The 144179-nt window shown below is 44.9% G+C and overlaps 2 protein-coding genes across 3 annotated transcripts; one reads left to right on the top strand and one right to left on the bottom strand.

Annotated features, from left to right (window-relative positions):
* Positions 1-50872: 50872 nt before the first annotated feature.
* LOC141100173 (uncharacterized) lies at positions 50873-99874 on the bottom strand. The gene is made up of 10 exons (XM_073588462.1): positions 99768-99874; positions 98768-98978; positions 90396-90590; positions 76978-77048; positions 76821-76902; positions 76118-76215; positions 64768-64885; positions 64584-64681; positions 61342-61441; positions 50873-55814 (listed from the first exon to the last, which is right to left on the bottom strand). Exons 3-10 carry the CDS (start codon positions 90403-90405, stop codon positions 54340-54342), a joined length of 2052 nt encoding a protein of 683 aa, XP_073444563.1. The 5' UTR covers positions 90406-90590; positions 98768-98978; positions 99768-99874; the 3' UTR covers positions 50873-54339.
* A 2-nt stretch (positions 99875-99876) lies between these two features.
* On the top strand, positions 99877-131467 carry LOC141100198 (uncharacterized). Of its 2 annotated transcripts, none has more exons than XM_073588522.1 (6): positions 99877-100070; positions 128722-128788; positions 128898-128965; positions 129062-129179; positions 129692-129804; positions 129892-131467. In XM_073588522.1, the coding sequence occupies exons 2-6, from the start codon at positions 128758-128760 to the stop codon at positions 130867-130869; spliced, it is 1308 nt and encodes a 435-aa protein (XP_073444623.1). In that variant the 5' UTR covers positions 99877-100070; positions 128722-128757; the 3' UTR covers positions 130870-131467. The 2 variants fall into 2 exon arrangements, with proteins under 2 accessions (XP_073444623.1, XP_073444624.1); XM_073588523.1 differs by lacking the exon at positions 99877-100070 and adding an exon at positions 100160-100237.
* The last annotated feature ends 12712 nt before the right edge of the window (positions 131468-144179 follow it).

The following is a 144179-nucleotide window of genomic DNA, read 5'->3' as shown; positions in this document are numbered from 1 at the left end:
CACCTCCTTCCTGATCCAACAGCCATCTAGGTTCTTTCACCGTGGCTGCTTTTAGGCCCACGGCCACAGCGCTTCCCCTGGTCGAGTCCGTCCGGTACCCCAGGCGTCCTCTGTTATGCAGCTGTCCTGTCAGGGCTACCCCCCCCCCCCGACTGTCTGTCTCTCCCTGGGACTCTCCCTCCTTTTTATTCCTTCTCTCTGGAATTCCCCTTCTCAGTCCCATAACTCCGCCCACCATGACTCTGCGTTTCCTAGCTTCAGCTGCTGTTACATCCTTTTCTCGCTGTCCTGTGTCTCCCTCTAGTGGCCAAAACTCAGTACTACACTGTCTCTCACTAATTCTAGCTGTTTCCTTACACATATATACAATTTTCCATCAAGCATTGTACACTACACATTTTACATTCACTTTTTCCATCAGACAGGTCCACGTGTCAGTCCTTTCCCCCTACATTACCCCCTTTGACCATTGTCATCCTCGACAATCCCGTAACTTTCGTTTTTTAGTACTTCCCCACTTTGTTTTGTCTGTGTGGCCGGTTGTCGAGCAGAGCCTGGTGCCCTCTAGCTCTACACGGGATGCTGGGCAAAGGCGGGAGCAACTAAGCTCCGAGTAGCTAACGGCTACCCGCAGGCGCCTGCGTCTGCATGACAATTTCCATTCATTGAGGTAGGAACACCCGGGCTCTCCCCCACATATCTTACACTTCTGGATCCATCTGCATTTGGGCAGGACCACCCGGACTCCTCAACGGATGCTCTCCCCCCTTTTCTTTGCTTTCCAGAACCATTTTTGGTTCTAGGGGCGGAATGACCGAGGCTACCCTGGAGCCTACCAGGTCACCGTTTTCCCCTTCCTTTTTTAGGGTATTTCCCACCGAGGACCTGATCTGTGGACCACTGTCTGTTCCAAACCACAAACCGTCATATACCTCCTTTTCATTTTTATCATGGCAGGCATTTTCCTACATATTCGCGTCTTAGACCTGTTTGAACATTTTTTCTGTGTAACACTTTTAACTTCTGCAATATTTACATATACATGGATTCAGCATTTTACCATCTTTAATAATTACACTTAAACTATTTTTGACAGTTCTAGCTTTTATGTCCCCAACTATTTATTAAACATTTTCAAACATTAATAAAACATTTGCAAACACCAGAGCGCCCCCTTCCTTTGCGGGACGTACCCCCATTACATCCCTGCTGTGTCAGGAGACAGAGTTTCTTACCCCGAGGGAATGCGGAACAGTCCCCATGCTGTGCAACAGCATGCAGCAGTTCCGGTAGTCCGTGTATGTCAGCGGTGCTCCAGGCCGTCTCCTAATGGCCGATTTTCTCCACCTGCAGAAGGGAATTCCACAGCCATGGTGCCCCCGGGATGTCTGGCAGTCCCTGGGCCACGAGTGTCCTTGGTGCCCGAGACCCAGGAGTCCGCCTCCCCTTTACGGGGTTCCGTACTCTTCAGGGTATGCGATCACGGCCACCGCATAGTAGCCGTGGGGAAAGTACTCTTTATAAAAGGATACCCAGTCCCTCATCCGCAGCGTCCTCCCATGCTTTAATGGAGGCTGCGTTGAGGTAGACTTTGTGGCCAGTCTCTGTCTCTTTAAAGAACCCGTAGACTCGCTCAGCATTGGTATAAACGAGCCGCCCGTGGCTTCGGGGGACAGACATGGCGGTTTCCCCTTCTCATGGAGGACTGCCCAGATCTCCCGCTCCTTGGACTTCTTCTGGGCAATGATGTCAGAGATCCAGACAGACGGCCCTGTATAGGCCACGGACCCGCTCCGCGCCGATGACGCGGGACGGGGAGAAGCCGGGCGGGAGGCTGGGGGTCGATGGCGCAGACATCAGCCGGCCCAGCATAGGCCGCGGATCCGTCGGGAGCCGGTGACGCTGGGTGTAATGATAATGTAAAATATTCCAAGACAAGAAGAAAAGATCAACCCATATAGCAGGGAGCACCTCAGTTGCAAGACGACAATATAGATAAATTAATTGTTTTATAACAAGTATCAAACACAGTGCATAACAAGACGAGGCACATACAGATTAAAAACACTTTAAATTGCATCAGATATATGCAAAAGGACCTACACAAATGTCAAGCCTTCATATAAAGGCTATGGCAAACCACACAATGTTCCCCCAAAAAGGCACAGTTTATAATACTAGCTCTATATGGAAGATTTTAGACCAAAGCAAAATGAACCATGGCGTTAGTAAATCCCACACATATACATTGCATTGGTAATAAGTATACAGTACCATATGAGTCCAGCAGCACTACTAGTGCTGCTGGACTCATATGGTACTGTATTCTTATACATTGCATTGGTAATATGTGTGGGATTTACTACAGAAAAATGAAAACAGACAGAAAAATGAAACTGACATAACTGGGATGTGCGTTGACTAAGCTACATGGCCCGGGTTTTTCACAGTTCCAGCGCCAACAGGACTGGAGAAATGGATTTCTCCTGAACCGTGTGAAATAATTTGAGTTTGGTTTTGAATGATCGCCAGCGATAAGCTGGAAAAGATAATACTATGTGCATTTCTATACGAGGTACCCTGTGTGAGATGTGGTTATAAATTTCAGAACCAGATCTGTAACTTTGAGCAGGGAGGACTGTCACAAGCCAGCCGCTTTGGTCAGGTCACAAGCCCAAAGGTATAAGGTATTGTCCCCTGCCCCCCATTCATTCTAGCTTGGGATTCCGTGGCAATAGGATCTCAAATGCATAGTGACGTCTGGCTCTGCCTCCCCAAGCATGGTTCTGTCTGAAATGATCTAAGCAATATGTAAGTTGATCCCTGTTTTTAAATCCCTTTTATTTGTAGTTGCATTGTACATACTGTTATTGTCTCATATTGTAAAACCTTTTTATCTTCTGTAAACACTGCCCATCTTTTGGGAATAAACTAAAATTTAATAGGTCTGTCTCCTTGATCTGTAACAAATTCATGTGCTTATAAGCTAATTACGCTACTGATTTGGGTTGGCTTCGAACCCCTCTATTAATTTTAAATATTTATGATAAGAGAAATCGGAAGCTGGTGGCTGCGACGTGTGCTCTGGGCAGGCGGGCTAGCTGGCAGTGACGGAAAGGGGTTTTATAAGCTGATTTGTCTGGCTGTGGCCAGGACTAGTTATAATTCCCTCACTGCAGCAGCCTAATAGCCAGTGCACAAGTAGCTGCCCGACGACTAGAGTTGAGCGAAACGGGTCGAACAATTTCAAAAGTCGCCGACTTTTGGCAAAGTCGGGTTTCATGAAACGAAACCCGACCCTAGGATGAGGTCGGCCACGAGGTCGGCGACTTACGCGCCAAAGTCGCGTTTCAAAAGTTTGTTTAGCGCTCTTTTTCAGCCAATCAGGATCCACGGACACTGTGGGCAACCTGATGACATAGGCAGGGGTCACCACCATCTTTCAGAAGGGCATGCAAGTGATTGGCTTGCTTTGGTGGGCGTCACAGGGGTTATAAAAGGGCGTGCACGCCGACCGCCATCTTCTGCCGATCTTAGCATAGGGAGAGGTTGCTGATTCTGTAGGGAGAGCGTTAGGCAGGGAAGAAGACAAAAAAACTGCTTCTGCTGCTAGCGATTTTGCCTGTGCAACACACCAGTCACTGTGTGTGCAGTGCAAGGGGAGGCTATATTGTGGTGGATCAGCGGTGTTGGTTGTTAGGCTGCCTTCTAAGGCTTCCTGACAGCTGCATTGCTGTTTCCCCACTGCTCTGCAAACTGCTTTTTTTAAAAGCAATCCCAATTTTTTTTTTTTGTCCTGCTAAGGTACTGAGCGTGCATTTATTCACACCATACAGCGGTGTACGCTCCTCACACAGTACCGTGTAACGGCTGTTATCACAGCCACAGTGAAGCTATCTGTGTGTCACTGTGGAAGGATAAGTGGAGGACTTGTTCCGTTCTTACAGACCTACACTCTAGGGAGATTCCTATTCTGCCCAATTCTACAATTCACTTGTTTCACACCTGAGCCATCGAGCCTGTGACATAGCGCTCTGATATTCAGTGGGCCTCACACAATCCAAAAGTGTCCAGTGTCCACAAGTGTCTGCAGAAATTCAAAATCTCCCTTTATCCTGTAGTCACTTTTTTCACACCTGCTGCATCGAGCCTGTGACATAGCGCTCTGATATTCAGTGGGCCTCACACAATCCAAGTGTCCACAAGTGTCTGCAGAAATTCAAAATCTCCCTTATCCTGTAGTCACTTTTTTTCACACCTGTGCCATCGAGCCTGTGACATAGCGCTGTGATATTCAGTGGGCCTCACACAATCCAAGTGTCCAGTGTCCACAAGTGTCTGCAGAAAATCTAAATCTCCCCTGTCCTATAGACACCTTGTACCTTGTTTTACATTACTATATAGTTTGTAGGATTTTGTCTACATTTCTACCAAAAATGAGGAAGGCTGGTGGAAGAGGCCGTGGAATTGGGCGGGGGTTGGCAGCTGGTAATGATGGTGTTGGTGGTGGATCTGATGGTAGTGGCAAAAGCAAAATAGGACCGAATGCAGGAGGTGTTGAGCCTGCGTCATCGTCTGGCTCCATAAGGCTTCGAAGGCTTAGTTTTCTAGGAGTTGGCAAACCGCTTTTAACGCCAGAGCATCAGGAAAAAGTTTTGTCTTACATTGCTGACTCGGCCTCCACCTCTATCGCCTCCTCTTCTGAAGTTGTAAAAAGTAAAAGCACTGAGTCGTCATTGGAGGCTCATGTTCATGAACCACACCTTTCCTTGTGTCCTTCACCACAACCAAGATTGAAGGATGACGCAGGCCATACTACTGATTACTCCATGGAGCTGTTTTCACATACCATGCCTGGATTATCAAGTGAAATGGTGAATTACCCAGGCCAAGATGAATCTGACATGGAGTGCACTGATGCACAGCCGCTGATAGATGATTCTGCTGGTACATTCACTCAGAGCACTACATTGTCCTTGCAGTGTACAGAGCCAGATTCTGACCCTGATGAGACTCAGGTGCCCCTTCCCGCACACTATACCACCATACACGGTGACACAGAGGAAGGTGCACATGACATTGAAGAGGAGGTGATGGATGACCCAGTTGTTGACCCAGATTGGCATCCATTGGGGGAAGAGGGTGCTGCTTCCAATAGCTCAGATGAGGAGCATCCACAGCAGACATCGACATCACAACAGCTGTTATCTGGCAGGCCCGGAGCACTCCAAAGACAGGTTCCAAAAATCAAAAGAGTTGCTGGACAGCTTGTCCAGAGGGTCAAAACATCACAGCGTGCTAGGCCGCAAAATGTCTGCCAAAGTAGGAAGAGTGCAGTGTGGCACTTTTTTGAACAAAATCCTCATGATCAGGCCAAGGTTATCTGTAAGAGGTGCGCAAAGACCTTTAGCCGAGGGAAAAATCTGAAAAATTTGAATACCAGTTGCATGCTTAGACATTTAACCAGCATGCACTTGCAAGCGTGGACACAACACCAAACCTCAAGTGCCACATGTGCAACTGATCACAAAGAAGGTAGTCAGCAACGCTACATTGTTTCCCCCACTGTAAGCCCACCGGTTAGCACAGCAGCAAATGTTGAGGTGTCGGTGCAAGGCCACAGCAGTCAGGGAATCCCACTGTTATATCAACGTAATACTGAATCTAGGCCATCAGAAAGAACACCAACTCCATCACCATCATCAACCCTCTCTCAGTCCGCCCTGTCCACCGCTACTTCCACCATATGCAGCTCTCAAGTCCAGCTCACCCTCCCAGACACTATGAGTAGGTCAAGAAAGTACTCAGTCTCTCATCTGCGTACACTGGGTTTGAACGCCCACATTGCCAAACTAATCTCGTTTGAGATGATGCCCTATCGGTTGGTGGAAAGCGCAGCTTTCCGCGAACTCATGGCCTATGCAGTACCACGCTATGACCTACCCAGTCGCCACTTCTTCTCTCGCAAAGCCATCCCAGCCCTCCACCATCATGTGAAAGACCGCATTGTCCATGCACTCAAGCAGTCAGTGAGTGGAAAGGTGCACCTCACAACTGATGCATGGTCCAGTCGGCATGGCCAGGGCCGTTACGTGTCCATCACTGCGCACTGGGTTAATGTGGTGAATGCAGGGTCCACAGGGGACAGCGGTGGTGGGTCAGTGCTGCCTAGCCCATGGTATAGGAAACAGTTGGCTTTTGGTCGTTCCACCCTCCTCCTCCAGAAGCGAAAGCTCCTCCACAGAGCGCAGTCGTACGAGCACTCCATCTGCAGCTGCCACTGTTGCACATGAGGTGTCCCCCTATCGAGCAGCTAGTGGAAAGCGTCAGCAGGCTGTGTTGCAGATGATGTGTTTGGGCGACAGACACACCGCCGAGGTGCTGGCCGAGTACTTGAAGCGACAAACTGAGTCATGGCTGGGCAGTGTACATCTTGAGGCAGGCAAGGTAGTTAGTGATAACGGCCGTAATTTTGTGGCAGCCATAGCCCTTTCAAAACTCAGCCACATACCTTGCTTGGCTCACACCTTGAACCTGGTGGTGCAGTGCTTCCTCAAAAATTATCCGGAGTTAACAGCCCTGCTCCATAAGGTGCGAAGACTGTGCGCGCACATCCGCCGGTCGCCTGTACACTCCGTTCGTATGCAGAAGCTGCAGCGATTGCTCCACCTTTCCAACCACCGCCTCATTATCGACATTGCAACAAGGTGGAACTCCACCCTGCACATGGTGGAGCGGCTGTGCGAGCAGAGGCAGGCCATAATGCATTTGTGGGAGGATACACGGCCAGGCACTTTGAGAGCAGATATGGAGTTGACAGGTGTGCAGTGGTCGAAGCTGAAAGACCTCTGTAAAGTCCTTCAGTGTTTTGAGGAATGCACACGGCTGGTAAGCGCAGACGACGCCATCCTAAGCATGAGCATCCCACTTATGCGTCTGCTCATGCAAACTTTGACGCACCTTAAGGAGCAGGCGTCTGCAGCCAATGTTGACGAGGAGGAAGAGGTGGAGGAGGGAATCCTTGATGACATTCAGCCATTGTCTGCTCAGGGACCTCTCCTGGACGAGTTGGAGGAAGAAGAGGAGGAGGAGGATGATGATGGGGATGATTACTTAGGGGAGGAGGATGCATCTCGTGGGGCAAGTGAAAATGTTGGCGTGGCAAGGTCTGGTACAGGGTTTGTGCGTGACTGGAGGGATGTGGATTTGCCAGAAAGTGCTCCTCCAACCAGCACTCGCAGTGCATCATTGACACCGGGAACATTGGCCCACATGTCAGATTATGCCTTGCGGATGCTAAAAAGGGACCCCCGCATTGCCAAAATGATGAACGATGACGACTACTCGTTGGCCAGCATCCTGGATCCACGCTATAAAGGCAAATTACAAAACATCATGCCACAGGAGAACCTTGACCTAATATTGGCTAATAAACAAGCAACTCTGGTAAATCGGTTGCTTGAGGCATTCCCAGCACACAGCAGCGGTGATGGTTCTCACACGAGCCGTACGGGCCGGGGGCAGCTTGGCAGAGGTGTTCATGGTGCACACAGCAGAAGTGGCGTTGGAGACAGGGGTTTCATGACAATGTTGTGGACTGATTTTTCAAGTACCGCTCACACAACTGGTAATACTGCATCGATGGAAAGTGACAGGAGACAGCAGTTGTCAACTATGGTTACAAACTACTTTTCCTCCCATATCGATGTTCTCCCACACAGGTCATTCCCCTTTGACTATTGGGCTGCTAAACTGGCCACCTGGCCTGAATTGGCACAATATGCCTTACAGGAGCTCGCTTGCCCAGCTGCAAGTGTGCTATCGGAAAGAGTCTTTAGTGCAGCTGGATCAATCCTGACAGAAAAAAGGGCCCGTCTGTCAACCCAAAATGTGGATGATCTAACCTTCATTAAAATGAACCATGCATGGGTTTCCAAGGATTTTGTCCCACCTTCCCCTGATGACACAAAGGGTGACAGAAAAAAGGCTTGCTTTGGTCCACCTCTTCCTGGGACTTGACCTATTTCGCCTTTTGCATCAGCTGAATGTCCAACATCAACATATGCCACTTTCTAAAACTCCCTAACTGTGCTGCCTCCCCCCCCCATGGCCGGGGTCACCACCTAGCGCACGACACCGTGCGAGTGCCGTTGCCCTGGACAGGTGGGTAGGCCGACTCTTGGGCGCGGGCACTGGCACAGGGTCCCTCATAGTGCAATCAAGTGTCTCTGACGGTGGTGGTGCACACCCGCCGTCAGACACACCGCCGTACTATGAGGGGCCCAGTGCCAGTACCGACGCCCACGAGTGGGACCCCCTTGCTTGGGCAGGGCCCCAGCATTTGCAATCTTTACCTCTCCCTGCTCCTCCGCTGTGTAGTCTGGACCGTCAAATCCATACTGTGCCTGACACCGTCTGAGCCTGCCTCCTGATGTATAGACATATCTTTTGAATGTGTACGCTATCCATACATGTTATCTGGGGATACGGTACCCTTTCTCACCTTTGTGCAATCACTTGCAAGCCATACTGGGCCTAACACCGTCTGAGCCTGCCTCCTGATGTATAGACATATCTTTTGAATGTGTACGCTATCCATACATGTTATCTGGGGATACGGTACCCTTTCTCACATTTGTGCAATCACGTGCAAGCCATACTGGGCCTAACACCGTCTGAGCCTGCCTCCTGATGTATAGACATATCTTTTGAATGTGTACGCTATCCATACATGTTATCGGGGGATACGGTACCCTTTCTCACCTTTGTGCAATCACTTGCAAGCCATACTGGGCCTAACACCATCTGAGCCTGCCTCCTGATGTATAGACATATATTTTGAATGTGTACGCTATCCATACATGTTTTCCGGGGATACGGTACCCTTTCTCACCTTTGTGCAATCACTTGCAAGCCATACTGGGCCTTACACCGTCTGAGCCTGCCTCCTGATGTATAGACATAGCTTTTGAATGTGTATGCTATCCATACATGTTATCCGGGGATACGGTACCCTTTCTCACCTTTGTGCAATCACGTGCAAGCCATACTGGGCCTAACACCGTCTGAGCCTGCCTCCTGATGTATAGACATATCTTTTGAATGTGTACGCTATCCATACATGTTATCCGGGGATACGGTACCCTTTCTCACCTTTGTGCAATCACTTGCAAGCCATACTGGGCCTAACACCGTCTGAGCCTGCCTCCTGATGTATAGACATATATTTTGAATGTGTACGCTATCCATACATGTTATCCGGGGATACGGTACCCTTTCTCACCTTTGTGCAATCACGTGTAATCCATACTGGGCGTGAGAACGGCTGGCGAGCTGTTAAGCAAGCTACAGCACCTGTGGTTTGCACACGTAAGTTTTTCATTTTTTTCAGGAATGACCGTTAGGCCTAATTCCGGAACTGCGGTTGACCTGCACTTACTGGGAAATCATCGTTCGCGAGTAATAATTGTAATCAGTGATCCCCATCACTAACGTTGTTCAGCGGATTATCTGCACCTGTAAGCGACAAACGCTGGCCTTTTCAGTGTAGCGCACATGCAGCCACGGACATGTAAGGGCATGACACACCAGTTATTGGCCAATGTCATGTGCCAGAGCCTCACGTGTCCCTCTAGTAAGCCGGACTCGGACCGCGGGGCATGACGGAGTCTCGTTCGTTAACGGAATTAAGCTTGCAATGTGTGCATCTGTTCTGTAGCTGGCATGGTTGAGGTTGCCCGTGTTGAGTCAAATTACGCCGTAGGCTCCACTCCTGGTGGTGCCCTTCTGGACATTCCTTTAAGGTTCAGCTTTGCAACCATACTGCCCACGTAAAACAAACACTTTGCCTTCATGAACCCTGTTTGGAGGGTCATGACTCGTGGGAATAACGCCGCCCAATCAGTTAACCTGCTAGAGAGATCCTTCGTTGCTCCCAAGCATGACATCACACTCCCTAGGAGGAAGGTAATGCCACTGTGGCGACCGTACTCCTGGGGGCGACACAAGTGCACTGATGCCCAGCCACTGCTCGATGAATCTGCTGGTACATTGACCCAGACCACTACATTCCCCTCGCACGCTACCCGGCCTGAATCTGACCCTGATGAAACTCAGGTTACCATTCCCATATACAGTTCCATCGTATACGGTGACAAAGAGGAAGCTGCAGATGAAAGTGCAGGTTCGGCCCACCCCCCATCAGACACACCACCGTACTATCAGGGGCCCTGTGCCAGTGCCGTCGCCAACGAGTGGGCCCCCCCTGCTTGCTCAGGATCACAGCACTTGCAAGGTTGAAATACTGTGTAGTGAGATGGAAGATGGGGACGACGAGGAGTCCAGACTAGTACAGGGATTCCCTAGCGAGGAGACTTATTTGATTGTTTTCAATGTTGGGACAGCAATTTTTGGGGAGCACTATACTCTGGAGCATGATAGATGGGGCCCACCATACACTGGAACATTCCAAAGGTGGACATCAGACACTGGAGCAGCATTTACAGGGCCCATTATACACTAGAGCATTAGAAATGGGGCCCATTATGTTTGGAGCATTATTTGGGCCCATAAGACAGTGGAGCTTCATCCATGGGGACCAACATATACTGTAGCATTATGTGGAGCGCATCATATACTGTTTCAAACATTATATGGGACCAATGATTCTGTATGGAGAAATAGATGGGCCTCGTCAAGAGATGTAAAAAGTGAAGTATTTTTCATTGTACTATACCGCTATTTCTCTGCCGTATCGGAGCATGATGAGTTGTGGTATGTGTTAAAGGGGCGCTCTTTCGCCCAGGGCACATGAAAACCTGGAGCCAGCCCTACCCCCCCACAACTTTAGCCAAATAACCCCCATTTTTCAGTGCGTAACTTGTATTATGAAGTTAATTAAGGTTGACCAGCTTAAGTAAGAAGAATTGATGCTTTTGGCATTCAAATGAGCACTGTAGGTGTGTTTCCTGTCCTCCTCTCACTGCCGACTTTTATTCCCCATTGACTTACATTGGGTTTCGTGTTTTGGGACGACCCCGACTTTTCCCTATAATTGGCCGATCTTGCTCGACCCGACTTTTGGAAAAGTCGGGTTTCACGAAACGAAACTCGACCATAAAAAAACAAAAGTCGCTCAACTCTACCGACGACTAATTATCCTAGGTGTAGTTCCCTGATTGACCTGAGGGTAAGGGGGGCACCGGAGAGCTGCGAGTTCCAAAGTGGAACTGAAAAGTGGGATATACATAAAATCCCGGCAGCTTGCAACCTATTGTGGCAGCGGTGGGATAACCAAAATAAGCCCCCCTGCGGTAAATTGTTAGGGCAAGACTAGCTTACTGTTTTTATCACATGGTGCCAGCGGTGTGATAACTAAGATAAGCCCCCCTGGGCCTGTGATAGCCGTATGTGGCCAAAGGTCACGCCCCCTGATCGTGACATATTGGTGGCAGCGGTGGGATCATAGAGCATTAGTGATCTGGTTTGAGCAATCATTCCTCTCACTAAAGACTTGCACGGTTCTTCCGAGGTCCCTGCAACAAAAATTTTGGAGACCGAAACTCAGTGTTTATTAGTCCTGAGACAATTGTGTGTACTTGCAATTACTCCCATCCTTCCCTCTGTTTTTCTATACTATCTTTTATTTGGCAACCATAGCTACGCGGGAAGAATCTCATTATAAGCAGCTTAACAAGGGTGCCCTTAGGGCTCTGTGCACGGCAAACCAGATTGATGCTGCCAACAAGACCAAAGCCCAGATGTTTGCGGCTCTGGTGCAATGGGAGGAGAGCTAGGGCGCAGAAGGCAGCACCAGTGCTGATGGTGCCCGGGTTTTTCTTGATTGGGGTGCTGGGAGCGGGGTGAGTGAAGTGGGGGTGTCCGAAAACCTGCCCAGTGATGTTTTTTTGGAGAGGATGGTTGTATACTACGTCCCTGACACCCCTCCCCAACCTGATAATAAGGGTAACATAATAAGGAGGCACTTGAAGAAAAATGGGCTGCATGGTCGAGTCACCAGACGAAAGCCAAATGACCCTGATCAAACATTCACATACCCCATTTCTTAATACCGTGTATTGCCCCCTCTAACATCATTGACAGCTTGAAGTCCTTTGTGGTAGTTGTGGAGATGAGGTTCTTTATTTTCTCAGATGGTAAAGTTGCCCACTCTTCTTGGCAAAAAGCCTCCAGTTCCTGTAAATTCCTGGGCTGTCTGGCATGAACTGCGCGCTTGAGATCTCCCCAGAGTTGCTCAATGATATTGAGGTCAGGAGATTGAGATGGCCACTCCAGAACCTTCACATTGGCTTCAGCCGAACAATGACAGGTCGACTTGGTCTTGTGTTTTGGATCATTGTCATGTTGGAACATCCAAGTACGTCCCATGCGCAGCTTCCGGTCTGATGATTGCAACGTTGCCTCCAGTATATGCTGATAAAGTGCTGCATTCATCTTTCCTTCAACTTTGACCAAGTTTCCTGTGCCTTTTGTAGCTACCACATCCCCAAAACATCAGCAATCCACCTCCGTGCTTTACAATAGGAATGGTGTTCCTTTCATCATAGGCCTTGCTGATCTCTCTCCAAATGTAATGTTTATAGTTGTGGCCAAAAAGTTCAATTTTGGTCTCATCACTCCCGTAGATCCGTTGACAATTATTTTCCTTTCCCCATGACTCACAATCCAGAAATGTCAGTGGCAAGAGTCTGGATCCCAAAAACTCACTCAGCATTTATGCACGCACACTAATTACAAGCAAACAGGTCACAGGTGAGGATGTTACCTTTAGTAGCCAGCCAAACCCATTTGTGTCAACTTCTGTGCATGTTATCAGGTCAAAATCACCAGGGTATTGTAAACTTTTGATCAAGGTAATTTGGATGTTTGGGGTTGTCATTATGATTTAAAAAGAGAAAACACAGTAGTTTGACAATAAATGGCTCCACCCAACCACTAACCATAAGAGGAGAAAAAGTGTTATCATTCATGTTCTCTAAAAAAAAAAAGCCAAGAAAGCAATAATTCTGCCACGGTGTGTAAACTTTTGAGCATAACTGTATACCGGGAAGGGGCCCGGGATAAGGTACATAAATACCTGGAAGGGGCCCAGGAAGTTAGACATTAGTACAGGATTGCTACATAATGAGGGAGAGGGGGTGGCAACACGCATGTCATTTTAGGATTTAGAACTCTATAAAGGCCCATACATCTGTCCAATATGCTGGGGGTGGGGATGACCAGGTCCAAAGTTTGCAGAAGGGCTCATTTGACTCTAGTTACGCCACTCACTGTACATTGATATCAGTAAAACCATCATCTTGCCATGCAAAAAAACAAGCCCTCACACAGCTCAATGAACCAAAAAATAAAAGCTTTATGGGTGTGTCTCAGAAAAAGGTGATACAAACAAAATTCCTTTTTACTTACAAACTTGTGAATTATTGTTCACCAGTTAACTAAAAAAAAAATCTATACAAGTTTAGTATCACCATAATTATACTGAACTGGAGAATCCGCTGGAAAAAACCCATGGATCCCAGTGAACACACAGAACTAGACAGTGGTGCAAATGGTAAGCTACATGGTCAAATGTATCAGAAAAGAGAAATCCCTACGGCTCTTGCCATTCTGAAGTCAATAGGGTTGATCCATCAAGCAGTTTTCAGACAGTTGTAAAACTGCTTGATATCTGGCAAGAAGTTGCGTAGATTTTTGACATTTCATGTTTTTTATGCAAGTGTCGGACAACTTTTTGAAGGGCCCCCAATAAATTCCTTATAATTTAAGCGTCAAAAGTGCTGCTGTAACTTACAAGACAAATGTATACCAGTCTGTGGCCGGCGTACATTTTTGGATGTGGTGAACAGTGGTTGAAAGATGCACCAAAATCACTAAAGCAGAGCACGGCTCCTAATAAATTAGCTCCCTTTGTTAATAATGGTGTTCAAAGTGCCGGTCTTGTTGAATTTGGGCCAATATTCCTTTATTTTCTTCAATAAAATTGTAGACAAGAGTAGACTCAGTTCTGCAAGACGTGGCCATGAAGACATAAAGGCAGTATACAAATCATATATTTTTTAAATTATACATTCAAATTTTGCACAATTTTTTTTTTTTTGGGGTGGGGGGGGTACAATGCACTAAAGGCATTGTCTGGTTAAAGCACCACTACACCACTTTTTTTTATTTTACCGCTGGAGTTGTGCGTCTAATGTTCCCCGACCCTAGTCTTACTACCTTCATCTGTTCTCTTCGCCGCTCCAGTCGGTCTCTTGCAATTTGTGACCTGGAGGATGACTCCAGTGTTTCATGGAGTGAGCAGAAAGTCCCTTTTCAACGTAAGCATGAGAGCCTCGTTGTGGCTCTCATAGACTTGTATTGAGAACTCGTGATGTTACTTCTGACTTCTGGCTAGTAAGAAGTTGCAATCACAAGGTGGCGACGCGGGGGCGTGGCCTAGCTCTTGCCATGTGAGGAAGCAGAAGTCTGGAGCTCCCACAGGATTTCCCTGAAAAGCAACTCAGAAGCGGACTTTGAGGTTCCAATTCAACATAGGATTATTTCCTATCTCCCCTGGAACATTTTGAGACCTAAGTCGGACCCCTGGACCATTTCATCCAAAGATATTCATCACAGAAGATGATAAGATCACACTGCTGCAAGATCCCAATATGGCTGCCAGGCTGCTTTCACAGCTATAGACAAGAAGATCCCTCCTCCCCTACTGTGGGTGAGTAAACATCCCTGCTCCTATTACTGAACTGAGCTCTGCCTGCACGCAGCTTTTACAGAGGAGCAGAAACACAGAGGATTGACCAACATCCACTAGGTGGGTGACGGGTGAAGCAGAGGGGCGACAATCTGCCCGAGTACAGTGGGAAGAAACAGGGGCCGCTGGGACCCACTAAGGCTGTGTGCACACGCTGCGGATTTTGCTGCGGTTCCGCAGCGGTTTTGGCCGCTGCGGACCCGCAGCAGTTTCTGCTGCGGTGTACAGTACAATGATTCCCTATGGGAATCAAAAACCGCAGTGCAGATGGTGCGGAATTTTCCGCGCGGATTATCTGCGGTTTTCAATCCGCAGAAAGAATTGACATGTCAATTCTTTCTGCGGATTCTCCTGCGGTTTGCCATCTCCTCCATTGAGGAGATGAAAAACCGCAGGGCAAAACCGCAGAGCAATCCGCAGGTAAAACCGCAGGTCTTTTGACCTGCGGTTTCACCTGCGGATTGTACAAAATCCGCGCGGATGAATCCGCACCTTTTCCGCAGCGTGTGCACACAGCCTTATAGACCCACCATTAGGCCCTGATGCCAAATTGACTTGTATTTTCACGGCGCTATATAAAGCCCACTCACCCCAGCAATAGTTGCTCTCCCCCTCCCCTGGAGGAAGATATATGCAGCAGCGATCATAGCTGGAAGCTCCAAATAAGAGCATTCATTTTCAACATTTATTAGAGGCAACGCTATGCACGACACCTATCTCTGCTTTGTTGAGCATTATTTCTCTGAACAACCGCTCAGTCTTTCCGTTCCTGTCATGATTTAAAGAACTGACATTATGCCCACCGGGGAGGTACATATATGAAAGTTCCATGGAGATAGGGAGACCTGGGACTCCCTTGAGTCATAGGGAAGCTACTTTCTCTCTCATAAAATAATGCTCACTGCTGAATGAACCACCAAGCTGCTGGCAATTATTTTATTATTTTTTGTTTCCTTTCTTATCCATGCTATAAATACGCTAGTGGCTAGGCCACTGAAAGGCTTGTGAGGAAAAGGGGAGTGATCCCCATCTAGTGGTGCATTTGGAAAGTGCCAGTTGAGAAATCTCTCTGATCTCTCGTCCCACTTCTGCCGAGAGATATTATATTTAACAGTCTGGATACCTGCCCACGGTTTTTAGTGGTGAAACTTACTACATCACCAGTTTTTTTCAGCAAAAAATGGACCATGGTTAAGATTGGTAGATCAGCTGACACGCTAATAGTGGGTCACAAACAACCAAAAAGATGGAAAAATTTATCACAAAACAAAGTGGACCTAAACAAGGGCCATCGCAGTATAAAGACCCAGGTGATGACCCAGATTTGGAGGAATCGCAGGAGGATCCTTCTGACTTTGCGGACTCAGATAAACCTATTTCTAGAAGCTTCATTAAAAGTATTTTGTCCTCAGCCTTGGCCCCCCTTGCGAAAGATTTATCTACAATTAAAAAGGACATTCATCAGATTGGCAGCAGAGTGGAGGAGGCGCAGTCGAAGCTGTCCGCCTTCGCTGGGGATCTAAAAACGGGCCTTCAGCAACAGGAACATCATATCAATTCCCTCTATACTGCAATGGAAGATATTGAAAACAGGAACAGAAGAAACAATCTCAGAGTCCGGGGAGTGCCGCAGGCGACCAACCGAGAGGATGTACCAGCCATTCTTTATGAACTCTTTCTGCCTATGCTGGACACAAGAAGGAAAGATGGTAATTCTTGAGAGAGCACATAGGGCACTAAAACCCAAGCCCAAACTATCAGAATTCTCTAGAGATATAATTTGCAGAATTCTGGACTTCCGCATGAAAGAGAAAATTCTCAAAAAGACAAGGACACTAAGCTCATTGGAATATAAAGGCTCTACAATTCGTGTTTTCCAGGACCTGCACCATCAACCTTGTCTAAGAGATTCTTATTGAAACCCTTTACGGACGCCCTCAAGCAGAGACAGTTTCCTTTCAGATGGCTTTTCCCATTCGGTCTATTCATCACAGCAGACGGCAAGAGATTTACAGTTGTCACCTTCCGACATTGCCAAAGTATGTGCAGAGCTGGGTATTCAACTCGACTCGCTGCCTCATCTTCGTCTCACCCGCACTAATTTCAGTCTTCCGGATCTGCCATTGCAAGAACCCTGGAGAAGAGTGAGCAACTCTAAAGAACAAAGAAGCAGAAAAAGACAAGCAGGGAAGCAGCATTCCTCCAGCGATTGAATTAGGGACCCTTGTCTCCTAACCATCTCTGTATGGATCCTTTAAGCTGATCCACAGTGCCTACTTAACATATGGAACAAATTGAAAAATTGTCATGTTTTCTCCTTTACACTCCTCCCTGATGGGTATTACAGTGGTATTTGTAATTTTGCTTCGTTGTTAATTTAGGGCAACAAGCCCTTTTTGTTGAATATATTTATTTATGACAACCGTGATTATAAAGCGTAAGACTAGGTCTAATATATACGGTAAAGGGGTCGGATGGAGCCAAAATTACAAACCCAGACAGGATAGCTTCAGCTTTCAGGGAGTACTATTCCACCTTGTATGATTTGCGACCGGGAGAGAATTTAGAACAGTTAGAAAAAAGACGAGTGAATATAAAGGAATTCCTGCAATCTATAAACCTCCTTACCTTATCTGAAACACAACAACAGGAACTGACAGCCCCTTTCATGATAGGGGAACTCCAGTCTACCCTGTCAGAATGTCCTATGGGCAAGAGCCCTGGTCCAGATGGCCTCCCGGCATCCTATTATAAGACTTTTCAGGACACGTTGAGTCCATTTTATTGAAGCTGTGCAATGGTGTACTGGGGGGTGTGACCTTTGCAGGACAGACACTGGAAGCACACATATCCTTAATACACATAGAAGGTAGAGACCCCGAACTATGCAGTAAATACAGGCCGATCTCACTATTAAATAATGACCTAAAAATATTTGCAAAGATGTTAGCCACAAGGATAGGCCTGATCCTCAACACACTCATCTCACCTGAGCAAATAGGTTTTGTCAGGGGTAAGCAGGGAAGAGACAACTCTCTTAGAGTACTGTACCTGATGCAGCATGCGCACAGCCACCACAAACCCCTAGTTTTAATGGGCACCGACGCAGAGAAAGCGTTTGACAGGGTGGACTGGACATTCATGCTTGAGACTCTTGCGAGGTTTGGTTTTCCTCCCACAGTTATAGACGCCATCTTTCAAATGTATAAGTCACTGTCTGCGAAAGTAAGGGTAAACAGGGATTTTTCTCCACCCTTTGAGATCAAAAACGGCACACGTCAGGGTTGCCCCCTTTCACCAGCTTTATTTGTCCTAACCATTGAGACGTTAATTCAGAGTATTAGACAGCATCCAGCAATAGGGGGTATCGAGATCTCGGACTCCTCACATGTAGTAGCAGCGTTCGCAGACGACCTTCTCTTGCTCCTATCGGACCCTGAAAAAGAAATTCTGGCGGTGTTGGAGAGGTTTGAGGCATTTGGAGAGTTATCGAACTTTAAAATTAATCTAGAGAAGTCTGAGGCGATGGGGATAAATATTCGACATACAACAATCCAAAATTTGAAAGCTAAATTCCCAATAAAATGGAACTCTAAATATATTAAGTATTTAGGTATTAAACTGAGTCCTCATTGGAACTCCCCATTTCTCACTCAACTTTGTATCCCTTCTCAATGATACTCTTGAAGCCATTAAGTCGTGGAGAGCACCCTATATTTCCTGGATAGGAAGAAAAAATCTCATCAAAGGATTTATTTTACCCAAGTATAGTTATATATCCAGAATGCTACCAATTAAAGTCCCTGACACGTTTATTCAGAAGGTCCGATCTCTTTTTGGGAAGTATGATATATGGGGGGCTTAAGACCTAGAATAAGCTATAATACTCTTTCCCTACCTAAACATAAAGGGGGTATAGGATTACCGGACCCACAAAAATACCACGCAGCGGCAACTTTGTCGCTATTAATCGATTGGATGAGAGAATCACAAACTTTGGACAGGGATTGCTAGCGAGTCACTGTCAGTACCATTCTCTACTATCCTTCACTCGCCAACGGGTTTTATAAAGAAGGTTCTCTCCCCAAATGCAATAACAAAAAATGTAATCAGGACCTGGACCAGATTCTCATCCTCACTAATGCCACTTCCATCACCCCTGATAAAAGTAGGGGACCTACCTGGCCTCTATTTAGATTGCCCTTTTCTTAAGGACACAGACTCTCTACATAAAATAAACGAAAGTCTAGATGCTTTCATGGAGGATGGTGTGATCCTCCCTCTGCAAGATTTACAAATTAGTTTTCCACACTATCATATTAACTTTCTTCATTACAACAGGCTCCAAAACTCGATCAGATCGTATTTACAATCTGGACTTCTGCACAGAGAGTTGACCGCTTTTGAAAAGTTGCTGACTCAGAGAAATAGACCAAGGGGCGTGTTGGGTAAGCTTTACCAGATGCTCCTGGCCCACTCAACCTCGGTTAAACGAGCGTTTATAATGAAATGGGAAAAGGACCTTGAGGTTGTATTGCAAGATTGGGAGATTGAAAAGATATATAAAAACTCGCATGGTCTTTCTGGCTGTGTGAGGGTCCAAGAAAATTCTTACAAAGTCCTTACTAGGTGGTACACAACCCCTGACCCTAGAAAGAAGTGGCAGCCTGATGCACCCTCTAATTGTTGGAGATGTTTCGGGGAGAGGGGATCTTATTTACACATATGGTGGCAGTGTGAAAATATTCAACCATTCTGGAGGAAAGTGCTTAAAATTGCAACAAGACTTTGTCAGCTTCCAAACCCCCATCCTTGAAATTGATTTTTCTAAACTGGTCAAGCGATCTTGCACAATACAAACATAAAAAATTTCTTATGTATTTGTTAGCAGCAGCCAAAATGCTTATCCCCTTACATTGGTTATCACAGGACTGTCCTACCCTGGCAGAATGGTTGCACAAGGTGAACCAGATATATTACATAGAAGAAATAATAGCCAGCACGACCTTTAAGATAAGTGAATTCAGATTGACCTGGGCGCCGTGGACACTCTTTAGAGAAACCGATGAATTCTTAAAACCCTTAGTAAAATTTCTCAAATAGCCGTAAGACCAACTAATCTCGGAGCAACATTGGTTGACCATTCAGACAATAGGGTAAAAACCCCTGCCGAATGGACATCACCCCCCTGACTGGAATTCCTACTCCATCCCACCCTTAATTGCTCCCCCTTCTATCCACTCTACTTCTCCACCTAACTTTTATTCTTTCTACTCAGTTAAAAGATTGTATTTTGTTACGACTGATGTGTACATCTTTTCCAGGGATCTACGTCAAAGATTTTGTCTGGGACTCATGAGCTTAAGCAATAAAACTTAGATGATACTACCTGGTTTACTACATAGCAACAAGTATCAAGCAGTAATATATGCGATGTGAATATACGATTAGTAAGATCAAACTTGAAATGTGAGAAACTAATAATGCTTGATCATATCAGTCACATGTAATGTTATTTCTCTTTGTTAAACCAATAAAAAGATGTTTAAAACAAAACACAAGGTGGCGGCGCGGGATTAGAGCTGCGCTGATAGACGGCGAAGGGTGAGTATTAGACTATGGACAGGGACCTTAGATTATTAGAATCATTCTAGTGCTGAAAAATAAACAGCCTGGGGCCCTGGGCTCAATGTCCAAGTCTACCTCTTCCCGGACATCGCCCTACTCCAGTAACCATACAGTCTTGTGCTTTCCCAAGTGCTGGCTTCAGCTGAGCGGATCACATAGGCTATCAACGGGACAGAAAGGCGGCCATTTTCTCGTGGTCCTGAAAACGTCTTTTGCCGCTGACCTAACGTTCCCTCGCTCGTTTTGGCAGGGTAGGGAGTAAACGCAGGACGTACCGGCAGCACATGACCGGAGATACCAGACAAAACAGGTGCGTCGACATTTTGTTGTGGTCCTTTGTTGACAGACTGCAGACACACGACTCGCCGGACATTCTGGACTATGCTCCTGGCTGCTTTCAGTTCCGCTTCCAGAGTGAGCCGGGTGTCTGCTCCAAGAGGTGATACCGTATAAGGGTGCTGCTCGGAGGCCCATCCTCATACCCTGCACAGTGTATGAGGCGGGTCACAGGGAATAGTCCTGACTCCGACCCTGCTGCTGCCTGCCGTGCGCCGCCTGCTCTAGCACTCAGTGCGGGGACATTCTGTTTGTTTTGTGCTCCCCCAAATAGTTAGATTAGGACAAGCCCCTATATCAAAAAGGGTCATTTGCATTATTGCTACCAGTCATGGAGGCATACGTATATACGTATGGGCCCTAGACATCGACCGGCGAGCGTGTAGGCATCAGACCCTACTGGTCCATGAAGTGGCGTGTACCTTACTGAGGCCAGTGTCTGTAACCCCACAGTTTGCCATACATTAGAGGGGCTATGGTGTCGTCCCCCGCACCAGCTATGCCCGTTGTGGTGGAGCTGAGAGAAACTGGCATGGAAGTCCCAAAATTGGCAACATTTTTGCACCACCATGAGTTTCACAAACATTTTGCCACTTTCCAAAGTAACATATGCAAGAATTCTGTCAAAAATCGCTTTCCTGAATCGGAGCCATGATATTTTGAATTTACACTTGGTTTTCCCCACAGGGAATGTAAATCATAAGGGGTTACTAATATATATATATATATATATATATATATATATATATATATATATATATATATATATATAGACAGGAACAGTTAATAATTGGAGGTAGTGCTGATGTAGCTGGGGAGGTATGGCGCAAATAACTCAAAATTCCCTAATTGAACCCTTGGCGTTACTAAGCGTTTTCTATATTCACGCAGGAATCCGCTTGCCATTCCGGCCCCCCTGGTCTGTGCCAGTCATGAATGTTTAGATGGCGCTGAAGACGCCCTGGTCAGGACTGGTAAGTGGAGGACTAGCCTGATGGCAGGTGGCTGTGCCGTCCTAGGACCAACCACCATGCATTCTCCAAGAGTAAGGTTGCCACCTGCTGCTTCCCTGACTGAGTACCACCTATGCATATTGACTTTTGTGTAGGCTCTTCATGCATTATCTCATTTTAGAAGGGCTGCCCTTGTACCTGACATGACATTTTATGTCCATGGTTCCCTAAAAAGCCATAGAGCTTCTTATGATTGGGGAGAAGAGTCACCTGTACCACAGCCAGACAGCATTAACTGAGGGCATCTTAGACAAGTTTGAGACTGACAAGCTTAGGAAACAATGGCAATTTCATTACCTGTGTGGGATCACTAGTGGAGCATTTAGAAGAGAGCCAATGATATAAGAGAAACTGTTGGGAACTTTGGAGGACAATAGATGAGACTCATACAGATGCACCAGAAATGTAGGGTGTCTTTACATTTTATGAAAGCAACCTTTCACATGGTATATAGCAGAGGTGAGGAGGTTATGACCCCTCTCATACCCTCTCCATACAAAATGTCATGCAGCACAGTACATAAGCTGCATGATGGCTTATGTTTTTGCAGGGCAAGATAACGTTTTTGTTTAGGTCATTGAGGGACAGATGTGACAGTTTGATCTTTTGTTGCAGCATTTTTTGTGGAATTGCAGCAACTAAAAAGCTGTAATTTTGGCGTTCTTGAATATTGATAGATCGGACTTTTCCGAAAGGGGCAATACCACATGTCAGGGATCCAAACATTTGTCAGGACTTTCTTAATCCCTGATATCACAGGCCGGGAAGGTCTCGACTACCACCTGCTGTGATCTTTGGAGTGAACAGTTCTCTGCTGCCCCCTATCGTCCGGACAATAAGGGTGTATGCACACGCTGCGGATTCTGCTGCGGATCCGCAGTGGATTTGGCCCTGCGGAACCGCAGCAGAATCGGCTGCATTGTACAGTACCATTAAAATGAATGGAAATTGGAAACCGCAGTGCAGATGGTGCGGAGTTTTCTGCGGTTTCAAAACCGCAGAAAGAATTGACATGTCAATTCTTTCTGCAGATTCCCCTGCGGTTTGCCATCTGCTCCATTGTAGAGATAATAAACCGCAGGGCAAAACCGCAGGCTAATCCACAGATAAACCGCAGGTCTTCTGACTTGCGGATTTACCTGTGGATTCTAATAAATCCGCGCTGACAAATCCGCAGAGCATTCCGCAGTGTGTGCATGTACCCTTACACGATTGGCCGACGATCAAAGGAGAAGGCTGCAGGATGTTCTCACCACTATGTCGGCTATCAGAAAATTAATCGTGAACATATGGCATATACACTATACACTTCCAGATTCCAACACATGGAATATGTGTACACACCCCGGTACGATCACAGCTAACTATCTGATAATCCCAGACTACTCGCCGCCACCACTAATCTGTTCCGGTCGATTAAACACCGTTCAACAGTAGCTATCACTTCGAGGCATAGTTTACAGAACAGAAGGAACAGAACTTTTAAATTTTATATTTATTCCAAAGGGAGGCAGTGTTTTTGAAAAATATACAAAAGATTTTACAAGGGGGGAAAAAACAATACAGGATTAACAGGAGAACTTACTACACCGATCGCAGAGACGATTCAGTTTAGCCGAAGGAGAGCGCTTCGATTTGGCTGTCAAGTCGGGGTCCCTACATACAGGATATGTAACTCTCTTGTATGAACATTGATGATAATTGTGATCAATAGTTTATAAGATCCTGAGTTCCACCCACACACCCTTCTGTGATGACATCTCAAGGTCCTGGTTGTGGGTCGGATTCAGCCCTTCATAATTTTAAGAAATGCCAATCTATGTAATAACTCCTCATAGATCGATCACAGAAGGTTGAGACAGACATCTTTTCTGTTGGGATTTTAGCTACTCTTAGAGACCAAACATGGCTTATCTGCTGGTGGTTATATGGCCCTATGGCGTTGGGGCCTTTTGGTGAGGGTTATAGTTATGAGAAAATATGTGTATGATTGCCTAGTTATCCCAGTGCCGTCTCATTAATATTGGATGTATAGAAAATCCAATATTCCATGTTTTCTCTCGGAGCCACAATGTCTGCTGTCTTATTGTACTGCAGAGACCACATCTATGTGTAAAGGTGTTATATCTTCTTTGATCCACTTCTGACCCTAACCATACTTTTTCCTGTCTCTCTTTGGGGACACTAGTAGTGTTGAGCATTCCGATACCGCAAGTATCGGGTATCGGCCGATACTTGCTGTATCGGAATTCCGATACCGACTTCCGATATTTTTTCAATATCGGAAGTCGGCATCGGAATCGGAAGTTCAAAGTTGATTGACAGCCTGACGTCATCATGATGCGCGGTGTGTGCGCATCATGATGCGCCGTCATTTCGGGCCTTCCGGGGGTCTCTGCCGGCCTGCCGGGGGGCTGTGCCGGCCTGCCGGGGGGCTGTGTGGACTGCCCGGGGTCTGTACCGGCCTGCCGGGGGGCTGTGCCGGCCTGCCGGTGGTCTGTGCACCCTGTGGGGGTCTGTACCGGCCTGCCGGGGGGCTGTGCCGGCCTGCCGGTGGTCTGTGCACCCTGTGGGGGTCTGTACCGGCCTGCCGGGGGGCTGTGCCGGCCTGCCGGGGGGCTGTGCTGATGTCCGGGGGTCTGTGCAAGCATCGTCCGATGGGACTACAAGTCCCATCTGGCGATGCCTGCTACCATGACAGTGATTGACACATTAGCCAATGATGGGACAGTAGTAGTCCCATCATCCGGCTAATGTGTTAAATGTTAAAAAAAAAATACTACATACATACTACATGCTACATACATACTACATATATACTACATACATACTACATATATACTACATACATACTACATACTTACTACATGCATGCTACATACATACTACATGCTACAAACATACTACATACACTCACTGGCCACTTTATTAGGTACACCTGTCCAACTGTGTGTTAAGACTTAATTTCTAATCAGCCAATCACATGGCGGCAACTCAGTGCATTTAGGCATGTAGACATGGTCAAGACAATCTCCTGCAGTTCAAACCGAGCATCAGTATGGGGAAGAAAGGTGATTTGAGTGCCTTTGAACGTGGCATGATTGTTGGTGCCAGAAGGGCTGGTCTGAGTATTTCAGAAACTGCTGATCTACTGGGATTTTCACGCACAACCATCTCTAGGGTTTACAGAGAATGGTCCGAAAAAGAAAAAAAATCCAGTGAGCGGCAGTTCTGTGGCCGGAAATGCCTTGTTGATGCCAGAGGTCAGAGGAGAATGGGCATACTGGTTCGAGCTGATAGAAAGGCAACAGTGACTCAAATTGCCACCCGTTACAACCAAGGTAGGCAGAAGAGCATCTCTGAACGCACAGTGCGTCGAACTTTGAGGCAGATGGGCTACAGCAGCAGAAGACCACACTGGGTACCACTCCTCTCAGCTAAGAACAGGCATCTGATGGCTACTTTCAGCAGGATAATGCGCCATGTCATAAAGCTCGAATCATCTCAGATTGGTTTCTTGAACATGACAATGAGTTCACTGTACTCAAATGGCCTCCTCAGTCACCAGATCTCAATCCAATAGAGCATCTTTGGGATGTGGTGGAACGGGAGATTCGCATCAGGGATGTGCAGCCGACAAATCTGCGCCAACTGTGTGATGCCATCATGTCAATATGGTTCAAAATCTCTGAGGAATGCTTCCAGCACCTTGTTGAATCTCTGCCACGAAGAATTGAGGCAGTTCTGAAGGCAAAAGGGGGTCCAACCCGTTACTAGCATGGTGTACCTAATAAAGTGGCCAGTGAGTGTATATGCTACATACATACTGCATGCTACATGCATGCTACATACATACTACATACATACTACATGCATGCTACATACATACTGCATGCTACATACATACTACATGCTACATACATACTACATGCTACATACATACTACATACATACTACATACATACCACATATATACTACATACATAACACATACTACATACATACTACATACATACTACATATATACTACATGCATGCTACATACATACTGCATGCTACATACATACTACATGCTACATACATACTACATGCTACATACATACTACATACTACATACATACATACATACCACATATATACTACATACATACTACATACATAACACATATATACTACATACATACTACATATATACTACATGCATGCTACATACATACTACATGCTACATACATACTACATATATACTACATACATACTACATACATACTACATGCATGCTACATACATACTACATGCTACATACATACTACATATATACTACATGCATGCTACATACATACTGCATGCTACATGCATGCTACATACATACTACATACATACTACATACATACTACATATATACTACATGCATGCTACATACATACTGCATGCTACATACATACTACATGCTACATACATACTACATGCTACATACATACTACATGCTACATACATACTACATACATACTACATACATACCACATATATACTACATACATACTACATACATACCACATATATACTACATACATACTACATACATACTACATACATACTACATATATACTACATGCATGCTACATACATACTGCATGCTACATACATACTACATGCTACATACATACTACATGCTACATACATACCACATATATACTACATACATACTACATACAATACATTCATACAATACATACATAGACATACAGTACATATAACATAGAGTAACATACTTACCAATACTTGTCACATTGTTCCCTGAAGCCATTGTCTTTTACGGAATAAATATTAACATAACAAACCACAAAAATACTCACCCACGATCCGAAGCAGTCCACGAGTGTGTCCCACGACGATCTTGGGTAGAGAACTGCAGCATCAGCTGTTGCTGCCGTTCTCTATGGGCTGCAGGAATCCAATGACGGAAGGTAGGTATCCTTCCGCACTGTATTCCTCCGCCACTTAAAAAAAAAAAAAGTCCCTAGTTTCACTTTATGCCATTGCTGCGTGGGAAGTATGTATGTAGTATGTATGTAGCATGTAGTATGTATGTAGTATGTAGTATGTAGTATGTATGTAGCATGCATGTAGTATATATGTAGTATGTATGTAGCATGTAGTATGTATGTAGTATGTATGTGGTATGTATGTAGTATATATGTAGTATGTATGTAGCATGTAGTATGTATGTAGCATGCATGTAGTATATATGTAGTATGTATGTAGCATGTAGTATGTATGTAGCATATATGTAGTATGTATGTAGTATGTATGTAGCATGTATGTAGTATATATGTAGTATGTATGTAGCATATATGTAGTATGTATGTAGCAGGTAGTATATATGTAGTATACATGTTGCATGCATGTAGTATATATGTAGTATGTATGTTGCATGTAGTATGTATGTAGTATGTATGTTGCATGTAGTATATATGTAGTATGAATGTAGCATGTATGTAGTATGTAGTATGAATGTAGCATGTATGTAGTATGCATGTTGTATGTATGTAGCATGTAATTTTTTTTTTATTTTTTTTTACATTCAACACATTAGCCGGATGATGGGACTACTACTGTCCCATCATTGGCTAATGTGTCAATCACTGTCATGGTAGCAGGCATCGCCCGATGGGACTTGTAGTCCCATCGGACGATGCCTGCACAGACCCCCGAAGCCTGCACAGCCCCCCGGCAGGCCGGCACAGCCCCCCGGAGCCTGCACAGCCCCCCGGCAGGCCGGCACATCCCCCCGGCAGGCCGGCACAGCCCACCGGAGCCTGCACAGACCCCCTGGCAGGCCGGCACAGCCCCCCGAAAGGCCCGTACAGACCCCAGAGAGGCTGTACAAGGGAAAAACAGGATTTTTCTTATTCCGATACCGGAAGTCCCATAGACTTGAATGGGACTTCCGGTATCGGAATCGGCGATACCGATACTTTTTTTAAGATCGGCCGATCCATTCCGATCCGATACTTTGAAGTATCGGACAGTATCGCTCAACTCTAGACACTAGACATTGTCTTCAGTCACTTAGACATCAAAGGGAATCCTCGCATTCTACTTAATCTGCTTCACATGGCTGTGTCACTGCTATTTTACATAAAGACAGGGTTGATTGGTAGCTCACAGTTCCTCATGACAAATGGTTGATGGAACAAAAAAGGGAGGGGTGATATGAGGGACCGCAAGGATTTGTAATATTTTCTATGACATCACATGTGTATTCTTTGATTATCTTTATTTTTAGTGGGGGGAAAACAGGGTTTATTTGAATTTTTTTTTTCCATAGTGTAATATTTTCCTTTTTTTTTTTTTTGCTTTTCACTGCTCTTAATAGTCCCATTAAGGGATTTGAAGCTGTAATCGTCTGATCACTTGTGCTATATACAGCTGTGCCACAAAATCACTGTATATAGCAGAACTCACGATCTCCTTTGAAGCCCGGGTACAGGCTGAGTTTCAAAGGAGCTCCGTAATGACCAGCACAGAGGTCTTTAACAGCCCCCCTGTTGTCTTAGCAACTCATCGGCGACTGATGAACATAATCGTCAATCTATGCATCGCCTCTATGTAGCAGAGTCGATCAAGTTGTGGCAGCTTCTAGCCTCCCATGGAGACTATTGAAGCATGCCAAAACTTAAAGAAAAATAGTTTTAAAAATATAGAAAAATATAAAAGTTTAAATTGCCCCCCTTTCACCCCATTCAAAATAAAACCATAAAAAAATCAAACATACACATTATTATTATTTATTGTTCTAGCGCCATTTATTCCATGGCGCTTTACATGTGAGGAGCGGTATACATAAAAACAAGTACAATAATCTTAAACAATACAAGTCATAACTGGTACAGGAGGAGAGAGGACCCTGCCCGCGAGGGCTCACAATCTTCAAGGGATGGGTGATAATACAGTAGGCGAGGGTAGAGCTGGTCGTGCAGCGGTTTGGTCGATCGGTGGTTACTGCAGGTTATAGGCTTGTCGGAAGAGGTGGGTCTTCAGGCTCTTTTTGAAGGTTTCGATGGTAGGTGAGAGTCTGATATGTTGTGGTAGAGAGTTCCAGAGTAGGGGTGATGCGCGAGAGAAATCTTGTATGCGATTGTGGGAAGAGGAGATAAGAGGGGAGTAGAGAAGGAGATCTTGTGAGGATCGGAGGTTGCGTGCAGGAAAGTACCGGGAGACGAGGTCACAGATGTATGGAGGAGACAAGTTGTGGATGGCTTTGTATGTCATGGTTAGGGTTTTGTAATGGAGTCTCTGGGCAATTGGGAGCCAGTGAAGGGATTGACAGAGGGGAGAAGCTGGGGAATAGCGGGGGGACAGGTGGATTAGTCGGGCAGCAGAGTTTAGAATAGATTGGAGGGGTTCGAGAGTGTTTGAGGGGAGGCCACAGAGCATGAGGTTGCAGTAGTCAAGGCGAGAGATGATGAGGGCATGGACTAGGGTTTTTGCAGATTCTTGGGTGAGGAATGAACGGATGCGTGAAATATTTTTGAGTTGAAGTCGGCAGGAAGTGGAAAGGGTTTGGATATGTGGTTTGAAGGAGAGATCAGCGTCAAGGATTACTCCGAGGCAGCGAGCTTGTGGGACTGGGGAGAGTGGGCAGTCATTTACTGTAATTGATAGGTTCGTAGGGGGGGTCACGTGAGATGGGGGAAAGATGATGAATTCTGTTTTGTCCATGTTGAGTTTCAGATATCTAGTGGAGAAGAAGGATGAAATAGTGGACAGACATTGAGGGATTCTGGTTAGTAGGGAGGTGATATCTGGTCCAGAGATGTAGATCTGTGTGTCATCAGCATAAAGATGATACTGAAAGCCATGAGATTCTATGAGCTGTCCCAGGCCAAAGGTGTAAATAGAGAACAGCAGGGGCCCAAGGACTGAACCTTGTGGGACTCCGACAGATAGGGGGCGAGGTGAGGAGGTGGTGTGTGAGTGGGAGACGCAGAATGTCCGGTCTGTTAGGTATGATGAGATCCAGGAGAGGGCCAAGTCTGTGATGCCGAGGGATGAGAGGGTCTGTAATAATAGGGAATGGTCCACTGTGTCAAAGGCAGCCGACAGGTCCAGGAGGAGGAGGACAGAGTAGTGTCGCTTGCTCTTGGCAGTTAAGAGGTCATTGGTGACCTTAGTAAGGGCAGTTTCAGTGGAGTGGTGTGACCGGAAGCCAGATTGTAAGCGGTCGAAGAGGGAGCAAGAAGAGAGATGGGAGGACAGTTCAAGGTAGACGTGTTGTTCCAGTAGCTTGGAGGCGTATGGGAGAAGTGATATAGGGCGATAGCTAGATACAGAGGATGGGTCAAGAGAGGGCTTTTTGAGGATAGGTGTGATGGAGGCATGTTTAAAGCTTGAGGGGAAAACACCAGTTGTTAGTGATAGGTTGAAGAGATGGGTTAGGGTTGGGATACACATATTTGGTATGGCCATGTTCAGAATCGCCTGGTCTATCAATAAAAAAAAGGTTTAGCCTGATCACTAAACGGCATAGCGAGAAAAAAATCGAAATGCCAGAATTGCGCTTTTTTGGTCGCCGTGACACTGCATTAAAATGCAATAACGGGTGATCATAAGAACATATCTACACAAAAGTGGTACAATTCAAAACGTCATCCTGGCTCACAAAAAATAAGCCCTCACCCAACCCCAGATCATGAAAAATGGAGACGCTACGGGTCTTGGGAAATGGCGCAATTTTTTTTTTTTTTTTTTTTTAAGCAAATTTTGGATTTTTTTTTCACCACTTAGATAAAAAAGAACCTAGACATGTTTAGTGTCTATGAACTCGTAATGACCTGGAGAATCATAGTGGCAGGTCAGTTTTAGCATTTAGTGAACCTAGCAAAAAAAGCCAAACAAAAAACCAGTGTGGGATTGCACTTTTTTTGCAATTTTACTGCACTTGGATTTTTTTTCCCGTTTTCAAGTACACGGCATGCTAAAACCAATGATGTTGTTCAAAAGTAAAACTCGTCCCGCAAAAAATAAGCCCTTACGTGGCCATATTGACGGAAAAATAAAAAAGTTATGGCTCTGGGAATAAAGGGAGCAAAAAACGAAAGCGCAAAACCGAAAAAAGCTCTGGTCATTAATGGGTTAAAGGAATCTAACAATGCCGGAGAGGGCTTTCTTCCCCCTAACTTCTGTGAAATCACAAACTTCATTCTTCCCTGCGGTTCTGTCAAATCACACTGAACTCCCTTCGCTTGCTGGGCTCTAAGATGGGACATGAACTCAGGGGGCACAAAAGACATGAAATAACGGGAAGCATCCTCCTTAGATTTAATTTGAAATTTATCTAGCCATGATTCAAAACCAAGAACATTACGAAACACTCCCTTACTTTCCTCCCAATTAGGCAAATTTTTAATAAATTTAAGATGGACCAGAGACATCTGACCGGGACTTTTTCTCGGGGTAGAAGCAGTGTCACCATTAAATTTAAAGTCTACCTGGGATGAATCCTCTTTTTCCTCCTCTTCTGCTAATTCTTTAGTCAACTGTGTCTGCATATATTGAAGATGTCGGGACAATCTATCCTGTATGTTTGTGTGTTCCCTCACCCAGTCTCCTATCATTGATTTCCATTCTGAGATTGTTTCCGGACCATCTGTGCTATAAGTGCTCTTAAAGGGTCCAAATCAACCCCCTCCCTCTGTGTTTCCTCTGCTTGTCTCAATGTCTCATTCAACTGTTGTAATCTCTCCCCATACACTGTCCCTCCCTGGGTGACCCCATACACATACTGCGGGGTAGACTGCTGATCAAAAGCCTGATCAAAAGTTATGACTGTCTTACACAATGCCGCTACTCAGCTATTAGTCTTCCCTAGCAAATTCTATCTAGTTCCCTGTTCTCTTTGGTGAACCAACGCATATAATTTAACCACGTGGTTTCCACATTAACCCCCTCCAGCTGGGGTATGCCAGCATATTTCTCTGCCTGTTTCCGTAACCACTCCATATTTACAGTGGTCTACAAGGACAAATTTTACTCTGTTCTAGTATCAACAAATGCTATTTAAGCAAAGTTAGATACTCACACCTCCCTCGGATGGAAGACCTCGCTGCAGACTGGGTCGACCAAAAATATCAAAAGAGGTGCAGCCGTGATTCCAGCCTCACTCGTTACACTTGCCAAGCATCTCCCCATGCCCTTTTAAAGCTTCTTGCTACCCGGCACAAAAAAGTTCTCACGTCCTTGTAGATTTCTTCTTAGTTGGACATATATTTTTATAGTCTTTTTTTTCTTCTGCAGTTTTCTTACAAAAAAATCGGGCAGGCGGTCTCGGAGCGATCAAGAGAGGTTCTCCTTCAGGCTGGTTTCCTTTGATCGGTTTCACATGTGGCCACACGCGTTTTTATGTTTTTTCTTCACTCTTCCAACCTCCAAGCTCTCATCTGCAATTTCTTCCAAAGGTTCTTCTGGAGGCCGCTCTCCGGAGCCGCTCCTCCTGGCTGGCAATCGCCACTTGTAAGAGAAAGTTCTTACTTAGAGAGCTGGAAGAGCCGGACAAAATTGCAGACAATCTTCTTGATAAAGCTGAGGTCGAAGTTTAGTCAGGAGATACACGGCAAAACAGAACGGACAATCAGAGAAGTTGAAAAATGCAGGCAAAAACAGGAATTCAGATGGGCAGAGATTCGCTAGGAAGCGAATCCTGCTTTGAGCAGGGGGTTGGACCAGATGGCCCAGGAGGTCCCTTCCAACTCTACGATTCTATGATTCTATGATTCTATGATTCTAAGTCTGGCGGTGATAAGGCCCCGTGTGAGACTATGGGTGCCTAAATTACACCTGATACAAACAAAGGAAACTGCATTTTGCCGCAGAGGGCGGTTTCATTATAATTCTAAGGCGTTTTCATGGTAATCTACAGAAACAGGTATTTTAGAGTATAATGATATATAATATGACAATATTAATTAACTTTTCGTCACACAACATTAAAACCCATAAAAGTCATTATTATGCATAGCTACTGCCTTCCATCTCATCATTGCCTCCAGACTATATCCATAAATTCTGACATCTTGACATTTTAATGACTTTTCTCTTTCTACCAACAATATCACAAAAACATACATTGACCATATATTTGGTGACCCTATTCCCCTATTGATCCAATCTTCCTCTATGCACATCTACTGAGGTTGGTAGGAGACATGATCTCATTTTCCATCCTCCATTTAGTACATTTTATTAGCTCTTTTGTAAAAGTGGAATCTTTTCCTAACTTAGACAAGATGGCTGCCTAGCTCATCATGGCCGCTTCAGTATATTATGGCTGACAATTCTCTTACAGGTGGTCCCAGGGAACTATAGGCCAGTGAATCTGACTTCTATACCAGGAAAGATCTTTGAACAAATTATTAAACAACATGTATGTAAGTACCTGAATAAGAAGTGATTAACCAGAGTCAGCATGGGTGTCAGGAACACCGCACTGCACTTGCTCACTGAGCCAGGGCGCGTGTCCTGAGTACAAAGACTGTGCACAAAGATACCTGCGGAGCGAGCAGCAGTGGTGACAATGCATGCTCCAGGACCTGAATCACGTGACTGCAAGGGGCATGGCCTAAGCTCCACAGAACTAGGAGCTGCAGGGAAACTCCTAGAAGGGTAACTACAGGACAATGTTACCAAGGAGCATAGACAGAGACAGACACCAGATCAAGCCGGGTCAAAGCACGAGATAGCAGGACAGTACCAAAGGGCTTAGACAGAAAGAATAGTCAGGACGTAGCAATAGATCAGAAAACCAGAACAGGTATTAGACGGTACAATAGGGGTAAACTGTAACAGAGTAACGATAGCCAAGCCAGGAGGTCAGAACCAGAAAAGACAATGGTACCAAAAACGAGAGACGGAGTACAGATTGAAGGAACAAGCCGGGTCATACACGGGAAGCAAACAAACAATGCAGAGTACACACACACCAGGGGTCAGACACACCAGAATAGCAGTATAACTGACAGAGAATGCCAGTATGGAGTGAGCATAAATACCCCTCCCAGATCCAAAGAGAGGCCGGCAATGTTAACCCTGTCAGAACAGGACATTAACCATGTCCTAACCATGACAGTACCCCCCTCTTAATGGGGGGCCACCGGACCCCCAGGTTTCTCAGGGTACCTGGCATGAAAAGCCCGCACCAGTCGATCAGCGTGCACCGAACTGGCCGGAACCCACGATCGATCCTCAACGGAATATCCCTTCCAATGGATAAGGTACTGAAGTCTCCGGCGCACCCACCGCGAATCAATGATGCGCCCTACCTCGTACTCCAGTTGACCCTCTACCAACACTGGTGGAGCCACGGATGAGGGATCTTCTCTAACTGTCCCCACAGGTTTTAATAGGGACCTGTGGAAGACGTTAGAGATTTTGAAGGAGGTGGGCAACTGTAATCTGTATGCCACCGGGTTGATCACCTCTACAATCTTGTATGGGCCAATAAATTTGGGGCCCAACTTCATAGAGGGTATTTTAAGTTTGATGTTACGAGTGGACAACCAGACTTTTTCCCCCACTGTCAATGCAGGAACCACCCCCCTCCTCCTGTCTGCAAAATGTTTGAACTTCTTCTGGGCTTTGGAGATGTTCCCCTGTACCTCCTTCCAGAGGGTTTTTCATTGTTGTACCATCCCCTCGGCACCAGGGCAATCCGAATCCATACGGGAAAATTCCCCAAACTGCGGAACAAACCCATAATTGACCAGAAAGGGAGGCTTTCCGGTAGACTGATTAACCCGACAGTTGAATGCAAATTCTGCCATGGGCAATACCTCACACCAGTCTTCCTGTCTGGTGGAGGCCAGGCATCTCAGAATCTGCTCCAATGACTGGTTGGTGCGTTCCGTTTGTCCGTTAGTTTCCGGGTGATAGGCAGAGGAGAATGACAACGTGACCCCCAACTTCATACAAAACGCTCTCCAAAACCTGGCCACAAATTGCACACCCCTATCCGACACCACGTTCACAGGCACTCCATGCAGTCGAACAATGTGCTGTATAAACAAACGAGCCAAGGTTTCAGCAGATGGTAACGCAGGTAATGGCACAAAGTGGGCTTGCTTAGAAAATCTATCAACCACTACCCATACCACTGAGTTGCCGTTGGAAGGTGGAAGGTTAGTGATAAAGTCCATGGACAGGTGTGTCCATGGTTTATCCGGAATTGGAAAAGGCACCAATTCCCCGGCCGGCCGGACCTGAGAGCTTTTAGAGCGCGCGCACACCCCACAAGTATTCACAAACCTTTTTATATCAGTACCCATAGAGGGCCACCAAAAACCCCTAGCTACTGCCCCCCGGGTAGCTGCAATACCAGGGTGTGCACTTAACATAGAGTCATGAAATTCTTGAAGGAGTGTGGGACGGAATTGTTCGGGTACAAACAATTTACCTGGGGGTTTATTCCTGGGAGCTTGTGCTTCCAGAATCTCTCTCTGTAACTCAGAGGAGATTTCGGCTACAACCACTACCGGTTGAAGAATGGAGGAAGGAGGTTCTGGAGGGGACACAGAATCAAAACTTCGGGATAAGGCATCTGCCTTTACATTTTTAGACCCTGGTCGGAACGTGATGGTAAATTGAAATCGAGAAAAAAAAAGTGCCCACCGAGCCTGTCTGGGGGTCAATCTCTTAGCAGACTCGATATAGGCCAGGTTTTTATGATCAGTGACGACCGTAATGGGATGAGCGGCCCCCTCCAAAAAATGCCTCCATTCTTCAAAGGCCAATTTAACTGCTAACAGTTCCCTGTTACCGACATCATAGTTTCTCTCGGCCGACGAGAACTTCTTAGAGAAAAAGGCACAGGGTTTGAGGTTAGTCAGGGTAGAGCGGCCCTGTGACAATACTGCCCCCACCCCCACCTCCGAAGCGTCGACCTCGACGATAAAAGGTCTTGACGAATCAGGTTGTACCAACAAAGGGGCTGTAGTAAAACACTTCTTTAATGCCAGGAAGGAATTTTTTGCGGCCACAGACCAACTTTTTACATCTGCCCCTTTAAGAGTGAGGTCCGTCAAGGGTTTTACCACCTGCGAGAACCCTTTAATGAACTTCCTATAATAATTAGCGAAGCCCAGAAATCGCTGCAACCCCTTCAGGTCATGAGGCTGCACCCAATCTGTAATGGCCTGAACCTTCCCTGGATCCATGCGGAATCCCTCCCCGGATACAATTACACCCAGAAAAGACAGTTCTTGCATAAAAAATGAGCACTTCTCCAGCTTAGCATACAAATGGTTCTCCCGGAGTCTCATAAGCACCGTACGCAGATGATGCAAGTGTGACTGACTGTCCTCAGAGTAAATCAAGATGTCATCCAGGTAAATGACTACATAACGTCCAATCAAGTCAGAAAAAACAACATTAATAAAGTTCTGAAAAACCGCAGGAGCATTAGTGAGGCCGAAGGGCATAACCAGGTTTTCAAACAGCCCCTCAGTTGTCAGGAATGCTGTTTTCCATTCGTCCCCCTCCCGGATCCTTATAAGGTTATAAGCCCCTAGTAGATCGAGCTTAGAAAACCATTTGGCCCCCGTGAGTTGATAGATCAGGAATCAACGGGAGAGGGTACGTGTTCTTAACAGTAATTTTGTTCAGTTCTCGAAAGTCGAGGCACGGTCGCAACCCACCATCTTTTTTCTTTACAAAGAAAAACCCCGCTGCCACGGGTGAGACCGAGGGCCGAATATGCCCCTTGCGAAGGCTTTCTTTAATGTACTCTTTCATAGCTTGGCGCTCAGGCCCGGACAAATTAAACAAACGAGCCTTGGGTAATTTGGCTCCAGGTACTAAATCGATAGCACAATCATATGGTCTATGTGGTGGGAGCGCCTCGGCCTCGCTTTCGGAAAACACATCTTTAAGGTCTCTCAGGTACTCCGGAATACCCTCCAGACCGACAGATGACACAGATACAGATTTTATCGGATTGACAAAAGGAACCGGGTTACAACACAGACCATTATCATTACATCCCCAACGGGTGATCTCCCCCTTCACCCAATCAATAACAGGATTGTGGCGTTGCAACCAGGGCATTCCCAATACCAGTCCTGCAGGCAGATTATTAATAACGAAACAACTTAAATTTTCCACATGAGTGGAACCCACTTTCATAGAAAAAACTTCAGACATAAAACAAATTCCATCCCGGGTAAGAGGGGATGAATCCACAGCCACAATTTTAACAGGGTCTTTTAACCTGACTGTCCCTATCTTATTAAGAGTCACAACTTGGGCATCAATCAGATTAATGGAGGAACCACAGTCAACAAAGGCGGTGGTCATAACAGTACCGCCAGCAATTTCCAATTCAACATGGAGGACCATTTTTATACGTGAGAAAAAATGTACCTGGGAGTGTGGACAACCTCCTCGATTGTTGCCCAGACTCAGTCGTTTCTCTGAAGGTTTCTCTGAAGAAGGGCAGGAGGGACAATTCCTTTTCCAATGTCCAGAGGCTCCACAGTAAAAACATAGTAGGTTGTCTCTGCGGTGCCTTCTCTCTTTCTCCTTAACCGAGACTGACCCAATGTTCATGGGCTCAGATACGGGTGAAGTGTCACACAATTTGGGGTACAAGGGAGACTCTTGTTGCATCATTCCTCTAGCACGGAGTCTCCGGTCCATACGGACCGCCTGCATCATGGCGTCCTCCAGGGTATCAGGAGGTGGATGTAATGCCAGAGCGTCCTGCAGATGGTCAGAAAGGCCCCTGCGAAACAACCCCCTCAGGGCGGCGTCATTCCAGGATACTTCGGCGGTCCAACGTCTAAACTCTGAGCAGAACCATTCAGCAGAGTGCCTTCCCTGTGTCACACTCATCACCATATCCTCTGCCAGACGCACTCTATCAGGCTCGTCATAAATGTGCCCCAGAGCCTCAAAGAACAAGTTCAGTGACATACGTTCAGGAGCAGAGGAAGACAGAGAGAAAGCCCATGCTTGCGGAGCCCCCTGAAGTAGGGAAATAATGACCCCCACCCTCTGGAACTCATCCCCGGAGGAGCGGGGCCTTAGAGAAAAAAAAAGCTTGCATCCTTCTCTGAAAGACCTGAACTCCTTTTTATCCCCTGAGAAGGGATCGGGCAATTTGACTGGAGATTCGGGGGACGCTAATGACACATCCCTACCCCCAGAACTAGAAGCCCCTGCATCAACAGCCCCCTGCACAGTAACCACCAACTGTTGCTGGGTATGGGCCATCGTGCGCTGTTCCACATTGAGTTTATGGAACATTTGGGTCAGGTGCTTGACCTGATCAGCCAAGGCTTGTATGGGATCCATGAGGATAACACACACTTTTTTTTTTTTTTCCTTCAGAGGAAAAAAAAACTGAATCGGTCAGTTATAATGTCAGGAACACCGCACTGCACTTGCTCACTGAGCCAGGGCGCGTGTCCTGAGTACAAAGACTGTGCACAAAGATACCTGCGGAGCGAGCAGCAGTGGTGACAATGCATGCTCCAGGACCTGAATCACGTGACTGCTGGGGGCGTGGCCTAAGCTCCACAGAGCTAGGAGCTGCAGGGAAACTCCTAGAAGGGTAACTACAGGACAATGTTACCAAGGAGCATAGACAGAGACAGACACCAGATCAAGCCGGGTCAAAGCACGAGATAGCAGGACAGTACCAAAGGGCTTAGACAGAAAGAATAGTCAGGACGTAGCAATAGATCAGAAAACCAGAACAGGTATTAGACGGTACAATAGGGGTAAACTGTAAAGGAGTAACGATAGCCAAGCCAGGAGGTCAGAACCAGAAAAGACAATGGTACCAAAAACGAGAGACGGAGTACAGAGTGAAGGAACAAGCCGGGTCATACACGGGAAGCAAACAAACAATGCAGAGTACACACACACCAGGGGTCAGACACACCAGAATAGCAGTATAACTGACAGAGAATGCCAGTATGGAGTGAGCATAAATACCCCTCCCAGATCCAAAGAGAGGCCGGCAATGTTAACCCTGTCAGAACAGGACATTAACCATGTCCTAACCATGACAAAGGGTTTGTATCTAATAAGTCATGTCAGACTAATTTACTTTTCTTCCATGACAGAATCACTGATTGGGTGGATCAGGAAAATGCAGTAGATATAGTATATCTTGACAAAGCACTTGAAAAAGCATCTCACACCATCCTTAGTCATTTTTTCAATAAGTATGGAATGGACAAGGCAACTGTTAGGTGGATTCATAACTAGCTTAGTGATCGGACACAAACAGTGGTCATAAATGGCTGCACATCCAGTTGGAAGAATGTCTCAAGTGGGGTACCACAGGGTTCTGTCCTGTGCCCTGTATTGTTCAACATCTTTATCAACGATTTAGATGAAGGAATTTAGGGTAAACTGATTAAATTTGCTGATGACACAAAGCTAGGAGGGTTAGCTAATACTAGAGAAGAGAGAGAGAGAGGATTAAAAAATAAATTAATAAACTGGAGCAGTGAGCAGCAACTGTCAAAATGGTTTTAACAGGAAAAAATGCAACGTACTACATCTGCAATTAATCACATTAGTTCCGAACAAATAGTAGATGGGCATTTCTACTAATTTACAACACAGACGAACCGTAACACTCAGTGAAAAAAGAGCTACAGTTCTACGAAAAGATCCCAATTTAAAATTACTTTATTGATATATAACAAACAATTAGAAAACTTACCTAGAATAAATACACTAACAACATTTCATGTAGGGGATGCTGTTAAAAAGACACATGAACATCCATTATACAAGGATTAATGAAGGATAGGACAATAAATCATATTAAACTTATCGCCTATATCAAAAACTCCTGCCCATGATCCTAATGCACTAATTCAGACAAAATTATCTATTTATATATTATCAGACAAAAAAATATTCTATTGATTATATACAAAAAGGAGAACTGATCAAATCATACGTAGAAAAAATTACTCCCCTGTCCTATTACATCCAAAACTCTATTACCAGAGTCACACATACTAAATAAATAATGTTACATTGCACTGTTGTTGTAAAGATATGTCATAGTTTTCTAGGTAGGGTACATAGCAAAAATATTACCATGTGCAATCAAAGTTAAAGGGAACCTGTTATCCCCTCAGGGCGTTTTTAACTAAAAGAGCCACCTTCAGCAGCAGTAAGGCTGCATTCTGTGAAGGTGGCTCTTCTGTTTCTGATCCCCAGTAACGCCAAAATATTGACTTTTATAAATAGGTCCCCATACCTGTATTGAGTCCCATAGGTATGGTGTCCCCCGGTATCAGCCGCTTCCCAGCCGTTCATCATGCCCCTGTTGCGTCTATGCACAGCCTCCCAGCCATCATCATGCCCATGTTGCGTCTGTGCACCACCTCCCAGCCATCTATGTTGCCCCTGTGTTGCGTCCCTGAGCCGCTTCCTCATGTGTTGCTGATGGCGTTACATGCAGGCGGGAGTCTGCGCTGTGCCAACAGTCCTCGGGCATGCGCATTGCGCGCTGCCCAGGAACTGACATCAGGCTATCGTGCCTGCGTGTTTCGCAGGCGCCAGATTCCCAGCCCCGCAGTGTTAATACATAACATTGTGATGTCACAGGTGACTGGATACTCCGCCTCCAGCAGGACGAATTTCTATGACCCCGTGACCCTGGATGCACCGCCTCCAGCAGGCGAATTTCAATAGTTACACGTGTATCTGGATACACCGCCTCCAGCAGGGAAATAAGGGAAACACCAGGGAAACCGATACAATGGAGGGCCCTGTAATAGGGAACGGGGACGTGGAGACCACCTGCACTCCCCTGAGTCAGTGTCTCTACACTCCTGACGGTCCCTAGGCAGGTTCCGCACCTGGCGTCGAGCAGGATACCTAAAAACCCTAGCTCTCCCTGCACCTATCCCTTGCTAATGAATTGGACGGTGCAGAAACTAATCTCAGCACTGCTCTAAAACACACATAAGGAAAGTTACAAACAGGGAAAAACCACTTAGCTTTGCTCTGTAGCTATTGCTCCCAGCAACAGAGTCCAGTACCTGAGTGCAGCTTTCCTCCTGAATAGCTGCTACTTCACCAAAGCTTTGTCAGAGCTGCAAGGGACTCCTCACTGTTGCTCCTTCCACACCAGGAATCTGACTGAGCTGCAAGGAACTCTTCTCTTGCTCCTTCATTCACCAAGGATGGTTGGAAATGACCAATATCACCAACAGTGAGTGAGACCACCTGACTCTCCTTTATAGGCAAGAGCCAGAGCCATCACACCTGCTAGTGATTCTCGTGTAATAATACTAGCCACCACCGGGGCAAAACTAGAACTAAAGACATCACTGTGTGATGGCCACCGGGGGCAAAACTAACTTTAAGCAAACAGCTTAAAGGAAAACAAAAAAGGTTACATGTGCTTTTTTCTGTCACAATCCAGCATGGATCGTGACAGTACCCTCCCTCAATGAGGGGCCTCTGGACCCTCAAGACCGCTCCTCATCAAGGAACCACCTACAGAGGGGACGCCCAGATCCAGAGATCACCCCAGCCACTACCTGAACTTCAGGTTCATGACAAAGGAGCACCGCTGGTATTGGCAATGTATGTTCTGGAGGCACCACACATCTCCAAAGCGCCGACCTGGGGAACGGGTTGTGTATGTGCATGTTTGGGGGTAACTCGAGCTGGCACGACTCCGCAACACACTTCCACTGGATGTTTTTTGGTGGCCACCCATACATGCTCGTTCACACACAGGTCCGGACTTGAACGTTTATTGCCACACATTAGTTTGTCACAATACGGTGAACTCTTACTGGAACTGACAACAGAGGCGTCCCCCTGTGTCACCACACTCACACCCCCGCAATTCTCCAAGGGGCTCACCACCCTCCAACCACTTCCACCACGAGGTCTGCGTCTCCCAGGGTTGGTTAATGGCGAGGGTTGAGACTTGCCCCTACTCTCCTGCAGCACATCTGCTGTTCCCACAGGAGAAGAAGGGGCCAGTTGTAGAGACGGCAGATACAGTAGCCCCTAGGCAGCAGCCCTCACACGACTGCCCCCAGCTGACTACTTCCCTAGCCCGCCAATCTATTACCGGGTTGTGTTTTTTCAGCCAAGGGAGGCCTAAAACAATAGGCATCGGCATTCCCTCCAAGATGTAGCATGCCAAGGACTCCTCATGATGCCCTATCCGCAGATGGATATTTTCTACGACTTGAGTCAAGCTCCCCTGGCTCAGTGGAACAGAGTTAATGGCCTGGACGCTTATAGGTTGGGCTAGCGTCCTACACCTCAGGCCATGAGTCTGGACAAAGTGAGCATCCTCGAGACTGACTCCTGCTCCGCTGTCCATAAGCACCGGTATCATCTCCGGTACCCCGCCAGCCAACATCTCAGCTGACATAGTACCTTGGTAGGGCAAAATGGAAGAAATATACACTCCCTGGTCGCCTCCCTCCAAGCGACCAGGGGAATGCGGCTTCTGAGATGGCATAGATAATTTGGCGCGCGTAGGGCAAGCCTTAAGGACATGACCAGTCTGCCCGCAGTAGAAACATGCCGACACCACTCCCTGAACCGTAGGCAGCCCTGTACACAAACTAGCTCCTACTTGCATGGGTTCGTCTGGAAACTTGGCACGCACAGGGCAGGCTCCCATGAAATGGCCCGGCTTCCCACATGAAAAGCGTACCCCCCAACGGCGAGCCGCAGACAACCCCTTTTTTGTACCAACAACATCGGGCTGCCTAGGTTCCTCCGTCCGCACTGGTGGGTCCTCCTCCCTAGCAAGGACAACAGGGGGCACATTTTGTGTATGTCTCTCCCTAAGGCGTCTATCCACCCGGATGGCAAGGGACATGGCGGCCTCCAGCGACCCGGGGGCGGCGTACTGCACCAGAGTATCCTGCAACTTTGGAGACAGGCCCTGCACAAATTGACTCCTAAGTGCAGGGTCATTCCACTGAGTGACAGTGGCCCACCTCCTAAACTCTGAGCAGTACTCCTCAGCAACCCAGGCTCCCTGCTAACACCTTCGGAGTCGGGATTCCGCCAGGGAGACGCCATCAGGATCCCCATACACTAGCACCAAAGCTGCAAAAAACTTGTCCACGGACTCTAATGATGGTGAATTGTCCGGCAGGGAGAAGGCCCAGGATTGGGGATCCCCCTTAAGAAGGGACATGATTCCCACCCGTTGCTCTTCACTCCCTGATGAACGAGGGCACAGCCTGAAGTATAATTTGCAGTTTTGCTGAAAAACCAAGAATTGATCTCTCCCTCCAGAAAACCTGTCAGGGAGGTATATCTTGGGTTCTGGCTGAGCCTGTTCCTGAACCAAGCCCCCAAAGCCCACCAACAGCTGCAGTTGCTGCACCAACTCACCACGCAGCCCCCTAATCTCATCAGTAAAGATCTGCAGCATTTGGGAAAAGGTCTGCATTGGGTCCATGACTCAGCAGAAAAAATGTAGGGTTGGTGATAATGTGATGTCACGGGTGACTGGATACTTCGCCTCCAGCAGGGCGAATTTCTATGACCCCCGTGACCCTGGATACACCGCCTCCAGCAGGGAAAATTTAAACAATAAAATGTGCAGCCGGATACACCGCCTCCAGCAGGCGAATTTCAATAGTTACACGTGTATCTGGATACACCGCCTTCCGCAGGGCAAATTTACAGAGATAAGGGAAACACCAGGGAAACCGATACAATGGAGGGCCCTGCAATAGGAAACGGGGACGTGAAGACCTCCTGCACTCCCCTGAGTCAGTGTCTCTACACTCTTGATGGTACCTAGGCAGGTTCCACACCTGGCCTCGAGAAGGATACCTAAAAACCCTAGCTCACCCTGCACATATCCCTTTCTAATGAATTGGACGGTGCAGAAGCTAATCCCACCACTGCTCTAAAACACACATAAGGAAAGTTACAAACAGGGAAAAACCACTTAGCTTTGCTCTGTAGCTATTGCTCCCAGAAACAGAGTCCATCACCTGAGTGCAGCTTTCCTCCTGAATAGCTGCTACTTAACCAAAGCTTTGTCAGAGCTGCAAGGAACTCCTCACTGTTGCTCCTTCCACACCAGGACTCTGAGCTGCAAGGAACTCTTCTCTAGCTCCTTCCTCCACCAAGGATGGTTGGAAATGACCAATATCACCAACAGTGAGACCACCTGACTCTCCTTTATAGGCAAGAGCCAGAGCCATCACACCTGCTAGTGATTCCCGTGTAATAATACTAGCCACCACAGAGGGCAAAACTAGATCTAAAGACACAACTGTGTAATGACCCTAATGGCCACTGGGGGCAAAGCTAACTTTAAGCAAACAGCTTAAAGGAAAAAAAAAGGTTACATGTGCTTTTATCTGTCACAATCCAGCATGGATCGTGACAAACAAACTGCGGGGCTGGGAATCTGGTGCCTGCGAAACACGCAGCCGCGATAACCTGATGTCAGTCCCCAGGCAGCACACACTGCACATGCCCGAGAACTGTTGGCACAGCGCAGGTAGCCGCGACATGTAACGCCAACAGCAACCCCAACCCAAAGGTACCCAACCTTTCTGACCTTGAGAGTTACATTCAGCTTAGAGAGAGGATCGAGAGCAACATCCAGCTCCCATCCCCTTCAAAGTAGTGTCAACCAAAGCCCCCATTACAGGTATAATGATAACCAAAGCTTTTCCACACAAATCAGTCCAAAGCAGTACACTGAGATCCAGGGATTGTTCCCACAACACCCCCATTCAGTATTCTCCCATCAAGCTCTCCCAACACACTGTGACTTCCAGCTTAGAGCACCTCCTCTAACAGGTAGTACGATCCTCCAGCGTATCATACCTAAAACATCTCTAAACCCTTAAGACCAGTAAATGTGCATCCAGATCTGCTCTTCATACCTGTTTGCTAGACCTGGAGCTAATTCACCAAGCTGGCAGTCATGAGCTTCAATTCCTGGGATCGTGAGCCACGTGTGGCTCCCAAGATTCAGGTTGGGGACCCCTGCTCTAACTCTTAAAATCCACAATGTTTTCCACAGGTCATTGGTCAGAAAATATGTAGCGCCTGTGGAGTCGTCACCCTTGTCGCCGATTATTGTTAATGGTAATTTGGAGATTCAGGTGGCAACAATTATGGATTCTCATATGGTTTGCCACTCTTTACAATACTTGGTGCACTGGAAGAGATGTTGTCCTGAGGAGGGGATGTGGGTACCAGCATCTAAGGTTAATGCCAGTAAACTAATTTGGTCCTTCCATGCGGCTCATCTAGATAATCCCAGTCCCAAGGGTCTAGTGCAGTGCTTCTTAACTCCAGTCCTCAAGACCCACCAACAGGTCATGTTTTCAGGATTTCCTTAGTATTGCACAGGTGATGGAATTAATGCTTGAGCAGGTGTTGAAATCACCTGTGCAATGCTAAGGATATCCTCAAAACTTGACCTGTCGGTGGGTCTTGAGGACTGGAGTTGAGAAACACTGGTCTAGTGACTCCTTTTAGAAAGGGGGTACGGGTGTACTGTCACGAGGGTGTCACATACCCCTGGAAGACCTGGAGTTAGACGGTCACATCTGGTAAAACACATGCTTCGCATTGAAATGCTTCGTCCAGGGGTGTGGTGGATTCCTGAACTTTAGACTTAAGGTAATTCCATGTATTTGGACACTTATGTTAGACAGTACATGTGCTTAGTTAGTATGTTCATGCCATATGACATGATGAACAAAAGGGCTGCATTGATATGATACTACAACCCCTGGCAAAAATTTTGGAATCACCGGCCTTGGAGGATGTTCATTCAGTTGTTTAATTTTGTAGAAAAAAAGCAGATCACAGACATGGCACAAAACTAAAGTCAATTCAAATGGCAACTTTCTGGCTTTAAGAAACACTAAAAGAAATCAAGAACAAAAAATGTGGTAGTCAGTAATGGTTACTTTTTTAAACCAAGCATAGGGAAAAAATTATGGAATCACTCAGTTCTGAGGAAAAAATTATGGAATCACCCTGTAAATTTTCATTCCCAAAACTAACACCTGCATCAAATTAGATCTGCTTGTTAGTCTACATCTACAAAGGAGTGATCACACCTTGGAGAGCTGTTGCACCAAGTGGACTCACATGAATCATGGCTCCAACACAAGAGATGTCATTTGAAACAAAGGAGAGGATTATCAAACTCTTAAAAGAGGGTAAATCATCACGCAATGCTGCAAAAGATGTTGGTTGTTCACAGTCAGCTGTGTCTAAAATCTAGACCAAATACAAACAACATGAGAAGGTTGTTAAAGGCAAACATACTGGTAGACCAAGGAAGACATCAAAGCGTCAAGACCGGAAACTTAAATCAATATGTCTCCAAAACAGGAAATGCACAACAAATGAGGAACGAATGGGAGGAAACTGGAGTCAACGTCTGTGACTGAACTGTAAGAAACCGCCTAAAGGAAATGGGATTTACATACAGAAACGCTAATCAAAAGCCATCATTAACACCTAAACAGAAAAAGGCAAGGTTACAATGGGCTAAGGAAAAGCAATCGTGGACTGTGGATGACTGGATGAAAGTCATATTCAGTGATGAATCGCGAATCTGCATTGGGCAAGGTGATGATGTTGGAACTTTTGTTTGGTGCCGTTCCAATGAGATTTATAAAGATGACTGCCTGAAAAGAACATGCAAATTTCCACAGTCATTGATGATATGGGGCTGCATGTCAGGTAAAGACACTGGGGAGATGGCTGTCATTACATCTTCAATAAATGCACAAGTTTATGTTGATATTTTGGACACTTTTCTTAGCCCATCAATTGAAAGGATGTTTGGGGACGATGAAATAATTTTTCAATATGATAATGCATCCTGCCATAGAGCAAAAACTGTGAAAACATTCCTTGAAAAAAAGACACATAAGGTCAATGTCATGGCCTGCAAATAGTCCGGATCTCAATCCAATTGAAAATCTTTGGTGGAAGTTGAAGAAAATGGTCCATGACAAGGCTCCAACCTGCAAAGATGATCTGGAAACAGCAATCGGAGAAAGTTGGAGCCAGATTGATGAAGAGTACTGTTTGACATGCATTAAGTCCATGCCTCAGAGACTGCAAGCTGTTATAAAAGCCAGAGGTGGTGCAACAAAATACTAGTGATGTGTTGGAGGGTTTTTTTTGTTGGTTTGTTTTTCATGATTCCATAATTTTTTCCTCAGAATTGAGTGAGTCCATAATTTTTCCCCTATGTTTGGTTTAAAAAAGTAACTATTACTACCACATTTTTTGTTCTTGATTTCTTTTAGTGTTTCTTAAAGCCAGAAAGTTGCCATTTGAATTTTTAGTTTTGTGCCATGTCTGTGATTTGCATTTTTTTCTACAAAATTAAACAACTGAATGAACATCCTCCAAGGCCGGTGATTCCAGAATTTTTGCCAGGGGTTGTATACTCTTATCCTTAGGTGTGAGGGGCATATTTTTGCCTTAAGTCTCACTTACCTTCTTATTAACTTATACTTTATTATATTATACATACCATTATGTGCCTCACTACTTTATGGTATTTGTGTGTTCAATCAATGGTGGACATACCTGTTAGTACAGATTAAAGTCTAATAGTTTGTTCTATTACATGGCCTGCAAATAGTCCGGATCTCAATCCAATTGAAAATCTTTGGTGGAAGTTGAAGAAAATGGTCCATGACAAGGCTCCAATCACACGTTTGGTTCCGATCGTCCTATATATACAGGCTTTATCATGTTACTAGCCAGAGGTCAGTTCACACCAGGCAGTCAGTATAGGGACCCATTCAATCTGAGATCACCTTGTCGTTGGTGAATGGGCTCACATCTTTTGGCCAAATTTTGTGCTAAGTATCTCATATGTTTTTCTTGATTACAAAAGCCATTATGCTATTCATATTTCACTTATTTCATATTTGATATGCCTTACAAAAGCCATTATGAAATGTATTACTAAAGCCATTTTGCTATTCGTATTTGCAGGCCATGACATTGACCTTATGTGTCTTTTTTCAAGGAATGCTTTCACAGTTTTTGCTCTATGGCAGGATGCATTATCATATTGAAAAATTATTTCATCGTCCCCAAACATCCTTTCAATTGATGGGCTAAGAAAAGTGTCCAAAATATCAACATAAACTTGTGCATTTATTGAAGATGTAATGACAGCCATCTCCCCAGTGTCTTTACCTGACATGCAGCCCCATATCATCAATGACTGTGGAAATTTGCATGTTCTTTTCAGGCAGTCATCTTTATAAATCTCATTGGAACGGCACCAAACAAAAGTTCCAACATCATCACCTTGCCCAATGCAGATTCGCGATTCATCACTGAATATGACTTTCATCCAGTCATCCACAGTCCACGATTGCTTTTCCTTAGCCCATTGTAACCTTGCCTTTTTCTGTTTAGGTGTTAATGATGGCTTTTGATTAGCTTTTCTGTATGTAAATCCCATTTCCTTTAGGCGGTTTCTTACAGTTCGGTCACAGACGTTGACTCCAGTTTCCTCCCATTCGTTCCTCATTTGTTTTGTTGTGCATTTCCTGTTTTGGAGACATATTGATTTAAGTTTCTGGTCTTGACGCTTTGATGTCTTCCTTGGTCTACCAGTATGTTTGCCTTTAACAACCTTCTCATGTTGTTTGTATTTGGTCTAGATTTTAGACACAGCTGACTGTGAACAACCAACATCTTTTGCAGCATTGCGTGATGATTTACCCTCTTTTAAGAGTTTGATAATCCTCTCCTTTGTTTCAATTGACATCTCTTGTGTTGGAGCCAAGATTCATGTGAGTCCACTTGGTGCAACAGCTCTCCAAGGTGTGATCATTCCTTTTTAGATGTAGACTAACAAGCAGATCTAATTTGATGCAGGTGTTAGTTTTGGGAATGAAAATTTACAGGGTGATTCCATAATTTTTTCCTCAGAACTGAGTGATGCCATAATTTTTTCCCTATGCTTGGTTTAAAAAAAGTAACCATTACTGACTACCACATTTTTTGTTCTTGATTTCTTTTAGTGTTTCTTAAGGCCAGAAATTTGCCATTTGAATTGACTTTAGTTTTGTGCCATGTCTGCGATTTGCATTTTTTTTCGACAAAATTAAACAACTGAATGAACATCCTCCAAGGCCGGTGATTCCATAATTTTTGCCAGGGGTTGCATACTCTTATCCTTAGGTGTGAGGGGCATATTTTTGCCTTAAGTCTCACTTACCTTCTTATTAACTTATACTTTATTATATTATACATACCATTATGTGCCTCACTACTTTATGGTATTTGTGTGTTCAATCAATGGTGGACATACCTGTTTATACATACTATTAGACTTTAATCTGTACTATCTGCCAGGCGGTAAATGAGGGTAAGAGATTTATGTTTGAGTTTTGTCTACACTATGACTTACCGTATATGTGGGATATGTATGGTATATTTTAATGCAGTACTTCTAATATATTTCCATTGGCGCTTAGCATATAAAAGCATTTTTTTAGTTAATTATATATACCCATACATTTATAGGTCAATTTTCTTTCCTTTTAATATTGGAGGAAATTATTGCTGATACCTTTCAATTTTTTTGTCCAGGTCTACTCACCTATTGCTTCATCTGTTGTTTTTCGCTTTTTATTTATGTACATCATTATACCTTGATATTTCATATTGATAAAATACAGTTTGGCAATGTTATTTTGGCCTCATATTTTATTGTCCAATTTTGGTATTTTGCAATACACAAGCAGTCAAAAAGAAGGTATTCATTTATATTTAAGTATGTAAAAATGTAGTAAGTGAATGATACAACAGGTTTGTATTTGGTTCCCAATGACTTACATATTTTTTTTATTTGTGTTTGTTTTATTTAGTTTTGATTGTTTCTAAAAGCAAAAATAAAATGTGAATTTATCTTGATCTCCTTCACAGTAAAAATTTTTTTTATCTGATTGAAAAAAAAAAAAAGGAGACACAACTGTCCACAAAAAAGGGCACAGTTCTTCACATGAAAACATACAAAAATGTCTGAAATTTATATATACAACCAACTTACTTCAGGTGCAATTCTTGATTTGTAGTTGCTATTTGGCACAGTATGTGTTACCATATATAAATGGCAAATAAAAATACAGGAATTAGAATGGTAAATGGAATCCATCTTATAGGTTTCTGGGTCTAGAACTTCAAACAGACACACCTCAAGAAGGGGCTTACACAAAATTACACAGCGTATTCATTAGATGACAGTTCTATTCCAGGTAGTTTCACTTTACGGTGAGAAAAGAACAACATGGAGAACACGGTAACAGTAACAAATAAAATAACAATTTATCTTTGGCTTTCAAGCAAATGACAGTTCAATTGATGATTTAAAATACAAAAACAAACATGTTTCACAATTTTCAACAATCCATACTACTCATATTATACATATATAATAGTATAAATATTACGTTCTATGATTTCCTAAGTCCAGGATGCTTCATTCAGTTCTTACACTTATAGTTGTCACTTGCCATAGTAAGTTCAGCAATGTTATCTTAGAAATGTAAAACAGCAATGTAGGGTCCCCACATTGTTCCCTGGAGGTTGAACACATCTTCACAGATTACATCAAGCACTTGTAATAATAAGATATACCGTATATACTCGAATATAAGCCGAGATTTTCAGCCCGTTTTTTTGGGCTGAAAGTCCCCCTCTCGGCTTATATTCGAGTCATATACACCGGGGGGGTCAGAGGGGGAGGGGGGGCGGGGGTGTCAGGTCATACTTACCCGTCCTGACGCTGTCTCTTGAGCCCCCAGCTTCTCCCCGTGCTCTCTCTTCCTGCCTTCAGCGGTCACGTGGTGCCGCTCATTAAAACTCATGAATATGCGCATATCATGAGTTTTAATGAGCGGCACCATGTGACCGCTGAAGGCAGGAAGCGAGAGCGTGGAGAAGCTGGGGGCTCAAGACACAGCGTCAGGACGGGTAAGTATAGCGATACTCACCTGTCCTGCGTCCATGGCTGCTTGCTGCTGTCTGTCATCGGTCAGTGACTTCAGACAGCAGAGGGCGCGGTGACGTGATTAGTGCGCGCCGCGCCCCCTGCAGTCTGAACGTCACTGACTGATGACGTGGCAGATAGCGGTGAGCAGCCATGGACGCAGGACAGGTGAGAATCTGACCCCCAGCGACGGAGAGGTGAGTTTGTCATTTTTTTTATTTTTACATGCTGCAGCAGCGGCAGCACATGGGGAAATAATCTTAAGGAGCTTCTAATGGGGGCTGCACATGGGGGAATAATCTATGGAGCTTCTAATGGGGGCAGAACATGGGGGAATAATATGGAGCTTCTAATGGGGGCAGCATATGGGGAACAATATGAAGCTTCTTATGGGGGCAGTATATGGGGGAACAATATGGAGCTTCTAATGGGGGCAGTATATGGGGGAACAATATGGAGCTTCTAATGGGGGCAGTATATGGGGGAACAATATGGAGCTTCTAATGGGGGCAGTATATGGGGGAACAATATGGAGCTTCTTATGGGGGCAGCATATGGGGGAACAATATGGAGCTTCTAATGGGGGCAGTATATGGGGGAACAATATGGAGCTGCTTATGGGGGCAGTATATGGGGGAACAATATGGAGCTTCTAATGGGGGCAGTATATGGGGGAACAATATGGAGCTTCTAATGGGGGCAGTATATGGGGGAACAATCTATGGAGCTTCTAATGGGGGCAGTATATGGGGGAAAAATATGGAGCTTCTAATGGGGGCAGTATATGGGGGAACAATATGGAGCTTCTAATGGGGGCAGTATATGGGGGAACAATATGGAGCTTCTAATGGGGGCAGTACATGGGGGAATAATCTATGGAGCTTCTAATGGGGGCAGTATATGGGGGAACAATATGGAGCTTCTAATGGGGGCAGTATATGGGGGAACAATATGGAGCTTCTAATGGGGGCAGCATATGGGGGAACAATATGGAGCTTCTAATGGGGGCAGTATATGGGGGAACAATATGGAGCTTCTAATGGGGGCAGCATATGGGGGAACAATATGGAGCTTCTTATGGGGGCAGTATATGGGGGAACAATATGGAGCTTCTAATGGGGGCAGTATATGGGGGAACAATATGGAGCTTCTAATGGGGGCAGCATATGGGGGAACAATATGGAGCTTCTTATGGGGGCAGTATATGGGGGAACAATATGGAGCTTCTAATGGGGGCAGCATATGGGGGAACAATCTATGGAGCTTCTTATGGGGGCAGCATATGGGGGAATAATCTATGGAGCATTTCCCACCCTAGGCTTATACTCGAGTCAATAAGTTTTCCCAGTTTTTTGTGGCAAAATTAGGGGGGTCGGCTTATACTCGGGTCGGCTTATACTCGAGTATATACGGTAAAAGAAATGTGCAGGAAAAGTTCTCCATGGGGACCTAGCCTAAATATTATCCAATATTCTAAAGAACCAAGATATTCTGTAGGGATATTACCAGAATATGTGCCTGTTCATGCATCCTTGAAGCAAGCCTGTCGCACTGTACATGCTTTCTGATCTGCAGGCCACTTCTTATAAACCAGGAGGAGCTGAACCCTTTTACATATATAGGAAAAGATTCAGTACAACACTACTTTATTCACTAAGATCCTTGCTCGCTCTGCTAGTGAGCGGTCTCATTTAGTGATTGACAGCCCTTCCAAAATGACTGTGTATACAGATCTAGCTATCAAACACTAAGTAGGACCACCCACCTGACTCATAAGCATAAAAAGGGCATGGATTTTAATTAATAAAATGCAAGAATTTCTGAATCTTTTCGCTACAAAACCATACGTCAAGATTTTTAGCTGTCCGTTCTATATCCTAATGTTGAAAAATGAAACTGCATTTAAAATGTGATGGGTGCCCTTTAAAGGGAATCTGTCAGATCCCTAAGGCCTCTCAAACAGCCTCATAATCATTTCCAGACAAAATCCAGCAGTAAAATCATGCCTTTAATGTAGCCTACAGTTATTCATATCTGTGCAAGTTGACTATCCAGCATCTAGAAATTGATCTGACATAAGGGATCTGACCTGGATCTACCTCCATAGGACACCACCTGATCACACCGTGAGATTGTTGCTATTCTTTCGTTATACGGAATATATACAGCACCTAGAAGGGTATCACAGTGACAACAAATACATTCCAATGTAACCCAGATAAATGATGGTTAGTTTTAAGCCATTGTGTGTCTATTTGTATATTGTACATCATTTTAATATACTGTATTAAAAGTTATATTTTATTAATACTCCCTACCTTGCCGACTGTGCAATTGTAAACTTGATTGGTAGTCCACTTACCTAGCTTACCGACTAAAGTGGCCAGAGATAATTTCCATATGTGAGTGAGGGCAATAAAAGTAATTTTTGTGCAAATATTAATCACTATATGGCTGGAAATAATTATGGAAGCGGATTAGGTGACCTGGAACTTCACACGTTCACTTTTAAACAGAATCTGTCAGTAGATTTTTGCTACTTCATCTGAGAGCAGCCTGATGTAGGCAAAAAGAAGCTGAGTCCAACGATGTATCACTTAGTTTACTCTGTGTCAGCTGTTCTGACACAGAGCTTTTAGATTTAGAATAAAGCAGCGCTGAGAAAGCTTCCCCTCCTACACCAGGCTCTCTATGTACAAAGTCCATAGACAGTGAGCTGCTTATCAGAGGGGAAGGGGACGTTACCGGACTAGTATAGTCTGGCAATGTTAATCACATTAATCACATGGTAGTGATAAATCCTTCACAGTTAGGAAACAACAGTATGCACTTTGACAAGTGACACATCCCTGAATTCTATGTTTCAGTTGTCTTCAGATTACATAGAAAAAAAACTGCTGACAGATTCTCTTTAAGCACATATTCAACAGAACCAAGTTAGGAAGCCAAACGATATAAGTATGCAGTTAAGCAAGTAAGAAAACTCTAGAAATTGGTAGAGTTGTGGAAAGGTTCTAAATCAATATTAATTATATATTATATTTACATAAGGTAAATTTGTTGCAGAAATGTCTGCAGCTTTCCTGTTAATTGGAATGTGGCTTGCAGATATCCATGTTCTTTTCACTAAAACACAACATTTAAATTAATGGGATGAATTTTTACTCACAGAAATTTCTGTAACAAATCTTCCACGTGTAAACAGTTTCTACCTTTTATGAGTATTCAAATGCCTAACAAGTTTGGACTTGGCAGAATAGGATCTCCCACAATCTGAACATAAGTATGGCTTCTCCCCTGTGTGAATTTTCTGGTGTCTTACTAAACCTGATCTCTGAGCAAAACTTTTGCCACATTCGGAACACTGAAACAGCTTCTCCCCTGTGTGACTTCTTTGGTGTCTCACAAGGCCTGATTTCTTGACAAAACATTTGCCACATTCTGAGCATGAATATGGCTTCTCCCCTGTATGAATTTTATGATGCTGATGAAGTACAGATTTGTGGGCAAAACTTTTTCTGCATTCTGAACATGTAAATGGGCTTTCTCCCGTATGAACTTTCTAATGTTCAACAAGAACAGATCTTCGGGTATAACTTTTTCCACATTCCAAACATGAAAACGGCTTCTTCACTCTGTGGATTCTGTAATGTTTCACAAAATCAGCTTTTTTTGTAAAACTAACCCCACATTGCCAACAGGAAAATTGCAATTCTTCTGTATGTAATCGCCGATGTTTACTAAGATTTGACTGCTTGGTAAAACTTTTCCCGCATACTGAACATGAATATGGTCTCTCTCCTGTGTGATTTCTCTGATGTATGACAAGACTTAGCTTGCTGGTAAAGCTTTTCTCACACTCCGTACATGAAAATGGCTTCTCTCCCGTATGAATTCTCTGATGTTGAACAAGTCTCGATTTGTACGCAAAACATTTCCCACATTCCAAACATGAAAACAGCTTAACTCCTGTGTGAGTTCTCCGATGGTCAGTGAGATAAGATTTGTGAGCAAAACATTTCCCACATTCAGAACATAAAAATGGCCTCTCACCTGTGTGAATTCTTAGATGGTCATCAAGATTTGATTTGTTGTGAAAACATTTCCCACATTCTGAACAGCAATATGGACGCTCTTTGTGAATTCTCTCGTGTTGAGCAAGAGTGGCTTTTGTAATAAAACCTTTCTTGCATTCCGAGCATGAAAATGGCCTCTCTCCTGTGTGAATTTTTTGATGTTTCAAGAGACCAGCTTTTTCGATAAAAGATTTTCCACATTCTAAACATGGAAAGTTCTTCTCCCCTGTGTGGATTTTGAGATGTCTCACAAGATTTGAATTCTTTGCAAAACATTTCCCACATTCCCCACATAAAAACGGCTTCTCCCCTGTGTGTATTTTATGATGGTCGATAAGACATGATTTGTAGGCAAAACATTTTCCACATTCTGAACATGAAAACGGTCTCAGTCCTGTGTGTATTTTCCAATGTTCATCAAGACTTGACTTTTTCACAAAACATTTTCCACATTCTGAACATGAAAACGGTCTCAGTCCTGTGTGTATTTTCCAATGTTCATCAAGACTTGACTTTTTCACAAAACATTTTCCACACTCTGAACAAAAAAATTGTCTCTTCATGCTGTGAGTCTGTTGAAGAGCAAATGATTTAAACCTTTTTTCTTGTTCTGAGTGACATTGCTTCTCTCCTCTGTGGATTTTCTGATGCGTGAGGAGAAACACCCTGTGCTTAAAACGTTTTCCACATCTGGAACAAATAATTGATTGTCTTTTAGGATCTTTCCCAAAATTTGACCTTGTGAATAATTTTTCACCAATACGAGTTCTGTTGGAACTGTCACAACGTGTTGATGTCTCAAAAACTTTTTTGTAATTACAGAGATCAGGTAATCGAGCTCTATTTTCAGGTCTACCATGTATACTTTGGGCAATGTTGCTTTGTCCTTTAGAATCCAATATGATTTTTTTTCCTTTATCGACTGGATATAACATTTTAGTGTTCATCCTGTGGCCAAATACTGAAAATAAAAAAAGGATATTTTTATTAATTTAATAATTAAATATAAAATAACAACATATTGTTGGGATGCTGTAATTAACTACCTTCATCACCAGTATGGGGCTGCCTTTATAATTTTAAAAGAAAGTGGGCAGCCGCAGACTGGTTATTTTTCTTCTTCAATTTATTGTCAAATGGGAGCAGAAGGGTTACCAATGTCTCTTCTAAATGCCTCTTTCTAGCAAAAGTCAGGGCTGAACTTCCAGGTTGTGTGATCCCACAACTATTTGTGGCTCCTCCTATATGTTATTTCGAGATCTTGCTCTTTAAATTTCCCAGCACTGCTTCATTCCTTACTAACTAGTTACCGGATGGTAACCGATCTAAGGAAGTTAACGTTTGGTAACCTCTTACTAAAGGATGTGTCATCACTGGCTTAATGCAAAGAGCGAGATCTCATGATAACACGTGAAATCTTGTGTTTTCACTGCAAAAAGGGGCGCAGAATGCTGTGGGATCCAACCTGGGGCTGCCCATTCTTTTATTACATATGAAGGCTAGCCCCACATTGGTGACACTGACAGATACTCTAAGTTGTTCGGTTTTGTAAGACTCATTCAATATAGTCATCCTTCAACATGTAAACCCAGTAATTCCATTACATACATCTATTCTATAATAATAAATGCCCTAACCAGCTTCCGGTTGTAACAACTTCCGTCCAGTTGTAACCGGTGACGTCACCACACACACACGCACATGTTAACCCTCAACACACCACACCGCCTCAACACACACTCCTCTCACCTTTCACCTCCACTCATGTCCACTCACTCTTTCACTCCACATACGTTCCTTTCTCTCACTCCGTTTCTCATACTCACACCGTCATCGTCGCTGCCCCGACATCTTCCTCCGCCGCCGCGATCCAGGATCCAGACGTTCTCCAGGCCGCCGACATGTTCTTGCGGGACGCCATCTTGGATGTCGTGAAATCCCGCGAGACTCAAGATGGCGTCGCCGCAACAATATGTCGCTGGCGTGGACGACATCGGGATCCAAAAAGATGGCGTCGGCGAAATCTCGCGAGATTACGCCGACGCCATTTTGGATCCCGATGTCGCCCATGCCAACGACATGTTGTTGCGGCGACGCCATCTGGAATATCGCGGGACTTCACGACATCCAAGATGGCGTCCCGCAAGAATATGTCGCTGGCGTGGGCGACATCGGGATCCAAAATGGCGTCGGCGTAATCTCGCGAGATTTCGCCGACGCCATCTTTTTGGATCCCGATGTCGTCCACGCCAGCGACATGTTGTTGCGGCGACGCTATCTTGAATATCGCGGGATTTCACGAAATCCAAGATGGCGTCCCGCAAGAACATGTCGGCGGCCTGGAGAACGTCTGGATCCTGGATCGCGGCGGCGGAGGAAGATGTCGGGGCAGCGACGATGACGGTGTGAGTATGAGAAACGGAGTGAGAGAAAGGAACGTATGTGGAGTGAAAGAGTGAGTGGACATGAGTGGAGGTGAAAGGTGAGAGGAGTGTGTGTTGAGGCGGTGTGGTGTGTTGAGGGTTAACATGGCAAGAGGTGTTAACGACGTCGGCGAAATCTCGCGAGATTTCGCCGACGCCATCTTGCATTCGTGAAATTGCGTCATTTACCTCACGCCGACTTGCTGTGCGGACGCTTGGCATTGCCTGTACCACCATAACTACTGCTGCCTTGGTCCTATGCCTGTTTACTGCCGGTGTCTAATTACTGGACCAATTTGCCTGTACCGCCATAACTACTGCTGCCTTGCTCCTCTGCCGGTGTCTAATTACAGGACCAATTTGCCTATACCGCCATAACTACTGCCTTTGTCCTCTGCCGGTGTCTAATTACAGGGCCAATTTGCCTATACTGCCATAACTACTGCTGCCTTTGTCCTCTGCCAGTGTCTAATTACAGGGCCAATTTGCCTCTATCGCCATAACTACTGCTGCTTTGGTCATCTGCCTGTTTACTGCCGGTGTCTAATTACAAGGCCAATTTGTCTCTACCGCCATAACTACTGCTGCCTTGCTCCTCTGCCGGTGTCTAATTACAGGGCCAATTTGCCTCTACCGCCATAACTATTGCTGCCTTGCTCCTCTGCCGGTGTCTAATTACAGGGCTAATTTGCCTCTACCGCCATAACTACTGCCTTGCTCCTCTGCCAGTGTCTAATTACAGGGCTAATTTGCCTCTACCGCCATAACTACTGCTACCTTGCTCCTCTGCCGGTGTCTAATTACAGGGCCAATTTGCCTCTACCGCCATAACTACTGCTGCCTTGCTCCTCTGCCGGTGTCTAATTACAGGGCCAATTTGCCTCTACCGCCATAACTACTGCTGCATTGCTCCTCTGCTGGTGTCTAATTACAGGGCCAATTTGCCAATACCGCCATAACTACTGCTGCCTTGCTCCTCTGCCGGTGTCTAATTACAGGGCCAATTTGCCTCTACCGCCATAAGTACTGCTGCCTTGCTCCTCTGACTGTTCACTGCCTGTGTCTAATTACAGGGCCAATTTGCCTCTACCGCCATAACTACTGCTGCCTTGCTCCTCTGCCGGTGTCTAATTACAGGGCCAATTTGCCTCTACCGCCATAACTACTGCTGCCTTGCTCCTCTGCCGGTGTCTAATTACAGGGCCAATTTGCCTCTACCGCCATAACTACTGCTGCCTTGCTCCTCTGCCGGTGTCTAACTACAGGGCCAATTTGCCACTACAACTTCATAACTACTGCTGGGCAATTACAGGGTCAATTAGTATCTGTTTACTCTACAATACTCCAGGACGCCTTCTTCACTGCCAGATAACTGCCAAATAGACTCCTTTACCTGTGCCAACATGAGTCATAACAAAAAGTATGCCAATGCCAGTGAAAGGAAAGCAGCTTTAGCACTACGACAAAAACAACGCCGTGCTAATGAGACTCCTGAGGAAAAACACCATCGCCTTGAGAAGATTAAGGCTTATAAACGCCGTCGCCTCACACACGAATCCCCTAACTCTAAATCCATAAGATTGGCTGAAGAAGCCTCTGCACGCCGTCACCGCCGACAACAGACGGCCTCTTCCTCATCATTATTATTAGACTCACAACAGGATGCTTCCACATCAGCATGTGGAACAATTTACTGCTACACTTCATCCCATATGCCGTTCACTGACATAACTAATCAGCAATCTGTTTCTGCCCTATCAATACCACCATTCAATACCGATGCACAGTATGCCTATGCCAGTGAAAGGAAAGCAGCTTTAGCACTACGACAAAAACAACGCCGTGCTAATGAGACTCCTGAGGAAAAACAGCATCGACTTGACAAGATTAAGGCTTATAAACGCCGTCGTCTCACACGCGAATCCCCTAACTCTAAATCTATTACATTGGCTGAAGAAGCCTCTACACGCCATCACCGCCAACAACAGATGGCTTCTTCCTCATCATTATTAGTAGACTCACAACAGGATGCTTCCACATCAGCATGTGGAACAAGTTACTACCACACTTCATCCTATATGCCGTTCACTGACATAACTAATCAGCAATCTGTTTCTTCCCTATCAATACCACCATTAGTCAATACCAACGCACAGTTTCTTCACATACAAGCTGCAGTTAGCCCGCAGAAAGTGCAACCAAGACAAATATACGTTGGTCTCAAAACTAGGCGCACCCCATCGGTTGGACATGCACTTCTACTACAACCTCACATTTTCACTAATGATGAAAATAGTATTACCGAACACAGCTGTGGTGACATGACCCATGTATGTGAGCATTGCGAAGCTTTGCATTTTGTAGCAGAGATACCTTCTGATAACAACTTTACGCTCTGCTGTCAGAAGGGTAAAGTCCATGTACCCATACTACAATATCCTGATGTCTTTACACGTTTGCTGAAAGGGCAAAGTGAATTTAGCAAAAATTTCATGGATAATATTCAAAGTATTAACAGTTCCTTTGCTTTTGCCTCCATGGGTGCAAATATTTCACCACCTCCTGGATATGGCCCATACTGTTTCCGCATACATGGCCAGATCTATCATAGAACTGAAACACTACATCCCTCAGATGACCAGCAACGCGCATTTGCCCAACTTTACATTCTCGATACCACTACCGCAAACGAACAACGCTTACGATGTAAAGAAAATCAAAAATGTCATCCTACATTGATGAACATTATTGCCCTTCAAATCCAAACTATTAATCCTTTTGTGGAAGCTTATCAAATGTTACGTGATGTGGAAGAACAAGAAAAAATTAAATCTCTACAAAACGGAACTGTCATGCCAAACATCACTATGGCTATTAAACAAGATCGTACTCAAGACCCTCGACGCTACAATAATCCCACTGTCAGTGAAGTAGCAGTCGTGTTTCAAAATGACAATGGTGAGCCACTAATGTCCACTCGCAGGATTTCAGAATACTCAAGATGGCATGGCCGCAAGAACATGTCGCCGGCGTGGACAATGTCGGGATCCAGGATGGCGCCGGCGGAAGAAGATGTCGGGGATCGTGGAGCAGCGACGATGACGGTGTGAGTATGAGAGACGGAGTGAGAGAAAGGGTCGTATGTGGAGTGAAAGAGTGAATGGACGTGAGTGGAGATGGTAAAAGGTGAGAGGAGTGTGTGTTGAGGCGGTGTGGTGTGTTGAGGAGGTGTGTGTGTATTGAGGGTTAACATGTCAAGAGGTGTGTCACTATCCTCTCGATGCGATAGCATCGGGCCTTAATCTACTATAATAAATGCGCTAAGCAGCTTCCGGGTTGTAACAACTTCCGTCCAGTTGTAACTGGTGACGTCACAGCACACCTCTTGCCATGTTAACCCTCAACACACCACTCCTCAACATACACTCCTCTCACCTTTCACTATCTCCACTAATGTCTACTCGCAGGATTTCAGAATACTCAAGATGGCATGGCCGCAAGAACATGTCGCCGGCGTGGACAACGTCGGGATCCAGGATGGCGCCGGCGGAAGAAGATGTCGGGGATCATGGAGCAGCGACGATGACAGTGTGAGTATGAGAGACGGAGTGAGAGAAAGGGTCGTATGTGGAGTGAAAGAGTGAGTGGATGTGAGTGGAGATGGTGAAAGGTGAGAGGAGTGTGTGTTGAGGAAGTGTGTGTGTATTGAGGGTTAACATGGCAAGAGGTGTGTCACTATCCTCTCGATGCGATAGCATCGGGCCTTAATCTAGTATCATAAGAATTGCCTTTATGTTCTTAGGGATAACCAGTAGAATCCAGTATTTTCTTACTGTAACCAATAATGAAAACTGCCCCAAAATTTTAATGAATTATCTCAATTCAATTAAAAATATACCATGAAGCCTATCTTATGTTCCAGACATGTACTTTTAGGATCCGTATCCATTAAACAGATCAACTATATTAATGGTGCTAACAACACATACTTTACAAATGTTCTCCCACACATTAGTTTGACTGAAAGTAGAATGTGTTTTTCTCTATTATGGAGACAAAACTCACCTGTAGCGATACTATATTGGGATCTGGATCTCTGATTAATGATCACAAGTAATTCATCCTCCGCCTCCTCTTCCTCTTTTATCTCGTCTTTGATACAAATCTGAAAAGTGTAATTTATTTTATAAGACATTTCTCTATGGCATAAGGCATAGAACATTTTAGTCTAGGACTAAGATATTCATGACCTATCCATATCATTTCAATTAAAGCTGAGCTCCAGTACCGAAGAATGGCTACTACAAATTGTACAAGGCTGGCGTGTTCCAGCTCCACTAACTACATACTTCTGGTGGGCCACATCACGTGTTAACAACTGATAAGTTGGAGTACCCGAATCCAATTGATTTAATCCCTACACCACCTTTGACGTACATGTTGATCCAGGCTCCACCAACAGCTATTAACCTGTTAAATACAGCTTTCAATCTCGGGATTTCACGCGTCCATCCGCAAGCCCGTGACGTGATCGCCGATGGGTTGCCATGAAAGCCATAGATCTGTTGAACACCTCCGTAATGTCATGACGATCCTCCTGTAAAAAACAGCATTTGTGCTCACTCCCACTTACGATGTAATCGGACGACTGCAAGCCGACAAAAAATTGCATTGCACTCGGTTGAATGTTTACCTATGGGGCAGCTCACATCTCTGATTATTTTCTAATGCCGATTCGGCATGTTAAAACGATTGCAGCCTGTGGGTGCATGTGAAGCATCGCACTACACTCGGATATCAGTTTTTAAAAATATGAAATTTTTTTTTTAAAAAGTTCAAATCACCCCCTTCTGCCCCATTAAAAGTGAAACAAGGTAAAAAAATTACTTATATTAGGTCACTTTTACAAATGAAGTAAAACCAATCAAAATTTAAAATAAGTGTCACGATCCATTTTTGGATTTGTGGCAGCTCTTGTTCCACTCAATTAAAACTTTTCCTTTCAGGCCTGCAGGGGTTAATGTCAGTTTTTCCCCGCTGGAAGGCTGACGTGGGTGGTGACCACTCCCACCATCCTTTAAATAGTCACCTGATGCATCAGCTGACTGTCGGTGATAGAGCAATCTTCACTGACCAAGCCTCAGTGAGGAGCTCTCTGGGTGCAGTGGTGCTTCTGCTGGGTTCATTATCCTGGTGCCTTTATTCTGCTGTGTGGTGCTTTGCAGCAGAGAAAGCTAAGTGTTTATTTCCCCGTCCCTTACGTGTTTGTCAGTATCCCCTGTGTCTGCATTATCTGTAGTGGCTAGGCTAGCGCCCTACGCCGGCCAGTGCACTAACCAGGGCAGTGTTAGGTGACAGCGAGGGATGAGGGTTCCTGACGGCGGCGGGGGAAGGACCCGCATAGGGCGTTAGGAGAGTGCAGGGACAGGCTCAGGTTGGAGCTCAGGTGCTGACCATCCCTCATTTCCTATTGGTAGGACCTTCCTCTCACCTATACCATCCCCGTTGTATGTGTATTGTGCCGTTAGCTGACCGACCATTCATTGGGTCGAGTCACACCGTGAAAGTCACCCCATGACAACAAGTTAATCCAACTGCTAAATGGCATAATGGAAAAAAAATCAAAACAGAATTAAAGGGAACCTGTCACCAGTTTGGTCACCTAGCAGCTAAAAATATCACCTTATTCAGCGTCTGCTATGCATTCCCTAAATCCTTATATAACCCCCTGACTTCCTTTGTATGCTCCCGAAAAACCTTTATTAATTTCTCCCACGCTGTATGGTAATCTTCTCAGTCTGATCCAATGGGCGTGGTTTCAGGCCTCTTAATCCCTCAATCCGGCCGGCTTCTACTCGCCGTCCTCCTGACATGGATAACGATCCATATTGCTATGCGTCATATCGCGCCTGCTCAGAAATATTGCATTTGGCACCTACGCGGTATGCTTTTCCCAACTGCGGGCAAAGACAAAAAACAGAAGTGAGCATGCGCTGGCCAACGTAGTTCCGGTACAGGAGCCGGAAGTATGTGTGTCGGCGCATGAGATGTTGCACGGAGCAAGGCGCAAGAGACGTCATCCATGAAGTAGGATAGCGAGCAACAACCGATGGAAGTGATGTAGCGGCCCAAAACCACACCCATCGGACCGGACTGAGAAGATTACTATACAGCGCAGAAAAAATTAAAAAGGTTTTTCGGGAGTATACAAGGGGATTATACAAGATTTAAGGAATGCAGCGTGGACACTGAATAAGGTGATAACTGGTATGTCACAAAACTGGTGACAGGTTCCATTTTAAGTTTTTTTTGGCAGTCGCAACTTTTCAATAAAATATCAGGTGATCAAAACATCATATGTACCCCAAAATGGTATGAGTAAAAACGTCAGGTCAGGGTGCAAAAAATAAGCCGTCACACAGACCCATATCCTGAAACATGAAAATGTTACGGTCTCGGAAAATCGCAACTGATCGGGTGAATCATATTGCCAGGTCAGTTTTACTATCTAGTGCAGGGTTTCCCAACTCCAGTCCTCAAGGCACACCAACAGATCATGTTTTCAGGATTTCCTTAGTATTGCTCAGGTGATAATTGCTTCACCTGTGCAAAACAAAGGAAATCCTGAAAATGATCTGTTGGGGGGCCTTGAGGACTGGAGTTGGGAAACCCTGATCTAGTGAACATGGTAAATAAAAAAAAAAGTGGTGGAATTGCACTTTTTTCTGCAATTTCATTGCACTTGGATTTTTTTTCTTGCTTTCCAGAGCATTACATGATAAAATGAACAATGTCATTCAAAAGTACAACATGTCCCACAAAAAACAAGCCCTTATACAGCTATGTGGACAGAAAAATAAAAAAAGTTATGGCTCTTTGAAGAAGTGGAGGAAAATACAAAAACACAGAAAATCATCCGTGACTGAGGGGTTTAATGTTGATGACCTATTCTAAGGACAGATCATCAATATCTTAGACAACCCTTATAATGGTTGGATTTTGCTATCTGCTGAATAGAAGTGGTGAAAATCGAATCTTAGAAACCGCTCCAGCGCCATGCTACAAAGATGACGTCGCGCCAGGCCGTTTTATCAAAAGAAAAGCCGCGGATGCTGTCATGTACGAGGCATTATATCGTTTCCGGCCCAGCATGGACAGGTTACCGACATGATCAATGGACTGGGTCCTGCCAACCGATGTGCAACAACTCTAATTATAAGGACAGCAAGTTGAGTGTGCGGACAATCTCTGTGAAATAGATCCTACACTGGTATACGGGTGTATGACACCACCCAAGATTTAGATACCTGATGATCCTGCGGCACACTCACATTTTCTTCTAGAAAATTCTGGTAATACAGAGGTCTTGGACATCTATGTGATGGATTACTGTTACTGATTCCATCTGCAGAAAACACACAAAAGTTTCTGAATACACTTGTCTATATGTGATAATCAAATAATGTTCCGTAGTTAGTGGTTTTCTCTCACCCTGGCCAATATTAATAGGAATTTTCTCCTCCTTACACTGTTGCTCGTTCCTGGCATTTGTCTCATCATCCTTCGCATTCACTTCAGGCTTAATATCAATTAGGTCTTCGCCCTGATTCTACATATGGAAAAAATAACAAATCAAGAAAAACAAATGTGTTAAGAAACTGGAAATTAATTGTAACTATAAACCATAACCAAAAATGAGATGCCTGCAGTATTTAATATCAAACCCAAATTTTTTTTTTTGCGCATGGTATCCATCCATCCAAAATAGAGTCTAGGTCTACACCAAAGGAATCCCAAAAATCATAAAAGTCAAATGAGTCTTTGGAGTTTGTAAACAGCTCTTCTATTGAGGACATGTAAAAATCTCAATTCACACTTGAAAAATTCACTGTTCTCTCACAACAACAAAAAGAAGGGAGTTCCAGCATTCACCTTGCATAACAGAGTTAAACATGACCTTAAGGCCTGTTTCACACTTCAGTTTTTTGTGTCATTTAAAATCCGCCAAAAAGGCGGAAAGCGAATCCGTTCCTAACTGATGTGAACGGATGCCACCGGATCCGTTTTTTTGACGGATCCGCCGAATGAAGAATTTTAAAGGAACCGCTGCCCGAGAGACAGAGAATTTTTTCTGTCCGCCAGAAATGATTTCAGGGTTAAATTTCCGGCTGACATGATTCCTCTGGGCATGCACACTATATAAATGCGGATCCTTCAGCACAAAAAACGTTACATGGTCCGTCCAGGCATCTCGGCGGACGCAAAAAAATTGACGGATCCGCAAAAAAACGGATCCAATGGATGGCCATTCGTCAAGATCCGCCGGTAATGCAAATCAATGGGGAAAAAACGGATCCGCCAAAAAAATTGCGGATCCTTTTTTTTGCAAAAACGGCAGATTTTGACTGATGGTCAAAAACGGAAGTGTGAAACAGGCCTTAAAGGTAGCAATAAAATAAAAGGAACATTAGAAATGGTTAAAAAACGGGGTGAATTGAGGAATAAGGGGAGATACAGTCATATGTTAAAGTTTGGGCACCCCTATTAATGTTAACCTTTTTTCTTTATAACAATTTTGGTTTTTGCAACAGCTATTTCAGTTTCATATATCTAATAACTGATGGGCTCAGTTACATTTCTGGATTCAAATGAGGTTTATTGTACTAACAGAAAATGTGCAATCTGCATTTTAACAAAATTTGACTCGTGCAAAAGTATGGGCACCTCAACATAAAAGTGACATTAATATTTTGTAGATCCTCCTTTTGCCAAAATAACAGCCTCTAGTCGCTTCCTGTAGCTATTAATGAGTTCCTGGATCCTTGATGAAGGTATTTGTGACCATTCCTGTTTACAAAACAATTCCAGTTCAGTTAAGTTTGATGGTCGCCGAGCATGGACAGCCCGCTTCAAATCATCCCACGGATGTTCAATGATATTCAGGTCTGGGGACTGGGATGGCCATTCCAGAACATTGTAATTGTTCCTCTGCATGAATGCCTGAGTAGATTTGGAGCGGTGTTTTGGATCATTGTCTTGCTGAAATATCCGTCCCCCGCGTAACTTCAACTTCGTCACTGATTCTTGCACATTATTGTCAAGAATCTGCAGATACTGAGTTGAATCCATGCGACCCTCAACTTTACCAAGATCCCCTGTCCCGGCATTGGCCACACAGCCCCAAAGCATGAAGGAACCTCCACCAAATTTTACTGTGGGTAGCAAGTGCTTTTCTTGGAATGCTGTGTTTTTTAGCCTCCATGCATAACGCCTTTTTGTATGACCAAACAACTCAATCTTTGTTTCATCAGTCCACAGGACCTTCATCCAAAATGTAACTGGCTTGTCCAAATGTGCTTTTGCATACCTCAGGTGACTCTGTTTGTGGCGTGCTTGCAGAAACGGCTTCTTTCGCATCACTCTCCCATACAGCTTCTCCTTGTGCAAAGTGCGCTGTATTGTTGACCGATGCACAGTGACACCATCTGCAGCAAGATGATGCTGCAGGTCTTTGGAGGTGGTCTGTGGATTGTCCTTGACTGTTCTCACCATTCTTCTTCTCTGCCTTTCTGATATTTTTCTTGGCCTGCCACTTCTGGGCTTAATGAGAACTGTACCTGTGTCCTTCCATTTCCTTACTATGTTCCTCACAGTGGAAACTGACAGGTTAAATCTCTGAGACAACTTTTTGTATCCTTCCCCTGAAAAGCTATGTTGAATAATCTTTGTTTTCAGATCATTTGAGAGTTGTTTTTAGGAGCCCATGATGCCACTCTTCATAGGAGAATCAAATAGGAGAACTACTTGCAAGTGGCCACCTTAAATACCTTTTCTCATGATTTGATACACCTGGCTATGAAGTTCAAAGCTCAGTGAGGTTACAAAACCAATTTAGTGCTTCAGGAAGTCAGTAAAAAGTAGTTAGGAGTGTTCAAATAAAGAAAATGATAAGGGTGCCCATACTTTTGCACCGGTCAAATTTTGTTTAAATGCAGATTGCACATTTTCTGTTAGTACAATAAACCTCATTTGAATCCAGAAATATAACTGAGTCCATCAGTTATTAGATATATGAAACTGAAATAGCTGTTGCAAAAACCAAAATTGTTATAAAGAAAAAAGGTTAACATTAATAGGGGTGCCCAAACTTTTATATATGACTGTACCTCCCTTTGAGAAAGCAACAAGCGAAACGTGCGTCGGGGCAGCGCTGGTGGGCCTCAGTGATTCCTCCACAACCATGGGTAGGCAATAACTAATTTAACCCCTTTCTGACATCAGACGTACTATCCCGTCCATGGGACCCGGGCCCCTATGCCCATGGATGGGATAGTACGTCTAGCGCGATCAGCGGGGCCCACATGGTGAGCGCCGCTGATTGCGGCCGGGTGTCAGCTGATTATCACAGCTGACACCCGGCACTATGTGTCAGGGGCGGTCACGGACCGCCCCCGACATGTTAACCCCTTGCACACCGCGATCAAACACGATCGCGGTGTACTGGGGGTTAAAGGGAAGCATCGGCAGGGAGGGGGCTCCCTCCGTGCTTCCCTGAGCCCCCCACGGCAGCGCAATGTGCAGCGCTGCTGCGGGGGGCTCTATCCCTGCAGGCCCCCGAATCCAAGATGGCGACAGGGACCTTCAGGGGCATCCAGGGAGCTGGCTTCCTCAGTGCCTGCAAAGCGCAGGCACGAGGATGACTTCTGTACTGCCTGTGACAGATTGCTGATCTGTCACAGTGATCCGTGATGTGACAGATCAGCGATCTGTCACAGGACAGTCATGTCCCACCTGGCACAATGTAATAAAGTTAAAAAGAAAAAAAAAAGTGTTAAAATAATTTAAAAATAAATAAATTATAAAAAAAAAAATATTCCCCAATAAATTCATTTTTTGGAAATAATAAAAAAACAAAACAATAAAAGTACACATATTTGGTATCGCCGCGTCCGTAACGACCTGCCCTATAAAACTGTCCCATTAGTTAACCCCTTTAGCGAACCCCTTAAAAAATAAAAATAAAAAACGAAGCAAAAAATAATGATTTATTATCATACCGCCGAACAAAAAGTGCAATAACGCCCGATCAAAAAGACGCATATAATTATCCATGGTACCGCTGAAAACGTCATCTTGTCCCGCAAAAAATGAGCCACCACACATCATCATTAGAGAAAAAATAAAAAAGTTACAGCTCGCAGAATAAAGCGATGCAAAAATAATTATTTTTTTATATAAAATTGTTTTTATTGCATAAAAGGGCTAAAACATAAAAAAAGACATAAATGAGGTATCGCTGTAACCGTACTGACCCGAAGAATAAAACCGCTTTATCAATTTTACCGCACGTGGAAAAAAATTCATGAAACGCTGGTTTTTGTTCATTCTGCGTCCCAAAAATCGGAATAAAAAGCGATCAAAAAATGTCACGTGCCCGAACATGATACCAATAAAAGCGTCAACTCGTCCCGCAAAAAATAAGACCTCACATAACTCAGTGGGTCAAAATACGAAAAAATTATAGCTCTCAATATGTGGTGATGCAAAAACTATTTTTACAATAAAAAGCGTCTTTTAGCGTGTGACAGCTGCCCAAAATAAAAACCGCCATAAATAGTAAATCAAACCCCCCGTTATCACCCCCTTAGTTAGGGGAAAATAATAAAATTAAAAGAAAATGTATTTATTTCCATTTGGGTTAGGGCTAGAGTTAGGGCTGAGATTAGGGTTAGGAGTGTGTTGGGGTTAGGGTTGGAGTTAGAATTGGTGGGTTTCCACTGTTTGGGCACATCAGGTGCTCTCCAAACGCAACATGGCATCTGATCTCAATTCCAGCCAATTCTGCATTGAAAAAGTCAAATGGTGCTCCTTCCCTTCCAAGCTCTGCCATGCGCCCAGTGTTTTACCCCCACATATGGGGTATCAGCCTACTCAGGACAAATTGCAAAACAACTTTTGGGGTCCTATTTCTCCTGTTGCCCTTAGGAAAATAAAAAATTGGGGGCAAAAATATAATTTTTGTGGGAAAAAAATATGATTTTTTTATTTTCACGCCCGGGCGTTAAAAACTTCTGTGAAGCCCTTGGGGGTTCAAAGTGCTCACCACACATCTAGATAAGTTCCTTAGGGGGTCTAGTTTCCAAAATGGTGTCATTTGTTGGGGGTTTCCACTGTTTAGGTACATCAGGGGCTCTCCAAAGGCAACATGACACCCGCAGAGCATTCCAACAAAGTCTGCATTCCAAAACGTCACTACTTCCCTTCCAAGCCCCGACGTGGGCCCATACAGTAGTTTTCTCCCACATATGGGGTATCAGGGTACTCAGGACAAATTGGACAACAACTTTTGGGGTCCATTTTCTCCTGGTACCCTTGGGAAAATAAAAAAATTGGGGACTAAATGATCATGTTTGTGGAAAAAATACGATTTTTTTATTTTCACGCCCGGGCATTATAAACTTCTGTGAAGCCCTTGGGGGTTCAAAGTGCTCACCACACATCTAGATAAGTTCCTTAGGGGGTCTAGTTTCCAAAATGGGGTCACTTGTGGGGGCATTCCACTGTTTAGGTACATCAGTGGCTTTCCAAAAGCGACATCGTGTCCGATCTCAATTCCAGCCAAAAAAGTCAAATGGCGCTGCTTCCCTTCCAAGCTCTGCCATGCGCCCAAATAGTGGTTTACCCCCACATGTGGGGTATCAGCGTACTCAGGACAAATTGCACAATAACTTTTAGGGTCCTGTTACCCTTGAGACAGTAAGAATTGAGGGTGAAAAGATCATTTTTGTGGAAAAAATATGATTTTATAATTGTACGGCTGTACGTTATAAACTTCTGTGAAGCCCTTAGGGGTTCAAAGTTCTCACCCCATATCTAGATAAGTTCCTTGGGGGGTCTAGCTTCCAAAATGGGGTCACTTGTGGAGGGTTTCCACTGTTTAGGTACATCAGGGGCTCTCCAAACGTGACATGGCGTCCGATCAAAATTCCAGCCAATTTTGCATTGAAAAAGTCAAACGGTGCTCCTTCCCTTCTGAGCTCTGCCATGCGCCGAAACAGTGGTTCCCCCCACATATCAGGTATCAGCGTACTCAGGACAAATTGCACAATAACTTTTCCAGTCCAATTTCTCCTTTTACCCTTGTTAAAATAAAAAAAATTGAACCTGAAATTTTTTTTGGGGAAAAAAAAGTTAAATGTTCATTTTTTTTTAAATATTAAAAAAATTCCTGTGAAGCACCTGAAGAGTTAATAAACTTCTTGAATGTGGTTTTGAGCACCTTGAGGGGTGCAGTTTTTAGAATGGTGTCACTTTTGGGTATTTTCTATCATATAGACCCCTCAAAGTGGCTTCAAATGTGATGTGGTCCATAAAAATAAAATGGTGTTGTAAAAATGAGAAATCGCTGGTCAACTTTTAGCCCTTATAACTTCCTAACAAAAAAAATTTGGTTCCAAAATTGTGCTGATGTAAAGTAAACATGTGGGAAATGTTACTTATTAAGTATTTTGTGTGCCGTATCTCTGTGATTTAAGGGCATAAAAATTCAAAGTTGGAAAATTGCGAAATTTTCAAAATTTTCGCCAAATTTCCGTTTTTTCACAAATAAGCCTAAGCTATATGAATGAAATTTTACCACTAACATGAAGTACAATATGTCACGAGAAAACAATGTCAGAATCACCGGGATCCATGGAAGCGTTTCAGAGTTATTACCTCATAAAGGGACAGTGGTCAGAATTTTAAAAATTGTCCCGGTCATGAACGTGCAATCCACCCTTGGGGGTAAAGGGGTTAACCAACTTCCCTTTGCCTCAACCTATGTTTATGGCCACTTGATCAATTTCACAGTGTGTTAAGATATAGAGACGGGGTGCTTTGGTGTTTTGCACATTATGTGTGTGATGGTCAACGTGTGACTGGACACACCGCGTCCAGCAGGGCGAATTTATACGACACAAGCGACCCTGGATACACAGCCTCCAGTAGGGCGAATTTAAATAATAAGACGTGCAGCCGGAAACACCGCCTCCAGCAGGTGAATTTCAGAATTGCACGTGAAACCGGATACACCGCCTCCAGCAGGGCAAATTTAAATAATAAGGGGAAACACCAGGAAAACAATTACAATGGAGGGCCCTGCGATAGGGAACGGGGACGTGGAGACCTCCTGCACTCCCCTGAGTCAGTGTCTCTACACTCCTAACGATCCCTAGGCCAGTTCCACACCGGGCGCTGATCAGGAACCTAAGAACCCTAGCTCGCCCTGCAGCTATCCCTTACTAGTGTAATGGACGGTGCAGAAACTAATCCCACCACTGCACTGAAACACACATAAGGGAAAGTGACAAACAGGGTAACACCGCTTAGCTTTGCTCTGTTGCTATTGCTCCAAGCAAGAGTCCACCACCAGAATTCAGCTTCCATCTGAAGCTACTACACCAGAGCTCTGCCTGAGCTGCAAGGAACTCCTCTCAGTTGTTCCTTCCTCCACCAGACTTGGCTGGAACTGAGCAGTATCACCAACAGTCAGTGAGAGAACAAGACACACCTATATAGTTAAACCAGAGCAATCACACCTGTTAGTGATAATCACGTGCACTAAACTAAAGTAACCAGAGTGCAATGACCCTAATGGCAACCGGGGGCAAAACTACCTTAAAGCCAAAGGCTTGAAGGAAAAAAAAAGGTTACTAGTGCATTTATCTGTCATAATTCACCCAGGATCATGACAGTACCCTCCCTCAATGAGGGGCCTCTGGACCCTCAAGACCGCTCCTCATCAGGGAACCACCTACAGCGGGGACGCCCAGATCCAGAGTTCACCCCTGCAACTACTTGCACGTCAGGTTGATGACAAACGAGCACTGCTGGTATTGGCAATGGAGGCACCACACATCTCCAAAGCGCCGACCTGGGGAACGAGTTGTGTATGTTTGGGGGTAACTAGAGCTGGTAAGACTCCGCAACACACTTCCACTGGATGTTTTTTGGTGGCCACCCATACATGCTCGTTCACACACAGGTCCGGGCCTGAACGTTTATTGTCACACATTCGTCTGTCACAATTTGGTAAACTCTTTCTGGGATTGACAACAGAGGCGTCCCCCTGTGTCACCACACTCACACCCCCGCAATTCTCCACGGGGTACACCACCCTCCAACCCCATCCGCCACGAGGTCTGCGCCTCCCAGGGTTGGCTAATGGCGAGGGTTGGGACTTGCCCCTACTCTCTTGCAGCACATCTGCTGCTCTCTCTGGAGAAAAAGGGGTTCATTGAAGAGAGACTGCAGAGACAGTAGTCCCTAGGCAGCAGCCCTCACACGACTACCCCCAGCTGACCACTTCCCTCGCCCGCCAATCTATTACCGGGTTGTTTTTTCAGCCAAGGAACTGTGAAAAATAAGGATGAATGAACTCATGGAGATCAACATCCAACACTGCGGAGATACCATCACATGTTTCTCAACGCAGTGATTCTAGAGCAATGCCCCCATCCCTTATGGGAAATATGTAAAAATATGCAAAACACAAGCCGCAGAGACACCATCACATGTTTCTCAACACAAGCAATGACTAGCCAGGTCTTTCCCCGGGAAGGAACAACCACGGGAAGTGTGAGATCATTCATCCTCATTTTTCACAATCTTTCACTAGGCATTGCTCCTACTGGCCAGTTTCCTACTCCACACTGATGAGGGGCAATACCCCGAAACAGCTGTCTGTGGATGGATACCATATTTTGGCATAGGTGGTTTCCTTCATTGGAGACTGCCCTTCCCGTGGTTGTTCCTTCCCGGGGAAAGACCTGGCTAGTCATTGCTTGTGTTGAGAAACATGTGATGGTGTCTCCGCGGCTTGTGTTTTGCATATTTTCAGCCAAGGGAGGCCTAAAACGATAGGCACCGGCATTCCCTCCAAGACGGAGCATGCCAAGGACTCCTCATGATGCCCTATCCGCAGATGGATATTTTCTACGACTTGAGTCAAGCTCCACTGGCTCAGTGGAACAGAGTTTATGGCCTGGACGCTTATAGGTTGGGCTAGCGTCCTACACCTCAGGCCATGAGTCTGGACAAAGCGAGCATCCACTAGACTGACTCCTGCTCCGCTGTCCACAAGCACCGGTATCACCTCCGGTACCTCGCCAGCCAACACCTCTGCTGACATAGTACCTTGGGAGGGCAAAATGGAGGAAATATACACTCCCTGATCGCCTACCTCCAAGCGACCAGGGGGATGCGGCTTCTCAGATGGCACATAATATTTGGCGCAGGTTGGGCAAGCCTTCAGGACGTGACCAGTCTACCCACAGAAAAAACATGCCGACACCACTGCCCGAACCGTAGGCAGCTCCGTACACAAACTAGCTCCTCCTACTTGCATGGGTTCGTCTGGAGACTTGGCACGTACTGGGCAGGCTCCTATGAAATGGCCCGGCTTCCCACAGGAAAAGCATACCCCCCCACCACGACGAGCCGCAGACACCCCCTTTTTTGTACCAACAACACCGGACTGTCTGGGTTCCTCCGTCCGCACAGGTGTGTCCTCCTCCCTAGCGAGGACAACAGGGGGCACATTTTGTGTATGTCTCTCCCTAAGGCGTCTATCCACCCAGCAAGGGACAAGGCGGCCTCCAGCGACCTGGGGCGGCGTACTGCACCAGAGTATCCTGCAACTTTGGAGACAGACCCTGCACAAATTGACTCCTAAGTGCAGGGTCATTCCACTGAGTGTCAGTGGCCCACCTCCTAAACTCTGAGCAGTACTCCTCAGCAACCCGGGCTCCCTGTTTACACCTACGGAGTCGGGATTCCGCCAGGGCGACGCCATCAGGATCCCCATACACTAGCGCCAAAGCCGCAAAAAAATCGTCCACGGACTCTAATGATGGAGAATCGTCCGGTAGGGAGAAGGCCCACGATTGGGGATCCCCCTTAAGAAGGGACATAATGATTCCCACCTGTTGCTCTTCACTCCCAGATGAACGCCGGTGCAGCCTGAAATATAATTTGCAGGCTTGCTGAAAAACCAAGGATTGATCTCTCCCTCCAGAAAACCTGTCAGGGAGGGATATCTTGGGTTCTGGCTGAGCCTGTGCCTGAACCAGACCCCCAAAGCCCACCAACAGCTGCAGCTGCTGCACCAACTCACCACGCAGCCCCCTAATCTCCTCAGTAAAGATTTGCAGCATTTGGGCAAAGGTCTGCCTTGGGTCCATGGCTCAGCAGAAAAAAAAGTTAGGTTGGTGATAATGTGATGGTCAACGTGTGACTGGACACACCGCCTCCAGTAGGGCGAATTTATACGACACATGCGACCCTGGATACACCGCCTCCAGTAGTGCGAATTTAAATAATAAGACGTGCAGCCGGATACACTGCCCCCAGCAGGCGAATTTCAGAATTGCATGTGAAACCGGATACACCGCCTCCAGCAGGGCGAATTTAAATAATAAGGGGAAACACCAGGAAAACAATTACAATGGAGGGCCCTGTGATAGGGAACGGGGATGTGGAGACCTCCTGCACTCCCCTCAGTCAGTGTCTCTACACTCCTAACAATCCCTAGGCCGGTTCCGCACTGGGCGCCGATCAGGAACCTAAGAACCCTAGCTCGCTCTGCACCTATCCCTTACTAGTGTAATGGATGGTGCAGAAACTAATCCCACCACTGCACTGAAACACACATAAGGGAAAGTGACAAACAGGGAAACACCACTTAGCTTTGCTCTGTTGCTATTGCTCCAAGCAACAGAGTCCACCACCAGAATTCAGCTTCCACCTGAAGCTACTACACCAGAGCTCTGCCTGAGCTGCAAGGAACTCCTCTCAGTTGTTCCTTCCTCCACCAGACTTGGTTGGAACTGAGGAGTATCACCAACAGTCAGTGAGAGAACAAGACACACCTATATAGTTAAACCAGAGCAATCACACATGTTAGAGATAATCACGTGCACTAAACTAAAGTAACCAGAGTGCAATGACCCTACCGGCCACTGGGGGCAAAACTAGAACTGAAATCACCACAGTGCAATGACCCTAATGGCCACCGGGGGCAAAACTACCTTAAAGCCAAACGCTTGAAGGAAAAAAAAGGTTACTAGTGCATTTATCTGTCATAATCCACTCAGGATCATGACAATGTGCTGCTTGATGTACTGGATTTTAGTGTAGCCCTCCATCCTTCATTCCTCCTTAGTGGACTCATTTGTGTATTCAAAGGTAATGAGATTTTATTTTTAGTGTGTAACATTTCAATAAATTATCTTTTTTTTATTGTCATTGGTGGTTTAAGTTATATCTTTCTAGATTTGCTTTAGATTTTGCTTTGGTATTCCTCCTGAGCAGGTATAAGGTGACTTATCATCTAACAATCCTTACAAAGGCTGATCGAAAGGGGTGGTGAGTGAACTGGGGTTTGAATTGGTACTTTTGCATATCTCTGGAAAAAAAGAACAGCAAACATTGTTAAAGGGGTTGCTCAGTCTTAAACTACAAGTCTGCATGCACTCTATGTGACTGCAGACTTGCAAATCCTCACATCGTGCACACTGCACTCTGTAAGAAATAAACACTGCTAGGAGCAATCTCCTGGCCACATTCCAACTAGACGGTTTCCAGCCTCCATTAATACACTTGCATTGAGCAAGGCAGCGCCCATGTAGTCGGAATGTGGCCAGGAGTAAATATATCGCATACTTGCCGTCAAATGACCGTCGCTCCCAGCACCAGATAATCCTCTCTTACTAAAGAGTAGATACATTATTATGTTGGGATAGCAGATCATTTTTTAAGGCAATATGAAGATTGAATGTATTAATTTCCCATTTTCGACTACCTGCAGATCCCTGGGGACGCTGTGATTCTCTACTGAACAGTCTAGAGAATTTACAGGACTGGGATATCTTTCTGATAGATTGTTCTTATCGGATCCATCTATGAGAAACACAAATACACAAACTGAAGACATCGCTTACAAAGGATGATCAGATTATAGGTATTAATGGAACCTTTAGTGTGCCTACCTCCTTTATCATTAATGAAAGTCTCTTCTTCCTTAGGCCTGTTTCACACTTCCGTTTGTGACCATCAGGCAAAATCCGCCGTTTTTGCAAAAAAACGGATCCGCCATTTTTTTTGACGGATCCGTTTTTTTCCCCATTGATTTGCATTACCGGCGGATCTTGACGGATGGCCATCCGTTGGATCCGTTTTTTTGCTGATCTGTCAATTTTTTTGCGTCCGCCGAGATACCTGGACGGACCATGTAACGTTTTTTGTAGTGCAGGATCCGCATTTTTATAGTGCGCATGCCCAGAGGAATGAAGTCAGGAGGAAATTTAACCCTGAAATCATTTCTGGTGGACAGAAAAAAACTCTCTCTCCCCTCCCCCCCCCGGGCAGCGGTTCCTTTAAAATTCTTCATTCGGCGGATCTGTCAAAAAAACGGACCGGTGGCATCAGTTAACAACGGATCCGCTTTCCGCCATTTTGGCGGATTTTAACTGACACAAAAAACTGATGTGTGAAACAGGCCTTACTTTCCAGATCAGTCCTCATAAACATCTGATCATCTTCTTCTTCATCTATAACTTCAACTTTAATGTTAAGCATATCTTCAGCCTAAAAAGGAGTAAAAAAAAAAAAAAAAAAAGCATTAAAATTAGTTTGGTTGACTTTAACTGCCACAACATTTACCTGATTATCCTGCATAATGCTTTTATCTTCCTCTGGACAATCCTGGGAATAAAAGGGGCTAGAACTTCTCCCTGGTGGACAAAGCAGATAGTATAAGAAAGAAAAAAACACTAACAGATCATAACACATTTATAGGATACTTTTTTTTTTTAATACACTTTACTCCAACCCACCAAATACACAGATGTCGAAGAAACAGCCATCTCCATATGAAAGATAAATCATGGTCAAAATTAAAAGATTTATATACAGTATGTATATATATTGTAGGGATTCAACTCGCTCAGGAGCAACGGGAGACAATCAGGAGGCACGTTCCTTTAAAAGTTCATAGGGTTTATTGCTCCATAACCCATAAACCAGCACATAACATAAGGAATAGCCTTTAGCTCAGGCGAAAGTAAGTATAAGTGTCCATTATTTCAGGCTCAGTCCTGGGGCCTCAGCAAACACAGGAGGCTTATCCCTCCTCACATACAGCCAATATACATAGGCCTCACCGGGTCAGCAGCCTCAGCACGTGGTCTTCAGGAAGGTAGCACACCTTCCTCCACTTAGGCCTACCAGGACCTTCCCCATGGCCCAATCAGATCCATGCGCTCTCTCTCATGTGACCGGACATCAGTTACCTTATATGGTCCATAACCACACCCACAGGTGATCACATGGCTATGACCTCACTAAAGGTCCTATTACACACAGGCACACATATACTTTATTATGACACTCTTAAACACACCTCTGGGTGGGTTTGTAGGTAACCAGGTCCGCCCATCTCTCTAGTTACCTGGAGACTTCTCCCTTATACATTGACGCAACACCTCAGCAATATCATTGATGAACAACACATAAGTCTCCATCCCAAAGCCACCCACTTTGGGATACATAACGGCCATTCCGTATTCTGCCATTCATCCTTTCTCCTGGGACATCCACACAGCGCCCCCTAGCGGACTCAGTGGTTACTACACCACAATATATATATATCTAATATATAAAGCTCAAGTGTGTGTATGTATGTATGTATGTATGTATGTGTGTGTGTATGTCCGGGATTGGCATCCGCACCGTCGCAGCTACAACCACAAAATTTGGCACAGTCACACGTCTGGACCCCGAGAGTGTCCTAGGCTATGTTGTGAGGTGAAATTTTAACCCCGCACGTTCCAATTCACCAATTTTGCCCCTATCTACATAATGGGGAAAAAGTGTGTGTGTATCAAGCCCCGCCCCTCATTATGATGTCATAATGGTTGCCATGGCGATGCTATCATAGGTTGCAAGCCCCGCCGCTCATTATGATGCCATAATGGTTGACCATGGGATGGAGGATGTGTGATGGGTATATGGGCACGGGACTATGGGAAGGAGGATGTGTGATGGGTATATGGGCACTGGACTATGGGATGGAGGATATGTATGACGGGTATATGGGCACTGGACTATGGGATGGAGGATATGTATGATGGGTATGCGACTATGAGATGAAGGATGTCTGATGCGTATATGGGCACTCGACTATGGGATGGCGAATATGTATGATGGGTATATGGGCACGGGACTATGGGATGCAGAATATGTGTGTTGGTTATATGGGCACGAACCTATGGGATGGTGGATATGTATGATGGGTATTGGCCTATGGGATGCTGGATATGTATGATGGGTATATGGGCACGGGATTATGGGATGGAGGATAATTATAATTTGCTATAACTAACCACAGTTACTATGCCTGGGCAGCGCTGGGTTCTTCAGCTCTATATATATATGTTCATGCTTAAATAAGACAAACTTTGATAGGCATCAGGTTCCTGCCACTGCACAGCAGGAATCCAGAGGCTTGCACCCAGCGGTCTCCCATTCTTCTTCGGCCGCAGTGGAGCCTGCTCAGCAGATTCGTCGGTCCCGGCGCTCTGTCCAGGCCAACTCCACAGGTTTGCTTGCTGCTACCACCTCTGGCACAGCTATGACAATGCATGCTGATCAGCAGCGAGATTCTCCAGGGACTAAGTCCTCATGTCGGGCCACTGAGCATGCCCGTGGAGTGATCGAGGGTCACGTGCTCAGGTCCTGCTCGTGTTCGGATTGGCCCATCCGAGAAGCCAGAAAGGTCCCGGACGCCCGTGGCTATAAAAGGTTTGCATGGCCGCTCGCCCATGCGCTAGGATAGACTGTATATACAGACTATAAGGTGTGAGAGATGTATGCGCGTGTGAATGTATCTGGTGACTGACTCATTATGAAACCCCTACCCTTGGTACGCATGTGTTGCGCAGCCTAGCCTGCTAGCGCCCAGGCTTAGGTGTAGGTAGGTCAGGGTTTCAGTCAGACATTGGTCCTCACCAGTGATCCAGCACGCCTCAGTGCACGTGCTCTACACGCCTCTGCCAGCGTCTTTAGCGGCACTCATGGCAGCGATGCCGCGCGCTCAGTGGGCCTAGGACTCTAACCCCGTGTCCTTGGGGTAGCGTTCTGTGGCCGTTCACTGTGCGCTCTTTTAGCCGAGCTCTGTGAGCACAAACAGGCTCCGGTGTTTATGTTCAGCGGTAGTGCGGCTCTGTGAAGCAACAGAGTCCGCCCCCATACACACCGGGTGACGATAACCCGCGTGTGTCTTTATAGTATACCGCCATATAGCATCTGCCATTACTGAGCAGCAGGTTACCACCCCTGCACGGTGGATCTCGGGCTGCGAACGCACCTTATTACCATCTTTATTATTTGGTGCGTTCCGCCAGTCCTAACATTATCCTAGCGCCAGGGTCTGGCTCTTAATGGCGGATGAACAGCGAGTGCTGCAGTACATCCGGCAGCTGCAGGGTAGGTTGGCGGCTCTCGAGCGTTCAGCCTCAGCTGCGAATGTTACTGCGGTCGCTGTCCAGGCAGCCACAGAGGCTGTCTCCCGTGTGACCACAGCCATCCCTGCCCCGACTTTTTCCCGCCTCCCGCTGCCCGAGAAGTTCTCGGGTGATAATGCTTCTTGTAGGGGTTTCGTAAGCCAGTGCTCTATACAGCTGGAGCTGCTGGCCGCACGATTCCCCTTTGAGAGGGCTAAAGTGGGATTTATTATTTCCCTCTTGTCGGGCAGGGCTTTGGAGAGGGCCACACCGCTGTGGGACCGTGGTGATCATGTGGTGCAGAGTGTCTCGCGGTTCTTGGACACTCTGAAGCAGGTCTTCCTGGGACCACGAGTCATCCATGACACCGCGCTCCGGCTGCTGGCATTGTCACAGGGCTTGTCCATGGTCAGCCACTTTGCCATCCAGTTCCGGACGCTGGCCTGAGTTAGAGTGGCCAGATAAGGTCCTCATTCCGGCATTCTGGAGAGGTTTGGCTGGCCATGTGAAGGACGCTCTGGCCACCAGGGAGATTCCCGCTACACTGGAGGAGCTTATCACTGTCTCCACCCGTATTGATCTTCGCTTCACCGAGTGAAGGTTGGAGCGGGCCCAGTGTAGGCAGAGGTTTAGGTTGGCACCTAGTTTTGCTAAACCTCTGGAATCTTCCGATCTGGCGTCTCAGCGTCAGGGGGCTTCCCGTGAGGGATCCAGGCCCCGGTCCACTCGAGCTCCTGTGAGCTGTCATGTTTGCCAGCAGTTCGGTCACCTTACCAACCGGTGCCCACAGCAGCTGGGAGAACGCTCGCGCCTAGTGGCTGTAGGAGGCGGCGCACTAGAATCAGCAGCGTTTTCCTCCAAGCTGTCCTTTAAGGGGACACTTCAGTTTGATTCATCCACTCTGGGAGTGGAGGTTTGCGTGGATTCCGGGGCAGAAGGCAATTTTATGTCGTCAGCCTTCGCTCAACGGCACGCTATACCCCTGGTTATGATGTCTACACCAGTCACCGTCAGAATGGTGAACGGCGCCACTCTACCCCCACAGATAACCCACCAGACCGCCCTCTTGTTACTCTCACTGGCTCCATCTCATCAGGAGATGATATCCCTCCTCGTCATGCCCGAGGGTATTGACCAGGTACTTCTAGGGGTCCCCTGGTTGCGGTACCACTCCCCCCATATAGAGTGGTCCTCAGGGAGGATTATTGGGTGGAGTAAATCATGTGAGGGTAGATGTCTGAGGGAGTGCGTTCAGGTTGCCTCCACCGAGGTTCCCGCAGATCTCTCGTCGCTCCCCAAACACTATCGACAGTATGCGGACGTGTTCTCCAAAAAGGCGGCAGAGACCCTTCCACCGCATCGCCACTATGACTGTCCTATAGACCTCTTGCCTGGTGCTGAGCCTCCACGGGGTCGAGTCTATCTAACTATCTCTCCCGGAGACAGAGGGCATGTCTCAATACATCAGGGAGAATCTGGCAAGAGGATTCATTAGGAAGTCAATGTCACCAGCAGGGGCGGGATTCTTCTTCATCCAGAAGAAGAGTGGGGAACTACGTCCTTGCATTGATTACAGGGGTCTTAACGCCATTACCGTTAAGAATAAGTATCCTCTGCCCCTGATATCAGAGCTGTTTGATAGATAAACCAGGGGAAGAGTCTTGAGGAGATCATTTGCATATTCCCAGTGCCTTCTGGGATAAGTGAAGAGTCTCCGCGAGCTCAACGATCACTGGGTTTTGGCCGTTGCAGCTGAAAAGAGGAAATCGGAAAACCAGGGGAAGAGTCTTGAGAAGATCATTTGCATATTCCCAGTGCCTTCTGGAATAAGTGAAGAGTCTCCGCGAGCTCAACGATCACTGGGTTTTGGCCGTTGCAGCTGAAAAGAGGAAATCGGAAAACCAGGGGAAGAGTCTTGAGGAGATCATTTGCATATTCCCAGTGCCTTCTGGGATAAGTGAAGAGTCTCCGCGAGCTCAACGATCACTGGGTTTTGGCCGTTGCAGCTGAAAAGAGGAAATCGGAAAACCAGGGGAAGAGTCTTGAGGAGATCATTTGCATATTCCCAGTGCCTTCTGGGATAAGTGAAGAGCCTCCGCGAGCTCAACGATCACTGGGTTTTGGCCGTTGCAGCTGAAAAGAGGAAATCGGAAAAACCGCGCGCCGATAGGCTCATCTTTCATCGTTTTTAAGAAATCTCAAGATGGAAGAGGCCAGGAGCCATTTGGTGAGCTGCATTTCTTGCTACATGTTCACAGATTTACCAGTGGAAAAGCCAAACTTCACATGCCACAAATGCAAGCTTGTGTCCCTGTTGGAGGAAAAGTTGCAAAATCTCGAAGAGAGGTTAGCTACGTTGAAGATCATTAAGGAAGGTGAAGAGTTCTTGGACAGAGCAGAATTATCTCTTCATGTTACAGAAACAGAAGAAATTCGAAGTGCACCTGAAGAAACAGAGGAATGGAGACATGTGACCCAGAGAAGCAGGAGGATCAGGAGGCAGTCAGCACCCATACTGCTCAGAAACCAGTACCAGGCTCTCACGCAGGAAAACGATGAAGAAATACATCAGGATAAGACTCTGCCAACAAACAGCAACCTTGTACGCCCTCAGAGTCCTCCTGGATGGAGAAAGAAAAATGTTGTGAAGAAGAAACGGAGAGTGGTGGTCATGGGGGATTCCCTGCTGAGAGGAACAGAGGCCACTATCTGCAGACCGGATATAACTACAAGAGAAATGTGCTGTCTTCCAGGTGCAAAAATTAAAGATGTGTCTGACAGGATATCAGGACTCTTCAGACCTACAGATGACTACCCATTCCTGCTACTACATGTGGGGACAAATGACACCGCAAGAAACGACCTGGAAACCATCTGCAGAGACTTTGAAGACTTAGGCAAGAAAGTGAAAGAACTGGGAGCGCAGGTGGTCTTCTCTTCCATCCTCCCAGTGGATGGCCATGGAACAAGGAGGTGGAATAAGATTCTGCAGGTGAACAACTGGCTACGTCGATGGTGCCGTCAGCAACGATTTGGATTTCTGGATCACGGAGTGAACTACTTATACGATGGACTACTTGCTAGAGATGGGGTGCACCTTACGAAGACTGGAAAGCATGTATTTGGAAGTCGCCTTGCTACACTTGTAAGGAGAGCTTTAAACTAGAACAACATGGGAAGGGAAACAAAAGACCAGAAAAAGCCATACACCTGACAAATGCTATTGAGAACTCTGCTATTAGAAGTGGAAAGGAAGAACAAAGACGAAAGAATCTAATTAATAAAAATATTGGAGAAAGAGAAACCAATCACAAACTAAAATGTTTCTATACTAATGCACAAAGCATGGGCAACAAACAAGGAGAATTGGAACTACTAACACAGGAAAAGAAATATGATGTCATTGGAATCACTGAAACTTGGTGGGACAATACACATGATTGGAATACAAGACTAGAAGGATACAACTTATTTGCAAGAAACAGACTTGATAAACGAGGAGGGGGTGTCGCATTGTATGTTCGAAACGCGTATATCTGCACAGAGATTGAAGCTTCAGAGACTGGGAGTTCTGTGGAAACTGTTTGGGTAAGAATACAAGGACAGAACAATGGAAAGGACACCATTGTAGGCATTTACTACAGGCCGCCTGTGCAAGCCGAAGATATAGATGAACTCTTTATGCATCAGATGGCCAAGTTCTCCAAAAAATATGACATGGTTGTCATGGGAGATTTCAACTATCCAGACATTTGTTGGGAATCTCTCTCAGGCAAAACTAACAGGTCAAGGAAATTCTTATCCTCTCTTGCTGACAACTTTATCTTCCAAAAGGTAAGGGAGAAAACAAGGGGAACTGCTACCTTGGATCTAATCCTTATAAACAGGGAGGAAATGGTTGAGGAGGTAAAAGTGGCTGGGACCCTAGGAGGTAGCGACCATGCTATTTTAGAATTTTGGATAACTAGAGGTGGAAGACCTGTGAAGACTCAGACGTCAAGGTTAGATTTCAGAAAGGCAGATTTTAAGGGATTCAGAAAGAGAATTGGAGGGATCCAATGGCTGGATATCCTTAAAGACAAAAATGTCCAGGAAGGATGGGAAATCTTGAAAAATGAAATTCTCAATGCACAGTTGTTAACAATTCCGAAAAGAGGGAAGAATAGGAAGCATTTAAGGAAACCAGGATGGATGAACACAGAACTTAAGCACATGCTAAAAAGGAAGTAAAAAATGTTTATAAAATGGAAAGAGGGAGGCATATCTAAAGAAGAATATAATGCTGTCTGCAGAACCTGCAGGGCACAAATCAGATTATCTAAAGCTGAAAATGAACTGAGGCTTGCAAGAGATGTCAAAAGCAATAATAAAGGATTTTGGGGATATGTCAAAAGTAAAAGAAAAGTCAAAGATGCTATAGTATTTTTACAGGATGAAAATGATGAAATGGTAAGACAGGATGTTGAGAAGGCTGAACTTTTAAATTCCTATTTTGCATCTGTTTTCTCTCAGAAAGGAAATGCAACATCAACTGTTATTCACTGTCCTATTAAGGGAATAGAAGAATCCAGGATATCTATAAACAGAAAGATAGTGAGGAAACACTTAGCTAACCTAAATGAATTCAAGTCTCCAGGTCCAGATGAATTACACCCCAGAGTACTGAAGGAGATAGCAGAAGAAATTTTTGAACCCCTCTCCATAATCTTTGAAAATTCTTGGAGAAGAAGGAGAAGTGCCAGAAGACTGGAGAAGAGCAAATGTTGTTCCTATCTTCAAAAAGGGGAAGAAGGTGGACCCAGGCAACTATAGGCCGGTGAGTCTGACTTCTATACCAGGAAAGATCTTTGAACAAATTATTAAACAACATGTATGTCAATACCTGGATAAGAATGAAGTGATTAAACAGAGTCAGCATGGGTTTGTAACTGATAAGTCATGTCAGACTAACTTAATTTCCTTCTATGACGGTATCACTGATTGGGTGGATCAAGGAAATGCTGTAGATATAGTATATCTTGACTTCAGCAAAGCATTTGACAAAGTCTCTCATACAATCCTTATTGAAAAAATGACTAAGTATGGAATGGACAAGGCAACTGTTAGGTGGATTCATAACTGGCTTAGTGATCGGACCCAAAGAGTGGTCGTAAATGGCTGCACATCCAGTTGGAAGAATGTCTCAAGTGGGGTACCACAGGGCTCTGTCCTGGGCCCTGTATTGTTCAACATCTTTATCAACGATTTAGATGAAGGAATTGAGGGTAAACTGATTAAATTTGCTGATGACACAAAGCTAGGAGGGATAGCTAATACTAGAGAGGAGAGAGAGAAGATTCAAAAAGATTTAAATAAACTGGAGAAGTGGGCAGCAACTAACAGAATGGTTTTTAACAGGGAGAAATGCAAAGTACTACATCTGGGCAATAAAAATGAAAAAAGCATATATAGAATGGGAGGAATAGGGCTAAGTGACAGCACATGTGAAAAAGACTTGGGTATAATAATAGATCACAGACTGAATATGAGTCAACAGTGTGATGCAGCAGCAAAAAAGGCAAATGCAATTCTAGGATGTATTAACAGAAGCATACAGTCTAGATCACGTGAAGTCATTATTTCCCTCTACTCCTCTTTGGTCAGACCTCATCTGGAATATTGTGTCCAGTTTTGGGCACCACATTTTAAAAAAGACATCAACAAACTGGAGCAAGTTCAGAAAAGAGCGACCAGAATGGTGACCGGTCTGCAAACCCTGTCTTATGAGGAAAGGTTGCAGGATTTGGGAATGTTTAGTTTGCAAAAGAGAAGACTGAGAGGAGACTTAATAGCTGTCTACAAATATCTAAAGGGCTGTCACATTGTAGAAGGATCAACTTTATTCTCATTTGCACAAGGAAAGACTAGAAGCAATGGGATGAAACTGAATGGGAAGAGACACAGATTAGATATTAGAAAAAACTTTTTGACAGTTAGAGTGATCAATGAGTGGAACAGGCTGCCACGAGAAGTGGTGAGTTCTCCTTCAATGGAAGTCTTCAAACAGAGGCTGGACAGACATCTGACTGGGATGATTTAGCGAATCCTGCTTTGAGCAGGGGGTTGGACCAGATGGCCCAGGAGGTCCCTTCCAACTCTACGATTCTATGATTCTAAGAGAAGGCTACGGGGAGCGAGGGTGTTTTCCAAACTTGATCTGCGAGGGGCTTACAACCTGATTCGCATCTGTGATGGGGACGAATGGAAGACGGCATTTAACACCAGGGATGGGTACTATGAATACCTGGTGATGCCCTTCGGCCTCTGTAATGCCCCGGCCGTCTTCCAAGACTTTGTGAACGATATCTTCCAGGATATGCTTACCACCTCGGTTGTAGTCTATCTGGATGATATTCTCATCTACTCTCCAGATATTGACTCCCACCGGAGAGATGTTTGCAAAGTTTTCGATCGCCTGCGGGCAAACTCCCTCTATGCCAAGTTGGAGAAGTGTGTGTTTGAGCAGGAGTCCTTGCCTTTCCTGGGCTATATCATCTCCGCCCGGGGATTGGCCATGGATCCTGCCAAGCTACAGGTGGTGATGGATTGGCAGGAACCTCATTCTCTCAAAGCGGTGCAGCGCTTTATGGGGTTCATAAATTACTATCGCCAATTCATCCCCCACTTCTCGACTTTGGTAGCACCCTTGGTAGCCCTCACCAAGAAGGGTGCAAATCCCAAGTTGTGGTCGGAACCGGTTTCCAAGGCTTTCTCCTCCATTAAGTCCCATTTCGCTAGCGCTCCCATTCTACATCGCCCTGATGTAGATAAGCCCTTCATTCTGGAAGTGGATGCCTCTTCCGTCGGTGCTAGAGCGGTCCTGTTCAGAAGGACACGCAAGGTCGGAAGCACCCATGCTTCTTTTTCTCCAAGACCTTCACACCGGTGGAGAGGAATTATGCCATCGGGGACGGGGAGTTGCTAGCGATGAAGTTGGCTTTCTCGGAGTGGAGACACCTCCTGGAGGGGGCTCGCCACCCTTTCCAGGTGTTCACCGACCACAAAACCTTGGTGTATCTGCAAACAGTCCAGCGGCTAAATTCTCGCCAGGCCAGATGGTCTTTGTTCTTTTCCCGGTTCCACTTCACCCTCCATTTTCTCTCCGGGGAGAAGAACGTTCGGGCCGATGCTCTCTCCCGCTCCGTGGTGTCATCGGAGGAAGAGCCGCGGCTGATCGCCCTATCCGAGAGCCTGAGGACTGTGGCTCCAGTTGCCCTTCAGTCAGTACCTTTCAGCATTGAGCTGAATCTCTCCTCGGCTTATCATCCCGACACGAACGGGTTGGTAGAGAGAGCCAACCTGACCTTGATCACATTTCTTCGACATTTTGTCTCGGCCAGGCAGGACTGGGCATCCTTGCTGCCGTGGGCAGAGTTCGCTTTGAACAATGCTGTGGCCGACTCCACCGGTCAGACCCCATTCCTCCTAAATTACGGCCAGAATCCGCGCGTCCCTGTGCCCATGCCCGTGTCGTCCACCGACTCCAGGGTGGCAGACTGGGCGGTGGAGGCACGTGACATTTGGGATCGCACCCAGGATGCTATCCGGGCTTCCAAGGAGAGAATGAGGACCTCCGCTGACGCACACCAGCGCCCTGCTCCGACTTTTGCCCCTGGCGACTTGGTGTGGCTCTCTGCCCGAAACATCAGGCTGCGGGTAGAGTCCGCTAAGTTCGCACCACGCTACATTGGCCCCTTCAAGGTCCTTGAGCAGATTAGCTCTGTGGTCTACCGTTTGGCCCTTCCACCACACTTGGCTATCTCTGATACATTCCACGTGTCCCTCCTTAAGCCTGTTCACTTGTCCCGGTTCTCCAAGTCATCTGCCGGGACATCAGACTTGTCCTCGGACGAGTTTGAGGTCAATGCCATCGTGGGATGCAAGGTGATGCGGGGCACAAAGTTTTATTTGGTGGATTGGAAGGGTCATGGTCCAGAGGCTCGGACCTGGGAGCCAGTGGAGAACATCCACGCTCCGCTCCTCATTGCGGCGTTTGAGCGTAGCGAGGCTCAGAGGGGAGGGTGCCCTAGGAGGGGGGTAATGTTAGGCGTCGGGTTCCTGCCACTGCACAGCAGGAATCCAGAGCCTTGCACCCAGCGGTCTCCCATTCTTCTTCGGCCGCAGTGGAGCCTGCTCTGCAGATTCGTCGGTCCCGGCGCTCTGTCCAGGCCAATTCCTTGGGTTTGCTTGCTGCTACCACCTCTGGCACTGCTATGACAATGCATGCTGATCAGCAGTGAGATTCTCCAGGGACTGAGTCCTCATGTCGGGCCACTGAGCATGCCCGTGGAGTGATCTCCCATTGGAGATCGAGGGTCACGTGCTCAGGTCCTGCTCGTGTTCGGATTGGCCCATCCGAGAAGCCAGGAAGGTCCCAGACGCCCGTGGCTATAAAAGGTTTGCATGGCCACTCACCCATGCGCTAGGATAGACTGTATTTACAGACTATAAGGTGTGAGAGATGTATGCACGTATGAATGTGTCTGGTGACTGACTCATTATGAAACCCAAACCCTTGGTACTCATGTGTTGTGCAGCCTAGCCTGCTAGCGCCCAGGCTTAGGTGTAGGTAGTTCAGGGTTTCAGTCAGACATTGGTCCTCACCAGTGATCCAGCACGCCTCAGTGCACGTGCTCCACACTCCTCTACCAGCGTCTTTAGCGGCGCTCGTGGCAGCGATGCCGCGCGCTCAAAGGGCCTAGAGGGACTCTAACCCCGTGTCCTTGGGGTAGCGTTCTGTGGCCGTTCACTGTGCGCTCTTTTAGCCGAGCTCTGTGAGCACAAACAGGCTCCGGCGTTTATGTTCAGCAGTAGTGCGGCTCTGTAAAGCAACAGAGTCCGCCCTCGTACACACCGGGTGACGATAACCCGCGTGTGTCTTTATAGTATACCGCCATATAGCATCCGCCATTACTGAGCAGCAGGTTACCACCCCTGCACGGTGGACCTCGGGCTGCGAAAGCACCTTATTACCATCTTTATTATTTGGTGCGTTCCGCCAGTCCTAACAAACTTACCACAAAGAATAATGGAGTGGGCTCAGCAATAATATCTATATTATTAACAAATAATATAACTCAATCCTCACACAGTACATGCACAGAAAGTGTATCCATAAATGTCAGAACAACGTTATGGATAAAATAAGAAATGTATTTATATCTTCATCAATAACTTAGAGGCAGGCACAATCAAAATGGAGAAAGAAACATGACAGGAACTCACGAGTTTCTGACCTTACGGTCCTTACCGACGGAATTGGAAAGCCTTCCTGATTCTGATGTTGAATTCAACACACCCCACTGATTTAAACCATTGTTTAGACTTGATACTGCAATACGAATTGTACTCTGTATATCTGCATTATTATATATATATGTTTTTGGTTTTGTACATTTAATGATACATTTTCCTATATCACATGTGACAGGAAACAATGGCGTGTGTCTCTGTTTCGGTTTTTGGTATAAATGAAGCTGTACACACATTGTTTGCCTTATGGACTATGAATAAGGATGATTAGATCGGCAATGTGTCAGTCCCAATCATGTTTTTTCCTCCATATTGCTTGTGCCTGCTTTTAATGTTGTAATATTGGCGACTCTGCATGATACCTCCCTCCTCCCAAAAGGGATGCCGACATACTGCCACGGCCGCTCTGCTCCGAAGCCTGCTGCGGCTTCCTGCTCCCAGGGCCTGCGCAGGTCTCCCGGAAATGCAATAAGGGCATGCTCATTGCTTCTTAAGGGGGCAGCAAGCCCACTCTGTAAATGTCCCCAGCCTATAGCTGAGAGTCATGAGGTATTTAAGGCACCCTCCCCTGTACGGAGGTGCCTGAGCAACATCAGTGTTTCAGCTAGTCTTCAAGCTGCTAAGTGGATTGTCAGGTCCCTGTTCCCTCACAAATTCAGTTACTTAGAACCTGGACCTGTTCCTAGTCTGTCCTGTCTGAATCCGAGTTCTGAACACGTCCTGTTTGAACCAGCACCAGTGTCCATCCTGTCTTGTGTTCCAGAATCCACATTGTCTAAACCAGCCCCAGTACGCTGTTCTGCCAGTAACTCCGAGTCCGTGTCTGCAATCTGGACCCTTGGGTTTAGCTGCTGAGGTCCTAGGGACTGCACTGGAGTGGTACATGGTGGCTACCCACAACTCAAGCCTAACTCCAATACAAATAATCCATAAGCCATCAGTATAAGGCCTCATTCAGACATCCATGTTGCACGTACTTGTTGTTTTTTATGGATACAGCACGTACCCCATTATTATCTATGGTGCTATTACATCTCTTTGTTTTTTCGCAAACTGTGTGCTGGTGGAAAACTCACAGAGACAACCTTTTTCCGCCAACACAGATAAAAAGGGACAATAAAAGAAGCTTTGTAATTTATTTATCCATAGGTGAAAAATACTGACCAAACACAGCAGACATATGGATCCAAAACACTGATGCCGGTACCAGTTTTTTTGCGTACGTGAAAAATAATGACATCTGAATGAGCCAATTTTATTACAAGTAGAAAGCAAATAGGCACATACCCTCAGCCATGATTGCTGGGACCCGACACAGCTCACACTACCCCATGTGTTTTGCGGTTTTCATAGCTTCATCAGGACCCAATCCTGGGAATTCAGAGTAAGACGCTCTGGTGATTTTCATTTATTGGATTTATCTGTCAACTGAGTACGTTGTTTTTACCTGTTGTTCAGAGGATAAGAGTATCTAAGTAACCCCTAAAGGGATTATTCGGGAGTAGAAAAAAAAAAGAAAAGAAATGTCACTATCAATAAATACTTTTAATTGGTAAATCACACTCATTTTGTCTGTAATCACTGAAGAATTAAAATGGCCGCTGTCTTATTATACTGACAGAAACCTGTCCTAGGTCGGGATCACACATACGAGAAACATGGCCGAGTCTCGCATGTTAATACCCGGCACTCGGATTGGAACGTGCGGCTGCATAGCAATACATGGAGCTGCACGCTCAGCTCTAGAGTGCCGCCGGGTATTAACATGCGAGACTCGGCCGTTTTTCTCGCATGTGTGATACCGGCCCTAGAATGATTATAGGACTGGAGCCTGTGAGTATGTACAGTAGAGAACATCACTCATGGGAGCTGTTAATAACCTATTCTACACACTGTCAAGCTATCTCCAGCTCTCAGCGTCCGCAAAAGGTGACCAGCAGTGTGAGCAGCCTCTTGTCACCTCAGCATCCTGGTATTTCCAGTATTACAGCAGAATTTTCCCCAAGGGCACATCTTTCCACACGTAAAGGGTGGGGTTGGAGCTTCACATTGTACATGCTTTCCGGTACCTGTCATATTAACAAGTTCTATGGTGATTGAACAGGATCAAACCGTAACTATTCATGTTGCTGTCTCAGCTGTATCTCTCTTCTCTGAGTACACTGCAGAAATGACGTGGAAGTGCAATAAGGACTGCGCTTGCTTCTGGTAGAGTAAAGGGTTCTTTATTCAGCCAACGCGTTTCCTGAGCCTGCTGGCTCACTTCATCAGGGCAGATTACATTGGAAGACAGTGAGACATACTTATAGAGAAAAAAGGCGCCAATACAGGGTCAAACAGAATCAGCAAAGGTCAAAGAAAAAAAAAACAAAAAAAAAAACAAACAAACCAAACAATGAAACTTTTTACAAGCATAAAAAACACAACAATAAAAGTATATATAGAAAAGGAAAAAATAAAAATATGTAAAAGTACAAAAAATTAAAATATAAAACAGAGTGCTATGGATCACGGGGTTAAAACATGGCTGTAGTTAAAAAAGGTGAGTCCTCAAGGGGTATTAGAACCTGGCTCATAAAATGCAAATGGAAGGTATTAGTCCACTAGACCAGGGGTCCCCAACCGCCGGTCCGCGGCCCAGCACCGGGCCGCTGCAGTGCCCTTGCCGGTCCGCGGACACAAGGGGAGCCAGGGGCGGTCAGTGGCGTAGCGGGTGCTGGGGCGGCGCGCAGCAATTCTTAGCGGCGGCCAGGGAGCGATCAAGCAGCTCCGCTGCCTGCAAGAGGGAATAGCAGGAGCGGAGCTGCAATGACCCGTCCACTGCGTCCAGCTTCCTGCCCGCCGCACGCGCTTCCTGTCTCTGACTGACACAGAGAGGAGAGCGCGGCCGCTGCTGTGTCAGAGCGAGGAAGCGCGGGCGGCGGGCAGGTGAGAGGAGAGAGGTGGTGTGTGTATGTATAATGTGTGTGTGTATGTATGTCTGTGTGTGTGTGTGTCTGTGTGTTGGTGTGTGTTTGTGTAGCCTGGCCCTGGAGGAGATGGGGACATGAGGAGAAGGCCATGAGGGGAGTGATGGAGAGACAGCAGTGATGGGGTGAAGGCAATGATGGGGAGAGGGGAGTGATGGGGTGAAGGCAATGATGGGGAGAAGGGAGTGATGGGGTGAAGGCAATGATGGGGAGAGGGGAGTGATGGGGTGAAGGCAATGATGGGGAGACAGCAGTGATGGGGTGAAGGCAATGATGGGGAGAGGGGAGTGATGGGGTGAAGGCAATGATGGGGAGACAGCAGTGATGGGGTGAAGGGAGTGATGGGGAGAAGGGAGTGATGGGGTGAAGGCAATGATGGGGTGAAGGCAATGATGGGGAGAAAGCAGTGATGGGGTGAAGGCAATGATGGGGAGAAGGGGGTGATGGGGTGAAGGCAATGATGGGGAGAAGGGAGTGATGGGGTGAAGGCAATGATGGGGAGAAGGGGGTGATGGAGCACTTATTCAAAACCTATGGTGAGTTGAGTCACATTATAAATGTTATTTAATTATAAGTATGCACTGCTACACTACAACCGTGTCCATAGCCCCGCCCCCTTATGACCAAAGCCCCGCCCCTGCCACACCTCCATCCCCGCCCTGCCGGGCCATGGAAGAATGGTCTTGCTTGAAACCGGTCCCTGGTGCAAAAAAGGTTGGGGACCACTGCACTAGACCATTAAGCTTGACTGTGGTGGTGTGAAGAATAAATTGAGGGGTTGTTTGTCACTTTATTTAAAAAAAAAAAAAATATATAAGTAAAGGTCAAAAATGGTAAAGAATAAAAACAATGAAATTTAATCACAAACATAGAAAACACAACAATAAGAGTCTACATAGAAAAGAAAAAATAAAATTATGTAAAAGTACAAAAAATATGAAACAGAGTGCTAAGGATCACGAGGTTGAAACATGGCTATAGTTAAAAAAGGTGAGTCCTCAAGGGGTATTAGAACCTGGCTCATGAAGTGCAAGTGCAGACTATGAAGTGCAAATGTAAGGTATTAGTCCACTAGACCAGTAAGCTTGACTGTGGTGGTGTGAAGAATAAATCCTTTCCCCCTCTTCTATCAAATAAAAGCATCATTGATAATATGGAGGCCATAGGGACCAATTGTCTTTAATTTATAAATCCAATAGACCTCTTTTCTATTCAGTGCTTGGGTTCTATTGGAAACGTGTTCAGGGATGTGTTCTATAGGAAAAATGATAGCTTTAGAAAAATCTCTTTGGTGAAATAAATCAAAGTGACGTGACAAACCGTGTTTTTGATACCCAGTTTTAGTGTTGTGTCTATGAGAATTCATTCTACAGTGAAGGGGTTGTGTGGTTCTGCCAACATACAATTTAGGACAAGGACAAAGGATGACATAGATGACAAAAGAAGACACACAGGACAGGTGGTTAGTGATGGTGAATTTTTCTGAGGTGAATGGATGTGAAAAGATGAATGTATTATGAGCAATATTACTGCATAGGCTGCACCTGGGTTTCAGGCATCATCAGATCAGAGGCACCGCTATGGGATCACGGGTCGCGCCAACTTATGCTAATCTTTTTATGGGGGTCTTTGAGAATGCTTTTATTACTATTGATTCATTTTTAGAGGGTATTGTTTTATATAGAAGATACATTGATGATTTATTCTTAATCCTGGACACCAGTCACGTTTCAGTTGATGCTTTTATTTCTTCTATACAAAATAACACATGGCAAATAACACATGGCAAAATAACACATGACAAAAGAAGACACACAGGACAGGTGGTTAGTGATGGTGAATTTTTCTGAGGTGAATGGATGTGAAAAGATGAATGTATTATGAGCAATATTACTGCATAGACTGCACCTGGGTTTCAGGCATCTGAAAATGCCTGGTGTCAAGCCAGTGCAGTTATCAGGAGTACACTGGGTCAATCTGCTAGGGGCCAGATGGTTTTTTAGTGATCTGGCCTTCCTAAAAGTGACAGTAGGTCTATCAGGCAGAACTTTATTGAGTATTGGATCTTTTTTGATAATATACCAGAGGTCACCTAACATATTTTTTATCTCTTTATGTTGGGAGTTATAAGTAGTGATAAAGTTGGCCTGATGTTGGCCAAATCTCTTTGGTGAAATAAATCAAAGTGACGTGACAAACCGTGTTTTTGATACCCAGTTTTAGTGTTGTGTCTATGAGAATTCATTCTACAGTGAAGGGGTTGTGTGGTTCTGCCAACATACAATTTAGGACAAGGACAAAGGATGACATAGATGACAAAAGAAGACACACAGGACAGGTGGTTAGTGATGCTGAATTTTTCTGAGGTGAATGGATGTGAAAAGATGAACGTATTATGAGCAATATTACTGCATAGGCTGCACCTGGGTTTCAGGCATCATCAGATCAGAGGCACCGCTATGGGATCACGGGTCGCGCCAACTTATGCTAATCTTTTTATGGGGGTCTTTGAGAATGCTTTTATTACTATTGATTCATTTTTAGAGGGTATTGTTTTATATAGAAGATACATTGATGATTTATTCTTAATCCTGGACACCAGTCACGTTTCAGTTGATGCTTTTATTTCTTCTATACAAAATAACGCATGGGGTTTGGAATTTACCCCCCACATTAGTAATACCCAGATGGACTTTCTTGATATCACTTTTTTTATAAAAAATTCCAAAATTCATACCAAAACCTTTTTTAAGAAAGTTGACTCCAATAGTTATGTCCATTTTAAGAGTAGCCACTATTCCAAATGGCTTTTTAACATCCCTCATAATCAATTTCAGAGAATCAGAAAGAATTGCACAGAGGACGAGGATTTTAATAATCAAGCTGAGGTCCTCAAGGGAAGATTCCTTGCTCAAAAATACCCCTCCCAATTGGTTCATTCTACTTTTAATAATGTTTTTAAAAATTTTAATCAGCAAACTCTTTTAAGTGAGAGATCTAAAGAAAAGGATGCACATGATAACTATCAGGCCAACTTTATCACTACTTATAACTCCCAACATAAAGAGATAAAAAATATGTTAGGTGACCTCTGGTATATTATCAAAAAAGATCCAATACTCAATAAAGTTCTGCCTGATAGACCTACTGTCACTTTTAGGAAGGCCAGATCACTAAAAAACCATCTGGCCCCTAGCAGATTGACCCAGTGTACTCCTGATAACTGCACTGGCTTGACACCAGGCATTTTCAGATGCCTGAAACCCAGGTGCAGCCTATGCAGTAATATTGCTCATAATACATTCATCTTTTCACATCCATTCACTTCAGAAAAATTCACCATCACTAACCACCTGTCCTGTGTGTCTTCTTTTGTCATCTATGTCATCCTTTGTCCTTGTCCTAAATTGTATGTTGGCAGAACCACACAACCCCTTCACTGTAGAATGAATTCTCATAGACACAACACTAAAACTGGGTATCAAAAACACGGTTTGTCACGTCACTTTGATTTATTTCACCAAAGAGATTTTTCTAAAGCTATCATTTTTCCTATAGAACACATCCCTGAACACGTTTCCAATAGAACCCAAGCACTGAATAGAAAAGAGGTCTATTGGATTTATAAATTAAAGACAATTGGTCCCTATGGCCTCAATATTATCAATGATGCTTTTATTTGATAGAAGAAGGGGAAAGGATTTATTCTTCACACCACCACAGTCAAGCTTAATGGTCTAGTGGACTAATACCTTACATTTGCACTTCATAGTCTGCACTTGCACTTCATGAGCCAGGTTCTAATACCCCTTGAGGACTCACCTTTTTTAACTATAGCCATGTTTCAACCTCGTGATCCTTAGCACTCTGTTTCATATTTTTTGTACTTTTACATAATTTTATTTTTTCTTTTCTATATAGACTCTTATTGTTGTGTTTTCTATGTTTGTAATTTCATTGTTTTTATTCTTTACCATTTTTGACCTTTACTTATATTTTTTTTTTTTTTTTTCTAAATAAAGTGACAAACAACCCCTCAATTTATTCTTCACACCACCACAGTCAAGCTTAATGGTCTAGTGGACTAATACCTTCCATTTGCATTTTATGAGCCAGGTTCTAATACCCCTTGAGGACTCACCTTTTTTAACTATAGCCATGTTTTAACCCCGTGATCCATAGCACTCTGTTTTATATTTTAATTTTTTGTACTTTTACATATTTTTATTTTTTCCTTTTCTATATATACTTTTATTGTTGTGTTTTTTATGCTTGTAATAAAGTTTCATTGTTCGGTTTGTTTGTTTTTTTTTCTTTGACCTTTGCTGATTCTGTTTGACCCTGTATTGGCGCCTTTTTTCTCTATAAGTATGTCTCACTGTCTTCCAATGTAATCTGCCCTGATGAAGTGAGCCAGCAGGCTCAGGAAACGCGTTGGCTGAATAAAGAACCCTTTACTCTACCAGAAGCAAGCGCAGTCCTTATTGCACTTCCACGTCATTTCTGCAATTCTGTCCTAGGACCCTGTGCAGACTTGCTGCTGCTTCTCAAGCGTTCATGGGTGTTGTGACTTCCTCACAACCCCAATAGGTGAGCACCTTCCCTACTGTTCCACAATTTTAATTGTTTTATACGGATTTCACACAGTGGATGCGCCCTGTATCTCTCCTCTTTTCTCTGAGTACACTGTCAGCTTGATCTCCACTTTGGTTCTTACTGTGCTGTGGTCTGTTAGCTCTATGTCATAATTCATAGAAGAATACAGATTTCTGCTTTGGGCATCCCACTGGTCACTGCAGTTCTAAAAAGGAAGTTGCAGCATGTATACTCCTAGCAGACTGCTCAGGCTAAGTAACTTCCCACTGAAAAAAGAAAGTGACTGTGTAGCTGTATAGGGGATCCCTGCATGAAAATAACTCAGGTATCTGTTGCAGAGTCATTAACACCAGAGTTACAACCCTATACATTTGATTCATATTTTAATAAAGTGACAAGTACACTTTAAAATGTCTTACTAATGAGGGTGTCACAACACAGCGGACAAGTGGTCCGGGACCCTAACAGTAGGGGGTGCCCTAGCTCGCCCTGCTCCCTGGGATACTTCTGAAGGTGAAGGTTTCGGGGCCTACACCCTTGCTTATTTCCTGAGTTAGCCCTCCTTCTGTTCTCTTCCCCTACCCAGGGAAGAGGGGTGCTGTTGTGCACCATCCTGACAAACAAGGCAACACAAACAAGAGTTAACAGAAAACTCTAGGCATACAAAATATTCACTCACATGTAACAAAGGAATGCACCGGGGTGTGGAGGTAGGGGAATAAACCAAGAAAGAGAAGGAAAAGGAATTACCATGCATACAAACCAAGCAACAGTCACAGATAACTCCGTCAACTCTCCTTCACATATGAACTCCTCTCTCTGTTAGCCATGCAGCAAAAGCTAGCTCTGACAAGGATTAGTACAGAGCCCAGATTATAAAGGGGAAAGGAGTGGCTAACCGAGCTCAGCTGTTAGCACAGGGATTTCCAACATGGCTGATTAACCCCTGTTCTGCCAGAAGAAATAAACACATTTAAAATGAAGGAGAAGTGCTTCTTCTCAGCGCCGGAGTAGTAGCAATCAGACGCTGCGGTAACCCCGTGACAGAGGGGCTGATGATGTTCCATTTTAACTTCTTAATGACCAACTGATGAAGCTGCATAGCGTAATGTGCATCAATCCTTTTTAGTGGCTGGGGCAATTTGATTTTGTGGAATGATATCTGCAAGTAAATGATCTATTAATATATTTTTTTATCAAGATAGTAGTTAGTCATACTCAATGAGGATTTTAATGGGTGGTGATTTATATACACAACTTTGTGTGGCACCCTTAATTATCTGTAGGCATTAGTCCTGCAAATAACTGTTCCTATATACTACTGGCTGTCAGGATCCTGTCAGCGTCGGCAAACTGCCATGGCTGAGCAGGGTGACTTACCCACACTACGGGAGGGCCCGGGGTCCGATACTGCAGTGAAAATTCAAGCAGATAGGACCTGCGACACTGAAAGTAGTAAGGAGTCCCAGGACCTAGATCATGTGACTGCAGGGGGCGGGGCTTAGCGTCCTACTGCTGCAGATGATGTAATATACTTACTGCAGAGATACTGTAGTAGAGGAGAGGGAAACGCAGGTCAGACAAGCAGAGGTCATACATGGAGAGGGAGGCGCGGTACCAGAGGGACGAGCAGAGAATAGTCAAGTCACAGGCAGAGAGTCATACACGAGAGGTAGCGCAGTACAAGAGGGACAGGCAGAACTCGTAACAGGGACAGAACCGGGTCAAAACCAAACAAGCAACAAGTTAACAGGCACAAGGCACACGTATGCACGAGGTCAACTAACTCAGCTGAGGGCAGGAGTGTAACTTACACTGGACCTAGGTCGAGTGCTCACTAAATAGTCGCCCTCTGCCAGAGAGAGGCAGAAACAATTAACCCCTGTCTGACCAGGATGGGCCAAAGACAAAACCCCATCCTGGATCATGACACTGGCATTTTATAACTACCATCTGATGAGTCCCTGCATTATCATTATTAATTCATCTGCATAGTCACCTTCTGTACTTTCTTATAGCACTAGATCTGGAGAGTCACCTTATGTATGTTCTTATACTGAAGTGCACCAAATGAATTTGTTCATAAACCGTTACCTCATTTGGGGCTTTGCTTTTACATTCGGGATCGGTATATATGGCTATATTAATGCTGATCACATATCCTCTAGGTATTATAGTCTTAAAGGGGCTGACCACGACTTTTGTATTGATAGCCTATTCTCAGGATAAGCCATCAATATCTAAGCGGTGCCAATAAAAGGTGAAGACGCTGGCGGGACCTTAGATTTGAAGCACCACTCCAGACCTGAAAAAGAAAAAACACTGGAGTTGTCCTTTTTCATTTCATTAATAGTACACATGACAATAAGAAATCTTGCAATATATCTTATCAGAGAATTCTGGTTCTTCCTCCTCCGCCACTGATCAAAATTCTCAATTCCACGTTACAATCGTCTTCAGTGAATGAAGATTCCCGCGTGACTGCGCTAGATGACAGTTGGTGCTCATAAAATTCTATGGAGAAATGGAACTGGCTTCAGGAGAATTTGCAGCAGAATGTCTCTGCCGCTAGCTCGACTCTCCATAGAATTTAAAAGCACTAATTGTCATCACCTATCCCAATAATGGGAAAATTTGTCTTCACTCACTACAGCCTGAAAGTGACAGCTCAGTTCAGGAGAAAGCACATTCCTCTGATAAAATATGTCACAAACGTTCTAATTTTCATGAGAATTATGAAATAAACGTTAAATGATGGTTACTCTATCAGCTAATAGCACCTTCAAGAAGCTCATTCATTTCTGAGGTGTTTGGAGAGGACGATGCAAAGTGCAGGAAAACCTTACAAGCCCCCAGTGACACTAGCCAGAAATGATCCACCATGGAGGCTCTGGAGGTCGATGCGCCGCCTGTCACTATGGGCAGAATCTAGTACTGCATGACAGGGCTGCCTCCCATCCATTTATTTAACATTGCAGCACTTCACCCAGTAACCTGCCTGCTGGCACTTGTAGTCCCCAGAGGTCACTCCCCACCCCCACACTTCCTGATGCACCACATGCGGCATACAAATAACAATGCAGGCGCTACATACACTGATCGCAGGACCAACTCTTCCCTATCAGCGGCCAGTAAGTGCAACGGAACTATTCATCACTGATGGCACGGCACATTACTCTGCTGCACCGCTCACTTCCGCTATCTTGCAAAACGTCACTTTCTCTATTTACAATTGTTTAACCGAGACCGGGCAAAATCCATATTCAAAATGGCCGCGATGTTATTGTTTGGGTAGAGCGCATGCGCACACTGCTGAGCGGACATGTTTGGTTTGTCTCGTTCTTCTTCACCATATGATTGCTGTAGTGGGCACAATTGTAAGAAGAAGCAGGAACAGGTGACAACATACATTTCTCTTGTCATTTATTAGCATTTGGTCGGAATCAGCTGCAAGACATTTCTCCATTATTTATGTCACTAGTGCAGGGATACAAGAGTGTTACTCATTATCAGCTGGAAAGTAATTACAAGATGTGAGAGTCGTCAATCTCAAGAAATCTGCGTGTATGTGTAATGTCTGGATCACTGCCTCTGTTAGTAGTGCCAGCAATTGAACCCTTTGGGGTACCACCGTTAATTGTGTGTTCTCGATGGTTGTACCATTTAGAGTGATTCCATTATTGTACCATCCATTCATTGTGTCATCTGTGGTGCCACCGTTATTGTACCATCCATTCATTGTGTCATCTGGGGTGCCACCGTTATTGTACCATCCATTCATTGTGTCATCTGGGCTGCCACCGTTATTGTACCATCCATTCATTGTGTCATCTGGGGTGCCTCTGTTGTGCCATCCATTCATTGTGCCATCTGGGGTGCCTCTGTTAGTGTACCATCCATTCATTGTGTCATCTGGGCTGCCACCGTTATTGTACCATCCATTCATTGTGTCATCTGGGGTGCCTCTGTTGTGCCATCCATTCATTGTGCCATCTGGGGTGCCTCTGTTAGTGTACCATCCATTCATTGTGTCATCTGGGCTGCCACCGTTATTGTACCATCCATTCATTGTGTCATCTGGGGTGCCTCTGTTGTGCCATCCATTCATTGTGCCATCTGGGGTGCCACCGTTATTGTACCATCCATTCATTGTGTCATCTGGGCTGCCACCGTTATTGTACCATCCATTCATTGTGCCATCTGGGGTGCCACCGTTATTGTACCATCCATTCATTGTGTCATCTGGCGTGCCACCGTTATTGTACCATCCATTCATTGTGTCATCTGGGGTGCCACCGTTATTGTACCATCCATTCATTGTGTCATCTGGGCTGCCACCGTTATTGTACCATCCATTCATTGTGTCATCTGTGGTGCCACCGTTATTGTGCCATCCATTCATCGTGCCATCTGGGGTGCCACCGTTATTGTACCATCCATTCATTGTGTCATCTGGGCTGCCACCGTTATTGTACCATCCATTCATTGTGCCATCTGGGGTGCCACCGTTATTGTACCATCCATTCATTGTGTCATCTGGCGTGCCACCGTTATTGTACCATCCATTCATTGTGCCATCTGGGGTGCCACCGTTATTGTACCATCCATTCATTGTGTCATCTGGCGTGCCACCGTTATTGTACCATCCATTCATTGTGTCATCTGGGGTGCCACCGTTATTGTACCATCCATTCATTGTGTCATCTGTGGTTCCTCTGTTGTGCCATCCATTCATTGTGTTATCTGGCGTGCCTCCGTTATTGTTCCATCCATTAATTGTGTCATCTGGGGTGCCTCTGTTATTGTACCATCCATTCATTGTGCCATCTGGCGTGCCACCGTTATTGTACCATCCATTCATTGTGTCATCTGTGGTTCCTCTGTTGTGCCATCCATTCATTGTGTCATCTGGGGTGCCTCCATTATTGTACCATCCATTCATTGTGCCATCTGGGGTGCCACCGTTATTGTACCATCCATTCATTGTGCCATCTGGGGTGCCTCTGTTATTGTGCCATCCATTCATTGTGTCATCTGTGGTTCCTCTGTTGTGCCATCCATTCATTGTGTCATCAGAGTTGCCTCCATTATTGTACCATCCATTCATTGTGCCATCTGGGGTGCCTCTGTTATTGTACCATCCATTCATTGTGCCATCTGGGGTGCCTCTGTTATTGTGCCATCCATTCATTGTGTCATCTGGGGTGCCTCCATTATTGTACCATCCATTCATTGTGCCATCTGGGGTGCCACTACCATCCATTCATTGTGCCATCTGGGGTGCCTCTGTTATTGTGCCATCCATTCATTGTGTCATCTAGGGCGCCTCCGTTATTGTACCATCCATTCATTGTGTCATCTGGGGTGCCTCCATTATTGTACCATCCATTCATTGTGCCATCTTTGGTTCCTCTGTTGTGCCATCCATTCATTGTGTCATCTGGGGTGCCTCCGTTATTGTACCATCCATTCATTGTGTCATCTGGGGTACCTCCATTATTGTACCATCCATTCATTGTGCCATCTGTGGTTCCTCTGTTGTGCCATCCATTCATTGTGTCATCTGGGGTGCCTCTGTTGTGCCATACATTCATTGTGTCATCTGGGGTGCCTCCGTTATTGTACCATCCATTCATTGTGTCATCTGGGGTGCCACCGTTATTGTACCATCCATTCATTGTGTCATCTGGGGTGCCTCTGTTGTGCCATCCATTCATTGTGCCATCTGGGGTGCCTCTGTTATTGTGCCATCCATTCATTGTGCCATCTGGCTTGCCTCTGTTATTGTGCCATCCATTCATTGTGTCATCTGGGGTGCCACCGTTATTGTACCATCCATTCATTGTGTCATCTGGGTGCCTCTGTTGTGCCATCCATTCATTGTGCCATCTGGCGTGCCTCCGTTATTGTACCATCCATTCATTGTGTCATCTGGGGTGCCTCTGCTATTATGCCATCCATTCATTGTGTCATCTGGGGTGCCTCTGTTATTGTGCCATCCATTTATTGTGCCATCTGGGGTGCCTCCATTATTATGCCATCCATTCATTGTGTCATCTGGGGTGCCTCTGTTATTGTGCCATCCATTCATTTTGCCATCTGGGGTGCCTCTGTTATTGTGCCATCCATTCATTGTGTCATCTAGGGTGCCACCGTTATTGTACCATCCATTCATTGTGCCATCTGTGGTTCCTCTGTTGTACCATCCATTCATTGTGTCATCTGGGGTGCCTCCGTTATTGTACCATCCATTCATTGTGTCATCTGGGGTGCCACCGTTATTGTACCATCCATTCATTGTGCCATCTGTGGTTCTTCTGTTGTACCATCCATTCATTGTGCCATCTGGGGTGCCTCCGTTATTGTACCATCCATTCATTGTGTCATCTGGGGTGCCTCCGTTATTGTACCATCCATTCATTGTGCCATCTGGGGTGCTTCCATTATTGTACCATCCATTCATTGTCACATCTGGGGTGCCTCCATTATTGTGCCATCCATTCATTGTGTCATCTGGGGTGCCACCGTTATTGTACCATCCATTCATTGTGTCATCTGGGGTGCCTCTGTTATTGTGCCATCCATTCATTGTGCCATCTGGGGTGCCACCATTATTGTACCATCCATTCATTGTGTCATCTGGGGTGCCTCCATTATTGTACCATCCATTCATTGTGCCATCTGTGGTTCCTCTGTTGTGCCATCCATTCATTGTGCCATCTGTGGTTCCTCTGTTGTGCCATCCATTCATTGTGCCATCTGTGGTTCCTCTGTTGTGCCATCCATTCATTGCATCATCTGGGGTGCCTCCATTATTGTACCATCCATTCATTGTGCCATCTGGGGTGCCTCCGTTATTGTGCCATCCATTCATGGTGTCATCTGGGGTGCCACCGTTTTTGTACCATCCATTCAATGTGCCATCTGGGGTGCCTCCGTTATAGTGCCATCCATTCATTGTGCCATCTGTGGTTCCTCTGATGTGCCATCCATTCATTGTGCCATCTGTGGTTCCTCTGTTGTGCCATCCATTCATTGCGTCATCTGGGGTGCCTCCATTATTGTACTATCCATTCATTGTGCCATCTAGGGTGCCTCCGTTATTGTGCCATCCATTCATTGTGTCATCTGGGGTGCCACCGTTTTTGTACCATCCATTCATTGTCCCATCTGGGGTGCCTCCATTATTGTGCCATCCATTCATTGTGTCATCTGGGGTGCCACCGTTATTGTACCATCCATTCATTGTGTCATCTGGGGTGCCTCTGTTATTGTGCCATCCATTCATTGTGCCATCTGGGGTGCCACCATTATTGTACCATCCATTCATTGTGTCATCTGGGGTGCCTCCATTATTGTACCATCCATTCATTGTGCCATCTGTGGTTCCTCTGTTGTGCCATCCATTCATTGTGCCATCTGTGGTTCCTCTGTTGTGCCATCCATTCATTGCGTCATCTGGGGTGCCTCCATTATTGTACCATCCATTCATTGTGCCATCTGGGGTGCCTCCGTTATTGTGCCATCCATTCATTGTGTCATCTGGGGTGCCACCGTTTTTGTACCATCCATTCATTGTGCCATCTGGGGTGCCTCCGTTATTGTGCCATCCTTTCATTGTGTCATCTCGGGTGCCACCGTTATTGTACCATCCATTCATTGTGCCATCTGGGGTGCCTCTGTTATTGTGCCATCCATTCATTGTGCCATCTGGGGTGCCTCCGTTATTGTATCATCCATTCATTGTGTCATCTGGGGTGCCTCTGTTATTTTGTCATCCATTCATTGTGTCATCTGGGGTGCCACCGTTATTGTGTCATCTGGGGTGCCTCTGTTATTGTGCCATCCAATCATTGTGCCATCTGGGGTGCCTCTATTATTGTACCATCCATTCATTGTGTCATCTGGGGTGCCTCTGTTATTGTACCATCCATTCATTGTGTCATCTGGGGTGCCACCGTTATTGTACCATCCATTCATTGTGCCATCTTGGGTGCCTCTGTTATTGTACCATCCATTCATTGTGTCATCTGGGGTGCCTCTTATTGTGCCATCCATTCATTGTGTCATCTGGGGTGCCACCGTTATTGTACCATCCATTCATTGTGCCATCTGGGGTGCCTCTGTTATTGTGCCATCCATTCATTGTGCCATCTGGGGTGCCTCTGTTATTGTGCCATCCATTCATTGTGTCATCTGGGGTGCCACCGTTATTGTACCATCCATTCATTGTGCCATCTGGGGTGCCTCTGTTATTGTGCCATCCATTCATTGTGTCATCTGGGGTGCCTCTGTTATTGTACCATCCATTCATTGTGTCATCTGGGGTGCCACCGTTATTGTACCATCCATTCATTGTGCCATCTTGGGTGCCTCTGTTATTGTACCATCCATTCATTGTGTCATCTGGGGTGCCTCTTATTGTGCCATCCATTCATTGTGTCATCTGGGGTGCCACCGTTATTGTACCATCCATTGTGCCATCTGGGGTGCCTCTGTTATTGTGCCATCCATTCATTGTGCCATCTGGGGTGCCTCTGTTATTGTGCCATCCATTCATTGTGTCATCTGGGGTGCCACCGTTTTTGTACCATCCATTCAATGTCCCATCTGGGGTGCCTCCATTATTGTGCCATCCATTCATTGTGTCATCTGGGGTGCCACCGTTATTGTACCATCCATTCATTGTGTCATCTGGGGTGCCTCTGTTATTGTGCCATCCATTCATTGTGCCATCTGGGGTGCCTCCATTATTGTGCCATCCATTCATTGTGTCATCTGGGGTGCCACCGTTATTGTACCATCCATTCATTGTGTCATCTGGGGTGCCTCTGTTATTGTGCCATCCATTCATTGTGCCATCTGGGGTGCCACCATTATTGTGCCATCCATTCATTGTGTCATCTGGGTTGCCTCCATTATTGTACCACCCATTCATTGTGCCATCTGGGGTGCCTCTGTTATTGTGCCATCCATTCATTGTGCCATCTGGGGTGCCTCTGTTATTGTGCCCTCTGGGGTGCCTCCGTTATTGTGCCATCCATTCATTGTGCCATCTGGGGTGCCTCTGTTATTGTGCCATCCATTCATTGTGCCATCTGGGGTGCCTCCATTATTGTACCATCCATTCATTGTGTCATCTGGCGTGCCTCCGTTACTGTACCATCCATTCATTGTGTCATCTGGGGTGCCTCTGTTATTGTGCCATCCATTCATTGTGCCATCTGGGGTGCCACCATTATTGTACCATCCATTCATTGTGTCATCTGGGGTGCCTCCATTATTGTACCATCCATTCATTGTGTCATCTGTGGTTCCTCTGTTGTGCCATCCATTCATTGTGCCATCTGTGGTTCCTCTGTTGTGCCATCCATTCATTGCGTCATCTGGGGTGCCTCCATTATTGTACCATCCATTCATTGTGCCATCTGGGGTGCCTCCGTTATTGTGCCATCCATTCATTGTGTCATCTGGGGTGCCACCGTTTTTGTACCATCCATTCATTGTGCCATCTGGGGTGCCTCCGTTATTGTGCCATCCATTCATTGTGTCATCTCGGGTGCCACCGTTATTGTACCATCCATTCATTGTGCCATCTGGGGTGCCTCTGTTATTGTGCCATCCATTCATTGTGCCATCTGGGGTGCCTCCGTTATTGTATCATCCATTCATTGTGTCATCTGGGGTGCCTCTGTTATTGTGTCATCCATTCATTGTGTCATCTGGGGTGCCACTGTTATTGTGTCATCTGGGGTGCCTCTGTTATTGTGCCATCCAATCATTGTGCCATCTGGGGTGCCTCTATTATTGTACCATCCATTCATTGTGTCATCTGGGGTGCCTCTGTTATTGTACCATCCATTCATTGTGTCATCTGGGGTGCCACCGTTATTGTACCATCCATTCATTGTACCATCTTGGGTGCCTCTGTTATTGTACCATCCATTCATTGTGTCATCTGGGGTGCCTCTTATTGTACCATCCTTTCATTGTGTCTTCTGGGCTGCCACCGTTATTGTACCATCCATTCATTGTGCCATCTGGGGTGCCTCTGTTATTGTGCCATCCATTCATTGTGCCATCTGGGGTGCCTCTGTTATTGTGCCATCCATTCATTGTGTCATCTGGGGTTCCACCGTTTTTGTACCATCCATTCATTGTCCCATCTGGGGTGCCTCCATTATTGTGCCATCCATTCATTGTGCCATCTGGGGTGTCACCATTATTGTGCCATATATTCATTGTGTCATCTGGGTTGCCTCCATTATTGTACCACCCATTCATTGTGCCATCTGGGGTGCCTCTGTTATTGTGCCATCCATTCATTGTGTCATCTGGGGTGCCACCGTCATTGTACCATCCATTCATTGTGCCATCTGGGGTGCCACCGTTATTGTACCATCCATTCATTGTGTCATCTGGGGTGCCTCTGTTATTGTGCCATCCATTCATTGTGCCATCTGGGGTGCCTCTGTTATTGTGCCATCCATTCATTGTGCCATCTGGGGTGCCTCTGTTATTGTGCCCTCTGGGGTGCCTCCGTTATTGTGCCATCCATTCATTGTGCCATCTGGGGTGCCTCTGTTATTGTGCCATCCATTCATTGTGCCATCTGGGGTGCCTCCATTATTGTACCATCCATTCATTGTGTCATCTGGCGTGCCTCCGTTACTGTACCATCCATTCATTGTGTCATCTGGGGTGCCTCTGTTATTGTGCCATCCATTCATTGTGCCATCTGGGGTGCCACTGTTATTGTGCCATCCATTCATTGTGCCATCTGGGGTGCCTCTGTTATTGTGCCATCTGGGGTGCCTCCATTATTGTACCATCCATTCATTGTGCCATCTGGGGTGCCACCGTTATTGTACCATCCATTCATTGTGCCATCTGGGGTGCCACCGTTATTGTACCATCCATTCATTGTGCCATCTGGGGTGCCACCGTTATTGTACCATCCATTCATTGTGCCATCTGGGGTGCCACCGTTACTGTACCATCCATTCATTGTGCCATCTGGGGTGCCTCCATTATGCCATCCATTCATTGTGCCATCTGGGGTGCCTCTGTTATTGTAGCATCCATTCATTGTGTCTTCTGGGGTGCCTCCATTATTATGCCACCATTCATTGTGTCATCTGAGGTGACTCTATTAAACGGTTATAACCAGAATCTGTTGGATTCTCTGCTCTGTTCATTGTCTATTGGAATGTGACAGAATAGCGCTTGGCTCTTTGCGACAGTACCATAGACAATGAATAAAACAGAGGCTGCATACATGCACTTTTGCTCCATTTAAAGGGAACCTGTCACCAGGTTTAGCTACTCCATCTGAGGGTTGCATGGGAGCAGAGACCCTGATTCCAGTGATGTAATTTACTGGGCTGTTTGCAGCAGTGTTGATATAATGACTGTTTTATCTACTGCAGATCTACCAGTTTTCTGAATGTTGAGCTCTGTATAACCTCACCGACATCACTGATTGGCATATATATAAGCTGTGGCCACCGCCATCAGGGGCTTATCTACAGCATTCTGTAATGCTGTAGATAAGTCCCCGATGTAACCTGAAAGATAAGAAAAATACGTTATATTATACTTACCAGGGTGCGGTCCAGGTCCGATGGGTGTCGCAGGTCCGGGTCCGGCGCCTCCCATCTTCATGCGATGATGTACGCCTCCTTGCTTCTCCCTCGGCTCCTGCGCTGGCGTACTGATTTGCCCTGTTGAAGGCACAGTAAAGTACTGCAGTGCGCAGTCGCCGGGAAAGGTAAGAGAGGTCCTGCGCCTGCACACCTGTAGCTAATCTCCCTGGACATGGACAGCTGAGAAAAACTGATGAAAGGTTGCAGCGCAGGATAGCCCTGCAGCCCTCCTGAACTAGTGTGAAACCAGCCTTCAAAGGTGCAGTTTGCTGTACTTCCCTATACAGCCACAGAAACAAACAGTAAAGGGCCCCATACACATCCATGGCTTCCGACTCTCAGGAATGCTTTGCTTGACTGAGCACTCTTGTACTCTCTAGAAGAGAGCTGCTGCCAGATGATTCTTATCTTTAGGGACCACAAAGGATTGGCGATTGAAATTTAACAGACCAGATCCTTCTCTTCCCCCAATAACTTTTGTCAGGGGAGAATCAGGAGGACCCCATTTACATTATACTGTGATGAGCCTCACAATATCTATTGTGCATATGGGATTTTACAGATGCATACTGGCCAGATGGGGGACAAAAGAACGCGTTTATGGGGATATTCTTTCACACAGATATTGTTTTTATTGTTTTAAAAAAAAAAAAAAAAAATCACATTTCTGGCAGGTGACTGGAGAACTCTACCAGAATACATAGCACCTTTTGTGCAGTGTGATTTATTGATATTGTTATGGAATTGTAAAGTATCCAGATATCAAAGAAACATGATTTCACATACTCCTGCACTGATTAGAAGCACTTCACCATCATATTAAAATGGTGCAGGTTTCTTCTAGCAGTGCAGGGATTAAATCTGCTCAGTTGAGAGTCTCTGAAGCTTTCCTGCTTTGATGTTCTCAGCTGTTCATTGTTGGCCACTCCCCTCTGCTATATACAAGTCTGGCAAAAATTAAGAGACCACTGCACAGTGTTATAAAAATCAGCTTGTCTACATGTCTGACAGCCATTCCATTCCAGTGTCAGTTGAATTCCAACCAGAGTACACCTCATTCTACTTCATGTGCTTCTGATTAGGTGATCACCTGAACCAAATCTTATTTAACGAAGGAAAGTATAAAAAACCCTGCTGTGGTGTTCACAATCCTCTTGCAATAGGACAAGCTGGATGGCAAAACAGGTGCTATAATATCCCAAAAGTAATAGGAATGAAAAAATAACTTTTAACCATCCCAAAGGAGTTGAAAAGAAAAGTCTTGAGTGAGGAAAAGAAGGGCTCAATTCTGGCTTTACTATCAAAGGGATACAGTGAGCGTCATGTTGCCTCCGTCCTTACAGGAAATCTGTCACCCCATTTTTGGACTATCAGCTGCAGCCACCGCCATCAGGGGCTTATCTACAACATTCTGTAATGCTGTAGATAAGCCCCCGATGAAACCTGAAAGATAAGAAAAAAGAGTTAGATTATACTCACCCCGGCGTTCGGTCCGGTCCGATTGGTGTCCCCGTCCTGTCCAGCGCCTCCCATCTTCATACGATGACGTCCTCCTCCTTGCTTCTCCCTTGGCTCCTGCGCACCGCACTTTATCTGCCCTGTTGAGGGCAGAGCAGAGTACTGCAGTGCGCTGGACCTCTCTGACCTTTCCCGGCGCCTGCGCACTGCAGTACTTTACTCTGCCCTCAACAGGGCAGGTAAAGTACGCGTGCGCAGGAGCTGAGGGAGAAGCAAGGAGGAGGACATCATTGTATGAAGAGGTGAGGCGCCGGACCGGACCGCGATACCCACCGCCCCCGCCCCCCTGTGAGTACAATCTATCGTGTTTTTATTATCTTTCAGGTTTCATAGGGGCTTATCTACAGCATTACAGAATGCTGTAGATAAGCCCCTGATGGCGGTGGCCCCATCTTATGGGGCAAAAATGGGGTGACAGATTCCCTTTAAAGAGGTACTGCAGTACTTTCTGTTGCTGGCCTATGCTTAGGATAGGTCTTAAATACCTGATCAGTGGGGGTGCAACACCCAATACTCCCAACGATCAGCTGTTCTTAGTGTCGGCGGCATCTGGGTGTGCTTAGTTGTGGGCTGCAAAGCTCCGTCAACTGCATAGTGACTGCAGGCAGGTACTGCACATCCACCCCTTATTGGAATCAGTAGGGACGAATGTGCAATACCCATCTGCAGCCTCTATGCTATTGACTGTGCTATACTGTGGAGTTCCAGAAAAAAAGTACATTCTGGCCTTATCGAGATCATGGTGGGTTCCTGGTATCGCACACCGATCAGATATTAATATAAAAGTTCTGGACATCCCCTTTAGGTTTCCTACCTAGGGTTGAGTATGCCGATACCCCATATGTTGGGGAAAATTACTGCTTGTGCGCACAGCAGGGCTCGTAAAGGAAGGAGCGCCATTTGACTTTTAATGCAAAATTTGCTGGAATAATTAGCATACGTCATGTCGCGTTTGGAGAGTCCCTGATGTGCCTAAACAGTGGAAACCTCACACAAGTGACCCCAGTTGGGAAGGTAAACCCATCAAGGAACTTGTCTGGATGTGTGGTGAGCACCTTGAACCCTCAGGGGCTTCACAGAAGTTTATAAGGTTGAGCCGTGAAAATAAAAAAATAAAAAATCTAATTTTTCCCCCAAAAATATTTTTTTAGCCCCAATTTTTTTTTATTTTCGCAAGTGTAACCGATAAAATGGACCCCAAAACATAGAATCAAAGAATGTTAGCGTTGGAAGGGACCTCCAGAGTCATCTTGTCCTATTCTCTGTTCACTGCTCAATGTATTATTCACTAAACCATCTTAGACAGACGTCTGTCCAGATTCTGTTTGAAGACTTCCATTGAAGGAGAACTCGCCTCATCTCTTGGCAGCCTGTTCTACTCATTGATCACATTCACTATCAATTTTTTTTTTCTAATAACTGTATAATCTCCTCCCTTTCAGTTTCATCCCATTGCTTCTTGTCTTTCCATGTGCAAATGAGAATAATGATGATCCCTCTACACTGTGACATCCCTGCAGATATTTGTGGACAGCTATTAAGTTTTCTATTAGCATTCTTTTTTGCAAGCTAAACATTCCCTGACCCTTTAACCATTCCTCGCAGGACATACTTTGCAGTCTGCTCACTATCCTGGTAGCTCTTCTCTGAACTTGGTCCAGCTTTTCAATGCTTTTTATAAAATGTGCCCAGAACTGGACACAGTATTCTAGATGAGGTCTGACCAAGGAGGAGTAGAGGTGGATAATAACTTCCACGTGATCTAGACTGTATGCTTCTCTTAATAAATCCTAGAACAGTTTGCCTTTTTTTTTTGCTGCTGCATCATCATCACACTTTAGACTTGTGCAGTCTGTGATCTATTAGTATACCCAAGTCTTTTTCACATGTGCTGTTTCTTAGTTCTTTTCCTTCCATGTTCTGAAATTTCTCCTGAGTTCTCAGATACCCCATATGTGGGAGGAAACTTGTTTGGGCTCACGGCAGGACTCAGAAAGGAAGGAGTGACCTTTTAGAACGCAGAGTTTGATGGAATGGTCTGCTGGTGTCATTTTGCGTTTAGAGAACTTCTCATGTGCCTAAACAATGGAACACCCTTCACCTCACAAGTGGCTCAATTTTGGAAACTAGACCCCTCAAGGAATTTATCTAGATATGTGGGGAGCACCTTGAAACAACAGATGCTTCCCAGAATTTTACAATGTTGATCTGTGAAAGTGAGAAAAAATTATTTTTCTTAAAAAAAGTTGTTTTAGCCCCATTTTTTTTCATTTTCACATGCATAGCAGGAGATAATGGACCCCAAAATTTGTTGTGCAATTTCCCCTGATCACACCGCCACCCCATATGTGGTTGAAAACTACTTTTGAGGCACAGTGCAAAGCTCAGAAGGGAAGGCGCACCATATTGGAGTCAATTTTGCTGGACTAGTTTGAGGGTGCTTTGTTCAATTGGCAGAGCCCCTGAGGTGCTAAAATAATTGGCCTCAATTGGCCCCATTTTGGAAATTATACCCCATTGGGAATTTATCTATAAGTGTGGTGATGATTTTAACTCCATGGGTGTTTTCCACAGGGCTGTGGAGTCGGTAAGCCAAACCTGCGACTCCGACTCCGACTCCTCAATTTCCCTTACACCGACTCCAACTCCGACTCCACGACTCCGACTCCGACTCCCACACATATTGCTTATATTTAAGTGAAAAATTTATTGTAGTACAATGTGAACCTCAGACATTTAATCATTTTTATGATCCAATAATCAAGATATTTATATAGAACAGAATATATATTGGTGTACTACCCGGTTTTCATTCTTTTTGGTACAGATACGATATGGATAGACAGATATGGATAAATGGATAGATAGAGCAGATTTCTAATCTGCTTTTGCTATTGAAAACATTATCTATGAGCTCAAAAACCTTTCAGGTGATGCAGTTTTTTAAAAAGATGATCAGCTTTTGCAGCTGAAAAACGTATCCTCAAAAAACACAGGAAAAACGCTGTGTGTGAATGTAGCCTTAGATCAGGAATATAACAGCCATTTATAGGACATTTCATAACTTTCCCAAACTCCTATGAAAAAATATTCAGCACATCCTGCATTGAATTACTGTACCCAATTTATTATATATTTTAGGAGTCGGAGTCGGTCCATTTTATACCGACTCCAACTCCGACTCCACCAAAATGAGCACCGACTCCGACTCCGACTCCACGACTCCGACTCCGACTCCACAGCCCTGGTTTTCCAGAAACAGGCAGCAGTGGATGTTGCTGAGTGAAAATTGCAAGCTGCCATTGTAGTCACCAGTACATTGTAGTGCCCAGTACGTGGTAGTGCTAAGCTTATGCTTCTGGAGTCACGCACCTGTAAATTAGGTGGATTCTCATCGCTACAAAAATGCCAAACCTGTAGATGCTAAATGTGGTTTGCGCACACTTTGGCTCAGAAGGGAGGTGGACATTTGAATTTAGGAGCGCAGAATTTGCTTCATTTCTTTTGGGGGCGCAAGGAGCCACAGCACTTTTTCAGAGCCTTTGTGCTACCAGTAACATCCAAGCCCCCTATATTTCTGTCAACAGATGATGGACCTGAGTGGGGACTTGCTTTTTTTGTGGATTTAGTCGAAGCTTTTATTGGGAACATTGTACATTCCATTTGGGATTAAATTTATCCGGCGCTCTACGCTATGCATTTACATCGAGGTTTCCATCTAAATCTCCGAGTGACGTGATTCAGATAATTGGGCAGCAGAGTTACTCTCGACTCCGTCTGGCCTCTGTTCAGCGGTGTCCTTTTCAGAAGTGTACAGAACTGTGGCCGACCGCTCTTTTATGCAATAATAATCCGGATCATAGGCCAGTCGACGTCCACAGTGCCTCCATCTGCTTCATTATAGGAAATCTTCCTCCAGAGATTTTGTCTGAATCACGTATTTCAGAGATTTACACGGAAGCCCTGGTGTAAGCGCAGATCACAGGATAAATGTGAGAGGAAAAAAAGCACGTATTGGACACAGCAATAGATATACAGTATATCCCAATTAGTATAAAGTGAGTCAGATAGTCAGTAGGTGATATATATCTGCTGTATCAGGAGGCATGGCAGACCATTCGGAAATAGTGTAGAATCAAAAAGAAGAAAACACTGAACAAGGGTCAGGAAGTAATAAGACAATAAAAATTAAGGCTAAAATATCTTTATTAATGAGGGTAAAATGTAGCACTACAAACAAAACGAGGTGCCCACACGGACAACAAAATAACACAAAATTACACCAAATGGAAGTAATACAGATTTGAATAATCAATATTCCAAATAAATGAAAAATTATTAAAAACTGATCAGTATTAAAAACCAATACACCAGGTGTTATTTTCAACAAATTGATATAGGCATTGCACATAAGTGATAAGTAAGAGGAGAAAAAAAAGGGGGGGGAGACACAAGCAGGGCTGTGGAGTCGGAGTCGTGGAGTCGGAGCTCATTTTGGTGGAGTCGGTGTGAAATGGACCGACTCCTAAAATATATAATAAATTGGGTACAGTAGTTCAATGCAGAGTGTGCTGAATATTTTTTCATAGGAATTTGGGAAAGTTATGAAATCTCTATATATAAAACTGAATGTATGTATGTGTGTATCACCAACCAATCACAAAGCATCTTTCATTTCACCAGAGCTGTTCAAAAGAAGCCGAGCTGTGATTAGTTGCTATGAGCAACAGTTTTCCTTGCAACCAATCACTAAGCATCTCTCATTTCACCAGAGCTGGTTAAAAGAAGGTGAGCTGTGATTGGTTGCTATGAGCAAGTTTTCCCACTTGACAACACCTCAGCAGACACTGACATGGTGGGAGAAATCTAGCATCCCCAGGAACATAAGCTCCCAGCCATTGTCTGCCCCCCCTGAAAGGAGCAGAGAGCACATGACAGAAATGAATCCCCCTCCCGTTCCCATATACCGATCACACATCCTCCACCCCATAGGCACATCTTCCCTCTTAAAGGGATCATTGGTATGGAAGTCAGAGCAAATCCCTTGGCGCTCTGGTTCTGACCCCAGGCCTCTCTTAAAGGGATCATTGGTATGTAAGTTAGCGCAAATCCACTAAGCGCTCTGGTTCTGACCCCAGGCCTCTCTTAAAGGGATCCCCATAATGGAAGTCAGGACCGTTCCACTCAGCTCTGTGGTTCTGACACCAGGGTCTCTTAAAGGGATCATTGGTATGGAAGTTTGGGCAAATCCACACTGCGCTTTGGTACTGACCCCAGGCCTTTCTTAAAGGGATCCCCGGTAGGAAAGTCAGGGCAATTGCCTTCAAATGCTCTGGTACTGACCCCAGGCTCTCTTAAAGGGATCTCCGGTATGGAAGTTAGGGTAAATCCCTCAGCGCTCCGATTCTCACCCCAGGCTTCTATTAAAGGGATCATTGGTATGGAAGTCAGGGCAAATCCACTCAGCACTCTAGTTCTGAGGCCAGGCCTCACTTAAAGGCATCCCCGGTATGGAAGTTAGGACCGTTCCACTCAGCGCTCTGGTTTTGACCCCAGGCTGACGGGATGATGTGGGATATTAGGGGGAGTAGTCCGGTGGCTCTGGCTGACGGGATGATGTGGGATATTAGGGGGAGTAGTCCGGTGGCTCTGGCGTATGGGATGATGTGGGATATCAGGGATAGTAGTCCGGTGGCTCTGGCAGACGGGATGATGTGGGATATCAGGGGTAGTAGTCCGGTGGCTGTGGCAGACGGGATGATGTGGGATATTAGGGGGAGTAGTCAGGTGGCTCTGGCTGACGGGATGATGTGGGATATTAGGGGTAGTAGTCCGGTGGCTCTGGCGGACGGGATGATGAGGGATATTGGGGGTAGTAGTCCAGTGGCTTTGATGGGATGATGTGGGATAATAGAGGTAGTAGTCCGGTGGCTCTGGCTGAAGGGATGATGTGGGATATTATAGTGAATGTGGCTATGCGGAGTGGGCGGGGCTCTGCACTCAGCTATATATATATATATATATATATATATATATATATATAAAGCTCAAGTGTAAGTATGTATGTATGTATGTATGTCAAGGATTGGCATCCGCACCGTCGCAGCTACAGCCACAAAATTTGGCACAGTCACACGTCTGGACCCCGAGAGTGTCCTAGGCTATGTTGTGAGGTGAAATTTTAACCCTGTGCGTTCCAATTCACCAAACAATTTTGCCCCTATCTACGTAATGGGGAAAAAGTGTGTGTGTATCAAGCCCCGCCCCTCATTATGATGTCATAATGGTTGCCATGGTGACGCTGATGTCATCATAGGTTGCAAGCCCCGCCGCTCATTATGATGTCATAATGGTTGACTATGGGATGGAGGATGTGTGATGGGTATATGGGCACTGGACTATGGGATGGAGGATATGTATGACGGGTATATGGGCACGGAACTATGGGATGGAGAATGTGTGATGGGTATATGGCACTGGACTATGGGATGGAGGATATGTGTGATGGGTATATGGGCATGGGACCATGGGATGGAGGATGTGTGATGGGTATATGGGCATGGGACCATGGGATGGAGGATATGTATGATGGGTATATGGGCACGGGCCTATGGGATCGTGGATATGTATGATGGGTATATGGGCACGGGACTATGGGATGGAGGATAATTGTAATTTGCTATAACTAACCACAGTTAGTTACTATGCCCGGGCATCGCCGGGCTGTTCAGCTAATATATATATATATATATATATATATATATATATATATCTCATTATAATTTGTTATAACTAACCGTAGTTAGTTACTATGCCCGGGCAGCACAGGGCTCTTCAGCTAGTGTCCTATAAATGGCTGTTCTATTCCTGATCTAAGGCTACATTCACGCCAGGGCTGTGGAGTCGGAGTCGGTGCTCATTTTGGTGGAGTCGGAGTCGGAGTTGGATCGGTATAAAATGGACCGACTCCGACTCCTAAAATATATAATAAATTGGGTACAGTAATTCAATGCAGAATGTGCTGAATATTTTTTCATAGGAGTTTGGGAAAGTTATGAAATGTCCTATAAATGGCTGTTATATTCCTGATCTAAGGCTACATTCACACACAGCGTTTTTCCTGTGTTTTTTGAGGATACGTTTTTCAGCTGCAAAAGTTGATCATCTTTTTAAAAAACTGCATCACCTGAAAGGTTTTTGAGCTCATAGATAATGTTTTCAATAGCAAAAGCAGATTAGAAATCTGCTCTATCTATCCATTTATCCATATCTGTCTATCCATATCGTATCTGTACCAAAAAGAATGAAAACCGGGTAGTACACCAATATATATTCTGTTCTATCTAAATATCTTGATTATTGGATCATAAAAATGATTAAATGTCTGAGGTTCACATTGTACCACAATAAATTTTTCACTTAAATATAAGCAATATGTGTGGGAGTCGGAGTCGTGGAGTCGGAGTTGGAGTCGGAGTCGGTGTAAGGGAAATTGAGGAGTCGGAGTCGCAGGTTTGGCTTACCGACTCCACAGCCCTGATTCACACACGGCATTTTTGCTGCGTTTTTTGAGGATACCTTTTTCAGTTGCAAAAGCAGACCAGCTTTTTAAAAACGCATCACCTGAAAGGTTTTTGAGCTCATAGATAATGTTTTCAATAGCAAAAACAGATTAGAAATCTGCTCTATCTCTCCATTTATCCATATCTGTCTATCCATATCTTATCTGTACCAAAAAGAATGAATGCCGGGTAGCACACAGACTAACACTCCTTTTTTTTTTTTTTTTGCACCAGTCAGGTACACCTCATAGCTGCCCAAAAGGACACCCAGGACAGGCATTGCTCGTCTTCAGTAACACATCAACATCAATTGATAGTTGGAATAAATAGACTGAATTCATCACCACATCTTCTTAAGGTGAAGGCTTTATTTTCAAGTGTAGGGGTGTGCAGTGTGAGGTTCTGCAGCAGCTGAGGTGTGCAGTATGAGGTTCTGCCCCCCCTAGGTTTGATCCTGGCTACGCCCATGGTGTGAATGTAGCCTGAGGATCTAGGCTTTGTCTTAGCTGAGATAATTCAGTGCTGCACTCCAGCACCAGTGAAGCCTCTCCTCTACAGAGAAGGGTACAAAGTAAATATGTTCTATCTAAATATCTTGATTATTGTATCATAAAAATGATTAAATGTCTGTTCTTCACATTGTACTACAATAAATTTTTCACTTAAATATAAGCAACTCCACATGGCTTCCACATTTTCTCTCCTGTGACATCCCTACCCTCATCATGGGAGATTTCAACATCCTCATTGCTCCTCCCCTCTCCCCATCTGCTACCCACCTTTTATCTCTAACCTCCTCGTTTGGCCTTTCGCAGCTTACTAATTCTCCAATGCATGAAGACGGAAACTCCCTCGACTTGGTCTTCGCTCGACTGTGCAATGGATGATTTTGCAAACTCCCCTCTCCCGCTCTCTGACCACAATCTTCTTTCATTCTCTATCAAGAACTGCCAGGCTGCTCAGGTCACCCCTACTGTCCATACTTATAGAAACATACAGGCCATTAACACCCAGAAACTTATGAAGAACTTGCAGTCTTCATTGACCCCTATCTCCTCCCTCTCATGTCCTGATTCTGCATTGAAGCATTACAGTGAAACACTTCAAAGTGCCCTGGATGAATTTGCACCCCCTATAAATAGAATACCACAACACAGACGGCGACAAGCCTGGCACACCCTGCAAACACGTTTCCTGCAGCAGTGCGCCAAACGTCTGTGGAGAAAATCCAATCTACACGAAGATTTCATCCATTAGAAGTTTATGCTTAGAACATACAACACTGCCCTTCACCTCTCCAAACAAACCTATTTCAACACCCTCATCACCTCACTGTCCAATTACCCGAAACGTCTCTTTGACACTTTTCATTCTCTACTCAACCCAAGAGTACAGGCCCCAACCACGGAGCTCCGAGCTGACGATCTGGCCAATTACGTCAAAGAAAAAAGTTGACCAGATCCGACAGGAAATTATCTCCCAATCACCTCATACCATGCAGTGTCCTCCACTGCATCTAGCTCACTCTCTGATTTTGAACTAGTCACAGAAGAAGAAGTAAGCAGGCTCCTTGCATCTTCTCGCCCAACCACTTGCACCAGTGACCCATTTCCATCACATCTCCTCCAGTCCCTTTCCCCTGCTGTCACCCCTCACCTAACTAAAATATTTAACCTCTCTCTCTCTTATGGTATCTTTCCCTCCTCATTTAAGCATGCCATCATACATCCACTACTTAAAAAACCATCCCTCGACCAAAACTGTGCTGCTAACTATAGACCTGTATCTAATCTTCCCTTCATCTCTAAACTCCTGGAACGCCTGGTCCACTCCCGTCTTATCCGCTATCTCTTTGGTAACTCTCTTCTCGACCCTCTCCAATCCGGTTTCCGCTCTTTACACTCTACTGAAACTGCCCTCACTAAAGTCTCTAATGATCTACTAACAGCTAAATCAAATGGTCATTACTCCATGCTAATTCTCTTGCATCTCTCTGCAGCATTCGACACTGTGGATCATCAGCTTCTCCTCACTATGCTCCGTTCCATTGGCCTCAAGGACACCGTTCTCTCCTATCTCTCTGACCGCTCCTTTACTGTATCTTTTGCCGGTTCATCCTCCTCTCACCTTCCCCTTACTGTTGGGGTTCGTCAAGGATCGGTTCTAGGCCCCCTCCTCTTTTCCTTGTAACATAGTAACATAGTTTTGAAGGCTGAAGGAAGACCTTATGTCCATCTAGTTCAGCCTATTTTTAGTGCAGCTGTTCTGCATTGTTGATCCTGGAGAAGGCAAAAAAACCCACAGAGTAGAAGCCAATTTTCTCCATAGGGAAAAAAATTCCTTCCCCTAAGCTGGGTCCACCATCACCTATAATATTATGTTATTCGTAACCTTCTATACTGTTACTCACAAGAAAAGCATCCATTCCTTTCTTAAATTCAGTGAGTTGGCCATCACCACTTCCTCAGGAAGAGAATTCCAGAGCCTCATTGCTCTTACCGTGAAGAACCCTCTTCTATGCTGGTGCAGAAATTGTCTTTCCTCCAAACGAAGAGAATGCCCCCTTGTTCTTGTCACAGTCCTTGGTACAAACAGTTCATTGGAGAGATCTCTGTATTGCCCTTTGATATACTTGTACATATATATTAAGTCTCCCCTAAGTCTTCTCTTTTCTAGAGTAAATAGACCTAATTTTGATAACCTTTCAGGGTATTGTAGTGAACCAACTCCATTTATCATTTTAGTAGCCCGCCTTTGAACCCTTTCAAGTTCAGTAATGTCTTTCTTGAGCACCGGCGTCCAAAATTGCACACAATACTCCAAGTGTGGTCTGACGAGTGATTTGTACAGAGGGAGAATTATGTTTTCATCTCGTGTCCCCAGACCTCTTCTAATGCATCCCATGACCCTGTTTGCTTTGGTGGCAGCTGCCTGACACTGGGCACTCCAATTTAGCTTCTTACTGACTAAGATGCCTAAGTCTTTTTCCATGTCTGGTTTCCCATTTAGTAAGTAATTATAGCATCTGTTTCTCCTTCCCATGTGCATAACCTTACACTTATCTCTGTTAAACCTCATTTGCCATTTTTTTGCCCAATTCTCCAATTTACTCAAATCTGTCTGTAGTTGCAAACTGTCCTCCTTTGTGTTAACTACCTTACATAGTTTTGTATCATCTGCAAATACTGATATTTTACTGTGTAAGCTATCCACTACATCATTAATAAATATATTAAATCGTAGGGGGCCCAATACAGAACCCTGTGGTACCCCACTAGTAACCCTGGCCCAATCTGAGTATGCACCATTAATAACCACTCTTTGTTTTCTATCACTAAGCCAGCTACCTACCCATCTACACACATTGTCCCCTAGCCCAAGCTTTCTCATCTTACTTACCAATCTTTTATGTGGGACAGTGTCAAATGCTTGTACACTGCCCCTATTGGTCAAACAATCAGTAGATTTGGTTTCCAGTACCATCTCTATGCTGATGACACCCAATTATACGCTTCTTCTCCTGACATCACGCCTGCCTTTCTAAAAAACACCGGCGATTGTCTAAACGCTGTGTCTAACATCATGTCCTCACTATATCTGAAACTGAACCTGTCAAAGACTGAACTCCTTGTGTTTCCTCCCGCTACTAATGTACCTATTCCCAACATTGCCATTTCTGTGTGTGGTTCCACTATTACTCCCCAGCAACATGCCCGCTGTCTTGGGGTCATACTTGACTCTGAGCTTTCCTTTGCCCCCCACATTCGATCACTGGCTCGCTCTTGTCATCTGCACCTCAAAAACATCTCTAGAATTTGACCTTTTCTTACTTTTGACTCCGCAAAAACTCTTACTGTTTCTCTTATTCATTCTCGTCTCTACTATTGTAACTCTCTTCTAATCGGTCTCCCTCTTACCAAACTCTCCCACCTACAATCTGTCTTGAATGCTGCAGCCAGGATCATATTCCTCACCAATCGTTACACCGATGCCTCTACCTTGTGCCAGTCATTACACTGGCTACCCAGCCACTCCAGAATTCAGTATAAACTTATTACCCTCACCCACAAAGCTATCCATGGCTCAGCACCACTCTACATCTCCTCCCCTCGTTTCAGTCTACCACCTTACCCGCACCCTCCGTTCTGCTGATGACCTGAGGTTAGCATCCTCAATAATCAGAACCGCCCACTCCAGTCTCCAAGAGTATACACATGCTGCGCCAATTCTTTGGAATGCACTTCCCAGGTCAATACGATTAGTCCCCAATCCCCACAATTTTAAGCGTGCCCTGAAAATGCATTTATTTAGACTGGCCTACCGCCTCAACACAGTAACCTAATCTATCCCTGGGTGGCACAGTCAAAAGTTTTACCATAACCAGGTTCCCCGCATCATGTTCCCACATGCTTTATGCATCCATTAGCCCTCTGTGTCTGTACTGTTACACACTTAACATTATGGTTGTTCCAAACAATCAGGGCAATTGTTACCACCCACCTTTTGTGTACCTCTTTCCTCATAGACTGTAAGCTTGCGAGCAGGGCCCTCACCCTGCCACCCTGGACAATGGAATAGGTGGCAAACCGCAGCAGAATCCGCAGAAATAATTGACATGTCAATTGTTTCTGTGGATTCAAAACCGCAGCTTTTCCGCAGTTAAAAATCCGCAGCGTGTGCACAGCAGAATGTTAATCCCATAGGATAACATGTTACTGTACACTGTCTGCAGAGCTGCTGCAGTTCTGCTGCGGCCAAAACCTCAGCGGAACCGCAGCAAAAACCGCAGTGTGTGAACATAGCCTTAGACTCTGTGTGTATAGAAGGAATAAAGAATGACCATCTAGTGAAGAATTTCTCCATTAACTTTTATTTGTTGGTCAAAGTCTCCATCCAGTCCATTTTAAATAGTGTAAGGCAGCGCTCACTGAGTGCATTGGGGAACGCCAGCTTGGCAGCGCTATAACCAGGGCTGTGGAGTCGGAGTCGTGGAGTCGGAGTCGGTGCTCATTTTGGTGGAGTCGGAGTTGGAGTCGGTATAAAATGGACCGACTCCGACTCCTAAAATATATAATAAATTGGGTACAGTAATTCAATGCAGGATGTGCTGAATATTTTTTCATAGGAGTTTGGGAAAGTTATGAAATGTCCTATAAATGGCTGTTATATTCCTGATCTAAGGCTACATTCACACACAGCGTTTTTCCTGTGTTTTTTGAGGATACGTTTTTCAGCTGCAAAAGCTGATCATCTTTTTAAAAAACTGCATCACCTGAAAGGTTTTTGAGCTCATAGATAATGTTTTCAATAGCAAAAGCAGATTAGAAATCTGCTCTATCTATCCATTTATCCATATCTGTCTATCCATATCGTATCTGTACCAAAAAGAATGAAAACCGGGTAGTACACCAATATATATTCTGTTCTATATAAATATCTTGATTATTGGATCATAAAAATGATTAAATGTCTGAGGTTCACATTGTACTACAATAAATTTTTCACTTAAATATAAGCAATATGTGTGGGAGTCGGAGTCGTGGAGTCGGAGTTGGAGTCGGAGTCGGTGTAAGGGAAATTGAGGAGTCGGAGTCGCAGGTTTAGCTTACCGACTCCACAGCCCTGGCTATAACATACAGGAAGACTCAATTTCCTTAAAAGTTCTCCTGGGTTTATTGCTCCATATCCCCAGCAACACAAACACAGCGTAGTCAGCCTTTAGGTCTGGCAACATAAAATAATAATGTCCATAAACAGGGCTTTGCTCCCTCAGACCCTGTTCACACACAGGCCAGGGAAATGTCCATTAAACACTCAGTTCCATAGGACGGTACAGTCTCTTACTGACCATGGTCAGTGCCACTTACGGTTGTCCGACCGTCCACTCTGGAGGTATCTCACAGACCTCGTTCCTCTGGTTCAGGAAAGCCAGCACCGCTTCCCAGGCTGTGCAATATCCAGCAAGTAGGGTTGGCCTGGAGCCACACACACAGGAGGCCTTCTACCTCCCAGGTCACAGATAACTCTGTAGTGTCCCACCTGGACACATGGAAGTCTGTGCACAATCCCGACTCCCAACACTCTCTCATGTGCTAAACACACCTTCATTATGTAGCTGTAATCCCACTTCGAGGTGAGGTATGGATCACATGGCTGGTCACCTGGTCATGACCTCACGGCAGGTCCTGAATATACCTGCAGCTTCTGAAGGAAAACGGGTACAGCCTGCACCCTCACCCAAAGATGAGGTCATATAGGTTGCCTGACCTTCCCATCTCTCATAGCTACCCGCAACCCAGACCTAGGTGCACTAACAGACAGTTATCTTAGTGCTCACGTGCACTAATAATAAAACACTCCGGGTTGCATCTCAGGGAGCATCCATCCCTGTGACATATATCGGCCATTCACAACCCTGCCAGTCACTGTTTCTGCATCACCACAGAGGGAACGTCTGTATGCATGTCCTGGGGAGCCCATACAGCACCCCCTAGCTGTCACAGGGGTCACTGCATCACAGCAGAAAATGAATTTTTGTTAATATCAATGATTTCGACGGAACATTTGAGTGTAACCATTGATGCAATACACTTTTCCTTACCGCTGAGGCCCAAATCACCAACATGGCCTTCATGTACCTAGGTAATGCTCTTTGAGTCTCCTCCAGGACATTAAAAATTCCCTATTGTGGGGTAAGAGGGAATTCAATCCCACTTTGTAGTGGTCTCTTAATTTTTGCCAGAGCTGTATATGTGAAAAACTCAGCAATCAATAAGATCAAAAATAATATATGTCACACGATAAAGTGCAAGGTCACAACAGAGACTTACTGCAGAAAATATGATAACTAGAAACCTATACGTTCAAAAATCATAGTGATAACAAATGAAATAAAAAATAATGAAACAACACTAGAAATCTCTCAAGTAAAGTGCATGTGCAATAGAATGAGGGGGGAAGGGGAGGGGTTGGGAAAGGGGGTAAAGGCTGGTCACAAAAATAATAATCTCAATATGTGCAACGAGTTGGTTGGGCAAAAGGTGCTGTGAATCCCATATATAATACAATAGACATGGAAGAGGTAATGACTATTTTAAAGGGAATCTGTCACCCCATTTTTCGACTATTAGCTGCCAGCACCAACATCAGGGGCTTATCTACACCATTCTGTAATGCTGTAGATAAGCCCACGATGTAACCTGAAAGAGAAGAAAAGGAGTTAGATTATACTCATCGGGGGTCCGGTCTTGGTCCGATGGGTGTTGCGGTCCAGCGCCTCCCATCTTCTAACGGTGACATCCTCTTCTTTGCTGCTTGTCGTGGCTGCGGCGCAGGCGCACTGCCCTGTTGAGGGCAGAGCAGAATACTGCAGTGCGCAGGCTCCGGACCTCTCTGACCTAATTATTTTAAGTCTAGAGAACTCTTCTACTTCTTTGAGAGCAAGTGAAAAATTTTGCTGAAATATGGTCAATCTGTTTTGTATGGGAGTGGAATCTTATTCCCTGTGGCAACGCTTTGCCTGCTCCATGTCATCCAAAAGAAACTTAGGCTGTACACTGCCCACGGCAAATGTGTGAGCAAAACGCTTTTCTCGTTTAGGGCAGACAGAAATAGTATGAGAGGCGTCTCCACAGAAAAAACACAGCTTATTACGCCTTCTAAACTCCTGACGTTGCGCCCTAGACAAAACCCTATCACATTGCATAGGTTCAGACGTTTGTTCAAAAGGCGGCAACACCTCTCGTGTGGTTTTACGTTCACGTAGACGCCGATCAACTTGAATGGCTAATGACATAGAATCATCAAGACCAGAGGGAACAGGAAATCCCACCATAACATCTTTTACGGTTTCTGATAAACCCTTCCGAAAGAGAGCTGCCAATGTACTATCATTCCAGGTAGTAAGGACCGCCCACTTTCAGAATTTTTGACAGTATAACTCTGCAGAATCCTGACCCTCGTTCAATGCCAATAGGGTTTTCTCAGCTTGATCAATAGCATTAGGGTCATCATACAACAACCCCAAGGCTTGAAAAAATGCATCCACATTAGTCAGAATAGGATTTCCAGGTGTCAGAGAAAAAGCCCAATCCTGGGGATCGCCGCGCAGCAAGGAGATGACAATTTTAACCTGCTGCACAGAGCTCCCTGATGAGTTAGGCTGAGTTCACACGTGGCGTTTTTTTCGCGTTTACGCGGCGGTTTTAACCGCGCGATTTTGACGCGAAAAATAAGCATCCCATGCATTCCTATGGGATTCCGCAATGCTGTGCTAATGCTGCGGTTTTTACCGCGGCGGAATCGCTTCGCGGTAAAAAACGCAGCATGCTCATTAATTTTGCGGAATCGCGGCGATCCCGCACCCATAGGAATGCATTGTTCTGCTTACTTTCCGCATGTGGCTATGCACACCATGCGAAAAGTAAGCATAACATTTGCGGATGGTACCCACGGTCCGGAGGAGAGAAGACTGTCCCATATCCCTGTAAAAAATAGAATTTAAAATAAAAAATATTGTTATTCTCACCTTCCGACGTCCCGCGCAGCCTTCCTGCCTCTCTCCACGCTCCCGGTCCCAGTAAGCCTTTGCGAGCGATGACGTCCGTTCTCGCGGGATCGCGACGTCTCGCGGTCATTCGCGCGACGTCATCACGAATGACCGCGAGACGTCGCGATCCCGCGAGAACAGACGTCATCGCGGTAATTGTCGCAAAGGATTACTGGGATCGGGAGCGTAGAGAGAGGCGGGAAGGCTGCGCGGGACGTCAGGTGAGAATAACAATTTTATTTTATTATTATTATTTTTTACATTCTATCTTTTACTATTGATGCCGCATAGGCGGCCTCAATAGTAAAAAGTTGGTCACACTCGTCGAACACTATGACGAGTGTGACCAACCTGTCAATCAGTTCTCCAATCGATGCTCCAGATCGCTTGGAAAACGCTAGCAATTCTGCAAGCTAATTACGCTTGCAAAATGCTAGTTTTTCCGCGGGAATTTAAAATGCGATTTTCCCATGGAATGGAATTCCGGAATTCTCGCGGTAATTTCCGCGAGAGTTCCGCTATGTGTGAACCCAGCCTTAGGCTTCTAGGCAAGAAATAGTTTACAATTATTCTTAAAATTCAAAAATTTAGACTGATCCCCAGTAAACACATCAGGAGTAGGGATTTCTCCTTCGGCTCATTGGGGGACACAGCAAAAAACTACAGTCTCTGTGTCCCCCAATGAGCGTCTCGGAGAAAAGGATTTTACGGTGAGTACTCACAAAAATCCATGTTTCTCCTTCGTCTCATTGGGGGACACAGAGACTGTAGTTTTTTGCTGTGTCCCCCAATGAGCGTCTCGGAGAAAAGGATTTTACGGTGAGTACTCACAAAAATCCATGTTTTTGGTTCAACAGCAGGTGATTGAGCGAGATAGGCAGAAATTTCCCGCACTTCAGCAGCGAGCTGCTCAACACGATTAGACAATTGCTTAATCTCCATTAAAGAAAAAATCCTACGGCCCCAGAGAAAGAGGAAAAAATATATATATAAAAAAAAAAATTCTGACACTTTTTTTTTTACAATTCTCTCCTGCTTTTGAGTACCCTAGAATCTGCGGTTTAGGCTGGTGATTCTGTTATGATTGGGTCACCGAGGAGGAAAACAAGACCAAGCTAAGCCACAGAAAACCAGAGAGGTTGGTAACTAAGCGGATTGCAGACCCCTGATCCTGTCCACACAACTAGCAGTGGCCGTGGAGCGTACCTACGATGATTCTAGACGCCTCAACACAGCCGGAGAACTAAATAAGCCTAAAGCAAGAAAGGTGAAATTAAACTGCCCCAGAGCAGACCCCAAAGGAATAGATAGCCCCCAAACATTTATTGTCGGTGAGACAAGATGAAAACACAAACGCAGGTAGGAAAATAGGATGAGCAAACGATGGGGCCCAAACTAACTAGACGTGACAGGAAAGGAAAGACACTGTCTGCAATCACGCAAAAAACCCTGCAAAAAATGCCCAACACGTCTGATAGAAAAAATACTGAAGTCACTAGACTTCGCCCACTATATCAGCACTCTGGTATATTCTGAAAACAGCAAAGAGAGGCCAATCTAATAAGTAACAAAAACAAACTGGCACAAACAGTAACATACAGATGGAAATTCAGCACAGCCCCAGCCGGGGCTGGCTGACCACACAAAACTGAAATAGACAAATCCAAATCAAATGTGAACAATAGCAAAAGAACACTTAGCTTGAGCATGCAGGGACTGAGCTGGAAACTAAGACCTCAGGAGGCAGGAAAAAATTACCAGCATTGATAGATGGAGTCGGCTGTCTTAAATCCAGTCAGAAACTCCCAATGTCCAGTCGTCCTCCTCATTATCAGGTGGCAGGCCTCTGTTAATTAGATCAGCTCCATTACCTCCTGTAACCACCAGAGGGAACCTGGAAAGAGAACTCGCGACCCCTCTGTCAATACAACCATCTCCACTACCTTCCCCAGCAACCAGAGGTAGGCCAGAAAGTGAATTCACAACAGAAGAGGACTGGAGTGCCACTGGAAACCGGAGAAGACGTCGATCAGAGATTATATTAACACACTTACACTCTATTATGTATATGTTTACAAAGGTTTAGGGAATAAAAAAATAGCAAAAACTTCTGACAGATTCCTTTTGAAGAACTACTCAAGCTATGTAATCAGAGGACAACATGAGGTCGAGGTTAAAACACAGAATTCAGTGATGTGTCACATATCAAGCTGTGTGCTGTTGTTTACAATGGTTTTTAACACTAGGAGATTGTCACTGCCAGATCTGATGTGCACCCCAACTGCTAGTCCTACTCTGCCGCCTCCTGTGATAAGCAGTTCACTGTCAATAGACTATGTACATGGAGAGCCAGGTGTGGGCAGGGTTAGCTTTCTCAGCTCTGCTACATTGCTAAATTTAAAAGCTCTGATTGTGTCAGAATGGCTGCACCCAGGAAACATACATCGTTGGATTCAGGGTCTTTTTGTTTACATTGGGCTACTCTCAAATGATGTAGCAAAAACCTCCTGATGGATTCCCTTTAAGAGAGTTTGACTCCAAGTAGCTGAACCCATGTGTAAGGGCACCAAATTCAGATCATTAGCCCCACCTCAGTCTATTAACTTTACTCATTGATACACAGAGATACAAAGATCAGAAAATTCTAGCCATCAACAACAATGTGATTGAGCTGCTGGGAATACTGCGACATTATATTATATGGATGATTATTTTATCATTGTGTGTCAGGTTCCTATAAGGTGTCAGGATGTCACTGTCCATTTCTTTATGCAGGATTGAGAGTATATAGAAGGACACAAGGACACTGTGATGGAGAACCATATGCATCATATGTCACTAGGTAAGCAGAGGGTTATCAATTCTTGTGAAGAAATTTTGAATGTCACACTGGAACACCCAACTTCCAGCCAAACCTACTGTAAAATCAATGTATTCTGTATCTTGTGAAGGTGGGTCTACAGAGAAAATATCATCAGAGGGATGTCACACTCCTCTCTTTTCGGAGGAAGATGATCAAGTATGTGATATTGACTTCTATTACATTTTAGAATATGATAAGTACCAAGGGATTGAGGCAAAGTTATTCCATGTGATTATTTTTTTGTTTCTTCAGGATGAAGATATGAATGATCTTAAAATAACCATTATTACAGAAGAGGAGGAAGAAGAGATGTATGTGATGGGTGATCAGCAGTGTAAAGAAGAGGAAAGTCCCGTAGAGATCAGCCCAAGTAAGCAATGGCTGCCATATACAGAAGAGTCCAGCACTTTATCCTACACCCTACTCCTATAGAATAAAATGTATAGTATTTGCTGAGCCTCAATCACTGCTCTACAACTATAAGAATTCTGCTTTTGATCAAAACAAATCATGTAATTTTTAATGCAAGTTAATTAAATATGTTCACTACAGGTAAAATCATGACATATTGTGTTTATTTTACATTGTCTACCATTAGACAGATTGGGCTGCAGAAATATACGCTTTTGTTAGTTCTTCATCAGAATTGAGTCTACTTTAGACTTTTTTTCTGAAGATTTTTTTTCTTCATTTTTGGTAAATGCTGTAAGATTTAGCTAATCTTTGCGATGTGTATAGTTTGGCCAAATGTGTCGTTTGTAGAAATAACTGAAATGGCTACCCTTATTGATACGTGGGGCATCTTACATCAGTTTACATCAATCCACTTTAAGACTATATTTAAGAATGACATGCAATGTATTGTTACTGTTTCTCATTTAGCTGGATCGATGAAGAGAAATAAAGAGCTCCAAGAGATAAGTTCAAGGCCTCTTTCTTCCCCAGATGATGCAGAGGAAGAAGATAATCTTGATCTTGTCCAATCGGATCACCAGGTACCGTTAATTGAAGTCTCAATAAAGTGTCAATAATTTTTTAAAACTAGAATTATTTTATATCATGATTTTTTTTAATCTATTTAGGATGAAGATTTGCTTGATATTAAAATTAAAGTTGAAGAAGAGGAGACATCAGATATGGAAGGTGACATGCAGCTCAAAGAGGAGGAGATTCCAGTGAACATCAGCACAAATATGCCCCAAGCGCTTCACAGTAGAGATCCACCATTTGATCCCTCAACTAATGAGGAATATTCTCATAATACAAGCACAGATAAGTTTCATGGAACCCTATATCCCCTATATCCCTGTTCTGAATGTGGAAAGTACTTTAAAAAGAAGACAAATCTTATCCGACATCAGAGAATTCACACAGGGGAGAAGCCATTTCCATGTTCTGAATGTGGAAAATGTTTTACCCAGAAATGTGACTACATTCAACACCAGAGAGTTCACACTGGTGAAAAGCCATTTTCATGCTTAGATTGCGGGAAATCATTTACAAAAAAGTCCAATCTTGTTGAGCACCAAAGAATTCACACGGGGGAAAAGCCATTTTCATGTTTTGAGTGCGATAAATGTTTTGCAAGAAAATCAGAACTTTTTCGACATGAGAGGAGTCTTCACACTGGCAAGAGACCGATTTCATGTACTGTGTGTGGGAAACGTTTCACCCAGAAATCTGATTTAGTGCAGCATAAGAACCTTCACACAGCACAGGAGTGGCATTCATGTTCTGAATGTGGGAAATGCTTTACATGGAGGTATAACCTTGTCAAACATCAGAGAGTCCATACAGGGGAAAAGCCATTTCCCTGCCCTGAGTGCGGGAAGTGTTTTACCAAGAAGGGTAACCTTGATGAACATCAGAAACTTCATGCTGGGGAGAAACCATTTTCCTGTTCTAACTGTGGGAAATGTTTTACATCAAAATCTAACCTTGTCACACATCAGCGAACTCACACGGGGGAGAAGCCATTTTCCTGTTCTCAATGTGGGAAATGTTATACGAGGAAGTTTAACCTTGTTGAACATCAGAAAGTTTGTGAAAAGTCACTGTAGTCCCTGTTTCCTCCATTTGTCAGTCACTACTTAAGAAAACTCATGAGTAAACGGAATGCTATGGATTAAAATGTTAACACTATCACCCCTAAATATAAGTTACCATATTTTTGGTACTATAGGATGTATTTTGCTGAGCAAAAACCTCACTTTTACTTATCCAGGTCTATTAACGTTTTGGATTTACCAACAGCACTGTAGTAAAACAAACAAAAGAATACAACGGTCTTTGAAGGGGGCTTAGATTTATGCAAACACTTGGACTACATTACTGGATCATAAATGCATTTCCCAAGCTAGAAGCCTATAAATTTAAAGGGCAGGTGGGATTCAGCGTTAATAAATTACCTGCCCTTTAAATTAGTAGGCTCTTAGCCCAGGAGAGCCATGTTTGATAATTATTAGATTAGGATCCCATCAAAGATACACCTTGGGGTGCCTTTGGTGGGTACACATAAATTGGCCAATTTGTGTGCTAAGTACTTTCATAGCAGCTTGCAAATGTTAACATCTGCCATTTTCTGTTCAGACGGCTGGTCAGTTTTTTGGTTATTGACAGCACTGTATTTGTTCAATAATAAAATTATTTAAAAAAATACAGATTGCCTAAAAATTATGCACACAGTGTAAAGAAGTGGAGCCGTGAATAATATACATTTTAATTAATTAAGGTAGATTTGGGACATAATAGATCTATTGTTAGTGTTCATTTTTATCATACACACAGCTTTATAGCACACACAATATATACACTGCAGCGCTCACATATTCACAATATGCACATTAACTGCTAAATGTGCACGCGCACACACACACACAGCTCTGCGACAACCTAGATAATGCTTAACCCCTTAATGACAGCTGATGCACCTTTTTATGGCGACGGTTAAGGGCACTTAAACCACAACGCCGCTTTTTAATGTCGCTGAGGTTTAAGTGTATAGCGCCCCCAGAGTCGGAATTTCTCTGGGGTCTCAGCTTCCGGGGGTAGCCGAGACCCCAAAGAACATGATTTGGGTCCGATTTGCCATTTAATTTTTCTATCTTCTGATGTGATCACACATCAGAAGAAGGAGAAGTAATAGGGTTCACAATCCCCTCCTGGTACCTCCCGGTGTCCCTGGGCCCTCCTGTTTCCCCCACGGCCGCCAGCGTCTTCTTCCGGTAAGAAAATGGCGGGCACATCCGGCAACAATAGGAGATTTTTCCTAGTGGTTCATTTTGATCACTGTGATAGACCCCATTATAGTGATCAAAATAAAAAAAAAATAGTAAATCAAACTCCCCTTTATCACCCCCGTAGTTTTGGAAAAGTAATAAAATAAAAAAAATTATTTATTTCCATTTTCCCATTAGTGTTAGTGTTAGGCTAAAATGAGTTGGGCTAAAGTTAGGTTTAGGGTTGTTGCTAAAGTTAGGGTTAGGGTTGGGGCTAAAGTTAGGGTTAGTGTTGGGGTTAGGGTTATGGTTAGGGGTGTGTTGGCGTTAGGATTGTGGTTGGGATTAGGGTTAGGGGTGTGTTGGGATTAGGGTTAGGGGTGTGTTGGGGTTAGGGTTGGAGTTAGAATTGGGGGTTTCCACTGTTTAGGCACATCAGGGACTCTCCAAACGCGACATGGCGTCCGATTTCAATTCCAGCCAATTCTGAGTTGAAAAAGTCAAATGGTGCTCCTTCCGAGCTCTGCCTTGCACCCAAACAGTGGTTTACCACCTCATATAGGGTAACTGCGTACTCAGGACAAATCGGACAACTTTTGGGGTCCAATTTCTCACGTTACCCTTGTGAAAATAAAAAATTGGGGGCTAAAAAAATCATTTTTGTGGGAAAAAAAAGATTTTTTATTTTCAGAGCTCTGCGTTATAAACTTTAGTTAAATAAGTTCCTTGGGGGTCTAGTTTCCAAAATGGGGGGTTTATAATGTTTAGGCACATCAAGGGGCTCTGCAAACGCAACATGACGCCTGCAGACCATTCCTTCAAAGTCTGTATTCCAAAACGTCACTACTTCCCTTCCGGGCTCCGACGTGTGCCCATACAGTAGTTTTCACCCACATATGGGGTATCGGTGTACTCAGGACAAATTGCACAACAACTTTTGGGGTCCAATTTCTCCTGTTACCCTTGTGAAAATAAAAAATTGGGGGCTAAAAAATCATTTTTGTGGAAAAAAATGATTTTTTATTTTCACGACTCTGCGTTATAAACGTTAGTGAAACACTTGGGTCTTCAAAGTTCTCACCACACATCTAGATAAGTTCCTTGGGGGGGGTCTAGTTTCCAAAATGGTGTCACTTGTGGGGGGTTTCCACTGTTTAGGCACATCGAGGCTCTCCAAACGTCTGATCTCAATTCCAGCCAATTCTTCATTGAAAAAGTCAAATGATGCTCCTTCCCTTCCAAGCTCTGCCATGCGCCCAAACAGTGTTTTACCCCCCACATATGGGGTATCAGCGTACTCAGGGCAAATTGCGCAGCAACTTTTGTTGTTCATTTTCACTTTTTACATTTGGGAAAATAAAAAACTGGTTCTGAAGTAAAATATTTGTGAAAAAAAGGTAAATGTTCATTTTTTTCCTTCCATATTGCTTCAGGTTCTGTGAAGCACGTAAACTTCTTGAATGTGGTTTTAAGCTCCTTGAGGGGGTGCAGTTTTTAGAATGGTGTCACTTTTGGGTATTTTCTATCATATAGACCCCTCAAGGTGACTTCAAATATGAGGTGGTCCCTAAAAAAAATGGTTTTGTAAATTTTGCTGTAAAAATGAGAAATCGCTGGTCAACTTTTAAGTTATATCTTCCTAACAAAAAAAATTTGTTTCCAAAATTGTTCTGATTTAAAGTTGACATGTGGGAAATGTTATTTATTAACTATTTTGTGTGACATATCTCTAATTTAACCCCTTCATGACCCAGCCTATTTTTACCTTAATGACCTGGCCATTTTTTGCAATTCTGACCAGTGTCCCTTTATGAGGTAATAACTCTGGAACACTTCAACGCATCTTAGCGATTCTGAGATTGTTTTTTCGTGACATATTGGGCTTCATGTTAGTGGTAAACTTAGGTCGATAATTTTTGCGTTTATTTGTGAAAAAAACAGAAAATTTTGAAAATTTCGCAATTTTCAAATTTTGAATTTTTATTCTGTTAAACCAGAGAGTGATGTGACACAAAATAGTTACTAAATAACATTTCCCACATGTCTACTTTACATCAGCACAATTTTGGAAACAATTTTTTTTTTTGTTAGGAAGTTATAAGGGTTAAAAGTTGACCAGCGATTTCTCATTTTTACAACAATATTTACAAAACCATTTTTTTTAGGGACCACCTCACATTTGAAGTCACTTTGAGGGGTCTATATGGCAGAAAATACCCAAAAGTGACACCATTCTAAAAACTGCACCCCTCAAGCTACTCAAAACTATATTCTAGGAGATTATTAACCCTTCAGGTGCTTCACAGGAACTAAAGCAACGTGGAAGGAAAAAATGGACATTTTATTTTTTGCACCACAAATTTTCTTTTATTATTAATTTTTTTCATTTTCACATGGGCTACAGGATAAAATGGATCATAAAATTTGTTGGGCAATTTCTCCTGAGTACACCGATACCTCATATGTGGTCATAAACCACTGTTTGGGCGCACGGCAGGGCTCGGAAGGGAAGGAGCACATTTGACTTTTTGAATGGAAAATATGCTGGAATATTTAGCGCTTGCCATGTTGCGTTTGGAGAGTCGCTGTGCGCCTAAGCACTGGAGATTCCCCCCAAGTGACCCCATTTTGGAAACTAGACCCCCCAAGGAACTTATCTACATGCATAGTGATCACTTTGAACCCCCCAGGTGCTTCACAAATTGATCGGTGAAACAAAAGGTACTTTTTTTTCACAAAAATTTTCTTTTGGTCTCAGTTTTTTCATTTTCACATGGGCAACAGGATAAAATGGATCCTAAAATGTGTTGGGCAATTTCTCCTGAGTGCACAGATACCTTATATGTGGTCATAAACCACTCTTTGGGCGCACGGCAGCTTCCGTAAGTGAAGGAGCGCTATTTGACTTTTTTAATGGAAAATTCGCTCCAATCGTTATCGGACACCATGTCGCATTTGGAGAGCCCCTGTGTACCTAAACATTGGAGCTCCCCCACAAGTGACACCATTTTGGAAACTAGACCCCTTAAGGAACTTATCTAGATGTGTAGGGAGCACTTTGAACCCCCAAGTGCTTCACAAAAGTTTATAACGTAGAGCAGTGAAAATAAAAAATCATTTTTTTTCCTCAAAAAAGATTTTTTTAGCACGTTATTTTTTATTTTCACAAGGGTAACAGGAGAAATTGGACCACAAAAGTTGTTGTCCAGTTTGTCCTGAGTACGCTGGTACCCCATATGTGGGGGGGAACCACTGTTTGGGCGCACGGCAGGGCTCAGAAGGGAAGGAGTGCCATTTGACTTTTTGAAATGAAAATTAGCTCCAATCGTTAGCGGACACCATGTCGTGTTTGGAGAGCCCCTGTGTGCCTAAACTTTGGAGCTCCCCCACAAATGACCCCAGTATGGAAACTGGACCCCCTAAGGAACTTATCTAGATGCATAGTGAGCACTTTGAACCCCCAGGTGCTTCACAGAAGTTTATAACGCAGAGCCGTGAAAATAAAAAATATTTTTTTTTCTTAAAAAAAATATTTTTAGTCCGCAATTTTTTATTTTCACAGGGGTACCAGGATAAATTGGACCCCAAAAGTTGTTGTACAGTTAGTCCTGAGTACACTGGTACCCCATATGTGGGGGGGGACCACTGTTTGGGCACACGTCGGGGCTCAGCAGGGAGGTAGTGACATTTTGAAATGCTGACTTTGATGGCATGGTCTGAGGGTGTCATGTTACATTTGCAGAGCCCCTGTGTGCCTAAACAGTAGAAACCCCCGGCATGTGACCTCATTTTGGAAACTAGACCCCCCAAGGAACTTATCTAGATGTGTGGTGAGCACCTTGAACCCCCAAGTGCTTCACAGAAGTTTATAACGCAGAGCCGTGAAAATAAAAAATCATTTTTTTTCCTCAAAAAAAAAAAGATTTTTAGCCCGCAATTTTTTTCACAACAGTAACAGGATGAATTGGACCCCAAAAGTTGTTGTACAATTTGTCCTGAGTACGCTGATACCCCATATGTGGGGGGGAACCACTGTTTGGGCACACGTCAGGGCTCGGAAGGGAAGTAGTGACATTTTGAAATGCTGACTTTGATGGCATGGTCTGCGGGTGTCATGTTACATTTGCAGAGCCCTTGATGTACCTAAACTGTTGAAACCCCCCACAAGTGACCCCATTTTGGAAACTATACCCCATAAGGAAGTTGCCTAGATGTGTAGTGAGCACCTTGAACCCCCAAGTGCTTCACAGAAGTTTATAACGCAGAGCCGTGAAAATAAAAAATCATTTTTTTCCTCAAAAAAAAAAAGATTTTTAGCCCGCAATTTTTTTTCACAACAGTAACAGGATGAATTGGACCCCAAAAGTCGTTGTACAATTTGTCCTGAGTACGCTGATACCCCATATGTGGGGGGGAACCACTGTTTGGGCACACGTCAGGGCTCGGAAGGGAAGTAGTGACATTTTGAAATGCTGACTTTGATGGCATGGTCTGCGAGTGTCATGTTACATTTGCAGAGCCCTTGATGTACCTAAACTGTTGAAACCCCCCACAAGTGACCCCATTTTGGAAACTATACCCCATAAGGAAGTTGCCTAGATGTGTAGTGAGCACCTTGAACCCCCAAGTGCTTCACAGAAGTTTATAACGCAGAGCCGTGAAAATAAAAAATCATTTTTTTCCTCAAAAAAAAAAAGATTTTTAGCCCGCAATTTTTTTTCACAACAGTAACAGGATGAATTGGACCCCAAAAGTCGTTGTACAATTTGTCCTGAGTACGCTGATACCCCATATGTGGGGGGGAACCACTGTTTGGGCACACGTCAGGGCTCGGAAGGGAAGTAGTGACATTTTGAAATGCTGACTTTGATGGCATGGTCTGCGAGTGTCATGTTACATTTGCAGAGCCCTTGATGTACCTAAACTGTTGAAACCCCCCACAAGTGACCCCATTTTGGAAACTATACCCCATAAGGAAGTTGCCTAGATGTGTAGTGAGCACCTTGAACCCCCAAGTGCTTCACAGAAGTTTATAAACGCAGAGCCGTGAAAATAAAAAATCATTTTTTTTCCTCAAAAAAAAAAAAGATTTTTAGCCCGCAATTTTTTTTCACAACAGTAACAGGATGAATTGGACCGCAAAAGTTGTTGTACAATTTGTCCTGAGTACGCTGATACCCCATATGTGGGGGGGAACCACTGTTTGGGCACACGTCAGGGCTCGGAAGGGAAGTAGTGACATTTTGAAATGCTGACTTTGATGGCATGGTCTGCGGGCGTCATGTTACATTTGCAGAGCCCTTGATGTACCTAAACTGTTGAAACCCCCCACAAGTGACCCCATTTTGGAAACTATACCCCATAAGGAAGTTGCCTAGATGTGTAGTGAGCACACTGAACCCCCAAGTGCTTCACAGAAGATTATAACGCAGAGCCATGAAAATAAAAAGATTTTTTTCCTCAAAAAAATGATTTTTTAGCTCGCAATTTTTTATTTTCACAAGGGTAACAGGAGAAATTGGACCCCAAAAGTTGTTGCCCAGTTTGTCCTGAGTATGCTGGTACCCCATATGTGGGGGGGAACCATTGTTTGGGCACACGTCAGGGCTCGGAATGGAAGTAGTGACGTTTTGAAATGCAGACTTTGATGGAATAGTCTGCGGTCGTAATTACGTTTGCAGAGCCCCTGATGTGCCTAAACAGTGGAAACTCCCCACAAGTGACCCCATTTTGGAAACTAGACCTTCCAAGGAACGTATGTAAGATGTGTTGTGAGCACTTTGAACCCCCAAGTGCTTCACAGAAGTTTATAATGCAGAGACGTGAAAATGAAAAAATAATTTTTTTCCACAAAAATAATTTTTTAGCCCCCAATTTTTTATTTTCCCAAGGGTAACACGGGAAATTAGTCCCCAAAAGTTGTTGTGCAATTTTTCCTGAGTACGCTGATACCCCATATGTTGGGGTAAACCACTGTTTGGGCACATGTCAGGGCTTGGAAGGGAGGGTGCACCGTTTGACTTTTTGAACGCAAAATTGGCTGGAATCAATGGTTGCACCATGTCGCGTTTGGAGACCCCCTAATGTGCCTAAACAGTGGAAACCCCTCAATTCTAACTCCAACCCTAACCCCAACACACCCCTAACCACAGCCCTAACCCTAACACATCCCTAACCACAAGCCTAACCCTAATTCCAACGCTAACCCTAATTCCAACCCTAACCCTAATTCCAACCCTAATTCCAACCCTAACCCTAATTCCAACCCTAACCCTCTTTCCAACCCTAACCCTCTTTCCAATCCTAACCCTAACCCTCTTTCCAACCCTAACCCTCTTTCCAACCCTAACCCTCTTTCCAACCCTAACCCTAACCCTCTTTCCAACCCTAACCCTCTTTCCAACCCTAACCCTAACCCTCTTTTCAACCCTAACCCTAACCCTCTTTTCAACCCTAACCCTAACCCTCTTTTCAACCCTAACCCTAACCCTAATGGAAAAATAAAAATAAAAATATTTTCTTTACTTTATTAGTTGTGCCTACCTATGGGGGTGATAATCGGGGGGTTTATTTACTTTTTCTTTCATTTTGATCACTGTGAGAGTGATCAAAATGAAAGAATGGAATCTGCAGCCGGCAGATTCGGGCGGGCGCACCGCGCATGCGCCCGCCATTTTCAAGATGGCGGCGCCCATGAACCGGACCCGCCGGACACCGGGAGCGACAGGGGGACTTAGAAGGTGCCGGGGGAGATGAGATGGGGTGAGGGGGTTATCGGAAGCTGGCGAGGAGCAGAGGGAATGGGAGGGGGGCAGATGATGACAGCGGCGGCAGATCGCTGCTGTCATTCAGTTGCGGGGGGGGCGATCGCCGGTGGGGGGGGGGTGGAATCGGTGTTTCCAGCCATGTCTGATGCTACAGCAGCATCGGCCATGGCTGGATTGTAATATTTCATCAATTTTCATTGATGAAATATTACTATCGCTCTGATTGGCTGTTTCACTTTTAACAGCCAATCAGAGCGATCGTAGCCACGTGGGGGCGAAGCCACGCCCCCTGTGGCGAAGAACAAAGCCCCCTGTATCTGCGGGTCGGGTGACCTTTCAGTGACCCCGGTCACCCGACCCGCAGGGGGGCTTTAAAGTCATGACGCCACATAGGCGTCATGGGTCGTTCTGGCACGACTTTTCATGATGCCTACGTGGCGTCAAAGGTCGTGAAGGGGTTAAAGGCATAAAAATGAAAAGTTTGAAACTTGTGAAATTTTCAAAATTTTTGCCATGTTTTTTTTCATAAATAAACGCAAGTCATATCAAAGAAATTTTACCACTAGCATGAAGTACAATATGCCATGAAAAAAACAATCTCACAATCAGTGGAATCCGTTAAACACCCTTAGAGGCCCTTGAATCTGTCAGGACCTGCAGCATCCATGCATCTTAAAGCAACGCTCAAGCATTTTTTTGTATGTGAGTGCAGTACATGTAGTTTTCATGCCCACTTCGGCACCACGTGACTGTGGGGCTGTGTTTTGTCCTGCCAATTCACACAGGGTTGCTGTCTGAAGCAGAGGTCACTTTTTTAAATCTTAATGCAAGTCTGTGGGAATTCGGAACTAGGCTGTGTTCTTAGTTTCATAGACTTGTATTGAGAAAAGTGACTTCTGTAACATGCACAGCGATCCAGCTTACAAAAACCATTATATGGTGCCATACCAGGGCTGAAAATAAATGAAGACGCTAATCCGATGAGCATGTAACTACATGTGTTACACTCACATATGTGATCCCTAACAAAAAGATCGGACAAAAAAAAGTTTGGAGTGGAAATTTTAAGTCATGTGCAGGTCCTGCTAGCTTCCCAGACTGATCGATGTTGGGTAGAGTAGAGGAAACTATGCCTCTATCGTTTTCTCTGTGAGTGGGAAGGACATAGTCAGCGATCATGAAAATTTTGGTCATCCATTATCTAACTTAGACAAGAGTAAGCTTCCGAAGAATGAGCAGGACAACCATAGCCTTCTATACAATTTCTCTTTGCAGCGCTGGAAACATTCAGAGAAAGCAATGCAGAAAAGAAGGGGAAAGACAAAATAAAGAAAATGATCAAAGAGATGAATCACAAGAGGATGGATGCCTGGTAACCATACTTGATAGCGGCTACCCATCCAAACATTAAGCAGAAGAGACAGTTTTTCGATAATCTATACACAGGATAGATCCTCTGGTTACAATGGAGAGTAAAATTCTGTCCATAGCACCCTGGCCAGTGGCGCTTTCTCAGACATTCAGTAAAAAAACTACTGCTGAAGCACTCTAACGTAACTTGCTATATGTTCTCCCGGGAGGCAAAAGTAACCTACGCGTTTGAGGTAACATTCATCCTCGGGGATTATGGCTCCAATCAGCTTGACAGTCTTTTAAGGTTACGCGCACACGTTGCAGATTTAGGTGCGTTTCTGCAGTGTCTTTGGACTCGCGGAATTGCAACAAATCCGCAGTGTAGTGCACAGCCAATGTTAGTCAATGTGAAGTTAAGAATTGGTGTGCACATGCTGCTGAAAAATCCGCGCAGATTTGCAGAGTTTTATTTTCCTCGCAGCATGTCAATTCCGTTTGAGGATCTGCAGTGTTTCTGCACCCATTGGCTTAAATTGAGTTAGGCACATCCACAGCAAAACTGCAGATATAAAAAAGATTTGCGGTTTTGCTGTGGAATGTGGGTGTGAGAAACGCAGATTGGGAGGAGGGAAGTGTGTGGGCGGAGACTGTGGGCAGAGAATATGTGCGTGTCTGTTTGTGGGTGTCTGCGTGTATCTGTGTCTGTGTATGGGGGTCTGCGAGGCTGTGTGTGTGCGCGCTGGTCTGTGTGTAGGCAGGCAGGCATCCAATGGGACTACTAGTCCCATCCGGCTATGTCTGCTATAGTGAGAGCATTAGCCAATGATGGGACAGTAGTAGTCCCATCATCCGGCTACTGTGTTGAATAGTAAAAAAAAAAACACACAAAGTATACATACTCACCGTACAGCTAATTCCTGATGCCCTCGATCACCTGAAAAAAATAATAATATATTCCCTGTTCTGACATAATCCATTTAATAACAAGTGTCCCACGACGATCTCCCATGTAGAGCTGTTACATCAGCAGATGTGACCGCTCTCCTGGGGTTCCCGGTGTACAGTGACGGAGATAATCCTCCGCACTGTATCACTCTGCCGCCGACAGGTCACCTGAGTTCATCATGTCACTTACAGCACCGCTGCGTGAGAAAATTCTCACACAGCAGTGGGTGCCGTAAAGCGAGAGCCTGAACTCCAAAGATACACTGCGGGAGGGTTATCTCCGGTCAGTGTGTCATCGATGGCCCTGTAGAGCGGTCACATCTGCTGATGTGACTGCTCTATAGGGAGATCGTTGTGGGACACTCGTTATTAAAGGAATTACGTCAGACCAGGGAGTATACTGTTGGTTTATTATTTTGTGTTTTTTTTTTACAGGAGATCGATGGCTTCGGGGAATTAGGCGTACAATAAAAGATGGAAGTCTGTGGTGTTTTATTTCATTAAAAGACTGACTGTTTTTTTAACCCATCAATAACTATAGGATTAGAAATGGATAGGCGTCTTATTGACGCCTCTCCATTACTAACCGGGCTTGATGTCACCTTACAATACAAAGGTGACATTAACCCCTTATTACCCAATGGCCAATATCCATGGTCCCTTCCTAGGCTATGAATATCAGCCCACAGCTGTCTGCATAGCCTTTCTGGCTATTAATTATAGGGTTACCCTACGTCTTTTTTTGGGGGGGAGGTTCCTCTAGTTTAATAGCCAGTAAAAGCTAAATATACAGCTGCAGGCAGATAGTCATAGCCTGGGAAAATCCATGGGTATTAACCCCTTCCCAGGCTATAAACATCGGCCCCCAGTTGCTGGCTTTCCCTCTCTGGCGCAGAAAATTGCGCGGGAGCCCACGCCATTTTTTAAATTTTTTTTTAAATTAAACATTGCGTTAGGCAGGAGTCACACTTGCAAGAAACTCGCATGAGTCTTGCACCTCAATACCCAGCACTCAGGACCAGAGTGTGCAGCTGCATGTACAGTGCCAACAAGTAGTATTCAACCCCCTGCAGATTTAGCAGGTTTGATAAGATGCAAATAAGTTAGAGCCTTCAAACTTCACACAAGAGCAGGATTTATTAACAGATGCATAAATCTTACAAACCAAAAAGTTATGTTGCTCAGTTAAATTTTAATAAATTTTAAACATAAAAGTGTGGGTCAATTATTATTCAACCCCTAGGTTTGTGGAATAACCCTTGTTTGCAATTACAGCTAATAATCGTCTTTTATAAGACCTGATCAGGCCGGCACAGGTCTCTGGAGTTATCTTGGCCCACTCCTCCATGCAGATCTTCTCCAAGTTATCTAGGTTCTTTGGGTGTCTCATGTGGACTTTAGTCTTGAGCTCCTTCCACAAGTTTTCAATTGGGTTAAGGTCAGGAGACTGACTAGGCCACTCCAACACCTTGATTTTTTGCCTCTTGAACCAGGCCTTGGTTTTCTTGGCTGTGTGCTTTGGGTCGTTGTCTTGTTGGAAGATGAAATGCCGACCCATCTTAAGATCCTTGATGGAGGAGCGGAGGTTCTTGGCCAAAATCTCCAGGTAGGCCATGCTATCCATCTTCCCATGGATGCGGACCAGATGGCCAGGCCCCTTGGCTGAGAAACAGCCCCACAGCATGATGCTGCCACCACCATGCTTGACTGTAGGGATGGTATTCTTGGGGTCGTATGCAGTGCCATCCAGTCTCCAAACGTCACGTGTGTGGTTGGCACCAAAGATCTCGATCTTGGTCTCATCAGACCAGAGAACCTTGAACCAGTCTGTCTCAGAGTCCTCCAAGTGATCCTGAGCAAACTGTAGACGAGCCTTGACATGACGCTTTGAAAGTAAAGGTACCTTACGGGCTCGTCTGGAACGGAGACCATTGCGGTGGAGTACGTTACTTATGGTATTGACTGAAACCAATGTCCCCACTGCCATGAGATCTTCCCGGAGCTCCTTCCTTGTTGTCCTTGGGTTAGCCTTGACTCTTCGGACAAGCCTGGCCTCGGCACGGGAGGAAACTTTCAAAGTCTGTCCAGGCCGTGGAAGGCTAACAGTAGTTCCATAAGCCTTCCACTTCCGGATGATGCTCCCAACAGTGGAGACAGGTAGGCCCAACTCCTTGAAAAGGGTTTTGTACCCCTTGCCAGCCTTGTGACCCTCCACGATCTTGTCTCTGATGGCCTTGGAATGCTCCTTTGTCTTTCCATGTTGACCATGTATGAGTGCTGTTCACAAGTTTGGGGAGGGTCTTAAATAGTCAGAAAAGGCTGGAAAAAGAGATAATTAATCCAAACATGTGAAGCTCATTGTTCTTTGTGCCTGAAATACTTCTTAATACTTTAGGGGAACCAAACAGAATTCTGGTGGTTTGAGGGGTTGAATAATAAATGACCCTCTGAATAAACTTTTCACAATTTAAAAAAAAAACAAAGAAATAACATTCTTTTTTGCTGCAGTGCATTTCACACTTCCAGGCTGATCTACAGTCCAAATGTCACAATGCCAAGTTAATTCCGAATGTGTAAACCTGCTAAATCTGCAGGGGGTTGAATACTACTTGTAGGCACTGTATTTCTATGCAGCTGAATGCTCCGGTCCGATTGCCGGCGGCAGTGCCGAGTATTAAGGTGCGAGACTCGTGTAAGTTTCTCGAAAGTGTGACCCCGGCCTAACGCAGATTTTTTTATCTATAGTTATATGTATCTATAGATCTTTCTATCTATAGATATATCTATCCATCTATCTATAGATACATGTATATCTATCCTATCTATCTATAGAAATATCTATCTATAAGATACTGTATATGTATAGATAGATATACTGTATCTATATACAAAAAAACCTGACCAGCACCTTCCAAGTGTGAACAGGTGCAAGCTGCAGTGACTGCAAAACATATATGAAAAAGGCACAGCAGCACCCTGTGAATGCCAAGAGAGTAGTAAGGGGGCTGTATTACTCGTCAAAAAGAAATCTGACAGGTGCCACGCCCCTATCAAAGTGTATCAAACACGCCCCTTTTATACAATTTG

Source organism: Dendrobates tinctorius, unplaced genomic scaffold (assembly GCF_039654945.1).
Source record: "Dendrobates tinctorius isolate UK_male_01 unplaced genomic scaffold, ASM3965494v1 ptg000103l, whole genome shotgun sequence".
Taxonomy (NCBI): Eukaryota; Metazoa; Chordata; class Amphibia; order Anura; family Dendrobatidae; genus Dendrobates; species Dendrobates tinctorius.
Note: the sequence above shows the minus strand (reverse complement) of the source record. Positions and strands in the feature narration are given on the sequence as shown.

Bases quoted from the DNA above. Each gene is read 5' to 3' on its own strand.
- LOC141100173 (XM_073588462.1), bottom strand. The intron at 64,682-64,767 runs GTGAGAGAAAAC...TGTTTTCTGCAG, and splicing joins TCCTATTAATATTGGCCAGG to ATGGAATCAGTAACAGTAAT. The intron at 61,442-64,583 runs GTATCTAAATCT...TACACTTTTCAG, and splicing joins GTGTGCCGCAGGATCATCAG to ATTTGTATCAAAGACGAGAT.
- LOC141100198 (XM_073588522.1), top strand. From the start codon at position 128,758: ATGGAGAACCATATGCATCATATGTCACTAG. The intron at 128,789-128,897 runs GTAAGCAGAGGG...TATCTTGTGAAG, and splicing joins TATGCATCATATGTCACTAG to GTGGGTCTACAGAGAAAATA. The intron at 129,805-129,891 runs GTACCGTTAATT...TAATCTATTTAG, and splicing joins TTGTCCAATCGGATCACCAG to GATGAAGATTTGCTTGATAT.